Source organism: Clarias gariepinus, chromosome 13 (assembly GCF_024256425.1).
Source record: "Clarias gariepinus isolate MV-2021 ecotype Netherlands chromosome 13, CGAR_prim_01v2, whole genome shotgun sequence".
Classification (NCBI taxonomy): Eukaryota; Metazoa; Chordata; class Actinopteri; order Siluriformes; family Clariidae; genus Clarias; species Clarias gariepinus.
Genome location: NC_071112.1, coordinates 12,558,561 through 12,670,610, shown reverse-complemented (window position 1 = coordinate 12,670,610; position 112,050 = coordinate 12,558,561). Strand labels below are relative to the sequence as shown.

Below are 112,050 nucleotides of genomic sequence, written 5' to 3'. Positions count from 1 at the left end.
CTATTGTGAAAATTTCACACTAATAATATTAAATATTGACTGAAACATTAACTATTAAAACTATATACAGTACATTATTCATTTAGATGATGTACAGCAAAATTATTATTATAGTGCAGGGTTTCCTCTGGGTATTCCGGTTTCCTTCCACAGTCCAAGGACATGCAGAGTGGACCAAGTAGTGTTCCCGAGTGTGTGTGTGTGTGTGCGTGTGTGTGAGTATATAAATGTGCCATGACAGCAGCATCATACTGTGACGTGTTTGATGATGTCACAAAGGGGCCGTCTATTTAAATGCAGAGCTGCCACTATGTAGTGGCCAGTAATTTGGAAAGGGTTAGGGTTAGCCCTAGCCCTCTGTGGAAGGTATTTTATAAAATGGAGACGGTATATAAAGAAGAAGGCATTTAATGGGTTCTTAAGAGTGACAGGACTAGAAAAAAAGATTTAAACTGAAAGAATGATAAGCCTTTCCAGAAGGTGGTGGTAATGCAACATAGTCAGTGGTGTCAAAAGTATTCACATTTATTACTTGAGTAAAAGTATAGATACTAGGGTTTAAAAAGATTTCTTTAAAAGTTGAAGTATCAACTCAAGCTTTTACTCAAGTAAAAGTTTAAAAGTACTGGTTTCAAAACTATTTAAAGTATAAAAGTAAAAGTAACGTGGGGGGGGGGGGGGGGGGCATTAAGGTTAAAAGCTTAGGCTGTGCCACGGGCCTATATACTGCACTCATTAAACACCTCATTAAAAAAAAAAAATGTGTTTAATGGAGAAGAAGATATAAGTATAAGCCTATAAGTATTTTAATGGTGCAAAAAGTCAAACTTCGGAGGTATGTTATCAGTAACCTTTATTGGAATGTAAATGTACATCCAAGCTTAGCTGCAGGAATCTGTGATGGCAACATACAAGAAAATTAGTGTACCCAGGGCAGGCTTAGTAACAATTACCCTTGTATGGTTTTCTACAATAAACATTAGTGCTGTCAGAATGAATGATTAATCCAAGTGATTAATCAAAAAAAATCATATATATATATATATATATATATATATATATATATATATATATATATATATATATATATATATATATATACTCAGCAAAAAAAGAAACGTCCCTTTTTCAGGACTGTGTATTTCAACAATAATGTTGTAAAAATCCAAATAACTTTACAGATCTTCATTGTAAAGGGTTTAAACAATGTTTTCCATGCATGTTCAATTAACCATAATCAATAAATTAACATGCACCTGTGGAATAGTCGTTAAGACCTTAACAGCTTACAGAAAGTAGGCATTTAAGGTCACAGTTCTAAAAACGCAGGATACTAAAGAGACTTGTCTACCGACTGTGAAAAACACATAAGAAAGATGGGGTGTCGGAATGGTATGTTTTTTTTTTTGTATTTTTTTTTTTTTGAATGACAAGCGAAAATAAAATAGGAGTAACGAGGCTATTTTTAAAATGTAAGAAGTAGAAAGTACAGATAATTGCGTGGAAATGTAAGGAGTAGAAGTAAAAAGTCGGCTGAAAAATAATTACTCCAGTAAAGTATAGATACCCAAAATTTCTACTTAAGTAAGGTAACGAAGTATTTTGAAGTATTTGTACTTTGTTACTTGACACCTCTGAACTAGAAAAGACAATAATGATAATAAATATATAAATCCCTTTTTGAGCTCCCTTTGTTTGGGCTCCCTCAAGGTGGAGCGACTAATAGGACCTTTTCATGTCCACTTTCGTTGAAGTGAAGACTCGTTGTTCACTTGTCACCAAGTACCATTCACAGGTACTTCTGAACTGAGCAGTTTTGCTCCCTGCGGTTTGGAATCGCACTTAACATGGCTGAATGCCCTGTGCAGTATACTTCACATGGATCTTCAAGCTGATCAGAACCAACCATAGAGTAGATTTGCCAAACCCCAGCCATTGCATTAGTGCCGGTTGATTAAGCAGCGCCACCATATTGGAGGTAGCTACTTTCACTGCAAAGATGTGTAAGCTAGCCGTGTCAGGCTAGAAACAGCTGGCATCATTACAGTTCACTAGAAAAACATTTATGTTAATTTAAGCTAAATTACCCAATAGACAGCTGTCACTAATTAGTTTGTGCAATGTATATTTTCCCCTTTTCTATAGACCCCCTCTAGTGGCCACAATGATAGTATCTCGTTCTCATATCTTAGAAAGTTGTGGCCATCCGTTGTTCCTATGCCTTAGTCAGGCGTGGACACAGTATATACTGTGGCGTGGGCGGCGTTTCGACTTGCAACCATCATGCTTTGCGGGAGGGATTGCTGTGTGTTCACCCTCTTGGGGAAAGGTGTTTGGGTTAGTGGCTTCAGCCATGTTGCGTGTGAGTAACCTGTTAAAAACTCTTACATTGGTTCTCAGCAGTTAAAAACGCTCCAATATTGTGTTTTTCCCCCAATGTCACTCTGAAAATTTTAGACATAATAAAAACACATTTTCTTTCTTTTTTGAGCAAGTATATTAGTTTATACAACAACAGAGGAAAATGTTGTCTCCGTACGTAGTGGTTAGCACTGTAGACTCGCACCTCCAGGTTCGATTCCCATCTTGGGTCTGTGTGTTTGCATGTTCTTCCTTTTCCAAAGCTTGATGGGCTTTGTGTAAATGTGTAAAATATTCTGTGGACTGATAAATCAAAAGTGTAACTTTTTGTAAGGCGTCCATCCTGTTATATCTGGTGTAAAACTAAAAAGTGTTTCATAAGAAGAACATTTTACCAACAGTCACACATGGTGGTGGTAGTGTGATGGTTTAGGGCTGTTTTGCAGCTTTAGTACCTAAACAACTTGGCCCAGTGGATGGAAATATGAATTCTGCGCTTTACTAAAAAATCCTGAAGGAGAATGTCCGGATATTAGTTCATGACCTCGAACTCAAGTGCACTTGGGTTATACAGCAATCTGAAACAATCTGAAAAAGACCAGCAAGTCCATTTCTAAACATCTCAATTTTTTTTTTTAAGGTTTTGGAGTTTATTAAATCCGACTTATGGACTAAAATCCGATTGAGATGCTGGGCATGACCTTAAACAGGTTAAACAATCAAATGTGGCTGAACTAAAACAATTCTGCATAAAAGAGTGGGTTAAAATTCCTCCACCGACTTAATGTCAGTTTTTGCAAACGCTTGATTGCAGATGTTGTTGCCAAGAGTGGCACAGTCAGTTATTAGATACAGAGGGGAATTATTATAATTTGTGTGGCAAATATTTTTTCATGGCACTATAATACAAAACTAAATAATACAACAATGAACTAAAAGCCTTTGTAAACAGGAACAAATAGATTAAAAAAACATACTGCATGTATAAGTGCTGAAGTAAGCCCATTAATGCCAATTGTAAACCCTTAAATATTTTAATGTAGTTAAAATACTTGTGCAGATGATGTTAGTCCTGTCTAACCTTTTATTAAATTATATATCCATAATTTTTAAACATTTATCAAATTCAAATTTTATTTGTCACATACACAGTCATACACAGTACGATATGCAGTAAAATGCTTATACGACCGCCATTAACCTTAAAAAAAAACAAAACTTATACATAAAAAATAAATATGGATAAAAAGAAATACCAAAGAAAATAAATGTACCTAGTAAAATAAACTGTAAAAATAAGGGCATAATAAAAAATATTGCAAAATATAGGAATATAGAAGAAAAAAGTATATATATAAAATTTGAAAGTGGCTAATGATTGTGCAAATATGCATAAAAAATGACTTATTAAAGTGTCTTGTGCATTGGTCCAGAATGAAAATATATATATGTAGTGCAAATGTGTATGAATGTGTCCATGATTGTTCAGTCAATGTCGGAAGTTTAAAAAGATGTTATTAGTCCTATTTTCATATATATAAGTGACATCTGCTGGTCAAATAACCCATGGCAACCTGGAATTATTCCGGCATCGTATTTACTGTGTGAAGGAGACTTCCTCACATTAGTAACTGTATGTATTATACATTTAATGTAAGAGGAATTTGCACTAGGCTGAAATAAAGAGACATGACAGACAAAGGTTTTGTATGTATTAGGTGATAAAATTGTAGTAAGTGTATAAGCTGGAAGAAATGCTCTATTGATCTATCCATGTAGGAACCAGCTTATCCAGTCGATCCCGGAAATACTGTACACAAGCTGTAATACACATCAGTCCGTCACAGTGTACTCCGCCTTGTGCCCTATGTCTCCTGGGATAGGCTTCAGGCCCCCTGCGACCCTGAATACAGGATAAAGTGGTACAGACGATGAGTGAGTGAGAGGGTTTATCATCTCATCTACTGTGTATGGGTTGAGTTCTGAAGCTTCTTAAGCTTTTGTTATTCTTTAATCTAAGCTTTTTGTGCTTTTCATTTCTGTTAGGCAGTGAACATTTCTATACGACATGCTTTGGTTGTTTTCACCCTGGTTCATTTATTTATTTTTTTCTTGTTGTTGCATTTCTTGTACATTTTCGTGAACAACTTCAATTCAATTCAATTTTATTTGTATAGCGCTTTTAGCAATTTTCATTGCCACAAAGCAGCTTTACACAGTCAAAAGAATTATTTAAGTTTGTATGAAATGTGAATTTGTATGAATCAAAATGGTCAGTGTGTCCCTGGTGAGCAAGCCGAGGGCGACAGTGGCAAGGAAAAACTCCCTGAGATGATAATAGGAAGAAACCTTGAGAGGAACCAGACTCAACAGGGAACCCATCCTCATTTGGGTGAAACAGAAAGCAGTAAATGATCTGCATTTATACAGTGTGTAGGGTGGGAGGCAGTTCAGCTATAATAGCTGATGTTAATTGATGTTAATATGGAGTCCAGGTAGTTATTGAAGACCCAGGTAGACTTGTAAGAAGTTCCAGTCATGAACTATCGAGCTGTCAAGTCCCCAGAGAAACAGTTGCCAACACCAGTCAAGGCCAGAACCATTTTCTAGTTAGAGAGAATCATTCCCAGACACCAGACGCATCCCAGAGAGACACACGGGGCATCCATGTGACGAGATCTTCAGCCAGAAGCGGGGCACCAGGATGGGTCAGACAGGTCCGGAGGGCAGAGGGAGTCTGGATCACTGGCAGCTCAGGAACGACATGTGTAGCTCGACAGAGAGAGAGAGAGAAAGAGTGAAAGGGGGAGACAGGAGGAGAGAGGAAAGAGAAAGAGGGGAGGAAAGAGAAGAAGAGGAGAGATGGCAGTTAGGTATGGTCACAGTCACACAATGTATAATGTGAATGTATATTAACTGTAGAGTGCAAGCAGAGACTCCGGCAGGACTAACTATGACAGCATAACTAAAAGGGAGAGCCAGAAGGAAACACAAACATGAGGGCTTCCTGACATGTAAAGCAAACAATCACCTCACCGTCAACAAACCTGAGTGATCAATGAGAGTGAGGAAGACAGCATCCAAACATACCAGTTCACCATAATACTCTACGTCCATGAGTCCCCCAGATCTGCTCCTTTACCTATGGCAGATCTATTTATAAAAATGCTTGGCTAAATCAATAGGTTTTTAGCCTGGACTTAAACACTGAGACTGTGTCTGAGTCCCGAACACTATTTGGAAGACTATTCCATAACTTTGGGGCTTTGTAAGAAAAAGCTCTGCCCCCAGCTGTATTTTTCATAATACGCGGTACTGACAAGCAGCCTGCATCCTTTGATCGAAGTAGGCGTGGCGGATCGTAAGACACTAGCAGTTCGCTCAGGTACTGCGGCGCGAGACCATTTAATGCTTTATATGTCAAAAGTAGTATTTTAAAATCAATGCGAAATTTCACAGGGAGCCAACGAAGTGAAGATAAGATAGGGGTGATGTGCTCATATCTTCTGGTTCTGGTGAGGACTCTCGCTGCTGCATTCTGGACTAGCTGAAGCTTATTTATGCATCTAGCTGAACAACCAGACAGTAAGGCATTACAATAGTCCAACCTAGAGGTGATAAAAGCATGAACTAGTTTTTCTGCGTCGTTTAGCGACAATAAATTTCTTATTCTAGCAATATTTCTGAGGTGAAAGAATGCTATCCTGGTAATATTATCTACATGTGCTTCAAATGAAAGGCTGGAATCAATGATCACACCAAGGTCTTTTACTGTTGCATTTGATGGAACAGAAAGCCCATCTAAAGTTACGGTGTGATCTAAAATTTTACTCCTAGCTGTATGCGGTCCTATGACTAGAACTTCTGTCTTATCCGGATTTAGCAGAAGGAAGTTAATTAGCATCCAATTTCTTATGTCCTGCACACATTGCTCAATTTTAGTAAGCTGTTTTTTCTCATCAGGTTTTGCTGAGACATATAACTGTGTATCGTCAGCATAACAATGAAAACTAATACCATGCTTACGGATTATGTTGCCCAGAGGAAGCATGTAAAGGGAAAAAAGCAGTGGACCTAAAACTGAACCCTGCGGAACGCCAGACTCCACTAGAGAACATGCAGAATAATCACCATTTAAGTCTACATAGTGATAACGATGGGTCAGATAGGATCTGAGCCAGGAGAGGGCTGTACCCTTAATTCCCACTACATTTTCTAATCTGTGAAGAAGAATAGCGTGCTGTCTCTGTACTGTGATGAGGCCTAAATCCTGACTGATACAGTTCATGTATGCCATTTCTATGTATATATGAGCATAGCTGCTCCGCTACTATCTTTTCCAGAATCTTAGAGATAAAGGGGAGGTTTGATATTGGTCTGTAACTGGACAGCTGACAGGGGTCGAGGTCAGGTTTCTTAATTATTGGTTTGATAACTGCTAATTTAAAAGATTTTGGAACATATCCAATGCTGAGTGAAGAATTAATTATTCTCAACAGGGGTTCTATTATTGCTGGTACTATCTGTTTAAGAAAATGTGTCGGTACAGGATCTAATATACAGGTTGATGAATTTGAAGAAGAGATGAGTGAAATTAGTTCATTCTCTTCAAGGGGAGTAAAGTATTCTAGGTTCTGATCTGACATGGCTAGATTTGTCAATGATGTGCTGAGAGACATGGTAAATCAATTTGTCTTTGTGTACCTAGATGATATCCTGATATTTTCTCCCTCTTTGCAGGTACACACTCGGCATGTCCGCCAGGTGCTGCAACGGCTTTTGGAGAACCAACTATTCGTTAAAGCGGAGAAGTGCGTTCCATGCAAAGTCGGTTTCGTTCTTGGGGTTCATAATTTCGGCGGGTGAGATCAGAGCTGACCCTGCTAAGATAAGGGCGGTAGCAGAGTGGCCAACTCCTGACTCTCGGAAGGCTCTGCAGCGGTTCCTGGGGTTCGCCAACTTTTATCGGCGTTTCATCCGGAACTTCAGTCAGATGGCTGCACCCTTAACAGCGCTCACTTCTCCAAAGGTACTGTTTAAATGGAGTAATGAGGCCCAGGAGGCCTTTGATAAATTAAAGTCCCGGTTTGTCTCTGCTCCTGTCTTGTCTACTCCAGATCCTGAGCAACAGTTTATTGTTGAGGTGGACGCTTCAGATGTTGGAGTTGGTGCGGTCTTGTCACAACGCTCTCTTCGGGATGGGAAAGTGCATCCGTGCGCTTTCTTCTCCCACCGCTTGAGCCCCACTGAGCGGAATTATGACATAGGTAATCGGGAGTTGTTGGCAGTCAGACTGGCTTTGGGTGAGTGGCGTCACTGGCTAGAGGGCGCAGTCCAACCATTCATGGTCTGGACCGACCACAAAAATCTAGAATACATCAGTTCAGCCAGGAGACTAAATTCTAGACAGGCCCGCTGGTCCCTTTTCTTTAGCCGTTTTAATTTTACACTCTCCTACAGGCCTGGGTCCAAAAACACCAAACCAGACTCCCTTTCTCGCCTGTTTGAGACCCCCGAGAAGGAGGCCTCCATCGACACCATCCTGCCCAAGGGTGTGGTGGTGGCCTCACTCTCATGGGATGTCGAGAGGGAGGTGCAGGAGGCCCTGCGTAAGTGCTGTGTACCCAGAGGGGTTCCAGCGGGCAAGTTGTATGTCCCTTTGAGACTGCGTCCCAAAGTCATCCAGTGGTGTCACTCATCCAAACTAGTCTGTCACCCAGGAGTTCGGAGATCGCTGGCCTCCATCCGTCAGCGATTTTGGTGGCCCTCCATGACCAAGGATGTCAGGCAGTTCGTGGCAGCTTGCTCAGTTTGCGCCCAGAACAAGAGTTCACCTTCGCCTCCCGTTGGTCTGCTTCGCCCATTACCCATCCCCGCCCGCCCGTGGTCACATATAGCTCTTGATTTTGTCACTGGCCTCCCCGAGTCAAGAGGCAACACGGTCATTCTCACGGTGGTGGACCGCTTTTCCAAAGCTGCCCACTTCATCCCTCTTCCCAAGCTCCCCTCCGCCAAAGAGACTGCTCAGGTGGTGGTTGACCAAGTATTCCGGATTCATGGTCTTCCGGTAGACGTGGTCTCCGATAGGGGCCCACAGTTCGTCTCTAGGTTTTGGAAGGAGTTTTGCAGACAGATCGGGGCCTCGACGAGTCTGTCATCTGGATTTCATCCCCAGACCAATGGGCAGTCTGAGCGGGCTAACCAGGATTTGGAATGTGCTCTCCGCTGCCTGGCATCCCACAATCCGGCCTCCTGGTGTCAACAGCTGTCCTGGGTAGAGTATGCCCACAATACTCTACCGGTTTCTGCCACAGGTATGTCACCATTTCAGTGTTCTGTTGGCTATCAACCCCCTCTGTTCCCTTCACAGGAACCCGAAGCGGCAGTTCCGTCTGCCTTGGCTTTTGTTCAACGTTGCCGGCGCACGTGGAGAAAAGCTAAGGAGGTCTTGGCCCGGGCTAGTAGACGGACCAAAGCCGCGGCCGATCGCCACCGGACTCCTGCCCCTAACTATGTTTGTGGTCAAAGAGTATGGCTTTCTACCAAGGACTTGCCTCTCAGGGTAGCCTCACGCAAGTTGGCTCCCAAGTTCATTGGTCCGTACCGGATCACAAAGGTCTTGAACCCAGTGGCGACTCGGCTCAACCCAGTGGCGATTCAGCTCAAGTGGCGCCCAAGGGGGGGGGGGTACTGTCAAACCCCTGGTCTGATCACTAAGTTTTTCATTTTCCTTTCTTTCTTCTCCCTTCCTCTTCCCCCCGTGTTGTTTACATGTCTATTCAAGCACATGGCGTTTGTTTTTGATACTTCGCCATGTGTCCGCGTCACTGACATCACCACCTTCCCTCCCACTTCCTCTCTATTACTCTATTAAGATGATTGCACTCACCTGTTCCCCTCGTGTTCGTTGTAATCACTCGCCCTATTTATTCCCTCTTTTTCCGTTGTCCTGTGTCAGACCGTTGTTCCGTGTCGCTAACCATATCGCTTGCCAATTTCATGTCCTGTCTAGTTTTTGTCTGTGTAGTTTGTTTTGGCTCCAAGCCAGTATCATCCGGGACTGCTTTTTCACTTTTTTTCTTCCCCTTCTCCCTCTCTCTGGGTGTTTTTTTATCTTCTTTGCATCCAGGCTGGGTCCTGTTTTTTCCCCCCTTCTTTAGTGTGCCCTGCGCTGCGGTTTTCCGTCCCGAAGCCGGCCTGCTCTCGCCCTTCTTCGCGGCCGTGCAGTTCAGCGGGCTTCGGCCCTATCGCCCCCTGCTGGCCACCGACGGAACTACAGCCACTTCTCCCGGACACGGCCTTTTTCCTCTTCAAAGTGGTTTTTGTTTGTTTTTTGTTTTCCCCCTTTTGGGACGTCGGCGCTCCGGGTTTTCCTTTCACTTAAGAAAAAGAACCTTGCAGCTGGTCACAGTTTTTATCTCTATTTTCATAATTTTGTTTTGTTTTGCTTAATTATTTAAAAAGAAGAGAAATAATAAAGGATTGGAGGAGACCTGCACTTGTGTCCGTTTCAATTCCGTGACAAGATTAACATCTGCATCAATTACATTGTTCGGTTTCAAAACCTCAATTTTATGCCTAATATTTACAATTTTATTATTAAAAAAGTTCATGAAGTCCTCACTATTGCATGATGTTGTTGTGGAGATTTCTGCAGTGGTCTTATTTCTGGTTAATTTGGCTACAGCATTAAATAAGAATCTAGGATTATTTTTGTTATTTTCTATAAGAGTGAAGAGATATGTTGATCTAGCTACACTAAGAGCTTTTCTATAGTTCAGGATGCTCTCCTTCCATGCTATTTGATATACTAGTAATTTAGTTTGACGCCATTTACGTTCTAATTTCCGAGCGGTCTGTTTTAAAGTGCGCGTGTGATCGTTATACCAGGGAGCAAGTTTCTTATCTCTAATAATTTTTCTTTTGACTGGAGCTACATTATCTAAGGTATAGCGAAATGTCGACTCTAAATATTCAGTCGCCTGATCGAGTTCTGTGGGGTCAGACGGTGATCTAATCGAAGTTGGGAACTCTGGGAGATTACTGATAAAACTCTGTTTGGTAGTTGATGTGAATGTACGTTTCATACGGTAGCGCGGCGCTGTGCGTACATTATTATTGTGACACACTTGAATTGAGACAAGATAGTGATCTGAGATAACTTCAGATAGTGGTATTGTGAATAAATTTCTTATACTTAATCCAAATAATATTATTAAATCTAAAGTGTGACCTGCTTTATGAGTGGGTCCTACTACACACTGATTTACTCTTATCGAGTCCAGTATGGACATAAATGCTGTTCTGCAGGAATGAAATAACAATTAGCGGGATCGACTGAGCTGACTTAATATAGTTAAATACACTTATGTTACTATAAAGAATTTCAAATGAATTAAATTTGTGTCCGTGTTTTTGTACAATAGTCAAATTATCATTGTGAATAACTGCAACGCCTCCTCCTCTACCAGTTAACCGAGGCTGGTGTATGTAGCTGTATCCAGGAGGACTAGCTTCATTTAGAGCTACATACTCGTCCTGTTTAATCCAGGTTTCTGTTAAACAGAGTATATCAAACTCCTGATCTGTGATAATTTCATTAACTATAACTGCTTTAGATGCGAGAGATCTAATATTTAACAGTCCTAGCTTCAGATCAGAGGTGCCGGCTGCGCATTCAGTCTGATCCAAGTTTGTGGTCTTTATGTTAATTAATTTACTAAAACAGACTTTTTCAGTCTTTCTAAATTTGATTTTAGCTCGGGGAACAGACACAGTCTCAATAGAGTGAACCCTGAGTGACGACTCTATGCAGCTAGCAGACGGTTGGTTTAGCCTGTCTGTCTGCTCCCTGGCCTGGGCTCTGGATTGTCACCGATTAACTAGGCCTTCCATCCCTGATTGAGTAGGTTATCGTGATTAAAGTCAGAAATCTTTACCCTTTTATTTAACACTTTTCTTTTTTTATTCTTTTTCATATAAAGTGGCAACATACTGTACACACACTGCTAAATAAATGGTGGCCAGGTCATGTATAAAAATAATTCCTTATGCTCCCAGAACCATTTATTCACAATTTGAGTCCTGGAATACAGCCATGCAATCAGGGACAAAAAAAACTATTGCAATGATGTGACAACCTGGTCATTCAGTACATTCAGGTCATCAGCTGACTTCATTTTATTGCTCAGCCTAGACCTGATCAACTGAAGTACTGTAACCCCTGATCATAACAGGCTCCAGGAGCTTCTTATGGCCACCCAGTTGTTTAGTTCCAATCCTGTGAGTTCTCATCACATCGTCTGTGTTTGAAAATATTCTGACTTTCTCTATTAACATACTGTAGCTATGGTTTTTATTTTTTTATGATCTCCATCCATATTCCTCTTTTTCTCGACTCCACTTTTGTTCCATGAAGCTGAAAGTTCAGCACTGTCCTCCTAGGTTTTAATAATGTGTTGAAGAGTTCCTAACCCACTTCCAGTCATTGTAACACTCCTTAGTTGTTTTCTTTGTTGATGCAGGCCAATCATTTGACCCTTCTTGTTTCGGGGCCAGACAGTACCTGTATGTATGACAAGAAGTAGATTATGGAATAGATAATGGTTTACAAATATCAAAAATAGAAGTAAAAAAAACTTTCATACAAAGTCTGAGAAGAAAAGAATACTTCTTGCCATTTTCACTTCCTTTTCATGTATTTTATGTGGTTTTTGAGATGGAATTGGTCAGTAGCTAAAACCTTGAACCCTAGTTAATGATTACCTTAAACACAGCTGAAGGTTCTCATGGCAACTGGTTGCACCAGAAAAACTAATTTACACTTTAGCACAAACCCCCTAAATCATTTAGCTGAAGTGAATACTAACAACAAATCAATTCTCAAAGACACCTACTTCAAGTTAATGTCATGCCTAGGCCCATATAGAGGACCTTTTATTGACCCCAACACAAAAGGAAAGCCTGACAGTGGACTGTAAAAAATATGACCTAAGGTTTACTTAAAAAAATTATGGCAACAAAGTGACACCTAACATATTTAAGTAAATTTACCTACTATAATAATGAATAAGAAACATAAAAGAAATTATTTAAATGTAAGACAAAATATATATTTAATTGTAAATAAAATCAAGTCTTTTATTGTGTTGGCTTTAATATTAAATGTCGAAAATATAACATATTCAGCATAAATATTTTAAGCTAAATTAAATCATTTTAAGGAAAACAGTTTTACCTTTACTAGAAAAAAATGTGTTACATTCAATTAATATCTGAGAGAAATGTGGAAGAGTATGATTTATTTTTATTAAATATCTGAGACAAATTGACTAACATTAATTAAATATTTAAGTGAACCAGATTTACTTTTACATATAAATCCTTAAATACAGTTAAATTAAAAACCAAATCTACTTAGTAATATTGGATGTCACTTCATTGAAACAATTGTAATATTTCTAAGTTACTTAAATGCTTGTGCTGGGTTAGCGTAAAAACAACAGGAATCGCATTTAACATTTGTAACGATGACATCTATTTGCAGACATGATAAACATTCTCCAACATTTTTAAGTGCAGCATCAGAAGCTGGTAAAATAGACAGTACCTGTATACTTTGAGTATCAAATAAGAATATATTGCCAAATATGTTTCATCTGAAACATCAAGAGTTTTATTTTAACATTTAAACTAGCAAACAGCATCATGAGACTATTACAAAGGTGGGCCATATTCATTATAAAGAAACATATACAATATTCTGTTACTACACGTGTCCCCCTTTAACACCTTTAACACAAAAGGTAAATCTTTAAGTTAATTATTTAAGTTAATTACCTCTAGAGCAACGGTTACCTGCTGCAATTAGACACTCAGTGTCAAGGTCAGCTAATCACTTGTTAAAGTTGGGCTGTCATAAAATTCACACACCGAACCAACTACCATGCTAAGCCTGACTTTTAGCCAAAAAACAAAACAAAACTGAGACTGAGAGGACATCTTTGCTTTAGAACAGACTGAGAGGAAATAGCTTAACTGAATTTAACCAGACAATAAAATTTGTAGATTTCACAACTGTCTGTAAAAAAAAAATTAACTGCTACAAAATTATTTGTACATACTTATTACTAACTAAACAAATCTTACCTTAAGTAAAAAGCAGATCCTGCAGCATGTGGCACCTTGTCTGGATGTAAAAACCTGGTCGGAAATTGTATGGTAGTAGAACCTAGTCTCTCTGAATGAGTAAAATGTACTAAATTTCTTTAGTTGTGACATGGCCAGAAAAATGAAATAAAAATTTCCCCATTTTTTTCCTCGCTGATTTAAACTGACAAAAAATTACCTTAAATTGGAATTAATAAATAATCAGCATTTGTTTAAATCAGCTTAATTTGACTCCAGAATGCAGTTAGTAAATTTTATTATGTACTTGTCACTAATATTAAACAATTGGTAATTAAGCCCAGTCCCACTTTTTACATTGTAGTGGCTGGGGGCAGCTCACATCTGTGTGGCACTGTGGTGTGCTATGAAAGCTTCTGCATACACCTTTAGGATAGATGGAGACTTGCTGGTGTTTGGCAATCCCTGACAAAAGGTAAATATACTGTACTAGAAAGTGGAAATGCAAAGAGTCGAGTGATCAGAAGAACACTGTTTATATATATATATATATATATATATATATATATATATATATACACACACACATTTACATTTAGGCATTTGGCAGACGCTCTTATCCAGAGCGACTTACATTTTTATCTCATTATACATCTGAGCAGTTGAGGGCCTTGCTCTAGGGCCCAACAGGGCAACTTGGCGGTTGTGGGGTTTGAACCTGGGCTCTTCCGAACCGTAGTTCTATCTATCTATCTATCTATCTACGTATCTATCTATCTATATATATATATTTATATGTACACACACATGTACATATACATACATATACATGCATACATACTGTACACACATACATTCCCTGCTACTGGATCTGAATCAAGTAGAAGAGTAAGTAATGGGATGTGGTAGAGGACGAGATTCACAGCATAAAAGTGCACTTGAAAATGTATTAATGAATTGCTTGATGCAAGCAGGTCAACATGAACCAGAACCTTAAAGGAATGTAGGCTGTTTTAAGAGCACTATCAAGAGAGACCCTACCTGGTATTAGTATGTTGTTGTTAGTCTTTCAGTTGCTCCTGTTGAGTGGTCATCACTGCGAACCATTGAACCGCACATAACTTTGGCACAGGTTTTACACCAGATGTCCTTCCTGATGCAACTCTCCCATTTTTTCTAGGCTTGAGATCAACACTGCCAAAATCCAGTGGATGGAATTCCAATAGGCAAATCCAGTGGCTAGAGTTTGGGCACTATGTGGGAATCAACCCAGGCCTCACGCATGGCAGATGAGAAAACCCACCACTGAGCCACCAATGAGCCCCATATCTTGTATTAGTATAATGTTTCCAAAAAAGTGCTCATTGGGTCTACAGCTTTAAAGCTTTACATAACAGAATTTAAGATCATGGTCGTCAGTCGGTCTTGCTCTAATGGACAATACCCGAGGACACAGACGGCCTATTTGGTGAAGTGAATCTCCACGTCCATATGGACAGCAGGTCTGTTTTAGAAGGAGGCTGCCAGAAATGCTCAGACAACCAAAGAAAAGAGCAGTGGAAACCAAGGTGACCATGTTGAGGTCAGGAAGTACAGCTCTGTGGCCTAGTTGTTGAATCTTGCACAAAGCGGGAATCGTCAGCAGGTGGTGAGGCCAGTCATGGACCAGAGAATACTGACTGAGGAGGCCATAGAGAACAACAACCGGCATTGAGTTAACCTGGCAACACAAAGAGATCTGTGTGCATCGGACCACAAAAATGGATAAAGTTCCTAGAGTAACGTGTATAACAGTTATGCACTGGCGATCAGCCATGCAGCGATTATTCATAAATGTCTGGGACATAAAGCCCCGTCTTGTCAAATAAAACCCACAAAAATCTTATAACTGAAATCTTCGAATTATGCAGAGCAAACACTCACAGTGAACGTGCTAGACTCAACACCAGAGATCAGCTCTTAATATATTAAATTATTTCACTTTGTACTGTACTGATTTCTTTTATAGCCACACGAGGGCGCCATACTCCACTTAATAAACAGGTCTCAATTATACAATCTCTATTATACATATCAATTATAAAAATGAGATAATTATTAAAAAATAATTCAAAGCTTAATGTTTGTCTGCATATGCATAATGCAGAACCGATGAATAGTTTCCATAATGAAGAGAAGAAAGTCTACTGAATGTACTCCACATGTCTTATAATATCTTTCCTACTCTGTAGTCATTGCAAATCATTACTTAGAATCATACACTTTAAACTAATGTTTAACAAAACAAACATTTGCATGCATTACATACATCAGTGTAAAAAAAAATCAGTTGGAGGAAAAAAAGCAATAATCTCATGTGTAGGCAGATGATGCACTGACAGAATGATAGGGATGAGACAGCAGACGTGCCGTCTCCGCTTGCGTCTGATTGAGTGACAGGCGGTTATTGTGGTTCTGGGTGGCACTGGACTATGCAAATTGTTGTAGATGTTGTTGACACCGAATGTGCCACACAACACACACTTTTAGAGCTGCACATTACAACATCTGCCCCATAGATATAGAAAATACAGCTGTAGTTACAGTAATAATCTAGAGGGAATAAATGCATGAAATGAATGCATGTATAAAATTATCCACATGTTGAATATTACATCTGACTTATTATGCATGCCAATATAACTTGTGTAGAGATTAAAAAAAATATATCAATTACAAAAAAAAAGTTGTAAGACATAAACAGTCATACAGCCTGTGTGTGAACGCAGTTACATTACTGTTACTGTGCAGTACATTAGATCCCACATCTGGCTATAAATAACAGCACAGTAAATATTAGTTTGCGACTTTGTGCAGCATAATTGTTTATTTCTTGCCCGATTAATTCACCTACTCAGATGTTAACAACAACGTTATTGTTCTTGTTAGATCAATAGACTCTAACATACGGTCATCTTGGGCAAGAAGAATAGCCGGCCAATTGAGCACATCAATATATTTTCTGATTTAAGCGAGAAAGAAATGTAATTCAGGAGAAATTGATAATAGCTCTGTTTCAACAGACAAACAAAAGTGAGTATAGAAGAGCTCACCCTGCAACCCTCTTCTATTAATCGCACCTTACAAATCAATATGGGCATAAAGAGATTTCATTTCTTTGGCTGTTCGACTCTGATTGCCCATTACACAATAATAACAGCTTTCTAACATGAGGTATATAAAACAAACAATTCCCTTACTCACCAACGCTAGAAAGCCATGAGAGAGAGTGAGTGAGAGAGATGGCCACAAAATACTCACAATGACCCCCCTCATGGCAGTGACAGCTGCTGCTGGGCCTCAGCACAGGACACACTTGATTACTAGAACAACCCATTACAACCCAACACACCACAACACACTCACTGAGCACAACCTGCTGCCACATATACATGCATGCATGCATCTTACTCCAGTCTCAGAAATATTTATTGTCATTAGTTTAGTATTCGATGGCCTGGGAAAGAGACCACCAACAGCTGACATGAAAACAAGACATTTTATCCAAAAAGGAAAAAAAAATACATTTTTTGACTCCTCAATCGAAGGAAAACAACGTGAAAATGTTACTTTATTGGAATGTTTATTTAAATGTTGCCTAATCCTGTGGTAAGAACATTAAGTCTGTCTAAAACCTCGCTATAGCTAAGCGTGATTTCCGCACACAGCGAGTGTCGTGCTTTGATCAAGTTATTGGATAGCTACTTGCCATAGGATCAGCATAATCAACTCAGTAATCATCTACCATCTGTCAAAATGCCTGCCATGCTCCTGCGCCACAGGATGCATGAAATCTTTAAATTCGATTTTCTCTCGTTTCACTTTTTCGAGGTAATCAGACTTTAAAATGCGAAAAACTTTGAGGTTTGGGGATACAAAGTTAAGTTCAGAAAAAATGTTCAGAATCAGAATATATATAGTAGGAAGCGGGAAGGGTTTCCCCAGGACGCCGCATAAATATACTTTTAATCTGCTTATTGCGTAGACCCGCTATATTTAATATCCGCTGTGTTTTCTCCTCCAGGGTTTGTGACCGACTTGTAATCTTCATCGAGGTCCATTCAGCTCAAACTTAATTAAAAAACTGTAGCGCAAAGTGTTTGTGCATTAATCATTCATGTTACTAAACTGGCTTTAGTTTAGGAATGATGAACTATGGATATAATTTTCTAGAAAAACAAACTATTCCCTACCATGGGGAAAGGAGAGAATACGAATGGGGTAGCTATCAACGTTATCTACTTAGCAATTTCACTGTTTAATCTTTGCGCTCTTAAGACTAAACACTCCGTCTTCTGATAATGAATATGTCCACTAAGGTGTTTAGTCAGTTCAGTTTCTTTTAAATGGCATTTTAATGGTGACTCAAGTTGACAAGACAAATTTAAGTTGATCTGATCAACAGGACTCTTTGGATGAACTTGAAGTTTTTAAATTTAGTCCATCTAGCACTGGATACTAGTGAGGTGCTTCCTAGTCCAGTCTGAAGTCCCTGTTTGTGTGTGTGGTCCTGGTCCTCATCCTCCACTATGTGCTGAGCCAGGTAGATAGGTGGAGAAGGGTGAAGTCCGGAAGCTCCAGCACAGGAACCAGCACCAGCGCAGGCCTTTTCGCACCCAGTCTGCTCTCAAAGCAATCCTGCAGCCCTGTGAGAGAGAGACACACACGCACGCGCACACACACACACCACAAAGATTAAGCATGTCAATCCAAAATGCTCTTATTCAAATTCCACTCTTCTCTGGGGCAGGCATGGTCAAACAAAAGCTGTCCCATTGGGGCTGCCCTCGAATGGCAGGCTGCATTTAACCCTTCGACCAGAGAGCCCGTAACAGTCCGAGAGTTATCCTTAGATTCTTAAACACTGTAACTCAGCTCCATACAGACAGTCTCCTCCATCTATTGCTCTTTCACACACACACACACACACACACACACACACACACACACACACACACCTCCTCAGATAATTGCTAGAACCTCTACAAGATATAACATCTTTTCTACTGAACTTAAATGCAGTGCTGACACGTCAATATGTTAACCTTTAACCTTGATTGTAAAAAAATTTCCCATCATTTGCTCGCTTTTGCATGCATTCTGTCTCATTTAGCTCCATAGATGTATTATTGCACCCAAAGATCTTAAAGTGCTAAACTGCAGAAAGTGTTAATCCAATTTCACTGTTGTAGAAATAACACTCGCAGGACAGGACAGGATTATTAGGACACCAAACTGAAGCTCTTGTTTTATGGCAGTTGGAATCTGATCGACGCATTTCTTCAAACATAAGCAAAGTGTATCTGTAGACATTGTGTCTGTGATGTACCAGACCATTTCTATTATAAGATAACTTGACAAAATTTGAAGGGAAAATGAGGGATTATGGGATTATTATGGAAGTGCATCAGAAATGTATCACAAATGTGTCTCTTTTGCAACCCCTGTTTTGTTCATAGCTTTTGTTTTTGAGATGTAATTGGGTTGAAATTTTTGCTAAAACCTGGCAACCCTGGTCAATGATGTGACAATAGCGATGGGAACACATCTGTCGTATCTAACACATATTTGAACAAACAAGCATAACAAAAAGGACCCGCTGTGTGAACCCTAGTCTGGATGCTTGGGCCACTCTAATATTTCATCAGCCTGTAGCTCGTCAGGTGCGATAGCCTTTTGACTTGATGTTGTTTTGCGGCCATGTCCGACTGAAAACTATGACTGGAATGACTGAAAGCCCGCATTCATCTACTACCTCACCATCATTCTGCGGATATTTACAACTCCAGCCTGAAGTTCTAAGTGACCTCATACTATGAAGCGACAGGATGGAAATGCATATTTATGAAGTATACTTAGGTGAAATAGATGAATGACACCATAATGTGAATAATGAAGTAGACAATCGGAGGTCCTGTGACAAATGGGGAATATTGAAAGAGGGATTGGAACAGAAAGGTGAAAGCTCTTTTCAACACCACTTGATAAGCATTCTGCTCTTTCATTAAGAACAAAAGCAGTGTGTCAAGCAAAGACTCAAAGAGCCCACACTGGGTAATTAACTCATATGCGCTGTGATTAAAAACAATAATGGCGAACGGGGGATTTTTTTTTTTTTTTTATACGTGTGTGCAGAAAAAATTATTTTCTTATCTAAGCATGTGGTATACCCTGGGAAGTTGATTCCTTGTGAGATCAACAGTATATTGCACCATGAACCAGGGACATCACACATCCAAAAAAAAAAAACCCCACAGAAAAAAAAGGCTGTTTTGTGCTTTTTTTACTAAAATTATCCATTTAGTAGAACAGACAGTGTGATGTGCAACAACTTGAACACACACCCACACAACACTTTTACTTGTATCAGTTGGCACAAACGCACGAGTTCATTCTGTTCAGTGCACTGGGATCCCAGTCGTCTCCTTTAGACCTTAATTACCCTCTCCAGAGCCATTACACGCATCAGCACAGCCACCACATTAGTGGAGGAATAGCAGCCTAAGGCTCCGTTCGTGGGACAAAAAAAAAAGAAGAAGAGAGAATTCTTTTAAATCAGTGCATGTTTTTTACAACGTTAAGTGCAACCTGAACAACAGCAATGAAATGAAATATTCTAGTCTAAAAACGCAACAGTCTCCAGTAAAAAGTAAAAACACAGATGGAACGGAAAGGCGTAAAAGAGTCTGTTGGTGTGAAAATGTAAGCTCTGGTGGGACTAAAGGGCTTCTAGTGGGGTTTAGCTGTGCTACAGTGCACTTCAAACTGTTTCAAATTAAGTGGTAAACGGTCGCGCAATTAGCAAGCATCGGCTCATGAAAATTGTTTAGGCTGAGGCGAGTGATCGTTGTGACTGGAAAGCCAAGCAGAGCAGCAGCGCTAAGCTTTACTAAGCTTTGAAATAAAATGCGAGCTTCACAGCGTTTGATTGAATAGAGCAAATGCTTGTTATATTTTGTCAGAACTGCTTCTGAGAACTGAAAGACAGATGATCATTAAACAATGGGGGGGTTAATCAATAGTAAGGCGTGATAAATGTACTGAACCAAACATAAATAGATCCCATTTGTTCAATCTGAAATACAGTAAGAATATCAAAGTGCTGCATAGCGGTCAGTGTTTGATACTGCTCAGATATGGAACTAACAGTCATCTTTATTTAATTATTAAAATCTGTAAAAGCGCATCTAATTCTCGCTTACCAAGCTCAAGATAATCAACTAACAGAAATAAATGACCAAAACCAATTAACCAGTAGTAAACAGGTGATGGCTATGAAACTGGAGAAGTCTAAGTAGTGTGTTTTGTTCCGTGTTAGTGCTTTGTGCCACCACTGGCTCACTAGACTCAGACAAGACACATCTATTTTATTATATTATATTATTTTATTTTTAACAATCACAATATGGATCACCTATACCAGGGGTGTCCTTAACATATACAATTATTTATTCACAAAAGGCTGCAAGTTATTACAGGTGATATACGCATACGTTGGGAATTTATGTAGATTTAAGTTTAAGTTTAGTAAGTCCCCAACATACGAACAAGTGTTGTTTTGAGAGCTCGTCCGTAAGTCCGATTTGTTTGTAAGTCCAACAAACATTGTCTAGGTACTAAAAACTAACACTATTGGCTATACACAGTATAAAACTAACATGTTTTGTTCCTTAGAATCGCGTAGAAGGTTAAACGATTTAACTTTTCATCTTGCCAATTATTTACACATCTGTCACCATCGTTATTGCTTGGCGCTTCTTAGCAGTACCAGCTTCATTGCAGCTGCTTTTACGCTTGCTTTTGGACATCCTGGAATGCATGCTGCATGAATGTGACAATGTACAGTATGCCGGACATGTAATCTATCTTCCCGCGGGTGCATGTTTGTATCTTCTAAAGTTCGTAACTCGATGTTCATATGTATTGGACTTACTGTATATGTTCATATTTTTTTTAAATAATTTTTTAGGTAAAAAAATAAATATTGGCAAATATCCTTTTAATAAGGTTTTTTTCTACCTTTATTTGCTGTCAGGTTAGATAAATACGTTTAAAGTGCACTACACTGTAAATAGGATATTTAGTAAGTACAAATCACCGTTTAAATCTTAATCTCAATGTGTTAAAATAATCCCCCCAATTTTTTTTATAATTAAATCATTAAGCCCTATTTAATAGACACCCCGCTACACTAATGCACTTATCCCAGCCTTTCGCTAGTGCTCAGATGCCATCAAGGTATAAAGTTTCCTCAGTACTTCAGAGCCATGATCGGACTGCTTGCCTGCTAAAGGAACTCCTTTAATGGCCCAAACATGTGAAAAAGGTCAGGGCTGTACGGGGGATGTGCCAATAACTCTCAGCCAAGTTCCTGAAACATGCAAGTGGTGTTGGTGATTGATTGTGTGTACAGTTACCATAGACAGATGCATCTCTTCTGCAAATCGGTGACAAGTCATCTGCCGATTTTCATTCCACTTGCTGAATGTTCACAGGAATTGCACTATGCTCTGAGCCACCTCGACCAGGATCGCCATTCCGCGGACGTACGGCCTTCTTCAAAACGTCCTGAGCATTTAAATGCTTTACTGCGGCTAAGTGTCTCATCTTAAAGTCTTCTGTAAATGTCAATCGGTTTTATGCCTTCATTCATGAGAAATTTCATCACAAGCCAAGTTTGACTTAAACGCCCCTCATAAATGCATGGAATTACATAAGCAGACATCAAGCTGGTTCACAGCCATGTTTTTCCCCCCTCGTACTGTATGCTTATTGGCTCTACTGAGTGCTCAGGAGTCTGTTAAAATACTTAGCTGGGGCTACATCTGCTCGGACAAAGTTATGTGAGGCATTATAGACATAACAAAGACAAGCTTTATGATCTGTAATCAAGAAATTAGTATCCTGTTACCGATGCATGCTAACGTTAATTTCCACTATGGTTACTAGCATAGTTTTGATTTTTCACATAAAGCCTTACATCCTGCATCGCTGGTTAAAAGAAACAATTATTTATCCGTTCAGAATTCCTAAGCGGGAGCTCTGACCCGTGAACCAGGCCTGTGGCAATCCCAAAGGACATGAGCGTCTACCAAAAGCAAGAAAACAGATTCCACTTCAACGGCAGGCTAATAAATGCATCCAAACATACGCTCGAGCGCAATTCCATGTAAAAACATGATGATGAAGGTCACTGCCTAGGAAAATGTCTATGAAGCTTTTCAGTCATTCAGGTCATTGAATTTTCCAACATCAAGGAGACCTGAAGAATTGTTTTGCGTTGGTACTGAATGTGTGGTTAAACTGTGTCTTTTATCAGTAGTGACATAACAGTACGCTCACTGGCCAATTTAATAGAAACATCTATTTTAAGACCACCTACCCCCACTATTTGTGCAATTTGTCCAATCGGCGAATCACGTTGTGGCAAAGAAAATAATGCAAGCAGGAGTCAAGAGCTTCGCTTATTCTTTATGATCTTTTATAACATCAGCAAACAACAAAACTAAAGCTCTGGACCAGTATTTCCTCAATTTCCACATAACTGGCTGACCGATTAATTGCATGACTAAGCATGCTACACACACACACACGTTCCTATTAAAGTGGCCAGTGAATCTATGCCTTCCAGCTGTACACATCCTCTTGTATAATAAAACTTCTTTAATAAAATATTATGTGGTTAGCACACACACGGACAAGTCTGTTCTTATTCCTATTCATCATCCGTTGTCATCATTTTGCTTCCCACAATAATAAGTTACACCGAGGCCTAAAAGTGACAGTGAAATCTCAGCTCTGGCTTGCGTTCAAAACGCTAATTGATTGTTTCAAAGAGAATACCACAACTGTGCCGAATTGATGAATGTTGTGGGAACACAAGAGCACTTCGGGGAGGTGAGAAAACATTTACTCTAAAGGAACATCCTGGATTACTCGTAGACAGAAGACGATGAAAAGCACCAACACAAAGTGGGTTATTTTAACATAAGACCTTTGTACACAGCACTGTACAACTGTGTTAAATGTATTTCAACTGTATTTACCAAATGTTTGCTTTGTTTTAACAATATAACCCGTACTGTTGTTTAACAACTTATAAAATAGCACTTAATCTAGCATATTTGTTTGCTGGATCAAGTGCTATTTTACAAGCTGTAAATGACAATGACTTGATGCAACATCAGTACTATAGTGAGCTCATTAAGTTATATCTATATTTAGGCCTATTTGCTGAATAATAATGTAATTAAAGAACAATCTCATATTGGCTCATTTATACAGTTTGTATCATGAACTATACTGAAATATATTCGCTATACTAATCTGCTATCAAAATGATTTAACTATATGCTACTCCGAGCAAGCACGCTTACCTGCAGAGAGTTCAGTGGCTAGCTTATCGCTGTCCTTGTAAAAGACTCTGGTACATAAAGGAGACAGAGCCTTCTCCATCTGCTCTAGAGCTTGCTGGAGGGAGGTGCTAACTGCCCCCAGGATGGCCTCTGTGCCCATGCACTCTGGTGTCCTGCATGACTCATGCAGGGACACACTCAGGGACAGACTGGCATAATGGCGGGTACTGGACTGCAGCACCTGCCAATGGATGGCACCTCCTGGGAACTCGGAGGTCATCCGATGGAAAGTCCTCTCCGCAAGCTCGTCCTGCACGGCAATGACATGAAGTTCCACTTCTGCTCCTCTGGGCAAACAGGGCATCACCGAAACAACCAGAGGGGGGCATTGAATCTCTTCTACTCCATAGCATTCCTCCTGCAATACAATATAGACAAAGTAACAGTACTGCATGTGTGTGTGTGTGTAAATTCAATAAAAAGTTTGCTTAAAGACCTTTATAAAATCAGTACGTCAATCATACCATGGTGACGCTCAAACATGCTTGTCTGTCTTCTTCACATTAAGTACCTTGACAGCAAATCTTCCCCCGAGGGGCCTTTTACGACAAAACATTTTAGACATGCATGGTCCCTTTTACACCATCTCTCCATACACCTCTATTAGAAACCTGCCGTGATGGCTTTAAATGTTGTAATCTGTAGAGTCCTTTTCTCTAGTCTGGGTGCAGACCATTATCGCCTCTGAAACGTCTTCTGCGCGCGTGTGCTACAATGTACCTCTCAAATAACACTGCGGCGGCCTCATCTGCTAATGGGGGAGAAATGAGCGTTTTATAAAACAGTCATTCCGCCTGGAGTCGATAGGGCAAAAACACTTAACCCCCTTTTCAATTTGCCGGATCAATTTTCATCCACTTACACCCCACTCTGTGAGTGCAGAATAATAACGGGTTACATACACTTTATTTTGAAATTCACTCAAAAACCTGAGAGAAAAGTCTTTGACAGGAGCAAGAGCAGCATTTCGCAACCATTTCGGATGCCCCCCAATATGATCCAGTCCGCCGTCGGCATGAATGCAGCACTTATCTCGAGATTAAACTTTAGCAAAGGCCTAATTGTGTATCTGCCTCAAATCAACAACAAATCACTCTGAGTGCATGACAACAAATAAAAACACGAGCGTGTGAGCATGCGTGAGCATGTTCGAATGTGAGAGTGACACGAAGCGACCGGTTGAAGAGCTCTGGTTAACTTGGATGCCGCGCTGACTCTTAATGCTGCGATGCTGAATATGTATTGTTTTGGATGTTAATACATTTTAGGCGAGAACTTTAAAAAATTTTTTACGTGACTCGCTAGAGGGGCCGAGCTCGGCACTTGTCAATAGTTGTTGAGTGGAGAGGGGAGGACTGAGGGTGAAGAGAGGCGTTAGACGTTGGACTGGGGTCTTGTTCATCCAGGCTTAAAGGCCAGCCCTCAGGCCCTCACTGTGCATCCTCTAGCAGCTACGCCCTCACAGGTCACTACCTTCAAACACTCGAAACTTTCCGACTCTGACTTGTCTCAGGCTGTTAAATCATTGCTCCCTGTTCCCTCGCCTCTTCTTTATTTTATTATTTTTCCTCTCCACTTCTCTGTTACACAGGAGCACTGCGTTTTCTTTCTTTCTATTTTTTAAGACCACGTGGGAAAGTGCTTGGCCGTCTAACAATTGTGTCTAATCAGGTAACATTTTGACGATCAAACCAATAAAATAAAAAAGGTGACAAAAGTTGAGAGCTCAGACGTCATCATGAGCGCAGTGGCCGCTTGAATCCATCACAATTAATTCTTTACTCCTTCTGGACTTCTTTGTTTGGCGTGCATGGTCGTTTTCAGGACTGCGAGATCAGATCAGAGTGACCCTTTCGCGTTTGTGTTTCCCCCTTTTGATTCTTCTCGTGTACGTTCTCTCTCTTGCTCTCTTTGCTCCTAGAGTGAGAAGTGTGTTTGAGACTGAGTGGAGGAGGGAGAGGCGTGCGAGTGGAACAATAAACACCATCATAAGGAATTGGTGTAAAGCCGTTGAACAGCAGGGAGCTGATGGGGCCTGGATGCTTAGGCAGTTCCCCTACATTTCCTGCCCAGCAGGAGGCCTTCGTCGAGTGGTCTCAGTAGCTGTAGTTTGTATAATACTCCCTCCCGCTCACTCGGCGCTGGCCACTTGCTTAAAACCGAGCTGCTGTCTCGGGAGTGAATAAAACTTGAAAAAACAAACACTAAGACTATTCTAAATGGTGGCGAAAAATACAACATAAACATAAAAAACAACAACATAAAAGCCAAAATCAGGCTGTATATTTACATTTGAAAACATTTTTAGTTGTGTCCTTAAATCCATAAAATACTAATAATAATAATATAGATTATAACAAGCTGAAGTCTTCCACATAATATCAGATAAAAACTTAAATCTACAGTGTATATTCTATTCTCAAACAAACCTCAGCGCTGCAATCCATAAAATATTATTTCACACACACACACACACTGCTCACTCTGCTCCCAATTAACCCTGTGAGCTTCCTCATCCACCTGATTAGAGAAATTATGAACGCACCACAACTACACGGTTGTCTGTGGTGAACAGAAGAGAACGTTGTCATGTTCATATTAAAGACTTTTCTAGCTGGATCACTCGGAGCGCACTAAACTGCACCGGGGTGAATGTGATAAACGCTCCACGCTGAATCCTCACAAAAAAATAGTCTTGATTTTTTGTCATGCGAGTGCACTGAATTTTATAACAGGAGTTAAACGCCTTCTTGTGCTCACCCATCCAGACAAAAAGAAGAAAAAGACAGGACACCTTGTATGTAAATAATCAATCCAAAGCAGCTCCAGTGCAATAATGATAAGTCGGGGCTGAGTGTTGGGAGTGAAACAAAACCACCGCGCATTAGAAAAGGTGTGATTTCAGTGTCTAACGGCGGCTAAATTAAAGCATGTACTTAAAAAAAAGAAAAGAAAAAATAATGATGCAAAGCTCTTGTGATATCTACACATTTTTGTTAATAGTATAGAATTCTAAAACTTTAAAGGATTAAAAATAACTGATAAAATTAGTCACGTGCAATAAAATCGTTCTGTCCGAAGTCACTCCAGTCAATAAATTTTATGGATTACAAAATATAAATGTGGTCTGGTCAGATTTTTTTTCCAGACTTCCTGAAGTCTCATTTTCACTCGAGTCCCCGTGCCTGACCAGTCCAAGAGGATCTGTTGTTAAGCAACAGTGAGCTATGAATCATTCAAGCATTAAAAACATCTAACTTAAGGCATGACCCGGTGAGCAGCAGGTGCAGATGCTGACAGATGATCAGGCCGGTGAGTACTACACTGGTGATGCTGAATGCTGGGTGGTTGGAACAGACAAGAGGGGAAATGAGGTTGCTGCTGAGGTTATTCGATAAAGAATCGTTGTTGTTTTTTTAACTGTATCTTTAGGCACTTTGCAGCCTGTCACAGAAAAACATTTGCTCCAATTCATTTAATTTAAAGCTCAAGACTTTTGCACAGTGCTGTAGCTCTAAAAACGACATGATTTCCAAACTAAATTTAGTGTTTCACATACACATATCCCAATCACCACATCGATCAGGTAGCAAAATAATCGATGATTCATTCAGTCCTGTTCATGTTTTAATATGGTATTTAAAATGTAAAAACTTTGTGCATCAAGCGTTTTTGTTGGAGAGTGTAATGGGAGATTTTAGAGTCTACTGTGTGAGGAAGGTTTTAGACATCTGGAGGCAGACTCAGTGCATTTTCTGCTGCAGCTGTTGAACTGCAACAAACAAGTCTAATCCATGGAGGCCCAACCTTGCAACCCACAGCACCCAAAGAACCCGCCGCTAACGTCCTGGTGTCAGACACCATGGCACACCGCCAAAGACGGCACACAATCCTGGGGTTTATGTTTTGATGTTATGGCTGATTATGAAAATTAGTAATGTTCTCCTACAGTAGACAATTGATTAGTGCCAAAATAATAATAATAATAACAATAATAATAATAATAATAATAATAAAAAAGGTTCCAAAAATATCCAAGCAATATCACCACGTAAGTTTTTTCCTAAGCCGCCATATGTTTTTGTTTAACTTGCACCCCTATCACTTGCTAAGTTCACACCAACCTTTCACACCTTCACTGCTGGCAACAGAACAAACACTTTCCTCACTGTATCTCAAGTGGCAAGCACTGCAAACTGTCACGCCATTTTGGCATTAATGATCATTTCTATCCCAAGAGATCTGAATAGAGAATTGCTAAACAGTAGACAGGTGGTTGATTGAACACCTTGGGTGGCTCACTCGATGTCCCCCGCCTAACTCACAATCTCACACTGTCACCAATACAGTGTGCGACCTGATGGGACGTGCCTCTTTCCCCTCAGCACTCAGGCCTGTCATCATTTCAAACTTGTGAGTCGAGGTCAGCACGGAGGCCAAGAGAGGGCTAAACGTGGTGACAGTGCATCCTTTATTTAAAGCTCTCTTTCCTGCTCCCTTAGCTCTACCGATTACTGGAGGAGGAGCAGCCGAGAGCGCGAGCCTGCAGCCTTTATTAGCTGTGTGGAGGTGGGGGACGCAGAGGGAGCACGGGGGGGAGATAAGCTGCTCTGGGGTTTAAACAGACTCTAAGGAAGACATCTGTCTTGGAGCCAGGCTCTGTATTATCAAAGACGTCAGGGTTTCCCACAGCATCAACTTTTCATGAGCGATCGTTCTGGTAAATATGAGCAACTTCTGTCGGCTCTTTCGGCAGGGTGGCACAGAGGGATGGTACATTCCATTAGAGACATGTACTCGACCTTTTTTTTCCTTATAAAAAAACTGCGTAAAGGCTTAAACAATTCCAAAATAAAATCTGATGTTTATTGGGTACACCTATGTCATTGTTTGAACAGCCCGGCAAATGCTGATGTGATTTATACTCTCACATACAGTGCTATGAAAACATATTTACCCCTTTCTGATTACTATTATTATTATTATTATTTGCATATTTGTCACACAATGATTCAGCTTAACTAAGTGTAATATTACACAAAGACAACCCGGGGAAATACAAAACTGTTGTTGGTGGTCTTTCGGCTGCTCCCAGCAAGGGGTCGCCACAGCAAAATATCCAGTCCGCACAACAACTTGGCACAGGTTTTTACGCCGGATGCCCTTCCTGACGCAACCCTCCCATTTTATCCGGGCTTGGGACCGGCACTGCATCCAGTGGCTGGGGTTTGGGCACTGGCTTGGAATCGATCCTGGGCCTTCCGCATGGCAGGCGAAACACCTACCACTGAGCCACCAGTGCCCCTTCTGAATAAATACAAAACACAGTTTTTAAATGATGATTTTATTTATTAAGAGAAAAAAAATCATCATTTAAAAACTGGATTTTGTATTTACTCAGATTATCAATATTAACATTTATTTTCTGAATCATCTTAATGTAAAAATATGCAAAAAAAAAAAAAAGTACTTTTTCACACTATACAAATCCTTTTTCACACTATACATACTAAAAATGGTTCATCCATAAATTTGGGCATTGTTGGAACCAAATCATTTATAATGACATTTCTTTTTAAGATTCCATCATTCATTACATTTGTTCAACTAATCAATAAGAACAAGTCGTTTTAAAGTTTCAGTTTGAGAAGCTGATGATACTCACCTGGTCTTGACCACTCTGTATCTTATCATGCCACACCTTTCTGACAACTGGAATGTGTCTAAGATCCGTGACATAGCAGTGTGCCTGCAGTGAATGTCCCAACGTGAGACCGGCACTCTTGGCATGCAGGACTTTCTCCACGTGGCTGTAACACAGCTTGGCCTGAGCACACGGACCTGCTTCCAGCAGCTGCATGGTGCAGGGAACCAGAGCGATCTGACCCGCGCAGAACACGGCTTCATCCACCTGCAACACACACCGAGGGCAAAATCAGTCAGTCCTTATGTAGACATTGTGTCAGTATATATGGAATGTCGGTTCAAAGACAACAATGACACAGCAGACAAGAAACTATTAGATAAAGCACAACCATTTCTGAGGCTGTTTATCTTCGAAGAGGTTCATGAAAGTTATTGGCCTGTATTAGCTTCAATTATTATTGATGTTCAAGTCAAACTGGGACTTTTGATGACAAAACGCAGGGATGCGAGAAAATAAATAACCTTCATTTTTCCATACAATCCCCTGCTACACTAATGCACTTATCCCAGTGTTTCACTAGCGCTTGGATACCATGAAGGTAGAAAGTTTTTTCAGTATGCCATGATCGGACTGCCGGCTTCACGTCTGAATCGCTAGCGCCCAGGAACTCCTTTAATGGCCCAAACGTGAAAAGTGCTGGGGGCGAGGTCAAAACTGTGTGATAAATGTGGTCATAACTTGCAGCCGAGTTCCAATAATGTGGTGGTGTTCTGGAATAATGTTGTGCACAGTTCCCACAGATAGATGCGTCTCTTCCGCAAGTCGGTGACAAGTTATTCACTGATTTCTAAGGATCAGGTGTTTTACTCACGTACCTTTCATTGGAAGGAGAGAAGTGGGCTCTGAGCCACATCATTTATGGTTGTACGACCTTCTTTAAAATGTTTGCACCATTCAAATGTCCTAATGTGACAAGGAGTCTCACCACTGTACTGTTAATGTCAATCAGTTTTATGCCTTCATTTACATGAAATGTCATCACAAGTCCCAGTTTGACTTGAACACCCCTCGTATTTATGTACACGTTGCACTGTTGTTTTACCCCTAAAAGTTGTGTATTCTTGTGTTATAGTGATATACATTTGGAATTTATATATATTATACCACCCTGTTGATGAATTCTGGTCAGAAGTCATCAGTTCATCTTCTACATCTATGACATCATGGCTCTGACAGTAGTTAATGTCCTATTACATTACATTATCCTTTCTAAAGTACCTACTTGCACATGGATGTTTTTGGCACTTCCTCCTCATAAACAGATGCCTGACATTCTTTAGCATTTTTGAAAGGAGTCTCCAATGTCAGTGCTTTCAAGCAAGTCAGAGATAAAGCCGTACGTTTTATAGTTTTTCGGGAAAATTGATATTTGGAGAACTTTGCAGATTCTTGGTAGCATAACAAGCTACATTTTGTTTTATTAACTTTAAATGACATAAAAAAATGCTAGGGAGAGAAAGACTGCTTGTAGCTGCAACATGAACTGGTCTGATGTATGTTTTACATAAAAAGTTGGTAATGAGCCAAAAATGCAATTCCTCGTGAATAACTCTAGTACTGTATAAGAGGCATGAACACTTCATTTCATGCTGTTATAGTGCTCTCGTAGTCATGTGACACACCATTAAAAACATTCACCATTTTTTTCTGTCAATCATGCCTGCCACTGATAACACCACCAATCCAAATAATGATTAATCACCGGCTACATTTACTCCATGAATTTTACTCAACACATAATGAGAGACCAGAGAACAGTGTATGTTAAAAAACCTGAACGAATTGGATATTACCGATTGTTATCAGCTTTCAGATGCTCTTTACAACATTTTCGAGGAAAGTACACCAGAAGATTTACAGTATAATGATATTTACAGCTATCTCATCAGGTATGAGTTAATGTTAAACTATCAGTAGGTAAAAACAAAAGCAGATTGTTTAAGCAGATTATCAGTAGTTCACATTCTGTTATGTTATATTTTTCCCCCCTGCCTTGCCATCTACACCATCTGACGTACAGACGGGTGACTGAGCGGCTCACCCAGGTGAGATGGTACAATAAAAAAAAAAAAAAAAAGCTTCGATTAAAGACTGTTCATGTTTTTGTTTGTGCATTGAGGTAACATATAGGCTTTGCTTCATTGCAATCAGCTCATGGGAGGAGAAGATATGCTACTTTGAAATTTAAATGGTAAACGCCCTTATATTATAAAAAAATAATATTAGTTCTTCTCAAAATTCAACAGATGGTGCTGAATATTTTTTTAAAGTGTGCAATTGAAATCTACTTAATAAACACGATCTCACACTTTCACTCCGCGCACTTCAAGGAAACACTTAAAAATTTTTGTTTATTGTATAGTATTGCAATATAGCAAATGCTACCTGAATACTATGTGAAACTTAATAAGTCTAATCAAGCCTAATGACACCGCTGGGCCAATTTAACCCCTGCATATACTCTAAATGAGCAAATATGTACAAGTATATCATGTACATTCAATATTTACTGTGTGGTTTATTTTCTGAACATTTATTTCATGATTAAGAGATAAAATGGTCACTGCCCAAACACCAGTGATCACCAACAGGGTCCCAGCTTTGACCAGGATTAGCCTTGTGTCCTCGCTGGAGAGCCAATAACCAACAAAACCATTTTCTTTTTGTCAGTGGAAAACTGATAAAACCATGTTTTAGGATTTGGACCTTTTTTAATGTTGTGGCGTTCCCATGAACAACACCAGTTCGGCATTGTAAAACCTCGGACAGATTTACAGACAAAATTTCTGACAAAAACCTGAAAAAGTTCTCTATTGAAAATCAGCAGAAAAAATAATCATCACGCCTTCCGTAATATTTTGATTGTAACATTATCCACCCGATCATGTATTGGTTCTTACATAAATAATGACAGCAATGCTGACTTGACCATTAATTTTTTTTCCTGATCTGAAAGTGCTGTTTTTCAGGAACTGAATGGTGCAGAACCATTATAAGACTTGCTATCCAGTTGCTCTGTAATTATATCAGAACCTTTTAAACACTGAAGTTTTAAAACTTAATGATTAACAAATTAAAACTGGGTGATTTAAAAAAAAAATTATTAAAAGGTGTGTTGGAATAGCACATCAATTACCACGTCACACCCTGAATGCTACTTTAACACCAATCACGCTTTCACACCATCAAAACATCTGCCATTCTGTGTATACACTTGATGAACGCAATTAGAAGCATGATAATTAGCTGAGAAGCCGGGAGAAACTTCGACGGAGGAAGTTCCTCGGATCGGTAATCCTGGCTGTGGAAATCCATGAGATCAATGCTATCAGGTATGCAAGAGCAGTGGAGAGGTCAGGCCCTGAGAGACGCATAGGATGAACAGATGAAACTCGGGCCTGAGCATAATGGTCAGGGTAAATAGCTGTAGGTGACACGGTGTTAATTGGAGCTTGGGGAAAGTATTTATCAGCGTGTGGGAGTGCAAGGAGCATGGTGACCTCTGAAAGGATCATAGAAGACCAAATCAATTGATGCAACTTGTGAAACGAGGTCTTTAGCCGATTAGCATATGTGCATGGGCATCGCATTCCCAAACCAGATTACTAGGGTAAGTCCAGGGATCGTTAATTAGCAAAGGCTTAGACACCTCATATATTTGGCTTCAAACACAATGTGGTAAATGATGAAGCTAAATATTCCTCTGGTACTGAGAGGACTAAGAAAATAAAGTCAGACATAACGTCATGCGTAACGTAACCTTTCAGCTGTCTGTTGAAAATTCTACTGTTAACAAGTGTGTGCATGTAATAAAATCAAAGCTGGAAATCTAATTTGAAAACAACAGATCAACAAAAAAACTGCTGTGCCAGAGGGGGGAAAAAGTCACATCAATTTCCATAGAGTGAAATGGGTTTCCCAAGATTCCTAGCTCCTGGGTTCACCTGTCAACTTTGATGAATCTTTAGCATCTGCCTCTGCTGCTCCAAATTACCGAGGCAGCGCTGGAGATTGGGAGGAAGGGTTGTGGTGGTGGTGGAGTGGGTGCAGCACTGCTTACGAGTGGCAGGATCAATCATCAGATCATTTACCTGCGAGCATTATTTGGCAAAAGGGTGAGAGCAATAGATCTACAACTGGTGTGAGCTAGCCGCACATCACAGAGACATCAACAACAAATCGTCATTGGCATTCCATTTATGAGCCATCAAGTGGAATCAGACGACACGGGGTACAGGATCAGGTTGGACATGCGGTGAGGAGCTCGCAGCGGAACCGGCGTTCAAAAGCATTCACGGTTTTACATTTTGGAGAAAAAAAAAAGGTTGGTATTTGTTCATTTGAATATCAAAAGGAGGAGAGAGAGCAAGACTTTTTTCGACTGTTCGGAAAAACAAAAACCCTCCCATAGGTTTGCAGGCAGGTGTGTAATGATCAATTATTAAGGGCCTAGGCTCAGGTTACTTTAGGCGGAACGGTTGGGGCACGGCTTTTTAGAGCAAACCTGCGAGTGAGAAAGCGCGAGAGAACAAGCGGGAATACTATTTACATAAAATTAACAGTTCAAAAGAATGAGTTCACACACCAATCAAACTTGTTAATTGACTGCCAATGGTGTGTCGTTGGATATACAACACAACTACATTATTCATCTTCCTCGTTGACAAGAAAGACAGTCCCATTTGCATCGGCGTCCAAAACCTGATCAGCAGTCACAACGGCCCATGCATTTTTAATAAAGCATGGGGAGGCTATTAATATTCATAGGGGTCAAACAATTGCATATTTCATTTAACTTCCTATAACCACTGGTGGTTTTCAAAAACGATCAACTTCTGATGTTCTGGACCACATGGAGCAGTAAGAAGGGAAAAGATTTATGGAGTTGAAGCGCTAAGCACTGAAGTAATCAGACTGCAGTGACTGTACATGTATAATTTTCTCCCCCCTCTAAAAGTTTGTGCACTTAACCGATGGTTTTCTCTATTTGAAATCATAGTTGCAAATGCATTAAGCAACTCGATGAAGCAAAAGCAATATTTTACCCCGTGCTTGAGAGTAATTCCCCATCCTGGTACACATTGGCCTCTTTAGCATTAATCAAATGGGTGGTTTGGCTTCATGCTTTATCGACCTTTGTTCCTTGGCTTGAACACCATCACTTCTCATAATGCCAATGACATGTCAAAAGGTCAGGAAGCCCCAAGGTCTCTGCTGGGACGCAGGCAGCAACACATATGTAAATGCTCTCTCCGAGGCTGCACCCAGGCCTCGCATGACATCTCCCAGCTCTCCAACACACCGAGAGCATTTTAATTGTTGGCTCCCGAAATCTCAGATGGCACGACAACTTTACATATTTGTGTTTGCGGCATGCGGAAAGGCAGCGGAGGTGACCTTAAAGATTTTGCTGAGCGTGTTATTTTTGGCAGACAACAGCCTGGACCATACTGGCTAAAGTGACCTGCTATCGATGATCAGTCAACTTACACTTTCAAGCCAAGGGCATGGTGAGGAAAAAACACATCAGCGCACTGTAAGATATGCTAATGGTTTCATTTTGCCACTGAAACCTCATGCATAATTAAACCCAAACAACAGGGGCATAAAACTGTGTGCACACTGAATGACCACTCCAAACCATGCGATACTGCAGTGGGAGCACGGCGTGTATTAGGGATGTAACCAAATATGAATAAGATACTCTGATTGAACAGATAATGCGCTCTAAGTGAATAGAACTGCAGATACAAATAGGAAGCGCACGATATGTTTGTTTTTCTTGACAGGAACGTTTACGGGGCATCTGGTTGAGACTTAAAGTGTGCTAAAGTTTTTCCTGACTGACATGATGCTTGCTGTACAAACACAAACTGCATTCATCAACATAAATCAGTGCGATGCATTTACAGCGTCAGTAGTGCCTGGGCGTGTTTGTGGTGGTGTAAGTTCTCTATCATTATAAAATAACTGAATGGGATTTTTTTTTTAGATCAATTATGGACAAGTGATGTAGGTCAGTTCAAGGTCTGAGTGAGGATTCTCACACAAGCTGACAGCACCGTCAGTTTATTTAAGTATTTTTAGACTGTTATTTTAATAATTAATTTATTGAAAACCTCTCAGCAGCTTTAGTCATGCCCATATTGGAGTTATCAGAATATAGATACACACATCAATCCATTATCTTCACCACTAATGTCCCAGGGGGTCTGGAGCCTATAACAGGGACTTGGTCGCACAAGATGAGGTACACCTTGGATAGGGTGCAAAGCAAGGGGAGAACATGCAAACTCAACTCACACACACAGACCTGAGGTGAGATTTGAACCTCCAACCCTGGAGCTGTGAAGCATCAGTGCTTACAACTAAGTCACCAACACAGATACAGGTACAGACACAGCATCGTTATGTTACACCACTGATTTAAAGAAGTTCAAGTGCATTACTAGATCAGAACGGTGAACCTCCCACGCATTTCTTTGTGCTAAGCAGCATTAATAAATTAAACCCATTCACCCAACATTTATAAAAACACTTCATTATTTTCCCAAAGATGCTAACACTATGTAATCAGTTGTTGCACCGGAAGGCAGTTCATGTCTTTGACTCCACCTCGATTAGACTTCGCTTCTATCTGCTACTCCTTCAGCATTAGTGCATTCAAACTGAATCAGGAATAAGGATGGGAGATGATCACTGATGGCTCATGGTGAGTGAGTTCCACCCTTAGGAAATTTCAATCCTCCGACACCTAATTTTAAACAAATACAAAACAGCAAAGGCTCGAACTCTTCTTTTTGAACCTGCACCTCAAAACAAGCCAACCTTGCTTTAAAAATCTTCTTTTGTTGTTCTGTTCTGTTATTTCGAAGAGCCTGTGCTCTCCAGCAAGCATAACCCATATATGCTCAACTGTCACACGATATCAGTGTTAAACAGCGACATAAATAACGGCACGAAATGCACAAAGACCGGCCGCCACGAGGAACATCGTTCAGCATCTCTAGCTTTTTTTTATTTATATTTTTTTATCAGGATGTACAAAAGCAGCACAGAGATAAAAAAAAAATACACTTAGGAAAAAATTTAGGGAGGAGATATGAGGAAGGATTGTGGTTGAGCTGGTAGTCTGAGAAGATGGGGCATTTGTGATGACACTGGCCTCTTTTCTCTGTTCGCTGCATGTAGCTGTAAATACCCAGCTTCCCCGGCTGTCTGACCTCGACATGCCCACTTCCAGAGATGCCAGCTTGGATAAGTAACACTGTCATGTCGGTTTTTGTCAACTTTATGCTGATTGCTCTCCTCTATCCATGGGCTGTTTGGAGTATACGCAAGGTCGGTTGAAGAAGACAAAAGCTTATTTGTCACATCTTAGACAAGAGGGTCGTCTCATTAACATTTTATTCTGTAATGTATTGTAATGATTTTTTTTTTGGTCTAATTTACAAATATTAATACAGTTATCATTCGTTTAAAAATTCCGGTTTGAACTGATAATCTTTACAAAAAGGAAATGATTAGTCAATAAAAACTGGATAACAAGACAAGCTCTGAGGCAGTGTGTCTGAGTGAGAACGGGGACATTTCTCCTTTTCTGTGTTAAAGCAAAACGCTGCCATCAAACTGTCTCGACCTCTGTGTTTTTGACAAATTGGTTGTGAGGCTTTTACGACTGATGCACAGATCGCGAAAATCATTTCTGCCGAGATTCCTCTATGACCTGCCCGTGGGACATGACACGCTCCTCAATGCGCCGCTCGATCAAACCTGATCTTTCCAGGACAATGCAAATGATGACAAATTCCATCATCCTGCATTATGCGCTTTGCCGATAATCTCCCTAATTCAAGAGTGCAGGGAGGGTTCTGCGCTCTCTCGGCTGAGGGGCATGGCGTCTGACTGAATGATGCTGAAACAGCAGCGTTTATCCCTCGGTTCTGACACAAACCCGCTGGCTCGCTTCATCTCCGGTGGAATTATTGAAAGAAATAAACGGTCAGTGTAATATTCTAATGCTGAAGTTGGGATAAAATCATTGAGAATGTCGTCCCTCTCCAGCTTGCAATGGGAACTCCCAAAGACGGAACCGAATTACCACTGCAGGCTTGCAAAGACAGAAATGTCAATATCTACAACATGAGTAATGTCCACGTGCTCCATCAGCTTGACCACTGGACCTTCCCAGACTCCCACACTCAAGGCTACACTGAACACACAGCCTACAGCATGGGGACAACCTGCAACAATATTAGAAAGAAAACCGTATAAAACACAGAGACATCCCCTTTGAAGCAGCTTGCAGTTCAGCGGCGTTTCAAAAGATGGCAGTATGGCTGCACGAAAGAGAAGCAGAAGCATCCAGCACTCCTCTCTCTCTCTCTCTCTCTTTCGCCGGATTGCGGATCGCTCAAACCTTTACAAAACGGGTTTTGCCTTCATGAAATCATTACAACATGGATTAGTATTTATTCAAAATAAAAGTAATCTGGTCACTGGAGGTGATGATCTAATCGCTGTTGGTTTCATATTAGCAGTTAATGCTGACTTTTGCGATGCTTCGTAAATCAGCAACTTCGTCTTCATTAATTTTGAATATGATTCCTGCTTTATTTAAAATTCATGGACATGCATAAAGTTTTGTCTGGCTTGTACAGTGATTTGAAGGAGAGAAAAAAAAATATGCACACAATATATTTTTCCGTTTCCTCAGTAGAACAGATAAAGCTGTGTTTCGTGGCATTTTTGGGGATTAATTAGACATTAATTTCCTATTTAGCTATTAAATACGGCTGAATATGTACGGTTCAGGACATCTAAGTTTATTCGCCCGAATGTCAACAGGGATGTTCCCGTCGCCGGGAACTTGTACGAATGATAAATCTCTGTAAAATGTAACATTGTGCTCCTTAAAACGAGACCTTGTCTATTACTCATCCACAACACTTTTATCTCTGTAGAATGGGCCGAAATGACAATGGATAATGAAAAATGAATGGCCGAGGTTCAAAGTTACAACTCAAACGAAGCTCTCGATGAGAAATTAATGGCAACGCGAGTGGCCAAAAGTAAATGGAACATAAATGTTAATATCATTGAGCCATCAGTTTTAGCTACTGCCATTAAAAACTAACATCTCCTTAATAAATTAAGACAAAACTGCGATGCTCGGCCACTGTTGCATGAAGACCCAATGATCATGTTTCACTGAAGGCACTTACTGTCAGCCGCCACATAAAGGAACGGTGAGATTACAGCGTTTAAGGGAGCAGGGAAAACGGCCTAAAAATAGATTGCGAAGATAAAAGAGTCAAACGGCAACGGTTCGAGACAAATTTCCTAATTCCAAAAGCACTATCCACCTGTGTTTTGACCATTCACTGGAGTAACCTTTTAAGCCTCGCCCTATTTTTCCGCTACCGAGCTCGAGCCTGTCTGACTCCAGGTTTGTGCGTCTCTTAAAGTGCGTTAAAGTTCTAAGCAAGTTTCGCCTGAACACAAACAGTAAAGTACAGGAAAAGATGTCCACAGTAACAGGCCCAGTATATGAGTCGTCTTTTAAACGGGGACTGGACAGGACAGTGCTTGCTGCTTTTCTGTGTGATAAAATTCATCTATCCATCCACCGATCCATCCAGCCCTTCCCTCCCACGTGAATTTAAATATTTCCTGGCTAAAACACGTCTTCGAAATTGCGCTTGTCTCCTGAAACCCTGAATATGAAAATTTGTCACTGGCCCGTGATGGGTGGAACCTGTTTTGCAGTGGCACTGCCATGCATCTCGCTTTAGATGTGTGTTACCGTGGTGTGACAGTCCTCCGAGACCTGTCAACCGAGCGGAAGTGTAAACACATTCATCCACATTAAAGCCTCCATTACTGCCACAGAATTTTAAATGCACAAATCAATCTGTCTGTGTATATTCAGAGCCGAGGCTTTTTACTGATGAAAACAGTATTTAGAGTAGTACAGCGCTGAGGTGGGGGGGAGGGGGTGGGGAGTGTGGAGAGGGCAGAAGTGTGAGAGCGTGCACCTGAAAGGAAAACTTCCTCTGCGTCAGGTTCAAGGGTGGCTGATGGTCACTGTCCTGACATACTCCGGTGTGTGCGTGTGTGTGTGGGCATGAACCAAGATAGTCGAGCACCCATGCTACATGAAGAGGTGCTCAAAGGCAATTAGGCTCAGTTGTCAAGGCAGTTCCCATTAATGAAGGTGTGTGTACGGTGGGAGCGGGCGATCGTCTCTGACAGGCCCGGTGCTTCCCGTGTCCACACTTGGCACAAGCTAATACCAGTCCTATCGATGGCATGTGTCGGAAGCTAATGTACGTTACACGGGTTATGATTCCACACGAGTGCTGCCATTGAGCTTCACCTTCAGAGGTGTCACACAAGTGCATAAATAATTACCCCTACAGTCCACTGCCAAGCTTTCCAAAAAAAATCTAAATATTCCTGCATTCACGCACTATATTATAACACTATAGTCACAATCTGGCTAATGGATCTTTCAAACATTCAAAGCAAAGTCATTTCACATGAGTGATTTCACATGAGGTCACCACACCCAAAAAAACAACAAAAAAAGCACATGACCAGGCTAGAATGCCTGAAAGCAAGAGAAAAGAAATGTTTCTGGATTGACAGGTAACATGATTGACATCTGAGGAGAGCACCCTTATGACTGATTGGATGTTGTTGGTCCTGGGGCCTTGAACAGACTGAAGATTTATCTCTAAGCAGAAACTTTTCCGAAGCTTTCGGAATGCAAGAAAAAGTTTGCACAATAATGCTCTGACTTCACTGATCTCATCTTTAATCTGCACCAAAACAAAAACAAACAAACAAAAAAACACACCCTGCGTCTGTATGTTTAATTCATTCTATCTTTTAATAAAATAAATAAATAAATAAATAAACCTGATATGGCTTATCAAACTTTTTTCTAAAATTTTTATTCTAATGATCTTTATTTTGGCCAGTTTGTTTTTCTTTAATGAAAACACAATATGTTTCCAGAGTATCTTTAGCAGAGGAGGAACAGAAATAAATAAAAGACCCTGACGTTTTTTTTTCACTTTTTCATTTTGACATGGAAACTAAACAAACGCAATGACGGCACACCCAGACACAATGTAGGGTTAAACCCAGAGGACTACGTCTTATCGTCTGTTTCAATGACGGAAGAAACGGAGGGGCAATCGCAACAATTGGACGGAGACAAAAGCAGCTTCAGTGTTGTCATGGAGCATATAAAACTCTCCATCAGAGAGTGGACAAGTCCCTCGGCCTACCTTCAGCTCAGGAGAGTCAGTGTCCCTGTGCTCGAGTTAATGGGGTCCGGATCCAAGCCCAGGGGCAGGAGGGGGTCATGATGGCTGTGTATTTCCATTCTTAAGGCTACAGTCTCGCTGCATTCTGCTCAGTTACAACTTCTTAAAGTGTGTCAGTGAGCGTGAGTGACGCTCAGCTGTATTTTCAGATGAAGGGTGAGTATAAAATATGAAGGTAATGTTTTATAGAAAACGGTCCCCTTGTACAGGTGAAGAGTGAGGAGACGTTTCTGACTGACAAAACGCAGACCTCTTCCTCTCTGTCTATCTAATCTAACAACGTGGAAAGAGAACAGGGACAAACTATTGATGAAATACAAGCACAGAGGTGAGACGATGTGTAGGTGCAGCTTTTGTGAAAACTGTAGTAAAACTGTAAACTAAAATATTAATAAATACTGAAATACACACACATATATATATATATATATATATATATATATATATATATATATTTTTTTTTTTTTATTATTATTTTTTTTTTATTCATCCCAACACCAGGACGACGGTTCCCTCCCTCCTCCCTTTGAAGTGATGGTTTGTTCTTTTATACAAGCTGATAGCACCCTTGCATTGTTTCGTCTTGATTGCTGAAGAGCCATCCTACTGTTCTAGCCTCCAGCAGTTCGTATTATTGGTGCATTATTTCATGCATGACTGCCTCTTTTATCAAATGCTTCTGAAGTAATGTTAATAGACTAGAAAATTGAGACATTTATGAAGTATAGGCCGTGTTTATGAAAAAATCCATAAAATCTGACAAGGATGAGGTGAGATAAAAGCAGGGTTTTAATAGATTGTGTCTACGGGAGATCGTCAGGGCCTGATGAGCACCTCCTCTGGGATTGCTCGCTTTTATGGGATTAATTTTGTTGTATTAAAAATGAAGGTAAATGTCTTAATTAATCTGTACGTACCATCCTGCTGTGCTGGAACCCACCGGACCCGGCGAGGCTTCAGATGTCAAAATGTTCCAGGATATGGATATGCTTCAAGTATGTTGTACGGAAGGGACAGACTGGAGTATTCCCACTGAAGATTACCCGAACCTTTAGATAAGATCTCTGCACTGCTGGTCTCACGGGGTTTCATATTGCCATGACACAATGTGATTGTACACAAGCCCTTAGTCCAGCTTTGTTCACCCATCTCTGTAAACGGAGATGCATTTCATCATCCCTATCCAGTTAACAATTTTTCAGATGCTATACTTCTCATCGCTGCTCAACATGACCCCTGAACTTAGTATCAAGCAGGTCAGACAGCTCACCTCATTGTTTTAATGCGCTTAACCCCCATAAGGAGATTATTCAAATTGTATCACCGCAGAGGCCACTTCCTCCCTTTGACACTAATTGCGGACGTCAGATCCACTGTTCCCAACTGTGCAGCGGTCCACTTTGACACTTTCCAAAATCCAATGCAAATCCAATTGTTGGTCCACATGAGGTTTGTGTAGAATAAGCTGTCACTCCTAATGGAGAAGGAGAGCGCACGTATTCCCCAAACAGGGACTTGCGCAGCTACGTCTCGTCCTAGCCTTTAAATTGGATTAGTAAATAGAATTTCAAGGGTCTAGTCCCTTGGTATGGCATTCATCATGATTTTCACTCTGCTACGTTTCAGCAGCTGTATATACCTCCAGCATAAACCTGCTTTTGTTTTGTTCCTAAATTGAAAGGATGCTGAAGAAATACAAGTTCATAGATTGAGTCCATGATGAGGTTCCAGAAAGCAACAAGCAATAGATTTTAAAGGTGTTCCTCGGTGGGCAATTTGGGACTCATGCTGTTAACCAAGACTTTGGTTAATGAAGGGTCAACTCGAACCATCTGTCAACAAGCTTAATTGTGTGTTATGAGCTAAAATTGATTTTTTTTTCCCCTACACTTTTTTACGTGTTCATTCATATTTTACTGATTTGTAAATTTTTTTAGGAGTATCATCTCATACACACATATTAAATGAAACATGTTACTACAGTACCTCCCAATGAATTAGTAAACTTTTAGTAAAAATTATTTTCAATTCCTTCATTATTGCCTCATCAAGAAACCTGCAGATCACAAAATGAATAAAAAAAAAGACAAGAATTAAGAACAAAAACTGACCTCTGAGTTATATCTCAAACCAGAATAATGACAATAATAAAACTGTTAAAATTCTCTTGTCAACATTAGGATCATTATTATGCAAACCGTAATCTAAAGTGAGAACTTAATCAGCAGTAGAACTGATAACAAAATAGCATAAACAAACAGCAGATCTTTTTTTTTTCTGCCTCAGAGTTGTCACCTAAATTATCGGAAAACACATTGAGAGCCTTGAGCGAAACAAAATAACTATATAAAGGCTAAATAATTCTGTAAATCAAAGCTGATACGAATCTGTCACATGGCCAAACACTAACACTCCGAGCAATAAGAGAATAATAAAAGGTTCGGCACAAAATATATCGAAGGCACGACTCCCTCTTTTATAAAAGCTGTGTGGCATTACATCTACAGCACGGGGCTTCGCATTCAGAGCAAAACTACTCGTAACTAAATATTATCTCCTCAGCAGAGGACAGTGCCATGGACATTCATATTAAAGCCAATTAGTGGAAACTCTTAATATCCTTTTAAAATTATGCAATTAAAAAAAAAAAAAAAAGTAAAAGTCTTTCCTTGGCCTATGAAATATGTTAAGATGACAGAACAATGGAGAAAATATGACATTTTCAGGGAAATAATTGCAATGCTGAAAGGCACTCAAGCTAAGCTAAGCTATTCTCCTCTCCTTTAAATGGGATTTAACAATTAATCACTAATTATTTCTGGGCAGAGGAGGAGGGCTGTGAGTGCAATTCCCTCAGCGACACTTCGGCATAAAAGCTGTCTGTAAAAAAACGTGCTTGCACCATCAGCACCAAAACACTCTTTCTCATTAAGACTGCGACGTGGGGGGCATCGCATCTGCATGGGCACAGCGAGGGGGTAATTGTATCAATATGGGAAACTGTCTACTGCATTAGGACATTGTTAATATAGTTTTCCAATTTAGCAAATGCAACACGGAGCATCGGATGTTACCCGCGACGGGGTGCAGAATGCACATTTACCCATGATTGAGCTGTCGAATTGCTCGATTATGCTAGCTGCCTGCGAACGCGACACAACCGAACAGATGAAGGAGAGATAAAGTGGAGAGTTTTGCTCTGTCAGTGTGGTCAACGCGTGTATACGGATTCTGTAAAGAATTACAGTAACAAAGCCCGAGCGCACTGATAACATCGGTGTCCTTCTTGTGTGGCTTTATTATGGGCCAGCCCTGGCCGTGTCATTAGTGTGTGTGTGTGTGTGTGTGTGTGTGAGAGAGAAACCGGATCTGGTTGTGGAGAGAAAGTGGCGCACATGTTCTCACTCATGGGAGAATGTTGAGGAGAGATGAAGGCTGCGGCGATGAGATGGACACTTGTGTTGTTGACAGTAACTTGACAAGTTTAATCCCATTCCCTGAATGGGTAAACAGTAGTGCCAGCCATGCGTGCAACCACACTTACACTTCCTGCATCAGCCTTTGGAGTTCCATTAACTATTTGGTTTTGCAGCAAGAGGAAGGTCAAATAAAACCTCACACACAACATGGCGAAGCACATATTAGACAACAAATGTAGCACACACATGGGAAAACAAACATAAACAAGCTCAAATAATGGGACTTTGTACGCTACGAACCATATTACTTTACTGTGCTCAATATACTATACAACTGCATTCATATTTAAAATCCATGCAGTATCTATATACTGTATGTGACGGCATGGTGGCATAGAGATTAGCACGGTGGCTTCTCACTCTTTTGGTCTGTGTGTGTAGAGTACTCCGGTTTCCTCCCAATGTCCAAAGACATGCAGATTAGGTTAACTGGTGGTTCCAAATTGCCTGTAGAGTGTGAGTGTGTGTGTGTGTGTGTGTGTGTGTGTGAGAAATGGGTTACATGGGAAAATGAATAAAAAATTAATAAAAAAAAAACTATATTCTGGTTTGAATTGTAAGTGGGTGTGGCCTAAATTAATTACTTTCAGGTTGGTTGAAAAGTAAGTCATTTTCCATTCACAAAATATAGAGCAACAAAATAATTACAGTGCCCATACGTTTCCCTTTGCCAATTCCCACCCATTCGCCAACACTACCCATTACACAACAACTACCAACTAGGGTAATTCCACATACATGAGATCACACACACCCATGACTGGCCTTGCTGTAATTGACCACTGAGAGAGTAATGCTATCCCTCCCCGCCAGCAAGCATAGCCAGTGCTGCTTGCCTATGCACAGACGCCTGGCATCAGGATTCAAACTCAAAATCATACAATGAAGTGGGAACACTTTCTTACATCATTGACTCGAAACATCAATATGATTTTGAGTTTTAATGTGCAGGTTGATAGTATAAAACAATGAAATAATGTTTTGGACGAGAGAAGTGGTGGCTCAGGTGTTTGAGGTTTTGGGTTGATGATCGGAGGGTTGGGGGTTTGACTTCCGCCCTTTTGGGTTGCCACTTGGTCCTTGGGCAAGCCCCTAAGGCAACGCCTCAAACAACCCAGCAGCTGTATGCAGTGCTGGTCCCATGCTCAGAAAAATAGAAAATGGGGGATACAAAGACTTATTGATTGAAACTAAAGACTTAGAAAGACTTGTTGATTGAAGACAAAGACTTCCGAAGATTTGTTCAATGAAACCAATTATGGACCTAAACTTATTGATTGAAGACAAAGACTTGGACAGACTTACAAAGACTTGATGATTGAAAGCCAACGACTTCCAAAGACTTTGTAAGTCTTATAAAATTTTTGTCGTCATCATTGAAAAGGTCTTAGTAGGTTTTCCAAAGTATTCTTTGTAACTCTTTCAAGAAGGGAGGGGAAGGGCATCTGGCATAAACACTGTGCCAAATCAAATTATCTAAGATTAAAAGGGGACAAAGCCCAAGAATCATATTTTGGAGAGCAGATTGGACCAATCTTGCATGAGCAGATCAATAATCGAGCAGTTAGCGGGATCTTACCTGCACAGCCTGGCTGTAGGGCCCGATGTTTGCTGGCGCCCAATGAGACAAACTCTGGACATGCAGAGTGTCTCTGTGTTGGAAGAACCCCTCTTCAGGAGCCATAAGCCAGTCATGAAGCAGCACATCCATCTGTAAGAGCTGACCCACAGGCAGCCGAGCCTGCACACACACCCTGAAGAAGGGATCAGAGTGAGGATTAACAGACAGACTGGTCAGGTGCATGGACGGTTAAAAGCTTTACTGACTGAGCTGTGAAAAAATCTAATTATGGCATATAACATATAACAATAAGCAGATACGAATAAAGTATAAAATTCTAGAACGTAGCAGTTTTACCTGGCTGGTGGACAGTGGGTGAAAAAAATGCGGTACACAGCGTTCACCTTCCCGAAGTCCTCCATGTCTCTCACATACAAGTGAACCAACAAAATGTGCTTCAACTGCCAGCCCTTCTCCTGTAATTCACCTAGGAACAAAAACACTTCCAGATAAGGTTGGAACACACTCGGCATTGAATGCTAGTCCATCACAGCGCACCATACAAATTCAAATCTACACACTAATCCACACCTGGGGCAATTCAGAGTCACCAATTCAGAGTTTTTGGTAGATGGGAGAAACCAGAGAGTTGAGAGGAACCCCATACAGACATGAGGAGAACATGGGACACTATACACAGACAGTAACCTGAGGACCATGGAGTGTGATATACTCTATCACCATGCCGCTACCGTAACTCCTTACAAATAAATGTTAGATTTGTGTTGTAAATATTATTCCTGACATGTCTAAAATATGATTTGGTTCTAATGAAAATGCACCTCTGAAATATTGATTTTTTCTTGCAAAACAGTATGACGAGGAAAGGTATGACTGGGTATTGAGGCAAGGCCTCGACCGCTGTAATATTTTCACAGAGCATCCAGTTTGTTTTTCCTTTGCAGCCACGCTCTGTACTTCACACAGTGAGCTCACACAAAGACAGTCATTAAATATTAACCTGTTTAATATTGTCTCAATACTGTGAAGGCTGTTTGGAATGTACGACGATAAACATTAAATATGCTTTTCATGTTATGCCTCTCTTAGGCAAAAATGCTTTTTTATTTTTTATTTGAAAGCCCACACTTTAAAAGTTCTCCAGACAAAAAAAAAAAAAAAAAACCCAAGCACTCTTTGCCCGTGTGTGAGAGCATGCATGTGTTTTGAAGAAGCGGTTTCATTCTTCCAGTTTAATTTGATGTGTCTGTCCTCGTTTGGCGAACTTGCGATCCTTGCGGGTGATGGACAGGGTCCCTGACACATGCTGCGCTCGCACCCTCGCTTAAAAGGCATGAGTGAATAAAAAGCAGCCACTTATGGCCAGACGCACCTCTTAAAAGTGCATTTCGCCAACACAACAAGAGGAAAAATGTATGAAAGTGACTTTGGAACAAAAGACTATTTGCTGTCTTCACCGTGAAATTGTTTCTAGTCGGGTTGAGCTTTAAATTTTTTTTTAAAAAAGCTAAAAACTCCATCAACATGCCCAGAAGCAGCAAAGACGCTGTGCCTTCTTTCGACTTCATTTATTCTCCTTTTACCTCTACTTAGACGAATGCCAACCCCTCTCCCCTTGTGCCATTACAGATCTGCTGAAAAAGTAGTATGGCTCGCTTGTGCCACGGTAATGCTAAAACAGAAAATGATCGTAAGCTGGGTTTTGAAAACCCACTCTTCGATTCTGTGAGCTCATGCTCTGCACCTGGTTACCTTGTAGCACAGTGAAGGCGTGCCGCGCCTGGCTCTGGATATCTGTGTGCTCAGAGGAATGGCCGCTGATTCCAGTCATCCACTGGTAACCATCAGTACTTCTGACTGAGCTCATAAACCGACACACTGCCGAAATAATAATAATAATACAGGGTTAAAAGTTAATGACAATTCACAGAAATCTGGCCACGAGGCAGGATACACAAAGGATGGACTGCCAACCCATCACAGGGCACAAGCAAACACACACTCACACACACCCAATCATACACTAGAAGCAATTTGGAAATGCCAGCCAACCTACACAGCATGTCTTTGGACAGCTGGAGGAAACCAGAGAAGCCAGAGGAAACCAAAAGAAAAAACAAATCATATACGATTGATACCAGATATTTAACATAAATGGAAGAAGTCTACAGTGATGATGTTTTGTAAATGTCCAAGTTTCTGTTTCATTTTATTATTTTTAAAAGAAGACAACTAGCTACTGTAATTTAAGTTAACTTGTCTCATCACAACATTACCTGGAAAATAATCAGTGGTGTGGCTTTACATTGTTGGTAATTTGAATGTACTGTAATAGCATGCATCATCGTGTTTTTTTCTCGAATAGTACAGTACATCGATATGACGTCATGATTAAATTGTTTTACATTTTAATCCTCATTTACTGTATGCATGTTCCAGTCTTAAGAACATTATATGCACACACCTACTGTACAACCTGAAGACAGTTTTTTTACACTATACAATACAATTTAAAACTATTACTTTTTACTTCAATTATAATAGTAAACTTGTGCCATTCAGGCGAAATTAAGTGAAACTTCCGTATTTACTAACGAGACTTTCATTCGAGTTTTTAAAAAACATTTCTTACTACAGAGAAAAAAAATAGACAACATTTGTGTCCTCAGTAAATATAAATATATAATGTACATAAAATTGTGCAGCTAAAGGCCAGATTGAAACATGCAGGTGTATTCCTATAACTAATTAAACTAATGATCTATAAAATGTCGACAAGTTACAAAATCAAAACGATTCTAAATCAATAAAAGGAAGAAAACCTGCAACTGCAAAATGAAGCAATCAAAACATTCCACGTACAGATGTAGCCTATGATTACTGTGATTAGGATTATAGACGACATATAAGAAAATACAACAATCGCTGCATATTTATGTGCTGTAAACGTATCATAATCGTAAAAAGACTTGTTATATGGAAAAGCAAAGAAATCATGGTAATCAAACATGATGCACATAAAACCAAAACCCAGCCCATGTCTGTACCCCCAAGCACATGACACACACAACATGCACACATCTTAGAGTGACAGCTAAGGTCACCATTTGATGCAAATTCCTCCTGTACGTCTTGGGCTTTATCAGCGTAGACCGTCTCCTCAGTCATCATGTCAATGGCGCTCCGGCAAGGACAGCTAGCGAGGGCCGGCGCGCTCTCTGTGGAGCCCTGCAACGGAGTCCAAATAGGAATAAATCAGGCAGAAAGCAGGCAAACACAGCCAACCTCGATACCTATGTAATTAGTTTTTCAATAACCCAGCGTGTGCGGTGTGTGTCACTCTTTTTTTGTTGTTGACATGCCTAGACACAAATAACCGGAAGGTGAATGAACATAAAACTTGAATATGAAAAACATGCTTAAAAAATGAGCTTATTCATGAGTAATAGGTGACAGCTTGCTCTTTGGATGCCTTAAATGCACTTCAGCTGTCACTCAAAAGCTTGTGGTTTGTGGAGTTGTGTTTTTTTTTTCAATCCATCAGCATTCTTTTCTTTTAGACTGCAAACAAGAGGAGAAAACGTTTGGCCCTCCCTTCGTCTTGATGAAAGTCTACTAGATGAAAGTCTACTAAATGCAGAGCAATAAATATTTCATATCTCTGTAATCCCCTGCTGTCACCTGCAGTTGGCCATATGATAATCGAATTAATTGTACCCCAGCCTCTCTGAGCTGCACAGAAAAGAGCTTGACTAGTATTAACCGAGGGCACACGCTGCCTCTCCACCCCCCAGCGTCCTTCCTCCTCCTCCTCCTCCTCCTCCTGGGCTGCTGTTCTTTCCTCCAGAGCGTGGTGTCAGTGTGAATCTGTCAGCCTGATGCAGAGTGTTTGCGACTCCTCTGGACCCGGCCTGCAATCTCCCAGCTCGATGCTGCAGGAGCCACCCTTACAGCCTCGCTTTTTTTCTTCTTTTTTTTTTTTTTTATTTAACTAGCCTCCAACATTTCCCTTCTCCATCCCTACCACCCGAAAAAAACAACACAGAAACAAACTGCTCCATATAAAGCCAGAAGGATTGCATTTTGTCACCCCATGACCTAATTCACACACTCCTCCTATCTAATTATCATCCCACTCATACGCACTGGAATATGAAATTCATACAACACACACTACTCATAGAATTTAGAAATGAATAAATAAATAAATAAATAACAAATACTAAAACCCTTAGACAATGTTATTTCATGATGTTATTTTTAGACAATCGATCTCACCAAGAAGTATCACTGCTAATCAGGTCAGCTCCCTGCGGAGGGCTTTATGGAGTGTGTAACACTGCTAAGCTCACTTGTTTACACCACATATAAGGACACTACAGTCCCAGGTGCAGGACACTAGCAGCTGGAATTTATTTTCGTATAATCCTTAGTGCTCTTGTTTGCTGGAAAGCTTTATAACCCATAAACTGGTACTTGTTGCAGCTCCAGCATCATGTAAAGGATAAAACGCAATATGGTGTGCTGTTGTACTGAAATCATGAGCAACGGTGTGGCCTCTGTCCTACAGCTGATTATTTTCAGCAAAACAGTTTTAATCATTTTTATTTAGGAAACGAAACGCACCATTCAGGTTGTGTAAAAAAAAAAAAAAGAAGAAGGAAAAAACAAAAGGGAAAAGTATTATATTATATTAAGTTATTTTTGGCAGCAATGCATCTGGATTTCCTTTAGTATATCCATACGAGGGGCGTTTAAGTCAAATTGGGAATTGTGATGAAATTCCTTGTGAATGAAGGCATGAAACAGATTGACATTTACAGACTTCAAGCGTAGTACGGTGACGAGACCCTTAGCTGCAGTAAAGCATTTTAATGGATGGTGCAAATATTTTAAAGAAGGCTGTATATGTCTGTGAATGACGATCCTGGCTGAGGTGGCTGTAGGCGTTCCTGTGAACGTTCAGTGAGTGGTATGCATGACTCTTTGAAAATCGATGGAGCTCTTTTTGCCAACTTGCAGAAGAGACACATGTCTGTGGGAACTGCACGCACAAACCTCACTTGCACGTTACAAGAACCACGAGAATTCACCACTGTTTTCATTATCGGAGTGTACATTCCACCTAGCGCTAATGCTAAGGAAGCGCTATGGGAATTGTATACTAAGATCAGTGAACTGCAAAATACACACCCGGATGGACTGTTTATTGTTGCTGGAGATTTCAACCATGCAAATCTCAAGTCAGTGCTTCCTAGATTTCATCAGTATGTGGACTTTGCAACGAGAGGGAAAAACACGCTGGATCTTGTTTACACAAACATCCCCGGCGCATATCGGGCAGAGCCCCGCCCCCACCTCGGCTACTCAGACCACATCTCTGTTATGCTAATTCCAGCATACAGACCACTCGTCAGGCGCTCAAAACCGGTTCTGAAGCAGGTGAGAACCTGGCCTGCAGGAGCCATCTCTGCTCTTCAGGACTGTTTCGAGTGCACTGACTGGAACATGTTTAGGGAGGCTGCAACTTACGGCGACTTCACTGACTTGGAGGAGTACACGTCATCAGTGACCAGCTACATCAACAAGTGCACCGATGACGTCACTGTCTCCAAGAGCATCATCTCACGACCCAACCAGAAACCGTGGATTACTGCGGAAGTGCGTGCACTTCTGAGGACCAGAGACTCTGCCTTCAAAGCGGGAGACAAGGTGGCCCTCAGAACAGCAAGGGCCAAACTTTCTCGGGCCATCAGAGAGGCAAAGCGCGCACACGCCCAGAAAATCCACAATCACTTCAGGGACAGCGGTGACACACGGCGCATGTGGCAGGGCTTACAAGCCATCACAAACTACAGGGCGACATCACCTGCCTGTGACAGTGACGGCTCCCTCCCGGATGCGCTGAACAACTTTTATGCTCGGTTTGACAGGCAGAACAACGTAGCAGCGAGGAAGACCACCCCTCCTCCGAACGACCAGGTGCTGTGTCTCACTACAGCTGAGGTGAGGAAAACTCTACGCAGAGTCAACCCACGTAAAGCTGCTGGACCAGACAACATCCCAGGCAGAGTGCTCAGAGAATGTGCTGAACAGCTGGCAGATGTTCTCACCGACATCTTTAACATCTCTCTGAGCAGCGCCGTCGTTCCCACGTGCTTCAAGGCCACCACCATCGTCCCCGTGCCCAAGAAGTCTACTGTGTCCTGTCTCAATGACTACCGTCCCGTTGCACTCACACCCACCATCATGAAGTGCTTCGAGCGGCTCGTCATGAGACACATAAAGACCCTGCTGCCCTCCTCACTGGACCCACTGCAATTTGCGTACCGTCCTAACCGCTCAACGGACGACGCCATCTCCACTACACTCCATCTTGCCCTCACACACCTTGACAAGAAGGACACATATGTTCGAATGCTGTACATAGATTTCAGCTCAGCATTCAACACTATCATCCCCCAACAACTAATTGGGAAGCTGAACCTGTTGGGCCTGAACACCTCCCTCTGCAACTGGATCCTGGACTTTCTGACCGGTAGGCCTCAGTCAGTACGGATCGGGAACTGCACCTCCAGCACCACCACACTGAGCACTGGGGCCCCACAAGGCTGTGTGCTCAGTCCCCTGCTGTTCACACTGCTGACTCACGACTGTGTAGCAACACACAGTTCGAACCACATCATTAAGTTCGCTGATGACACGACCGTGGTGGGTCTCATTAGCAAGAACGACGAGTCAGCGTACAGAGAGGAAGTGCAGAGGCTAACAGACTGGTGTAAAGACAACAACCTGTCTCTAAATGTTGACAAGACAAAGGAGATGGTTGTTGACTTTAGGAGGACACGAGGCGACCATTCTCCGCTGAGCATCAATGGCTCCTCTGTGGGAATCGTCGAAAGCACCAAATTCCTGGGTGTCCACCTAGAGAAGGACCTCAGCTGGTCCCTCAACACCAGCTCCCTACAGAAGAAAGCCCAACAGCGTCTCTTCTTTCTGAGAAGACTGAGGAAGGCCCAGCTTCCACCACCGATCCTGACCACCTTCTATAGAGGAACTATCGAGAGCATCCTGAGCGGCTGCATCACTGTCTGGTTTGGGAATTGTGCCATATCGGATCGCAAAACCCTACAACGGATAGTGAGGACAGCGGAGAAGATCATCGGGGCCTCTCTCCCCTCTATTGAAGACATCTACACCACACGCTGCATCCGCAAAGCCACCAGCATTGTGGCTGATCGGACACACCCCTCTCACACACACTTTACACTCCTGCCATCTGGAAAAAGGTACCGAAGCATTCGGGCACACACATCCAGACTGTGCAACAGCTTTTTTCCACAAGCCATCCGTCTCCTCAACAAAAAGGGACTGGACTGATAAACACAAACACACTCACACACACACAAACACAAACATTATCACACAGCTTAACTCAACTACCTCAAAATATTGAGACTGGACTGACTAATCAACACAAGTGCAGACACACTGACCTACACCACCAAATTATCGTACATACCAACCTGTAAATGCTTCACTGTTTTTAACAATCTTTTTGCACAATGATCATTACTGGACTACATTTTTGCACTAATTCCTCAAATCTTGCTGCTGTTTTAAGGAATGTTTGTTTACCCACTACCTCAACACCATATTTTATGTTCTGTTATGTCGTGGTTGCGCACTGTCACTTTGTTGTTGCTCTTGTTTGCACATTTGCACGTGCACTTTATGTTGTCTGTAAAAATGTTACTTAGTTAGTTAGTTTTTGTTAATTTATGTTGTAATTTATGTTAGATCTCTCTGTCCTGTCTCTGCTAGCCAGTTAACTAGGCCTCTTGGTTAGCTAGTTTAGTGTCTCTGTTAATTTATGTTGTAAGTTTATGTTGCATGTAGCACCTTGGTCCTGGAGGAACGTTGTTTCGTTTCACTGTGTACTAACTGTATATGGTTGTAATGACAATAAAGCCCACTTGAACTTGAACTTGAACTTGAAGAACTCAGCCGGGAGTTATTGGCACAACCATGTCCAGGCCTAAATTCACTTCAAGCAATTTCCACATGTTTAGGACATTAAAGGAGTTCCTGGGAGGCCTGCATTCCAGACATGAAACAAGCTAACCTCTGAGATAAGTGCATTATTGTAGCAGGGGATTATATACAGAGAAATAAAAGGGTCTCTTAGTCTCATAACTGTGTTTTGTTACTCTGCGCAATCGGTTTGACTTGAATGCCCTTTTTTTGTATATAGATTTTTAAATACAATTTAATTCCCCTTTTTCTAGTGGGATGCAATTCCCAGCTAACTAAACACTAACCACCCTGTACAGATACCAAGGACAAATTTCGACTAATCCATCCCTGATCCCAAAGTACAGTCTCTGCAGCCAAAATAACTTTTCTGTGTTCCTTCTGTCCGACGTGTGCATCCTATTTCCTCTCTGCCTCACTTGGCTTCCTTGTACCTGGAGCTCCATGTAGCCACAAAGCTTTCACAGGCCCATGTCAGTGTCTTCATTTGAGCAGACGTGTGTGCTGCACCAGTTCTAACTTTAGGCCAGAGTGAACACTGCATATGTCAAAGTAGGCAGTTTCAGAGATGTGGAAAAGAAGGCATAAAAGAAAAAAAGTTTGCCTCTAGAGTTAGTTCTCATTAGTGCCTCAAAGTAATTCCTCCTTTTTTCCTACGTGGAGGCTTTGAAGTTAATAGACTTTTGATTTTACTAAAATGATACGGTTTAGGAGCACTAAATCAAAATTTGGTTTAATCGCTGTATTAAATTCACCTCTTAAACAGACACATATTAGAGTAAACAGCACTAGTGTTAGTACACGTCGTTGATGGGAAATTAGTTGTATACAGTAGGTACAGTAAAAGGTTGAAGCTACAAATAAGCTGATCAGCTTTAATACAATCAGTGAGTCATATTATAGTTTCAGGTTGAAGCCCATGTATATGTCTACCTGTCTTTCTGTATTAACTTGTTAATACAAAAAAATATAATTTTGTAAAGCTGAGAATCTCATGTCTTGTCCAATGTACAGACAAAACCTTCCTTTTATGTATATAGATAAAGCAATCGTTCTTAAACATTTTAAATCCAGGAAACGATTTAGCTTTAATAAAATTCCATGGATTCCTCAATACACATGCTCAAATCTAACTATTCAAAACTGTACCCTTAATCCGGTGAATGACCACATTTGGTAACTTATAAGTGCCTTTATCAGTAAAAAAAAAGATTTTTTTTTTTTATTGTACATTTTTATGTTTAAATAAATGTGCTATTAACCTTATCTGTGCTTTAAAAAAGATTTTATATGTGCACATTTTGGTGAAATTATTACCCTAGACTGTAAAAGAACCATATATGGTAACTTCACCGACCTTGATTTGCAACATAAAAATGACAAAAATGAAAAAGAAAACATCTTAAAAAACATCTAGAAATTTGGAATTCAATGAGTATCATATAAAGGATTAAGCACATTGTTTAAATATGTGCCGTGAAAATAGTCCATGCTGTTGCTACCGATAATCCTGGTCGATCCAATTCCTCATATAAGCTAAACCCCTACCCTAACCAATGAAAAGCTCTGTAAGACGAACGACACACTAAACAACAGCCTTAAACAGCCACATCTGGGATTTACATCAGCCTAGGTACAGTAGGAGGAGCTGGATCAGATCTTACTCCACCCCACAAACGTAATTCATTCATTCATATTCTATACCGCTTATCCTGTAGAGGGTGTCATGCAAGGCTTTTGACAATCTATTGCAGGACACATCCACTCACTATTTGGTAACGCTAATTAACCCAATCTGCATGTCTTTAAATTGTGGGAGAAACCGACCAAGTACGGGGAAAACATGCAAACTCCATGCACACAGACTGAGATTCGAACCCGCGACGTTGGAGATGAGAGGGTTTTCACAAACCCAGCCTTGAGGACTTCTACTGTAAGGCATCATTTATATAAGTTCTTTCATCTTCTGTGTTTACTAATGAGCCTTTTATTCAAAGTGAGTTTGAAGTTTTGTGTCCTTTTTCACACTGCAGGAAAAAAAAGTGTTAAAATTTGTGTCCTTGGAAAGTGTTCATATAACACTGATAGTGCAGCTAAATACCAGGATGAAAAATGCAGACGTATTCCTATCATTATTTAGACTAATGATCTATAAACCACAAGTTTTAAATCCTGAATAAATACTGACAAACTGAATCAATTCAAGACAGAAAACCTGCACCAAAATCCACAACCACAAAATGAAGCAATCAAAACACGCCACTTACAGATGTAACCTATGATTATTATGATTTGGATTAGAGACAACAAGAAAATATGACAATCACTGCATATTTATGTGCTGTGAAGACAATCGTAAAAAAAAAATTGTTAGATGAAAAAGCAAATAAATCATTCAAATCAAACATGATTCACATAAAACCAGAATCCAGTCCACGTGTTTACACTGAACATGTGCACATGACACACACAACATGCACACAACTCTAACACAAAAACACATTAGGTTCAAGAGCAGGAGTGGGATTAAACTTTCAAACAAATCAAATCCAAATAAATCGACTAATGACTTAAAAAAAAAAAAAAACTAAATTCTAATTCTTATGTAAACTGTATGATAATGATAAGTCGTGTTTTTTCTTCACGTTGAGAACTGCTACTGTACGGGATCACTTACAGTAGGTTTGTCTTCTGTGTGCATCTGTGTAAAGCGCAGGTACGCGACTTGGGCGAAGGCATCATCTGAATGGATAACCGTCTCCATTGAATCACTGCAACAAAACGCACATTAGCACAAAGCGGAATGAAGGTTCATCTGTAACCTGAAGAACCGTGTGAGAAACTCACATGACTATTTTTTTCTTGAAGAGAGGGCAGTCAGTGGTGAAGGTCTCATACTCGCCGCCTTCGCCACAGATGTGCACTCCGTATTTCTGTGAAAGCTGTAAAAAAAAAAAAAAAAAAGGTTTACATTATCTCAAGATACCAAGTAAGAATTCAAAATACTGCTAAAATTCAATATTACTGAATGAGACGCGAGACTGATAAAGTGCCATTCTGTGTAAAATAAAGGCATGATAAACATCATTTGTGGACGGTTATGTAAATATCTGTGAATGACTCTTTGCGAAAGTGTGTATACAGGCGCTGACCTGATGCAGATAGGGTTCCATCTCCGCCAGAGTCTTTCCTAAATGTGTTCCAGGATTCAGACCTGCCAGCACACAGATCATGGACAAAACCCAGTGATTGAAAATGACAGCAAGAAAAGCTTGTGTTGACTCTGTCTGTCTCCCACTCTCTTAGCCTCTCTCTCTACAACACTCTCTCGTACACAAAACACACACACAAACGCATGCACATGCTACTTGGCTCCGGCTACTATTTATTTGACTTTGCAAATTGTGTACACAGATCTCTCTGGGTAAGGTTAACGGCTTTCAATCTCGTCGAGAAGTCGAGCACTGCCTGGTTCCTCTGTGAACGTAATCGGGGAGAGATCCTGTTTATTTGTGTTCCCCCGCAACCTTCCACCGCACCACCTTAAATATGACACAGGCAAATGAGTCAGAGATCGCACATGTGCTCAATAAACAGCCGAATAACAGAGAGAGAGAGAGAGAGACAGACAGAGAGAGAGAGAAAGAGAGAGCGATCAATGAAATGATCGACGAGCTTAAATAGCTCTGAAATTGAATCAGGAATGTTCTACGTTCCTCTATTGAACAGTATAACCAGCAGCTTTGTCATCCAACATGCTCATAATCTCAGAGTGTTAACTTGATGCTGTGGCGTTAAATTAAAACCACTGACGATCTGTTCTTTATCCGAGATGCTCCGTCCAGCTCATGTGCTTAGCATGCGACCATCCCGTCCCGCCTGGTTCTCATCTCCCTTTTGCTGTAAACAAGTCTTTCAGACTGATAAACAAACATACGCACTTCACGCCAATACCTACTGGCCAGGAAACCGCAGCCCATTACAAGCCCTCCCATCAAAGCTCTAACAGCTATGTAAGACATCTACAAACAAACAACTGTACAATGCCTTGTCCTTTTGAATTACAAAAAAAGCTCAGAGCATGTTTGGCACACTTCTGCCTCATGTTTCAATAAAAGTGTGTGTGTAAATGTTTTCACCAAGCTAAAAATTCTCATCGGATTTACAAGCTTTCGAAATAGATCCCTCAAAGCCCTTTGCAAACAAATGTCTCCTGATGTTGGACATTACACGAAGAAGCGCATAGCGGGAAATGATGACGCTTGCTGTGAGGTCAGACCGCAGGCTCGGTGGGAAATGCTCGCATCAGGCCGGGTGTTTCCAAAGTCACAACTTCTACCACTGAAATGCTGCAGAGCTGCAGGAAAACAGCAGAGCACCAACAGCGGAAAATGGGGAAGAGACCTCGAACGTACCCCTGTCCCCACGTCCCCACTCCGCTCGTAATTAGTATGAGAATATCTAATCTCCTCTTCCCCTCTCATCTTAACCCCGCACAAAGGTAATAAGGGGAACGCCATTAAAATTCAATAACCTTTTTAATTAGACATGCCCTTTTAACAAGTTTTGATGATTGGCTTCATTTTGCGGCGTGGGGTGGCTTTTTTTAATACGTTCATTAAGATCGTTCCCTTAAATAAAACATGATGCGAGATCCAATGATATTCACTCCTACTAATGTGATTTAAAAGGCACTTAAATACGCGGCGAAATAATTGACAGTAATGCACTTGAACAGATAACGCATCCACCATGATTTTCCCAAGAGGGCTCCAATTCCTGACGTCCTCACCCAGCGGTCTCAAATGTTCTACTTTATTTCTTTCTTTTTTTTTTTTTTTTACAGTGTTAAGTGTTTATCTGTTAACACCACTTGATGATATTCAGCTAACGATGATATTCAGCTATCTGTAATTTAATCAACAGCTGCAAACCACTTTATGTTCTAATAAGGTCTAATGCTGTGTTTATGACTAATTTACTGGGACGTTTCTTATCTCTGGTAGAAGACAATCATTTGAATTGCCATTAAAAGGAGTATGTTTCATTCAAAACTCTGATTATTCCAAAAGAGCTACAACTGTTCATCTAAACATGGCGATCACTCACATTATAAACTATGAACAGGCCGCAGGAGTGTTTTAAACACAATGACTTAAATCAGCACATGAATTAGAAAATACGCAACTAAATAAACAAAACTTCATTCATTTTGGCCAATTTTGCTAAATCACCCAGAATCCTTCAGAAAATTAAGTCAAAATTATAGATAATTAATAACTGAAACGAGCACACAGAAAATTACAATAGCAGACGTTCTGAAAACTGACATACATTCTAAACAGGAACCAACTCGACTTCTGTAGCAGATCCTCTGTTGCTACTCATCCACGATATACAAGGGCCATTCAAGTCAAACCGGGACTTGTTGTGCGGAATAACAGAACAAAGTTATAAGAGAACTCTATTTCTCTATATAATCTCCTGATACACTAATTAACTTCTCCCAGCGTTTTACTAGTACTTGGATACCATCAAGGTAAGAAGTTTCTCAGAGCTATGATCGGACAGCCTGCTTCACATCTGAATCTCCCTCAGGACTGTACGGTGGATGTGACAATGTAATGTGCCTGTAATGTGCGAATGGTGTCCCCGAATGATTGTGTGTACAGTTCTCACGGACAGATGAGTCTCTTCTGCAAGTTATTAGTCAATTTTCAAGGATCAGGTGTTCCACTCGCTTAATGTTCATGCAAACGAACGCACTGGTCTCCAAGCCACCTCGGCCAGGATCGCCATTCACGTACGGACGGCCTTCTTTAAAATGTTTGCGCCATATATAATGCTTTAGTCTCTAAAAGTCTCATTACTAAACTGTGCTTAAAGTAACCGACAATCGGTGCTTACACCTTCGTTCACAGGAAATTTCATCACAAGTCCCGGTTTGTCTTGAATGCCTGTCTTCTGCAAACTATTTAGCTGAAGACAGTCAAACCAAAGAATCGCCACATGGCTAGAGACATTATTTCGGAAAGTGTAGAATTTTTACAGATTCGTGTAGATTTTTTTTTATTGAGCCTCACTGACATAATTAGCAAAGAAATAACACGACTCAAAAGCAAAACATTTAAAGCAAAATTGTCTCTGCGCTTCTAGTAATAACTGGTATCATGACATGCCAAGTTAAAACAAAATATAACCAGTGCAATTTGTTTAAATAAATCCTGGTCAAACATGAAAAGGTTCATGTTGGAAACGGTCGGACAATATCAGTTATATTAGGTATATGGATCGTCAGAAAGCTGAGATGTGCACGGCTGGTCTTAAAGGCGATCAGGTTGTAGATTTTTACACAGCAATGCTCTCTCACTTTTTTTTTGCAAAAGAGGTTTGCAAAAACTGACAAACAAATAACAAAAAGTAAAAGAAAAAGGACAAAAAGAGAAAAAAATGGGGCCGAATTTTCTAACAACTGCTGTACAATTACGATAAGGTTCGATGAACGCACTATAACTGCCAATCAGACGAATTCAGGCTAATGTGCTCGGTGATCTACTGTATACATCCCCATTCTTCTGGTTCTTTCATGTGAGGTTTTCACTGCTTTGCTCTTTCTCCTCTGTACCTGTTATTACCTGACCTGAAGCCAATTACCTCAGCCCATTATGCCACATTAAACGCAAATAAGCCTACTTCAATTCATCTGCCAGCACTGCAGCCTCAGTGCACTTCAGACAGACAGCACTCCAGTGAAACCCAAAAGAAACGGCTTGGCTCTAAAAGGCTTTCAGCCAGGAGCCTATAAAACAGCAATTAAAGTCAGTGAACTTTCAAACCAGCATATTGAGCTGCACTGAAATGGACTCGAAAGCGTTGCTGTTTGCAGAACTCTAGTGAAAGAGGCTCCATTTTTACTTTTATGGTGAAAATTTAAGTCAAGACAAAAGTTTGTAGCAAATAAAATTTTAAAGGAAAATAATAAAAAAAAAGATCAAGGTTAATTTACCTTCACTTTCCAGAATTTTGCTTTTAATAATTAATAAAAATCCAATTAAAATTACTATTCATTTTCATTGCATATAAATCTGTAAGGCAATATACCCTGCCTGGCTAAAAGAAGGTCACCATTTTCAGGAGGATCAAATTATTGGGCTGCATCAAGCTAGAAAAACATCTAAAGAGATTACTGGAACTGGGGTAAAAACCCTTCAACACATTATAAAATTCTGGAAGGATAGTGCTGGAGCTGTCAACTTTGTGGAAAAAATGTGGTCGGAAAAAAAAATCATGACTCACAAACACTTGGTAAAGTTGCATGGTAAAAAAATCAACAGCAAAAAACCATTGATATGTTAAATAGTGAAAGGAAGAGCATTTCCATACGCATACAAGGTGATGAGATCTCACTAAACTGGGAATAAAAGCTGTGTGACCATAAGAAAACAACAAGTTAGTGAGATTAATCAGAATAAAAAAAATAAAAAAAAACGCTTCAGTTTGCTAGGGAGCATAAAGATTGGATTTTGGGGGCAATCTAAAATGGTCATGTGGTCAGATGAATTCAGACTGACCCCAAAGCAGAGCAAAGGGTGCATCGGGGTAAGAAGAGAAGAGCACAAAGTGATGCACCCATCATGCATAGTGACCACTGTACAAGCCTCTGGAGTTGCTTTAGATGGTCAGGTTTCGACTCAGTAACGTTATGTGGCAATAAAATGACGTCAGCTGATGACCTGAATATACTGAATGACCAGTTTAACACATCAGTGGAGGTTTTCCTTTTCCTAAAGGCACGAGGATCAAATTGTAAAAGAGTGGTTCTGGGAGCATAAGGAATCATTTTCACACATGAACTGCCCACCACATTGTGTGCATTATGTAATCAAAGCTAAATGTGACTGAAATCTTCCAGTGTGCAACTTTTTGGGACAGTAAATACTGTATATGTGCCAGAATGTACTGTATGTAATGTAGCTGAAGACAATAAACCTGAATGCAAAATGACTACAATAAAATGAAATAAAAACCACACTTTGTTCAGAACACATCTATCGTATTTATTTTGTTATATAGACCTATTATTTTATTCCATCACAAACCAACACTAACAGCTGTAATGAACCCCATCACAATGACCCCCCCCCTTCTCTGGTGACATTTTTTTAATTGAATCTAAATCTGGTAGGAATCTGCTCCGCTGCTATAGAAGACCAAATGAAAGCCTGTACGATTCCAGATAGCGTCAGAGCGGGGCGTATCAGCATCACACGCGGAGATCTGACAGCTCAGATTTAATCCCTACTTTCAGAAAGAAAAGCAAGGAAAATTGGATTCACGATGCCTAACACTTTAGCTTTTAAATGTCTTTAAAATAAAAAAGCATCATGTGCATTGAGGTGAGCTTGTTCATCCTTTGAACAATGCTCTCAAAGACTAGTGAAAACAATAACTCTTTATCATCAGCCCATCTCATAAAGAGAGAGAGAGAGAGAGAGAGAGAGAGAGAGAGGCTAGGTAAGAAGGAAGAGAGCAAGTAGAGATACGAGATTGTGAGATTAAGGTATAGGCGAAAATTTGCCCGAGCTCTTATCTGAAATTCGAAGGCTCTGCGCGGAATAACAGAACCATAATGAATACAATTCAGACAAATCAGGGATATAATCTTTTTTTATCCAATGAATGAAATAAAGAACACGCATGCAATTATAACCTCATCTGATTCTTATCTTGCTGAACTAAAAGGACTTAATCCCTGCTGGTTAAGTCTAATTCAAACTGTTACCTGAAAACATGAAGAAATGGGTTACAATAAAAGCGGGACGTTTAGAAATTGAAGCGCGTAGCTTAAAAAAACTAAATCTGTCTCGATGCAGATTCTCGGCAACAGCAATTTTCCAAAAGATTACTGGACATGTCTAGCTAATGACTAATCCTCCCTTCGCTCATCCCGCTGAGCTTAGAATCTTAGCAGGACCTGAGGCTGAGTGACCCAGGTCAAGGTTAACTTGAACAACCTGAGGGTGCACTTCTCCATTTACTGTCATCTTGCTCAGCTAATGCTACTTTAATTGTTCCCATCACTGGGTTTTACTGTTGCTTGTCCCACAAATGTCAACAGCAAATTATGATCCTGTTCTTCAGAGTAATTTGGCCGGGTCCTCTCACACATCAATGACAGCGTGAAAGTCCTCTCCTTGATTAGATAGCAGCTGGAGTCGATTTTAGAGAGCAAAAATACTTTTATTTGCTCTACCGGAAAGGGAATGTTTTAGTGGCTTTCGTGTGTATTTTACCTGGAAAGTTGAGAGAGGTGTATGTGTTGAATTATTTTTAAAATATTTTTATCATCTCATCTCTCATCTTCTATACCGCTTTATCCTGTATTCAGGGTCGCGTGGGCCTGGAGCCTATCCCAGGAGGCTTAGGGCATGAGGCAGGGTACACCCTGGACAGGGTGCCAATCCATCGCATGGCACACACACATACACACTACGGGCAATTTGGGAACGCCAATCAACCTAACCTACATGTCTTTGGACTTTGGGAGGAAACTGGAGTACCCGGAAGAAACCACTTATATCTTAGAAGAAACTTATATTTTTATATAAGTTATCTAACGGAAGAAACTTTTTTTCTAATTTTTATATACTTTTTAAATATACTTTTTATATATTTTATATTAATTATGTTCAAATATACTGTACACTATATTCATATCTTAGCTCCAAGATATCTGTCCAAAAGTATATGGCCACCTGACAGTCACACCTTCCACAAAGTCTAGCTACAAATTTCAAAGGCTAAAACTGCATAGAATGTATTTCCCTTCACTGTTATTAAGAGGCCTGAACTTGTTCCAGCATGACAATGCCCTAGTGCACACCGCAAGGTCCGGGAAGGTTGGATTTTAAAGAACTCGAGTGTCCTGCATTCAACCCTACTGAACACTTTTTGGATTAACAGAAACGCATAATGCTAAATGAACGCGAATTCCCACAGTCACGCTCCAAAGTCAAGTGGAAAGCTCTCCCACCAGAGTGAAGTTAATTATTATAGCAAATCCGGAAAGGGATGTTCAACAAACACATACGCCTATAAGAGTCAGGTGTCCACAAACTTTTGGTCCTTTTGTGAGTAAGTGCGAAAATACAGAAAACTCCTACATGCAGTACCTTTATTACTGACAGCGTGTAGGAGCTCAAATGTTTAAGATGTCAAGAGTATAAACAATTTCTAATATCATTATACAAGTTGATAAATTAAAATGTGTCTTATGCGCTAAGTGTTTAATAAATAAGCATCAATGCAGCACCGTTTGAGATCGCGTCTAAATCAGGAGGCGGAAAAAAAAAGAAAAAAAAAGTGAGGGGAAATCTTTCTGCCGCACACGTCCAATTAACTACCAGAGACAACGCAGCATCTGGGAATCTTCACCTCAACAAACCCAGCAATTAACTAATTACATGATGGCTTTGATGCTGCCAGTTTGTCAAGCCAATTACTGGCGTTTCTGCAAGCGTGGGGACTGCGAGTGAAAACGTATGAAGGCCGGCTCAGGTTATCTGCATGGCTGCGGATAAAAAGCACTGATGAGCCTTCAAGGCGTCGACAGGTTTTCGATCACATGCTGACGCTGCGTGTGGGCAGCTGCCTCAGAAAGGCAGGCGGGAGAGGCCGAGTCGGAGTTTTCCAGCACGCCAACCGCTCTTCTTCTAATGTGTGTTATGACTCGAACATAACCTGAATCCACCAGGCGCTTTCATGAAGAAGCCCCCGGTCGAACACAAAGCTGGCGTTTGTCATTCCTCATCCCACCCTCACTCCCGAAACGAGAAAGGAGGATTCTTTATTTCTACCTGTGGTCTGAGTGTACTGCAGAACGCCTTTCTGTCACACGATATCCGCACACAACACGCCCAGCTGCTTCAGCACGCTCTGATGAAAGCTACAATTATAGCAGCAAGGCCTGACGGCCCCGCAGCACCGCGAGGCCATTCCGCTCTCTCATTTGTAATTACAGACGCCCGGCGGCCAGGTGACGAGTCAGCGCTGAAAACATCTCACTCATCTACCTGTAGCCAACGTGAGAACTCACACAAAGTCAGTTACGCGAGTTTTTCCTTTCTAATTATGAGCTTCCAGATATGCGGGGAATCTGCTTTTAGAAGACTGTTTTGTCAGAGAGTGAGGTGAGGAGGGCATGTGTGTGTGTGTGTGTGTGTGCGTGGCTCGGGGCTGATTTGGAAAGCTTTTCAGTGTTGGGTGATTTCGACATTCCCGCAAACACACACACACGCACAAAGAGCCTTTGTGCTCAGGAGCAAAACCAAAACAATCTCATCAGCATAATTACCTCCCTTCTGCTCCTACTTTGAGCTCACGCCGGAAGGTTGAAACACGGCACAGTGCCATCACACATATCAAAGCGCAGAGTTATCCACTTAGAGATGTTAAAAAAAGGCTCTCGAAGCACTAAAATAATAATAATAATAAAAAAAAAACATCTCCAGGTGAAGTTGGAAGAGGGATTAGGGACAGGTGAATGGCATTCTTTACTGTTACAATTAAGTCAATATTAGATTTGTGTTGCTTTGAAAAAGAATTACCAGAGCTCATATCACTGACAATTATTTTCCTCTAGTTCTTTGTACTAAATGTACATCATGTAGGTCAAGCTTGAATGAAATATCGGTTTAAGGGAAAAACAGATCGACAGCCTGCTCGTACGCCTTTTCAATACGTGACTAAACAAAAGTGACAACGAGCTCATGAGAGCACATAAACACCGTTGTGATTGTGATTTATGGCTACAAGTAGCTCAAAAATAAAAGAACTATTTGCAACCTAATTATCATCCATCATTTCCCCGTCAAGTAATACACATAACACCCTCGAACCAAAAACTAGCTGCAACAGAAATGTTTTTTTTTTTCACCAATACTTAGTGAGCAACCTGATATAGATCTCGCCTAAAGGCAGCGCATGGAGCAAGTGAACAGGTGACAAGACACTAACCTTTCCACCATCACCCTGTCATTAACGGCTTAAATGAGACATACAAGATTTTAATCTGAACAGGACGCCCTGTATGCTCTGAGGTATGCATCAACTTTGGGGGGGAAAAAAAAGAAAAAAGAAAAAAGAAAAAAAAAAAACCCTCGACTTTCAAACAATAAAGAAGTATGCTATTACTAAGGGTTTTCATTAATGTGCGAGCACTCATCTATGATCATGCATCAACTGCCAAGAATTCCCCTCTTATCTCCTCCCATTGTGCTTCACTTGACTGCTTTCCTCCCTGCCTGACACGTCAACACTTCTGCTGCGCCCTGATTGATTATTTGAGCAGACTCAGGACCTGCTCTACACTTTTACAGCCCTGCAGTTCTAATCTGGAACTCATCACCCACCGTACGCCGCCACCTTGATGAGGAAGGCCTGAAGGCCAGAGGAGATCATCTCACTGAGCAGATCAGCCTGCTCGCGGCGCCACAAATACGCCAGAGGCTGGAGCTGCAACCTGGAGCACCTGCGTCACGACAGAAACAGAGATAGAAAGAGAAAAAAAATAAAAAAATAAAAAAACAACAGGGAGACAAACAGGAGAAGAAAAAAAACAAAACAAAGAATCATCAGTGGAGACAGGACGGCGGAGACAGAAAAGTGAGATGTACTCGGGGAGGAACCTACGACAAACTAAACTACTTCAAAGGCGCTTAGCTCTTTTTCTTCACCCGGGCAGCGCGCCACTGCCGTGCTCATGTAGCACATGCATGGACGCCCCTTGAATGGCAGCGAGGCCTGAGTGAGAGTTAAGAGTGCAATTAGAAGAACACAGCCGCCCTCATGGCGTCTTTCCTCTGAGGAATGGAGACAGGTTAGGTAACCTGAGCTCACAGCTACAGAGCTGTCTGTTTACCCTGAGGAAGTAAGCGCAGAAACAATGGCTGACTGACAGAACTATGAGCTGATACAAAGAGAGAGAGAAAGAGAAAGAGAGAGAGAGAGAGAGATAGAGAGAGAGTAGTGACAGGTCTTGCTGTGACAAAGTCTAAGGTAAAGCTAGAAGAAATGTATGTCGACACTGATTATTCACAAGTACTGATCTCTCATCAGATTTCACGCGCAGACTCGTTTGCTTACATCACTAACGCGAGTACACATGATGCTGCAGGTTCGCGAGCGAAAAAGGATGAAATCGGATGCGGTTTACTTACACGTTCTCCACCCGGACTCTCTGGTAGTCAGACAGAATGGCTCCTACTGATACAGCTTCAACACCCTCCTTTTCCTGAGCAACAAACACACATAAGAAAAACACTACATTTACTTTCACATCTACGGTATTTGGCAGATACTCGTATCCAGAGAGACCGACAGAAGTGCTTGTCATCTACCTGGAAGACATTTCATCACTGAACACTGCTAGAATTATCTGAATACCGGTCACATGGTTTACAATTAGTCACTTAGAATGCTTATAATGATATATAATTTTTCCAACTACACTTATTTTTCTCATGGTACAAAAATCGGTCTGAATTAACATTTAAAAGTATAACTTATAGTGTCCTTTTCATTTTTTTGTAGTGTGCAACAAGACAATAATTACAAGGGGTAAGACCCAGTAAACTGGCGGTGAATAGAATTAACTACTTTTTGAGAAATTTGTAATATATAGTAGAGTCAGTATTAGGAAATAAGTACAGGATGTTTTTCCTTTGTTATTTTTGATAACCTGTAAAAACTAAATGTCTTCTTGTGATCAATTCATTTTCTTTTCTCGCGGTATAATGTATTTAAAAAGCAGGAGATTTTGTATTTAATAATAACCAATAATCCTACAAATAATCCAATAATAATCCTACAAAACATTAAAGATAGGCTAAAATTCTTTGCTTAAGAAGGCAAGATATTTTCATTAAGCAAAAAAAAAATGTAGCACTACCACTATTGCTTTAGAATATTTTAATGCATAAACATTATATTTGTTAAGTGAAATATAATATTACAGTTAATATTACACTTTAATACTAGCGTCTTGACGTCTTTCGACTCTGATAATGCTACGGGAATTCATGGACGCTACACACTGGAATGGTTTGTCAATCCCGAAAGCAGGAAGTAGGACATCAAAAGCAGACAGTAGCAATAGAGGTAAAGCAATATTTACTCTCTTTCCTTTGCACAATGATACCCAGTTTTAAACCAGAGATAACACCGCTCAATAGCAGGTCTCTTCCTCTGTCAGATAGACCGTGGGATGTTTACACATGGAAGGGGTAGTGGGGTTTTCCTGACTCTGTTCACGTCCCCTGCAGGGTGGGGAGACTCGGGCTACGTCCTGTCCTCTCAAAGCTGCCGTGCTCTTATCAACAGCCTCAATGAACCACTGACCCTGGCAAACAGAAAACAAAAATAAAACCCGCCCTCTGCCCTGGTCCCACTAAACACCCTTAATACGAGGAGCTTTCTGTGACCGTCTTCCCAGAATGCCTGCGTACTGACTGTGACAGACAGCACAACAGCTCTCTGCTCCTGTAAACAGCTGGAGCTTAGAGGATTTAAGCCTTCAAGCCAGCAGCAGCTCTGCACCACGCATTCATATAGAAGACTAGACTCGGTGCAAGTGCGCAATTAACATTTCCACAATGATTAAACGCTTTATTCGAGCAGGACCATAAATTCTCAGCCACCGCGCACTCCGGCGGGACGATGAGATTTCCACAGAGCGCCGAGACGAGTTCATTTTCAGCTGCAAAAAGAATTCAGCATACAGGAACACAGAGGCACACGCACACTCGCGCGCACACAAACACACACCACCCCGCAGCTTCATTAGGACATTACATGTGCTGTAATTAGAATGGGGGGCAGCCCCACATGCGGGGATGCACAAGTTGGCAGTAAATTACCTTGTAGCCATTATCAATTTCCCAGGCTACTGGTGCTTAAGATAACCCTCCCCTCTCCCTGTGGTCCTTCCTGCAATTTTTCTCTGCCTGATAAACATGCTGATTTAAAAAGAGCAACGTGTAAACCTTTGATACTTTTTTAAATGAAATCCATGCCCTGCCTGTGGCTGACGCTGCCTTCCAGACAAACAGGCCAGCTAATCAGATAAGGAAATTTATATGTGCACGTGTGTGTGTGTGTTTGTGTGTGTGTGTATGTCACCAACATGGAGACATTACAGCCTCAGGCCTGGCTACAACACAGCAACTCAGACAAGTGAAAGCATGGTGACATCTGAGATCCTCTCGTTACACACACACACACACACACACACACACACACACACACTGTTAGAAAATTATTAAGCATTATTTTAAGCCTTAAAAAAAAAAGTATTATATCACTAATAATGTTACAAAAGAATGAGTTTTAATACATTTTAGAATTATTAGCAGATTATTTTCATATATATATGTTAATATAATACAGTTTATTATTTCATATTAATAGGAGACTTTACACAGTAAAATAAATAATATAGTTTCTTATAGTACTCAGTGTAATATACAAAGGCCACTTCTGGGTTAAAGATTAAATTTGGGCTGAAGCATACTGTAACCATACTGTAATGTCTTCTAGTGGGAAAGTACCAATTATTTATTTTGGGCTCAGGATGGATGGAAATTTACCATTTTTAACCAAAAAGCACTCATTTTTATTCCCTTCCTGTACACATTTACATAGCTGGAATGATGAAACCATACTGTATACTGGCAGAAAGTCAAAAGTGATTAAAACGCAAAAGAATTTTCCCACCAAGACAAAAAAAAAAAAGCTCTATTGGCTTGAGGACAACGTCTTGTTAAGGACTAGCAATCACGACAGCCATTAACACATAGTGAGTTCACAGATAGTCACTAATCCCTGAATATGACCAGAAACGGAACATGGCTTGATAACAATAGCACTTATCTTTACACTTTTATAACGCTCTCTCACCAATTTCTTTCCACTCTCGTGTGCGGGAGACCTAGACCATTTATAAACAAACGAGAGTATGATGGAGCTCGAGCAAGAGGTTATTTTTGGAGGCTGCTTTGTTTTCATCCCGTCCGAAATCATTGCTGCGAGACTGACAGGAATGAAGGAGGCTAGGGTTACTTATTTTACCAGAACAGTGCACAATCTCAGCCTCTTAAATTTCACAAATTTTACACATACTTTCTCATCCTTTATGAAGGATTCGCCATGCACGAGCATAAATTACCCTGGATTGATATTGCAAAAGTGTTCTCTGTATTCGCAGCACTGTTCGAACATAAACCTTGATTTCCTACAGTTGAAATCTCTATCGACCTATTTTATTTTTGACAGTAAGTTCTACAAGAAAAGGAAAGAGAGAGAGAGAAAAAAAAAAATATATATATATATATATATATATATATATATATATATATATATATATATATATATATATATATATGATGTCTGACTCCTGAGAGCTATTACAGCGTCTAATCATAGTGTTTAAATTTAGTTCTGGCCAATATGTCTTTTCTTTTCCATCGTCCCTATATTACCAAAGCTACTCCGTAATGAAAGTGACAGGAACTAGCACTCTGAAGCAAGCCATCCTTTAATCTTTCGTCCTCTTTCGTCTCGGGCTCATTTTTCAAGCTTTGGGCAGGAGAAGCAGAAATGAAGCATTGCAGTTGGGAGCAGCGGAGCTCCGAGGCCCAGAGCCCTGTCAATGAAGCTCCTTAGCCCCTAACACTCATTAACACGACTCGCTAATTGTCAAATTCATTAAATCAAAGCCCCAAACGTCTTTCATAAAAATGAACGCACTGAGCTGGATGATAAAGATGTTAAGTGATTAAAGCTTGCACGTGTTCCAAAAAGAGAAATAATTACCCAAAGCAATGAGGGAAACGTGACAATTTACACACAGGCCAATTTGTTGCGAAGGATTTATAGGCTACACAAGCCAACTTGGGAGCAACACAGTTTTACACAGACTTGTTAATCGAAAATTATTCACGTAATAAAACGAGTATTTTGAACAGTCTTCAAATCACGACTCTTTATCACACCTATTTAGCCGACTGAGAAATAAATCATGTTAAAAGCATTTTACAATGTTCAATAACAGAAAACAGGATTTTTATGCACACTGTACATAATGAATATGTAAATTAAATAGTTAATGTAAACTCAATTACACTCAAATGAATGATGGCACTATGGCATGCAAGTCAACATTTCAAATCTAAGAATGGGGGAACTTAATGATGTAACACACTACAGTCAATAAACACTGATATCTAATGTCAGCCATTTAGATAATGTTATCTATAGACTGGACAAATTACATGATTTACATTATCCTATATTTGGAATATGTGACAGTCTCCAAGTAGAGATGGCGGAAAAGGATTCAGTTACATATCGCAGTTATTTTGTGTGGCAACTCATTTATAGCCCCCTGACTCCAAATTATTATTAGTACAGTAGTTGTATTTTTTTTATATATATATGATTGCTGTTCCTCTACAGGTCTGCAGGTGGTGCACTCTCAACTATTCACAACAGCCTGTGTAGTAAGGGCAAATGTTGAAGGCTACCAAAATATGCTTAAATCCCATTGAATAGTTGATATTGATATGTGCCTTATGTTTATGCTCTGTAAAGTCTTCATAATCTAAGGAGCTGTTAATCCGTGATTTTTGAGGCTTGTAACTCTAAATGAACTTCTTCTCTTTTTGGTAGGTAGGTTTTGGTCTTGCTTTCCTGAGATGTTCTTCATGAGCGCCAGTTTCATCATTGGGTTTTGCAAATGCACTTAACAATACTGTTCTTGCCAGACCTGTTCCAAATCACTAAACAAAAAACACTGATTTAGAAGGTGTGTCCAAACGTTTTCTTTTGCGAGTAGAACCGTAGGGCTTAAGATTAAATTTATATGCACCATACTGTATCACAAGATAAACCAAAGAGATTTCAATTATGGTTGGACTGAAAAAGGGTGACCTTTTAATGTCCTACCTCAAGACCATCCTAATTATTCTCAAACTCAGACTTCAAACTGTGTATTTGGGTTTTAGGATACATCAGGTTGAACAAATGTTATTATTACTTTTATGAAGTGTAAATTTTATCACTATCATATTGTCGCAAAAAATGTTGATCTCTCGAAATAAGCAAATTACTATTATTTTTTGGTCATAAAAACAACCAAAAACAACAATAAAAGCACCTGATTTTGTGTATCCGTGTTATTTCTTTGCCTATATATTACCTATTTCCATTTTTTTTTTTTTTTGCTGAGTCATGTTTGGGTAGTTGGTTAAAATGAACTAAAATTCAGTTCATCATATTGTCTATTTTCTGATGGAAAAATTATGTGCCACTCTATACTGCACAATCCTGAGCCATATATATATTTATTAAAAAAAAAAAAAAGCACAAAAAACATGGCTAAATGCTATGAGGGCTTTATCTACTAAGGACTACTAAATAGAGAGAAACTTTTTCAACACAATGCACCATGTATCAATCTGGAGACAAATGGATTTATTTATTAACTGATTTGTAGGAAATTTGGTATTCATGTAAGTCTTGTAAATTTTGAATAACATTTGTATCTGACTTAAGCTTCTAAGTGAGTAAATCTACACATACAATGAATTATTATAAACCTCTGTTGTTCGACTTTAAATTATGCAATAAGTTGCAAAAAACTTCTACAGTAACATACCTTTAAAACCATTAACATTATAACCACTCAGGTTTTAGGTTCCCCTTCTGCCACTGGGCTCTGGCCCCTCGGCATGTGGCTGCACAAGACCTCTGGGGTGTGTGCTGTGGTGTCTGGCACCAGGACATTAGGCAGATCCTTTGGGTGCCGTGGGTTGTGGGACGGGCCCTCTGTGGATCGAACTTGTTTGTCCGGTTTATCCCAGTTTGAAGGCAAGGTCAGCGGCCTTGGGCTCTTTGTCTGCTAAACCCCATACATGGCAAGCTGTGATGCACTGTGTAATCGATACCTTTACATCATGACAAGCATTGACGTTTTTCACAAGTTCATGCTGCACTTGCTTTTCTGTTAAAAGGGGTTGTGCAGGCTGGCCTTTGGTCTGTGTGTGTGTAAATGGGCATTGGGTTCCCATAATCCTTTCACCAGTTTACTGGTATATAATTGATATATATATATAATTGATAATCAGTGTTATACCATTCAACTGGCAGTGGGGTTAATGTTACAGCTGATTTATGTATACAGACTATACAGTCAGGTTTAAAATGCTTTAAAATTAAAATTTTAAAGAGCCCAATAATTTTATATGAAATGCATTAAATACAAAAAAAAAACATCTGTAAGTCAAGTAGAAATTTGCACTTTTGTAAACGCATATGTACAATTTTACAAATCCGTTGATCAATCCAAAATAATGATGAACATTAATAACATAAGAAATGGTAATTATTTTCATATTTTTATTTGACATGTGAAAAATAATAATTAGGTCAGCTAAGTCATTTAACTCCCCACACTATTATCATTTTTTAATTATCAGTAGGCCTTCCCCTAACTTTTGTAAATAGATGACATCATAGCTAATTCAGTGTAGTTAAAGATTAGATTGTCGCTTCATAAAACAAAATCGTATCGCGTGGAAAGCTGGAGATTCATGTGTACACTCAGACAGGCTTAAGCTCCACACAGCATTGTGTTAATGCTGTTACACACACACACACACATACACACACATACACACACATACTGCCCCTTTCACTGAGCATGACTAGGCAGGAAGAAGCAGGAAATTAATTAAGTGCCTTGAATGACAGTTTGCTCAAGGGCACATAAGACCATCATACTCTGACTGTGCCGCTCTCGTACTTACACACACACACTTTAGCCCCACCCTCTTCTGTATCCAATGCATCCATCAATGAATGAGCAGACAAGACATGGTTTTAATGGGTCCTTCCATTATATCAGCTCTGGCCGTGTCTGTAATGGGATTGGACACACACACACACACACACACACACACACACACTGGATAGAAGGACCTCTGTGATAATACATGTAAGGTCAAACAAATTGTGTTTCATAAAATTTCCAAACACCTTCAGGGCCTGACATATACACACACACACACACACACACACACACACACACACACACACACACACACACACACACACACACACACAGACACACACACAATCCAGTACTGCTGTCTAAGATATACAGAGAGGCTTTGTTGAATGCATGTGGACCCTCTTGTTTTTTTCCTTTTTTTTCCAGCTGCCTTTTACATAACAGGACAGAATCATCCCATGACAAGGTGACACACGACAGCACAGACAAAATAAGCTGAGAACCATGGATCAGTGTTCAGGGTCAAACACCAACAACGGATGAAACTCAGTAAAGATTTTTTTTTTTTCAGTTAAAAAGTTATGTACTGGTCTACCCCAGGCTGTATTAAACCAAGTGTGTGACAAACAAGGTCGAAGTTCAAGACTTTCACCACAAAGTTTACAATAATACCTTCAAACTTGTGATCACTAAGTAAGCGTGCACTCGTTATGTAAGCACCTAATAAATTAGTAAAGTACCCTTGAAATTCTGTGGATCCCTGGTGCTGCTGCTGCTCGTCTAGCTCAATAAGCAGTTATTTAAAATGACACTGAACGAGTTTTCTGGCCTGCAGGAAAGCCATGTGTGCCGGTACTTTAATATGAGTGAGAATAGGCACAATGTCGATACAAGTGCAAACTCGGTTGGGGGATATTAAAGTGAGCCTGCCACGTTTGTACAATATAATTTTCTCAATTTCAAATGCTTTTAATTGGGTGTATATTGCACAGTGCAGGTTTTAACCTCTAATAACTGTGCATTACAGTCAAGTCCAGTAGAAATGTCTCTGTTTTGCTTTTAAATGAATTCAATAAAAAATCTTTCACAACAAGCAGATTATCACCTGCAACTTAAATATCCCATATATTACTATTTTCCTTCATAGCATTAGTCCCCAAAGTGTGTCTGTTAAAGCGCTAGGTGAAATAGCTCTCAAAAATAGCTCTCAAATAACTTTTTTTCATTCCTCAAACTCTCATTGTTTCAGGATCTACAGTATGTAAATGATTTACAGTGAGTGAGTGAGGAGGGGCTTGTCCTATATTTGGTCACAACAGTGGAAAAATCTAATTGGCTTGTTGAAGCTCTGATGTTAAAATAGGCGATGATATGTTTTCTTACACTTTTTAATTTGTGATCCATCATATTCAGTCAGGCAATAAGTCACACAAGTTAGTTTTGCACTAAGGCCAATAGGTGTGCAATAGGAGAAAGGAATAAATTGTTTTCTGTAAAAATTAGTGGATAATTACTGATCTTTCAATGGAAGTCGAAAAAGGTTTAATCATAAGCATTTTTTAGAGCACTTTAATATGGATCACAATGAATTGTGATAGAAAAGAATGCATTTTACCCACTTAAAACATGCTGGTAAACTTACTTTTAGGAGTAGCAGGGAAATTCTGGTGTCGAAATGAAGCAGAGGGTTTCCTCATTCTTACAACGTCACATAATTCTAATTTAAATACTCCAAAAATAGTATTTTTAAGGCGCTCCTCATAAACGAACTCACACTGGCCATACAGTATCTCAGCAACCGCACATGATAAAGTGATAAACTTGATATCAAAATTTAGCTTATTGAATCAGGAATCTGACAAAGTCAGAGACACAAATCACCTAAAATGTGACTTAATACCTGATTTGCTGTTATAGACCTGTCTTTTTCTTATTTATTATTTTTTAAATAATTTTACAAAAATTTAATTTTCTTAGTACTGAATCCTTTTACATTAATGACTGCGTCTACTTGAGCTGGCACAGGCAGTACAAGTTTGTGTAAAACCTGATGATCCATGTTAGCACTGATCCATTAGAATGAACACATGCTTTACTCAAATTCCTCGAGAAAAATCTGACCTTTTCTACAAATGTTAACTACATCTTTATTGCCTTAAATGTAAATATTCAAGAAAGAAATACTGCAGAATCTTAAACACGGAATAGACAAGAAATGTAACATTTCTTGTTTTTTATTTGAACTATAAAACTCACTGTGGTTAAGACTTTTAAATCCCACTCCTGTATAAGAAACCAAAAAAATAAGAGAAAAAAAAAAAATCGACATGACAAATTGAAAAAGTACATATTGATCTAGAAATGTTAACAGTAGGCATTTAGATAGATATACAGATACTATAGTCCTTATAGTAGCACAAGGATAAGGTAGTGCTTTATTAATCCCAAAGGAAAATTGTAAAATAATTGTTTAAAAAAAAATTATTACGTGTGTGTGCAAATAAAAATAATTGGAAAACATTTAAATTTTTAATATTTATTTATTCATATTTAAATAACTGATTTATTTTCACCTTTTGTGGTACACCACTTCGTTTATGGCTGTATAAAATGATTTAAAAGGGCAAAACATTAAAATCCTATATTTTATTGTTAAGATTTAGTCACTTAGTCTAAAAAAAGATTAAGTACACTATGCATTACATAGATACTACATGATATTATTTAATAATGAATATTAGTAAGATTATAATTAATATACATTAATCAACAGCCGATAATTATTTTTTGCTTTTTCTCTAGATATTCCACAGATGGGTTTATTTCTAAATAGTAATTTTGTCCTTTCCTACATAAGGATGAGCTTTTCTTGGTGAAAAGTAAGAAGAAGAAGGAAAAAAAGAGACGTCCATTTCTCTGTATGTGTTTCCCACTGAGGCGCACATCTCTGCCTGAGAAGTCAGTATCACACACGCCAGGCAGGTTCTGTGTGTTATGGAATGTGATATATATACCATTGACTTACACTGACCATTGTGTTCTAGCCATAACAGTTTACTTTGTGGTCGGACAAGCCACAAAACAATGATGACCTCTCTGAAAAAGTTACAGCACTGTGGGAGTAACATAGGGACCTTTCAACACCTTACATTGCAGAAAACTGTTTCTTTCCTCCTTCTTTTCTTTCCTTTTTTTTTTTTAAGAAATGAAGACCCGTGGGCTGAGTGGTATGAGGACTCCTAGCCTGCAGTGCACACATGAGGCTAGCCGTGATTCATTTACACTGACAAGAGCCGTTTTCACAGATAGGCTCGCGCATAAATATGCCATGCCGCACAGCTGGAAAATGTAGAAATTCATCAGGGTTAAAAAGCTGAGAGATTAACGTTTCATGAGTTTCCTCTTAAATATATATTATTACGTAAACACATGGTAGACGTGAGGTGGGTTAAACCTGCGCATGGCCAAAACAAGCACAAAGCAAGGGTTTCACCGTGCTCTCGTTGCCGGAAAGAAATATTTCCATACTCACAGGCATGGAAAAGTGTGAGCTGAGGGAACAGAGTCATATAGCAACAAATCCTTTCATAGTTCAGGGAGTGAGAAGAAGAGGTTATCCGGCCTCGCAATGCTGCTTCTCTATTAAATGTTAACGGTTGCTAGATAACATCTCCTCAGAAAGAAGAAAACAATCACCCCCGTGTCCTAACACGACTTATACCGGAGACATAAACAAGTAAGAACTGGCATGTATCCTTCTTGTACTTCTTACATAGGATGAATATGAAAATGAATCCATCTCTGTCTGAACACTCACCACAACAATACTGCTTAACTTTGGTCTGGCCAAATGTTTTTCTGATTAACACTCATCACTCATTGCAACGAAGGAAGAAAAAAAACACAAAGCACAAAGATTCATCTTCAGAATCCCTGTCAACGGCTCTGCCGGCTCAGAAGTCTTCCTCCCCCCCTTCTCCTCTTAAGCAGACAGAAAAAAGCAAGGCCTTAGGTTTGACACACTGTCCAGACTCCAGACTATGTTTTTGTAAGGCTGCTTATGGCTTCAGCAGCAGGAGGTGTAGGGTCTGCCACAAATATTTCTCCCAGGGAATGCTTTCCAAAACAAAACACTGAAAGTCATCAGTGGGTTTTTTTTTTTTTTTTTTTGGTGGGAGCTGATTGAGAGCTATCGCTCACACACCATGCGAGAAGAAAAGAGCAGATTGAGCCAGGAACCAATGAAGGAAGCGAATGGCTTTGTGATCTGAAGCGCTCGGAGCTCCACAGCCTCTTTATTTCTGCCTTACTGAAACTATGTTGTTGTTGGATGGGCTCCAGGTCTGAGCATTTTATTGGTAAGCCCACATTCCCGCAAAGTGCACTGGCTGCTCCTACAACACACACTCAAACTTGTTTATCTCTATTTAATAATTACACAACGACTTGAATTATTATTTTTTTTTCCGAAGCTAAGGGAGCCTCTCAGGGCAATTTCTATTAACTGAAATTTCAACATTTCAGAAGGTATTTCAGCTTACTTATCCCGACTTACACATTTCCCCTCGCATATTGATTGGAGTGTATCAGCCTGAAAGCTGCAGTGGCTCAATCACAATCTCATTCCTTCACCTTAATGGTGGAGGGAAGAAAAGTGTCTAAGCCTGGGTTACAGAGATCTGATGCAAATAACTCCGAGCTATGTTTACAACTCATCTTAATAGCCAGGCGCAATTGATAAAAAGGGCAAAAAAAGCAGACTCTATTTCAACAATGTTCAAGCGGCGTTGGCTGCTCGAGCCTTCGGCAAACCGAGATAAGGCCTATCTCTCTCCATCATCACTAAACAAGATTGAGCAGAAAAATACAAATTACAAAGGCTTTAGGCAAAGCTCTTTATCTACTGTTTGGGAGAGTTTGATCATGGCTGAGGAAATGGCTCTGTGTGTCGAACAGATCCTGTCCCACCACTTCCACTTGGGCATGAAACAATGCGAGTGGCTACTATCTGAGCCACGCCACTATCCTTCCGCATGTGGAAAACAAGCAGAAACCTCACCCAGTCTTAACACTAGAGAAACAGCTCTGTCTGTCCAAACGTGATTAATTCAGAAAGCAACACAGGAGCAGGAGTTGATTTGGTATAAAAATGTATAGTATGTAAGAATTTGGGTTTTGCTCTCATTCACATGCTGTATGATGAACGCATATGTATTAAATCTTTTTGATCAACTAATGGACTGATAAATAGTCATTTTTGCATCAGTGCATCCTCCTTAACAGCTTTAAAGAAACCCTTTTTTTTTCGTTTTGAGTTCAGCACCATTTTAACAATAATGTGACAGTAATCACAAAGAGTTTTAATTCAGATTTTTTTTTCCACACTAGAGTTCAGCACATGGGACACCTCGGTGCAGGCGTACAATCGATCAGCGTGGCTCAGCAGCTCGCTGGCCCGCGGCCTCACAGCGGGAGAGCTCAGCCAGCGCCAGCCTTCTGAAGGCTCTGGATAAAAGTTAGCCCCTAGCGCCGAGGCTCAGACACGAACAGACGAGGAAAAAGAGGAAAAACAAACGCGTGTTTTTGGGCCGGCCTGATGGACCCTGCTCTCGAGAGGCCCCGTGCTCGTCTGATGATGTCGATAATGGAGGCCGCTCGGGCCCAGGAGTGCACTTAAACACCAGGATTAGCTCAGCCAAAACGCCTGTGTTTTTAATACATGCCGACGGAAGGAAGTGTTCGGCTACAAAGCGACGGAGCGCTACTCTTCTGTGGCTTTTCATGACAGGTCAGACGGTGGAGGAGGAAGAAGAGGGGGAAAAAAAGAGACAGGTACATCCTGGTTCTGGAAATCAACTACCAAAATAACCATCCTTTTTTCTAAAAAAGAAATATGGGATATGAATTTTTCTGTCTATTAGTATGAGTTTAAATCAGATTTATAGAACTACAAAAAATACAGTCCAAGTCATGAATTAAAGTTTTACATACAAGAAGGCCAGAATGCTAAACCACATTTCTACCACAGAGTTCCAGTAACCTTTTTGATAATGAAATAACTTAAAATACTGGAGCTGACACGCAGTAAGTTTCACTATTTTTTCTTAACCTAACAACATCGTGTATGGTCTTGTGGTTTTATGAACATACAAAAATAGATTTTTTCCCCTAACGTTTTATTGCCAAACCACAAAAAATGCTATTATATATCATTAATATGCCTGTAGTTTATTCCAGCATATTATTTCCAACTTTGCTTGAATCCAGGGATGTGCAAGAAGGTGATATTTTCAACTTCAATAAAGTCATCTAAGAACTTCTATCACCAATATGTGATATACCGAAGCGAACATTATTTGACCAAGCACCTTTGGCTTGACCTTTGACATACAGATATACACAAAAGCATGAAAACATGCTCATATACAGAATTGTAATATTTCGAAGATCCTTAATATGAAGTGGCACTGCAGCCAGATGTGACTGATCATAATCATTAGGGTGAGCATTTTTGATTTTTTTTTTATCAACTTTATCATTTAAAGTTATTACCGTATAAAAATGACTGCTTCTCAAACTCAAACAGATATATGGAATTAAAAATAATTAGGAAATGTAGGGAAAAAATATCTCCTTTTATTTCTGTCTTACGTTAAGAGAATTTTTAATCCTTTCACGAGGATCACGAGGCACAGCCGACTTTTAATTCGGCCGCTGATTTATTAGACACGCACTTGAAGGAAAGAGTACATCAATCTCGGGCGTATCCCCGCAATCAGCACGCATATAAAGAAATGAAAGATCTCTTCGTTGACAAAACTGTTATCTCTCTATCTAAAAGCTGGGTTCAGAGATCAGGCTCGTCAGTGCATGGCCCGGCTGCGTCGTGTCTCTCAGATTACACACATCAAAAACCCAAGGCACCAAGAGGAGGAGGGATGAGAGCAAGGCCACATTGTCACCACACGATTAACATCACTGTTGAAAAAGATGCTCCCCCATATACCCCCCCACCTCCATTAACAATACTGCCAAAGAAAATGATACCTTCTTTTGATTTCTGAAAAGGCCAACCAATTTTTTTTTCTGTTTTTTTTTTTTTTTAAAGGAGCAACGCTGCATGAAGTGTGAGTCTGACGCAGCTATAGGTGGCACTGTTGCATCACAGTTCACACAAGTTCTCCTCACACACTTCACCGATTATAAAAAAAAAAGCAAAAGGGTCTTTCAGTACACCACCTAAAAATATTCTTTCATCTATGTTCAAGTGTCATTTCCCCAAAAGATTTTAATAACATCTAATTATTTCAAACTGCTAGGATGGATCTTTCAAAATATCACACTTCCCAAACAGAACACATTTTTTTGATGCTAAAACTGCGCTTTTTCCTGTGAGAGTAATTCAACAGTTAATTATCGTAGAGGCTTTTTTTTTTCATTCCCTCCGCCACAAATCAAACTCGAGTGAACGCTGAGTGGAAAACATCTCGAAAAGCAGCGCACAGGGAACCATCGTGCGAGCAAACTCGCTGATGTTAAATGAGCGTATATAAAACTTAAGAAGTAACTCATTTGTACATGGAGAAAAAAAAAATTATATAACCTATTTTTTTGTAGTTAACCAACAGTCTAATTTCAGGATAATATTATAAAATTAACTCAAACTTTTTTAACAGGAAGGCGTAAATCAAGGATTGGGTTTTAAAGAGAAAGTAAGAGAAAATGTTCCACCTCGGAACTGATATGACTCACAATGATAAACGCAATAACAGCGATTTCCTATTTTCTTTCCTTCGACTATTTATCTTGAAAGAAAATGCCTAGACAGACCGGGTGAACACAGCGACTCAAACAGTGGTGTGTGTTGTTCCTCTAAACTTAGAGAGGAAATTAGTGTTTATCATATGCATAACTCCACAGATCATCCAAAGTATGGTAAAATTTACAAACATGGCAGACCCAATAGCCCTCAGCGCTTTACAACAACCACAACCACCTTCACTTCACCACCTGTGGGACACCCATTAATGAGATGGGTTAGAAGCAGACAGGAATAACACTACGGTGGCCAGTGTTGCCCAAAATAATGCAGAATTCAGCAAAAACAGCATTGGTGAAGAGCACACACCTTTTGGAGGTTGTTAAAGTAAAAAACCTGCAAGAGGGGGAAAAAAAAGCGTGGCCCTGAGGCAGGTTCATGAGCCCTGCCTTACACACTTTGGTCATGTCCAGTGAGAAACTGACATTGAACGAACATGTTTGCACATAGATGTGGAGAAAAAACATTTCCTCATTCCTGTTTACATCGTGTCAGGCCGTCTATCCCACCACTCCGAAATAACAAGCAGTGTAAGTTTGATGGCGCAGCGTAAGGTGATCTGCTGCGTCCAGGGCAGATATGGAGGCTGTTCACTCTGTCTATCTATGTTTTCTCTGTCTCTCACTCTTATAATCACTTGATATTGTGTATAAGGGTTTCAATGTCTTAGAGTGTATAAAGATTGGACTTTGGAGCAAGGTCATGCTGTCTGATGAGCCTATTCCAGAGCGTTGGGTGCACTTGGGTAAGAAGGGAAGCACATGAAGCGATGCTCTCATAATGCATAGTGGCCACTGTACAATCCTCTGGAGACGGTGTTATGATCTAGGGTTGCTTTAGTTCGTCAGGTCTAGGATCAGCAAGGTGGCAATAAAATAAATCAGTTGATGACCTGCATTTATTGAATGACCAGGTTATCACATCTACTAAATTTTTCTTCCCTGTTGGCACAGGCATATTCCAGGACTCAATTTGTGAAAGAGTGGGTTATACATACACACATTTCACTTTTTTTTCCTCACATTCATTATAATAATACGATATTTTGTTTAAAAAAAAAAAAATTATGGTTTTCAGTTTTGGATCCTGAATTGTGGTAATTATAGATGAGGGAAATATTTATTAAAACCAGACACTATTTGATCATTGACTCATTAAACTCAGATTATGAACGAACTACATTACATGAATGTATACCCCACTGGATATACTGACAAGAATGTAGTTGATATAAAACCACAATCATTACTTTGTCCTAGAGGCAGGTATGCATGTGTTACATCAGTTCATTTGTAACTGCAGTGTGAGAAAAAAATGAACAACTCACTGGAAAGCATATAGTAAACAGATATTTGGATATCTGCAGAAAAAATTTGGATCAATACTCTAAGGAAGGTGAGAAACATTACTAGTGATGGGACATGGATTCATCAATATGAGCGTGAGAGTAAACGGCAGAGTATGAAACGGAAACATCCTCAAACGCGGACCAAGAAAAAGTTCAAAAGTCAAGCATCAGCTGGAAAATTGATGCTTACAGCTTCCTGGGATTATAAAGGACCAGTATTGGAATATTATCAGGAAAAAAAATCAACAATCAGCAGTGCTTGTTACAGTGAGACGCTTATTGAAGAGCTGAAGCCTAAACTTCAGATTAAACGGCATGGAGATCTGGCATGGCGACGCAGCCCACACTGTCGACACTCAGCAAAAACTTCCTTTTGAGGCATTAAAGCATTTCTTTATAGTCCTGATCTTGTTCCATTAGATATTAATTGTTTGGTCCCCAGAAAGCATCCCTACGAGGACAAAGGTTCACTTATGATGAAGAACTGAAGACAGCAGTGCATTCGTGGCTCGCAGCTCAGCCTAAAACATTTTTAATGAGGCAATATGCAAGCTTGTTGAAATAATGGACAAACTGCATTAAAAAGTGAGGAGATTATGTCGAAAAAATTATGCATTTGTGTTTTCAAGATCATTAAAATACAGACAGAGTGCAGGTATTTTTCAGATAGAAGAAAGTACACTATTATTTGTACATTAATACAGAAGCACACATACAGTATGGTATTTTGAAGTAAACAAAAAAGTGTTAAACAACCCAGAATATGTTTTATATTTTAGATAAATTTGATCATCTAAAATGATCAGATGATGAGAAATCTGACTCTCATCAGATTCACGAGATAGTCACCGAGAATGGGTGTTATTTTGCTTTAGACTTTCAGTTGTCTTGTGCAGAGGAAGAGTGTGAGTCAGTAGCCCTATTAGTGCTACGACAGCTCCTGTACAAAAAAAACTGAAAAACTCAATTAAGTAAAGAAAATGGACAGTCCATCATTACTTTAAGAAATGTACGTCAGTCAGTCTGAATAATCTTAAGAACTTTGAATGTATTCCCAAGTGTAGTCGCCACAACGGTCAAATACTATGATGAAGCTGGCTCTCATGGGGGACCGTCCCAGGAAAGGAAGATCAAGAGCTACCTCTGCTGCAGAGGATAAGTTAGAATGACCAACATCAGAAACTGAAGATTTACAGCATTTCAGATTAGACCTAACATTATTGCCTCTCGCAGTTCAAGTGCCAGACATATTTTAAAAAAGGAGATTGTGTGAGTCAGGCTTTCGTTGTCAAATTGAGGCAAAGAAACCATTATTTTGGAAGGACAACAGGAAGAAGAGACTTGTTTGGGGGCCCACTTAACAAGCATGGCAATCGCATCATTTTGAAGCAACATGCCATCCCATCTGGTTTGCACTTAGTGGGTCCATCATTTGTATTGCAACAGGACACTGACCCCAAACACACCTCTAGGTTATGTAAGAGCTATTTGTCCAAGAAGGAGAGTGATGAAGTACTGCATTAAATGACCTGGCCTCCATAATCACTCAATCCAAATCCAACTGAGATGATTCATGACAAAAGAGTGAAGGAAAAGCAGCCAACAAGTACTCAACACTTCTGAGAACTCCATCAAGATTGCGGGAAAAACATTCAAGGTGCCTGCCTTATGATGATGATACTAAAATAATGGCAAGAGTAAACAAAGCTGTCATCAAAGCAAAAAAATTTTTTTTTTCACGAGCAACAAAAGTAAGGTGACATTTGATATAAGAAAGTGAACTAAGCAACAAGTTAAAAGGTCTTGCAGATGACAACATCTGCCTCAATTTCTATTTAAATGTCGAAAAGAGGAAGGTTACTACAAGTTAGTAAATGTTTATCCTATGATGAAACATTTTTATTCTTCGAAGATGACACCACACACATCCACAGAGCACACTGAATGGTTTTACAAGTATAACAATGATGACTTTTGGAGTGATGGCTCTTTGACAATAATCTACACCACTATTATCAAAACACTAATGAGTTGGAACGATTGAGTTGGTTTTGTCCCATCAGCAGCTGAGGTGCTGTGGTGTGCTTGTGGTGGCATGCAGCCTCAGTAACAAACTTTACTGTTACTTTCCTTTAATTACTTCTATTACTTTCCTTTAATTTGTCACTTTTCATTAGGCTTTTCATCACCATGAGGTGCTGCTTTGCCCTGTGGCATCCTCGCTTCACTTTGTAACTATGAAAACTGTTGTGTAAAAGAATTTTCCCTGTTATTTTTGTGCCATGTGTTATTATGTAGATGGCACTGTCATGTATGGATTAACACTGTGGTCTCACACCTCCAGGATCCAGAGTTCGATTTCCGCCTCGGGCCTGTGTGCATGAAGTTTACATGTTCTTCCTGTGCATGTTGGGTTCTCCGGGTACTCCGGTTTCCTCCCACAGCCCAAAGACATGCAGAGCAGGCTAACTGGCATTTCTAAATTCCCTGTAGTGTTTGAGTGCCTATGTGCTCTGCGATGAACTGGCACCCCATCCAGGGTGTACCCTGCCTTGTGCCCCGAGTCCCCTGAGACAAGCTCTAGGCCTCTCGTGACCCTGTACAGGATAAGCGGTACAGAGAATTCTAATTTAAATTTTATTTGTCACATACACAGTCATACACAGTACGATATGCAGTAAAATATCGCATATCGTACGTAGTGAATGAGTGAGCAAGTGATAGTTATTATGTATTTTACACGCTCACATATTTATTTCTTACACATTTATTAAACATATGTTGGTGTTAAGTATTTCGTGTGGTTAAGCACGCCACACCACGTGTGTTTAATATGCACTACTGATGAAAATTATTTTAGCCTAATAATCAGATCAGGTTTTTTCCTGTGCACAGATAGATCTGGATATTAATCTACAACCTATAGAGTTTTACTTAAAGACCAAACATCTTGAAGGTTAAAAGTTAAAAGTCTTGTTTAAGTTTATAATGACATTATTGTGTAAATAATGTATTGTATAACTCCATGCCTCATCAGGTATCTGATGAAGTACCTATCCTCAGGCATTGGTGGCTTAGTGGTAGGTTTCCCACCTGCCATGTGGAAGGCCCGGGTTCAATTCCCACCCTAGCCACTCAATGCAGTGCCTGTCCTAATCCTGGATATAATGCGTCAGAAAGGGCATCTGGCGTAAAAACCTGTGCCAAGTTATTGTGCAGATGAGACGGACCACTGTGGCGGCACCTCGACAGGAGCAGCCCGAAAAACTAACTACAGTACAACATAGGTTTGTAGCTGCTGACATACAAGGAAACCTTTGTGTACTGGTGCATATAGTGGATATAAAAGAACAGTTGCTTGGTGTTCAAAAAGTTAAAAAAAAACAAGCCCTAAAGTCTTAGGAAATAATGTTAGATGACTGTCTAGGTGTTCACTTGTGATGTACTGTATATCTGAAACAGTGAGAAAGTCCCCGGCTTCCCCCCCTCCAAAGCACCTTCACAGGCACTACCTTAACCAGTTTCAGTAGCTGGTACAGGTCTTCCACCTCATCGGCATCATTCGGGCTGTACTCTCTGCCTGTGTCCACACTCGAGCCCTGGATGGTCCTCCTGTACAGGGGCAGATCCATGGCCTCTGCATACAGCTCAATAGCATGATGCCCGACTGTCTGATACATGTAGCTGTCAAGTTCATCTGAGTAACACAGAGTGAAGAGCAAGTTTTACTACAGCTTGCATCAGGAGCAGTTATTCAGGGGCTTCAGATTGATGATCTTACCTGTGTGAGCAGGTCGGAGGTTGGCCAGGGCTACTACAGTGTGTCCTGCAGCAACACACTGCATCATGTTGTAACAGCTGTCTTTGCCACCACTGTGAGGATGAAATTAATACATTTTATTTTATTTGGAACGTGTATGAACGTGTAACTGCTGTGAATTCAATGCTGTGAACATCTTATGAACTTTTTTTCTGAGCTAAAAATGAAGATATTTCTGCTAAAATGACTATGAATACAATGCATGAAAGTCAACAGACAAAGCGGTACCTCATTACCTTATTAGTGCAACAACTTTCATTTTCATGATTCATTAAAGCACACCACAACACTAAAATAACCTTCTCATTAGATGAATCTGTCACTCTGTCAAGTAACGTTACTCCGAAGGCAAACGCCGGCTCACTCAGGCTCAATCCCAAACCACTCACTGCTCCCTACGTAGTTGCCCTACACACTGCTTAAAACTGCGGGTTTTTCGCCCTACATTAGCGCACTACATGTCCAGTAAGAAACCGTTTGAGATTCAACCCAATTTGTAAACACGAGTTTACAACGTGCAAGCACTTTCTTCCGGGAGAAGAGAAGGACCCCTGGCAGAAAGAAAGCTGCCCTTTAAAATGCCTGTTTAAAAAAAAAAAGAAAAACACACACAAAATGATCAGGATGATATTTAAACAGTAGAGTGTAATGGTGATGTGTGACGCTTAATACTTGCTATACATATAAAGTATATACAACGAATATGACCTAATATGAATTAATATAATAAAGATAAGTACATGCAACAAATAACCATTCACCCATCATCCACCCCTCTGTAGTCAAACCAGGGGCCGTGGAGGCTAATAGTGATTAACATTGTATTTATTCCTATTTTTACAACCGTGGTCAACATTCATATGCTCATTCACGCACATGGGCAAGTTGGGAACGGCAATTAGTCAAAATCTGCATGTCTTTGGACTGTGGAAGGAAACAGGAGTCCCCGGAGGAAACCCACCAAGCATGGGGAGAACATGCAAACTCCATGCACACAGACCTGAAGGGGGAATCAAACCTGGACCCTGTTGTTGCTGCTGCTGCTACTATGTCTAAAAATAGTAATAATAATAATGGCAGAACGATGGCGTCTCCTGGGATAGGCTCCAGGTCCCCGCAACTCTGTACAGGATAAGCAGTATAGAAGATGAATGAATAATAATCATCATCATCGTTATGTTGTTGTTACAACTAGTATGACAAAAAATGATGATGATGATGATAATAATAATTATTATTATTATGATTATAATTATTATTATTATCATTATCACCATCGTCATGTTATTGTTGTTGTGCCTAAAAGATATTTTTTCTTTATTCAATAGATTCGACTGCCAAATTGGAACATTTGTAAATAGAATGAAACGTTAGGTTTTAATTTAGTTCCAAAGTAGGGTAAATTAATATCCAGTCTAGGATTAACACAATATGACTGTAATTACTAAATGACGTAAAATAACATCATTATTATTATTATTTCTATTATTATTATTATTATTATTATTATTATGCAATTCATTTGACTGGCTAATTTGAGCATTTTTAAGTTTCATTTAAAATAAAAAATAAGGTTTATCATGCGTCTAAAGTGAGGCAAACCAGTAATACATCAATATTAATAATTGCAGTATTATTACTATTATATTACCATGATATTACTGTAATCCTCAACTGTATCTAAATTATGCACATACACCAGTCTTAACAGTAGCTTATTATGGAGAATGATGCAGAGTTTGCAGAGCCTTGTGGAGTTATGGCACACATGAGCAATGAGCAGCAGCAGCAGCAGTCTCTCCAGTGCTATTCACACAGGCAGTGTTTTCCTCGGAGGGAGTGCTGTGGCTGAGAGGAAAGCCTTTGATGCTCTTTTTGCTCTCAGTTGTTGTGCCAGAGCAGAATAATTGCAGTGCCTTCGTGTGCTTTCTTCACCTTGTGCCCCTAAGCAGGCCAAAGGCAACTGATTTTGCCGGAGTGTACGAAATTGAAAAAGACATCTTCTCAGTCCTCTGTATTTTTTTCCTTTTCCATAATGTAACATGCGCTTGGTCGTTTATGTTTTTATTTATTTATTTACTCCTCTTCGAGAACTTTGTATTGATGATGCTCAGATTTAATCGATTAGTGGAATCAATGCTGTCGGAAAACATTTTTCTTTTTTGCAAAGTTTGTAGGTTGGAGAAGCATGACAGAGACTATCCTGTTGTCTTGCATGTAATTAACTAAATAAACCCGGTTTGCGTTTTATACAATGTGTAATTTATGCTCCATGTTTTGTCCATTCACATCACATTTCATCACCCAAAACCAAGCATTTAGTATTATTATTATTTTATAAATCTGTTCATATTGCAGGTGCACTTGTAAAGAAGTTTGTGTTTATTTGCGGCAGTATTCTGGCGATTTACAATATAGTGTTACGTCGTCTTGTAGACGCAGAGGGAATAAAAACCCTTGATGGATAGTGCATCTGAGGCACAGGCAATGAACTGAATATGAGGCGCATAAATATGGAGGCAAGGCACAGGGAATCGAATGGCACCCTTAAAGGAGCATACGCATACAACAGTTGATTTACACAGATACACAAACTAATTTTTGTCAGACAAGGACACAAAAACTTTGGGTGTAATGGCAAAGTGAGGCTTGAAATCATGGTGCAGACGTATTGAGCAGCAGGGCAGGCCAGTCAAGGTTGAACAGAGAGGCAGGAAAGAGTCGTCACATGCTGGCTTTCTATTTATCTTCCTTTTAGAGGACAGACGATACAGATTCCATTAAAAAGTGACACTGTTTGACATAGTGCACTGTTGCTTTTCGCAGCAATTTTACCCTATCCTGTTTTTTGCGCTATTTCATATTAATGGAAAGTGAAACATTGCTGGCTGTCTATGAAAAAACGTGATTATTTATTGTCTTTATTAGAACGTCACTGAAATCCTGAATGTTAAACTTGGAAGACATGTCCATAACTTTTATAACCTCTATTCTACTGTATATAGCTATACTACATTCATACATCTAACCCAGGGAAATATGGATGGATTTGCTTGGCAACGCAACACAGCGCTGGGGACGCAACTTCCTTAAACTCCCTGAGTTAAACTCTCTCTCCTAAAATCTGTAGTAGGATTTACTCATAACTCCTTGAAGCACATTTACATCATTAGCCAGCTATTTCCTCTCCACTAAGGTGGCATTTGTAGCCCTCCCTAAACACAAGCTCTCCGAACCTCAAAAACGCTGGAGAATCCAGATCCCGACTTTCCACTGCACACAGTTTGCTCGAACTATTCATGTGGTTGCTAACACTGAGCAGACCTGTAAGGTAATTTGCAGCCTGTTCAGATGCTTTTCGTTACAGTATTGATGTGGCTGATGGTGACCTGGCAACCTCCAGCTTCCTGCTCCATGACTTCTCAGCAAACAGCAGCATTCAGCAGGCAGTGATGGATTCAACTGTACATTATCCTCAACAGGCCATGCACGCTAAAATACCAGATGTCTCTCCAGTGCAGCTAATGGCACTGAATAGTTCAGGCAAAGTTTGAAATTTAGTTGAAAATAATCACTCGTATTTTGATTGGCCGTTTACCGGTCGTTCCTGAAAGTCAGACTTTTCTCCTATAATTAAGATGACGATAAATCATGAGGCTTTATAATGCCTTTATAAGGTGATGTCATATCTGGGTCTCTGCAAGTTGCATTATTTGGGTCCCTGTTGTTCAGGGGTACAGACTCCAAAATGGTAAAGAAGAAGAAGAAACGATAATGTTTTATAAAGTTTTTAAATAAAGATTTCAACAGTAAAGAAACAGCTACATAAACATAGCCACATAATGTAAATTCTGTTCACACACAAGCGTTATCTGACTCCGCTTCTTCCAACTGCCGACGATGGTTCTCTTTTCATTCATTTTTTTTTTTTTTTCATTTTTTATTTCCCCTTCCCTTATGGCCAAATACCTGCAGTGCTCAATAAAAGCTTCTCGTGGATTCTCTATTTGATCAGAGCAACCCTAAACACACAAACCATATGCATTATGAGAGCTTGTAATAGTGCTTCCTGTGGAGAAAATTCACTCCCGGACGATCAGTTGTAGTTCATGCTACGCAACCTAGCCAACGTGATGTCATGTACAAACCAGTTATTCCATAGCCATGTGTAAAAGACTTGTAAAAGACAAGTATTTCAACAGTTGCCTGAATAAAAGAGAGTGGTGTAAAGTTAGTTAGAATTTTGTAGCTAGGTTGCCAATACTGACCGATGTACATTAATATTAGCTATATGGCTACATTGTATCTATGTGTAATGGCTTGGAAAGTCAATGTTGGCAAACTGACAGCTTTGACACAGATACTGTATTCTATTTGTATATATTGTGTATTTGTATATATATATATATACACCGCTTATCCTGTGTGGAGTCACCAGAGCCTAAAGCCTTTGCCAGGGAAGCTAGGGCGTAAAAAGTTATTGTTAGCTGGCAATTAGATAGTCTAAGAAATGATCATGAGTACTGCTGTATTTTGAGTGGGCACGCTGTGTACTCAGTGGGCCAGAGGGTACTGTTGCTCCAGGGTTTGTGGTTAAATCCTGAGTTCACGTTACTTTCTCTGTGGAGTTTCACATCTTCTCCCAGTATACTCATGAGTTTCCTTTGGGTTCTCCGTTTTCCTCCCACCTTCCAAAAACATCCCAGTTGGTACTGTATTTTGGCTACTCTAAGGTGCCCCCAGGTGTGAATTTGTGTGTGAATGTGTGAGATTGCATTAGTTTGTGTGTCTGTGTGTGTAATGCTCAATGTTGGACTGGTGTCTATATAAGGTGGTCACTGATGATGAATGAATACTGTGTACTGTTAGGTTAGAAAACTTGGCTACAGGTTGCTCCCACTTCAAAAATGCCAAATAAAACATATCGAGGGTGTGTGTTAATTTTATGTTGTGTATTAAACTGCTACACTAATAACTTAGGTTAATAGTGTAGTCGATCTAAAAGGCTATGGAAGGACCTCAATCAGAATTCAACCAGCTGACCCTCGAGGCTAATGTTCTGTGGCCGGATACATATAATGAGGCCTTTATATGTTTTACCCACATCAAAAGACCTTTGTGAGCAACACAACCAGGAATCTGTACACATTTTTACACACAATTAACAATTGGCTAGGGTAAATTGAGTACTAGGCCCTTAATGTCTTAAGCTAACTGAATCTTGATTAGAAATTTGAGGAAATATGTAAACAATGGAACTGGCGTCGGTTCAAATTGTACTCCATTACAGTGGCTTGCACTCAGCAGCTGCTAATGACGGAAAATAATAAGCCTGTGCACAGAGCGCGGGCCTTTAATGTCATTTATTACGGAAACAGCAACGAAAATGATCAGTGATACACCAATGAGCAGAAATGTACACAAAAGCCTACTTTTTTGTGCGTTTATAAACACAACATTTGTCCTACACCTTTTCTCTAAAGATCATTCAGACACTCTCATGAGCTTATGCATGTCTTCACTAATACAAATTCTGCAATACGTTACATTTATTATTAACAAAGAATATGATAAATTGCAGGATCAAAGTCCACCATGCTTTCATTACGCAGAAATTGGGCAGCCTCTCAAACAGCTACTCTCCTCAGTAAATGTGATTTTCCAAATATTGTCTTGATTTGAAAGTGTTTTGTTTTACTTGCAAAATCCCAGAATCAAATTATGGCTTCTTTTCCCCCTCTGTGAAGTCACAGCCAAGGGGATGTGGTCCATTAACGTACAAGATCCTTTAATTTCCAAACAGCTTGAGAAAAGCACACACACTCCAAGCCAGCCGTCACCTGACCCAGCTGCCAAATACAATTCCATATGTAGCGCCTGAATGTTTCACAGAGACGCACTGTTCCATTTAATCCAGGTCTTATCTTAATCATCGGGGGAAGCCTGGAAAGCCAAACAAGTTCTCTTGATTTACAGTTAAAAGTTTTGCTTAGTTCTCCACTCGCAAAAAAATAATTCTTCTAAAACCCAAGTGTATTCAAGAATTTAGAACTAAGTAAAAAAAAAAAATTATGGACTTGTGTTAGTGATGTACAGTAAAGATGCAGAGAGTTTCATACAGTGAATGGATAACGATGTTAAGTGGAGTGGGTGCCTCCCAAATGATAATTATTTTCCACATGCAGATGTGTTTTATTTCTGCTCTATCACAAAATTTTTTTTTTTTTTTTTTTAGAAATAACTGTTTTTAATAAATTAAAAATTGCATGTCATTTTGTAAATCAAAAAATTGCATATAATGTTGTGGAACATCTACAAAACAAGTTAGTTTAGTTATACAAGCTAGAAAAAAGTTCTGTCTCTTTTTTTTATGGAAAAAAAAAAATCATCTATCATGAAGATTTTCCCTTGGTGGAAACCGAACCAATAAACATCTTAAAAAAAATAAACATATCAACAAATATTTGTATGTCTTTGTTGATTAACTTCGTGTTTTTAATGTATTTATTATTCATCAGATTTGTCTTATTTCGGGCTGTATGTCACTGCATAATAAATCTTTCTTTACATTACACTTCCAAATTCCAACTTCCAAACAAGTTTTCTCCTTTCCCGGCTTCCAGTATTACCTGTTCGGCCAGGTCTGTCTCTCCTTTGCCTACAAAGTGAAGCACGATGCTGTAATTAGGACGTCTGCCCTGTGATACACAATACGCGGACGGTTTAACTCACACCCGACAAACACAATTTTAATCTGGAAAGTAGCACGCAATCAGAATATTGGATCTGACATCAGACGTAGCCACAGAGGCTATCCCCACACACCCTCCCCAAGCTTCAAAGCTCTTCCCGGGCCTGTTATAGCTTTCCCTCGTGATGAAGTGTGACAGTCCACAAACACAAAAGCCCTGGCCTTCTCGTGGGCCGCTGTGCTTTTCTTGGAGCACCTCGACCAGCACGATGCCAAGTCAGCTTTTCTGTTGTCAGAACAGACCCCCCGTATCCAGGGTTGTGTGTGTGCGTGTGTGTCAGGGTTTGTGTGTGTCTGGGTTGCCTGGGATGATGTAATTGGTATTTGTCGGAGGGTGTGGACTAATGCCCACTTCCCCTCGCTGTTGTCTCCATCTGCAGCTTCATTTTTCTACCAATGACTCTAATGCAATCCAGATAAGACCGGAAAACCACCTGCACAGCTCCTGAAAAAAGTCAACTTCAGGATCATACCAAAATGAGAATGAAACCTTTTAGAAAGAAGAGAAGGATTCTAATGCTGCAGATTTATTTTCCCGCAATACAAACAGAAAAAATCCAAATATATTGTTTTAAAAATGTACTCACGATAATCTTTCGGAATCTCTTGTTTGGATTGCTGGAGCAAATGTCATATACAGTATGTACCTTTGCTTTCAAAATATTGAAAGCAAAGGTACATACTGTATATAACATTTGCTCCAGCAATTCATTGTTAATAGCACTGGAAGTCTACTATAGTACAAACTCAAAAGTCTGCTTTTACATATTAGAACAAGTGCTATTCTAGAACTAAGGGCTATCCTAACTACTTTTTGTGACTTTTGTTGAAAAGCAACCACAAAACAGTAAGCGCTCTTAAGAAACCCTGACTTTTCCAAGTGGAAACTACTATGCAGAGCTATTCGAATGGATTTCTTTTTTTTATTTACTCAGAGCTCGGAAACTTCTCAGCCCCCACATGAACGCAGCATATGTCTTTTCTGTTATAGCGCTCCCACAAGACCCTTTTATTCCATCTCAATTTTTAGTATGCAGAAAAGCAAACATGGTGAATGTTGTTAAAAAAAAACACTAAAAAGAATAAATCTTGGAACTTCTATTTTAAGATGAAAAGACCTGTTGATTGTGAAGGAGATTAATGTTCACTATGTAGCTCGGAGAAAGGGAATGAGCTTATTAAAGCCTTAATTGCTAAACAGTTTACACCACAGGCCCATTTCTGTAAAGGATCAGCTGACATTAATTTAGTCAACTAGCAAAACAAAGTAGACTTTATTTCTGGAGTAATATAACTACAGCTAACAGTGGTGTAACTCCAGCTAACAGTAGTGTAACTTTAGCTAACAATAGTGTAACTCCAGCTAACAGTTGTGTAACTTTAGCTAACAGCGGTGTAACTTCAGCTAACAGTGGTGTATCTTAAGCTAACAGTAGTGTAACTTCAGCTAACAGTGGTGTATCTTAAGCTAACAGTGGTGAAACTTCAGCTAACAGTAACGTAACTTCAGCTAACAGTAACGTAACTTCAGCTAACAGTGGTTTAACTTAAGCTAAAAGTGGTGTAACTTAAGCTAAAGGGGGTGTAACTTAAGCTTACAGTGGTGTTCCTTTAGCTAACAGTAGCGCAAACTTCAGCTAACAGTGGTGTAACTTAATCTAACAGTAGTGCAACTTCAGCTAACAGTGGTGTATCTTAAGCTAACAGTGGTGTAACTTAAGCTAAAGGGGGTGTAACTTCAGCTAACAGTGGTGTAACCTAAGCTAACAGTAGTGTTACTTCAGTTAACAGTATTGTAAGTTAAGCTAACAGTGGTGTAACTTTAGCTAACAGTTGCATAACTTAAGCTAACAGTAGCGTAACTTCAGCTAACAGTAGCTAAATTTTAGCTAACAGTAGCTGGCAATCAAATAATGTGTATTAAGAAACGCATTTTCCCAAAGGAAATAATGTAAATGCAGATAATCCGTTCCAGTCCCCAAAAAGATTACCAATATTACCCCTTTCAGCACTATAATATTTTTTGCATCAAAAACAAAATCATAAAAAGGCATGTAAATAAAAAAAAAATGAAATAAATAGATATTAAACTAATGTATAATTAATTAATTAATTAATTATTCCATCTGCTTTAAAAACAAAACTGACTGTGGCTCCCTTTTTTTCTTTCTATTGTCCTTGCTAATATTCTTAGGACCCATGGTGCTATAACTGCAATTAACCTTTTACAAAGGGCAAAAAAACCCACAAAAAATATGTAAACTTGCTTGGCTTTTCATTGATGCAAACATGTTTTGAACAGCTCCTGAATGTATGTGCAACTTAGCTGGCATTTGGTTCAGCTCCGTTCAATCACTCATATGCTGAACATGCTTTGTATGAAGGGGCAAATTTCTTGCAAAATTTCAGGTCTTGAGGCAAAGATTCATGAGGCGGAGCTTTCACTAATAATTACAGCAGTGCATAGCATAGCAATGAGGTCCAAATCAGAGTTAGAAGATAAAAGATTCCTCTTAATATATTTGGGCAATCAGTATCTTCTATCCAAAGACTAGTGAGATGCCACCTGCATCCTGCACTAGGCCAGGCCTGTCATTACAACAGCAAAAATCAACATTGCCAATTGTCTTGTGGTTTTGAGTCACAGCTTTTTCTCCACATGCCGTCCAGTGTCAACATAAGATCTATAAATATCTTGCATAAATGGGCCTCCACTGGGACAAACATAAGCGAATCTCTGGAAGACAGAAGAAGAAGAAGAAGGAAGAGGAGAGAAAAAGAGAGAGAAAAAACTCTTGATCTGTTTGCTGACTGAATTCTTAGACACATCTGGGCTCTGTAGTAGAAATGAGGAGCAGCAAAGTTATAGTAGACTTGGAAAGCAGCAAAGTCACATGGAAAGCATTATTTCCTCCAATCAAAGTTATTATCCATCTGAATCACCAGCCCAAGTGCTTTGAAGATATGCTCTAGAAAGCTCATCCTAGCACAGGCAGACACACTTTAATCCATTTTAGGGTTCAACTTGGCCATGTAAAATTACCATTGTAAGTTTATGCTGCATGTGTCATCATGGAAAGCTGCCATGTTTTCCATGGGCCCAATGGGTTACCAAAACACTTCCCCTCATCCTAAATCTAACTTAAACACTGACTTCAACCTGACATTGAACAGAAAAACTTTAACCCCAGCGAGTGACGAAAAACGTTTGATACACTAGATCCTGCTAATTAAGGCATATTTGATGCTCCAAAAACGAATATTTCTTTAAGCCTCTCTTTATAGAAATATACTGTACATAATAAACTATGAAAGCAGCAGCCTTCTTTTAGTGGACTGTGGTCCAGATGCGGACTCAGTAATGGTTTACAGAGGACAATGTACAGTACCTCTGAAAAAAAAAATACCGTAGCAGCTAGTAAATGTATAAAACGAAATGGTCAGAAGTTCAGCATCTCAAGCTTTGATCCACTGAAGCTTTTGTAGTTTTTAGCAGATTCTATGTTGTGGCTCATCCAGTTACATGAGTTCTTTAGCTAAAGACAGTTTATAAGACCAGAAATTGGTTACAAAGCCAGAAACACTGGGTCAAGAATTAGTTTTTACACACAGATTACATACAAAGATTTTTTTTTTCTTAGTGGTCTGATTAGTAAATTGATGACATGGTTTGTTTTAAAGATACAAAAAAACAAACAAACAAAAAAAAAAAAGTGTTTAAACTCAGAATTACCTCCCCATTTTGCCTAGAATGGCATAACCAAACTCAAAGGATCACTGGTTCTTGTGCATAAAAAGCTAGGACTTTTAAAGGTTTTTTTATTATTATTTTAAAAGTGGGATTTACTATCACAGCATAAGATAGACTTATAAGAGAGAGGTTAAGCATTTTATTTAGGCCTGTTTTATACATCTCTGAACAGAACAGTGCCTATTGCTTAAGGACGACACTGAAATGTCTACCAGGCAACAGCCTCATTTGATACTTATGTTGTAAATGGAACTATTGTAAATGCTCTGAATGTATGATAAAATGGTTTGCGGTTATCGAATTCTGAGATTCTAAGCTTTCTAATATATACACACACACACACACACACACACACACACACACATATATATATGGGGCCCAGTGATCTTTAAGGGGTGAATAGGTGACATTTTATTGTGTAAAAAGCTTGAAAAGTTACAGTTCTCCTTGGGATGGTTCTAAGAATCCTTCCACAAGACCTGGATCTCCTTCCTTTTTTTATTGACCTTACTGTGTTACCTTTTAAAAGTTAACTCTTTGCTTTTTATGACCTTTGTAAGCTGGGAATGTCACTGGCTGCTGTTAAAATTAAATCGAACACTTCTATATAGAATTGTGGTTGTTTGTTAAATCATATTTATAATCTCAGTCCCATTTACAAAATGTAGTGTAGTGTGTTTTTTTTTTTTTTTAAGTAGTTGTTTGAGCCTGTTTGTTTACAAAGTACACATTTCAGTCTAACTGAATTCAATTTACAACCAGGTCAATGAAACTCCAACCATAATTGTTCCAGGTTACTGAGGGTACATCAATCTTGTCTCAAAAGTATTTAAAAAAGTCTTACGTGTAAATGAATGTCACAGATGATAAAATCTAACAAGGACCCACTAATTCAGTCGCCTCTTTCAAGCAAACTCATTTTATAAAATAGTAGTACTGTATGTTGCATTGCAGTAACTGCTGGCTTTTAGTCCAGACTTTTCTGCTGAAAGTGCGAACAGTTTTAAAGCTGTAGTGATATTTGGTGAAAGATGGCCTCTGATCATTCCAAACCGCACTGAAGCTGTGAGTAACTGTTAATAAAAAACAAAGGCCAAGGTCTTGTCTACGAATCCTACCGACGTGTTCATCTTCTCATTCCAGTTGAGAAACTGTATACGAGTCTGGATATGACCTCAAGTTTATAGCCTGGACCTGTTGCTCCTGAGCGATTGATTGTCACTGAGTGAAAACAGCATGGCCCCATTGGAGCACTGTCTCAGCAAGAAGCTAACGAGTTTCTATCGGCCGCTCTGCTCCGAGAAGCACATCAGCGTCTACATACTCCCTCTCTGTTTTTTATAGGTGAATTCCATACACTGGCCCAATCTTCCTTGCGGCAGGAGTTCTGTGATTAAAGTGTATAAAAAAGCAGGCAGATCCACTAAAGTGGCGTGATTTACTGAGCTGTCGCCCTGGTTCAGGCAGGGCAAGAAGTTCAGACCTCAGCAGGAGAGTCCTAATGAAAATGAAACAAGGAGAGCAATAGAAACCTGTATGTGTGTGTGTGTGTGTATTCGTATGTGTGATATGGGGGGCGGGAAGGGGGGGTATGGGAGGGTAAGGGTAGTGAAGGTGGCTTTTTGTATTGAGAGCTCCCTGTGGTCAGTTAGTCACCTTTCAATAACCTTCTCAAGCCCTGACCCTTATTTCCCGTCAAGCAGGATTCATCTGGCTGCTAAAAGTCTTAAGGATGCTGATATCTTAAGAATGGACTGACTGTAAATGTCACATCCTGGTGGAACATGCTTTTACCTCAGATGTATTATTCACAAATTCACACAGTCGCCACAACACCCACTCTATCCTCACCATAACCTCTCTCACACTGAGTTCACAGTCAGGCCATGTGGATATGTGCCTAAAGAGAGAGTTTGGGGCAAAGGCATGAGACTGAAGTTTAAGTTCTCAAGATCTTCCAAGTGGGAGGGTCCAGACTTTGTTTAGGCAAACCGTGTAAGGGGGAAGGGTGATCAGACTTGTATGCAGATGTCCCATATTTAAGCCGCACTGTTATTTCTGTCATTGCAGTCAAAGGCCATGCTGTGAAGGAGCGCAGCTGGAGAGAAAAAAAAAAGGGAAAAAAAACCCAGAGAAGAAAAAAAAATAAAAAACCAGGGGTGGGGCTTAAGCATGTCCTAACATCCATAATAGGAATGGCTGCCGTGCTATGTATCTGGAGAGAGTAGTGATTCTTCCTTTCCCTGGCTGGGAATGTTAAGGTTTATAGAAAGTCCCTCCTGTAGCAGAAGTAAGCGGGGAGGATATGTGCAGCACAGCCAGGCCAGATGTGCTCCAGACAGGCCGCAAAGCTCTACGCTGGCCTCTTGAGGGAAGCAGTGTTGGCCTGGAGATAGCTGATTCAAGAGCTCAGTATCCGCCACATCCTGCAGCAGGCACGCACAGGGAACCAGCACTCACACTTTTCGTACCAACCAGACCCTCCAGAGCTTTCACCACACACATACACACATACACATGCCAAAATCTAAGATTGCCATGCCAGTTTTCAAGTTCGTCCAGCTCTGTGATCCTGTTTCCCATCAGCACTTCTCAAGCTTTTCCTTTTTCACTCGTCCCCCAAGCCTAGAAACGCTACACTTCCACTATTTGTAATCATAACAGTTTCCTGCACTGGTTATGACAACTATAAATATACAAAGCACATTAAAAGAACAAGATTGAAGGAAACTATGATGGCATTTTACAGTAAGAGCCACATACTAATGCTGCCTGCTTAACCCTCTGCAGTGCTCATTTTTCACCCTAAGTAACCCACTAATTTTTACTGCTACATCGTCCTCCGTTCACACTGCGCTGCTGTTTCATATTCATGTTGCTCGAGCCTTGATATATGAGCGAGGACTGTGATGTCAGCGAAAACACTTTCAATAATTGCTATGAGAAATATCCTCAACCTTCTAACACCTTTCCGCGTCTAGCTCCACTCCCATCCCCTGAATCTTCATCTATCAGCTCAGTCGCAACACTTTAAGTGATATGAGTGATGTATGGCTCAGTGCCATCCTTGTGTTCCGCTCCTAACTGTTTACATTCTATCAAGTGAGCCTGTGGTGCATAAGATTACCATAAATTAAAATATATAAATATAGTCCATGATCTAAGGCTATTAAAGAATTTAAACAATAAACAATGTTTTTTTTTTTTATAGTTTGACGAATAAAATATTTCGCACCTATTTATAATATATTTCAGATATTGGTAGAGCATATTTTAAACACTGTGTTATTGTCATCTCAGGATATAAAAACACAAAACATTCATGTTAGGACATGATAAAACTAGTCATGCAAGATTTTAGTTTGGAGATGAACGATTGAAGCTCTGAGGGAACACCCTGATGTACGAAGACACCATCGAAAGAAAAACAAACAAAAACCTGTTCGGAGGACAAGTTACAGTGTCAATATGTCATGGTCTTTGTGGTCATGGTCCTTTCCACACTCTTCACCTCTCTAAAAAAGGAAATGCTCCTTCCTGGCTTGGGATTGTTCGAGTTAAGATGAAGCGGATATGTGCCGTAAATAGGAGAAAAGGCAGCCAGCGGCCAAGCTGGGATGGTAGCGGACATGTCCTCCTCACTATGTGCAGAATGTGGCGTCACACGAAATAAACTCTCTTGTCCAGACCAGTGGTGGACACATAGGTCTCAAACACACACACACAACAGGTCAGCCACTTCACCTGACACTGCTTCGCATAAGAGTCGACCTGGAGTCTGAATTTCATTTTTCTTCACTTGCAAACAAATTCCTTAAATGCTTCAAGTTCCCAAACTCCCCCCAACATACCAGAAAGAGCTTGAGATACTCCGAAAGGAGTCAATTAAACGCCTATCATTAACCTCCTATGGCTTACTGTCAATTATCTGTCCCATTAACTCGGTAATACAGTGGCGGGTATGAGCTTAACACTGAGAGGAAGCAGCATGGATATTGCTCAATAAAATGAGAACAGAAATGATGACTTTTAAATAAATTCAGTTCAATTATATTGAAGTGATCATTTAAGGCCATTTGCACCCCTGGTCCCAGCTTTTAGATGATTCATGCTCATAATAAGGTATATTACTGCTGCCTTTATATAGATTAGTCATAAATTTGCCATACTTATATTACTGTTTAAAACCCAGTGTGCAGGAAGGCTCTTTATATCACAATTATCGTATTAATGATGTTTCACTTCCATACTGAACTGGAAATACTGTAGATGATGAGAAATTAACGATGGCTTTGAACTGAGTAAACCATGTAAATTCCAGTAGAAAGTTACAGCACGGACGTATTCATCAGTAATTAATTAATGTGATGAGCGCGGATTGTGAAACTTCAGGGGCTTTTCAGGAATTTACCCTTAGAACAATAGTCATGCTTCTGTAATAGTCCTTAAAAATTGCGACCTCAAAAATCGAAATGTAACGAGAGTTTGAAAAGGAAAATGTAAAACCCTTAATGCAAAACTTTCACAAAATGAAAAAAAAATATGATCTCGAACTGTTTCGTTCTCACATATTTCCACCAACTGAGTCTAAACATTCGTCTTTTATTGTTTCCACATTTTACTTGTGTTTTTGTACAAGAATCATATTTGAAAGGAGAAGGAAAGCTTTATCCTAAACCTCCCGGATACAGTGTTTATATCGTAACTCACCGCAGACATAATGCAACCTAAACACACATTCAGTACTGTGCATGGAGAGCTGTATTTCCCATTCTAAAAGGCTGTTATCTGTTTCCTGTACTAACAGGATTTTTTTTTTTCAACTTCCTCCTGTCCTCTTGACCTCTTTGAGAAGGAAAGGTATGGTAAAGACCACGTTCCGTCATCGCCTTCTGTTAATGTGTTCTGAAACCATGGAACCTGCTTTGGCTTTAGTTTTAAGATGATTTGGCGTAGATCACCACACATACTTACTATGGCTCATTAACTTCAAGTATTTTTCCAATCCCGATGATAATTCAGCTTGCCAAGCCGTCCATTACGGAGTAGAAGATTCGAGTAAATAACCATGAGCTGATGGCACAAACAATCACGTAAATGTGTATTTTGGGTAAACCAGACCTTCACAAAAGTGAGCCAAATATAAATAGCTGAGACTTTATTTTCTTTAAGCCATTTAAACGGTTCCTGTGTCAAATTAAATGAACATTCTGCTCTTACAATGCTGCCTGCTTACAAAAGAAACCTCAAGCACTTAAGATGGGGTGTTCAGTTGAAAGCAGTTTTCGTCCACACACTTCCTAAGGCTGCCTATCACAGTTACAGCCCTGCTGTGGGATACAAACCACTTTCTCGTACGATGTGTGTGTGCAGAGGGTTTTGGATGATGGATAAGCTAGATAGCTAACTAGCTAACTAACTTAATATCTATCTATCCATCTATTCATCCATTCCAACCAATTAGACTTGTTTAATAAAGAGCCAGATAGTTCAGTCATGGATCATCTATCCATTATCTATAGAGCTTATCCCGTGTTGGGTCATAGGGTGCCTGAACCCTGTTTTATGGAATTTATGGTGCAAGGCATGGAACACACTAGATGGCATGCCAACCCATCACAGGGCAAAAGCACACACATTGCATTATATACTGTACCACGGGCAAAGATGCTGCACCATACCTACCAAGCACAGAGAGAACATGCAAACTTCACACACACAAGTGTAAGATTTGAACTCTCAGCCCTGGAAGTGTAAGGAAACAGTGCAGTTGAAGTTTCATGGCGTCCACAGTTGAAATAAAGCTTAACTGAAGTTTTCAATTCGGAAGGATATTGCTAATAAGATAATATTCTGTTAAAATTGATCATATCATTAAAACAAAATGAAATCTAAGTCAGGGTTTAATGTGGTTAGTCAGAAATACTATGATAAGACAGTAATATATAAGAATATAAAATATACCAGAATATTTTTTATGAAACTTGTAGGAGAGAAGGCTGGGCAAATATGTCTTATAGAATTTTAATATCAGTAATTTATAAATATGTAGAAATACATGCATTGATACAATACAGTAAGTTTATCAGCATCTGAGATGTTACAAATAGGGGAAGACTATTCATATTGTTTATTATAATTTTTCAAAATTCACAGTAGGAAACAGTAGAACACTTCCCTACTCGGATGTACTGTACAGTCATCTTCTTATGTCTCAATCTGAGCCGGTCATTTAAACTAATGGCTTGTCTCCTCGAGATTTATGATGCACAGGAAAAGAACAATTATTGAGAGGACATGCTAAAACCAAGAGTGCAAGGGATGGATTTATTATCACTCAAGTATTTTATTATATATCTGTAAACTTGATGAAATGCTTTCTAAACAGAAGAGGCCTTAGGGGTTAGATCATCTCAGGGGTCAGAATCAGATTTGCCCCAGACAACCAGGAGAGACTATACTGTATGTAAATGTCATTAGAAAAACGCAACACTACACTATGTGGCTGGTTAACAGTAATGGAATGGTAGATAAAGAATCTTTGTAAGAATGGATAGTCTTGTTATAATCAGAGTTGGATGTAGCGCGTTACAAAGTAACACGTTAGAGTACTTGGAGTACTATGCGAGGACCGATGCGCGGAAAGATGGAAACCTAATCACAGCGCCTAAACTCATGGTGAATCATGATGAATCGTACTTTCGGTCACCGCGTGATGCCGCGGAGGTGAGATAGGGGTATTAGTAGTTAACAGATTATGGGCCAAACTTTGCTGAGTAATGATGCCTTAGTATTAAGCAAATACAATCTCATACGTACAACATTATAGCAACAGTATAGCCACATTTAACTTCTTCATTTATCATTATTTATTTACCAAAACATGAAGCCAAAAAAAAGAAACATGCAGGCAATACAAAGTACCCATTACTGTTTCCACAAGATTTGAGAGGGTAAGTTGCAGCCAGGTGCTGCGAATCATCAGCCCCTGATTAAGTGATCATCAGCAGGTGTGCAGACCTCTATAAAAGCAGAAGTTTTGGGAGTTTGCTGGTCTGGAGCATTCAGATGTGGGATAATACAGTGCATAGAGGAAAAGACATGGTCAAGCAATTGTCTCACTCATCGTCTCTAGCACTTTATGCTGTATACGTATGCGGGGGGGTTGATGTATACAGGGTCGTGCGGGGGTGCTGGAGCCTAGGCTAGAAGACCTCCGGAATACACCCTGGTCTTAAAGAAGCAAGTGTTGCTGCACAAAGTGTTTAAATAGTTCCAAACTATTTAAAGTTCAGTGAGAAAGATTATTCAAACGAAAAGCATTCAAGACAGTTGCCAATCTTCCCCCGAGTGGACGCCCCAGGACATTCACCCCAAGGTGCAATGCTCAGAGAAATACAAAAACTTCAAATAAAAAAACCAAGAGCTACATCTCAGACCAATGAGGCCGATGTGGAGTTGTATGGCTTTCATGCCCAGCACCATGTTTGGGGAAAACCAAACATCATTTCAGCAAAAACACCTCTTACCCACTGACAAGCATTTTTTATTATTCTTTTTTGGCTTTATGTTTCCAAGATAAATAATTGTACGGTGATATGCTCTTGTTTGTCTGAGAGGGCACTAACTTTTACACATGACAGTATGCTTTCAGACTTGAGGTCATCACTCTCACAATCCTTTGCTGTTTAATTTCCCTGACATTACTGAATAATTAACTGTAGTTTCTGAATTGATTTCAGTAAGGAATAAAACATGAAGGAGTGTGTCGTTACAGGAACTTAATCAACGACCGCGCGGTGAAATGCTACCTGATGCCTGAAGCCGAGTTACTATTACCACTCTGGAATTGATTATTTTCCAATTACAGCACATGTATTATTTTTCTTTTATTCTCTAGCAATTTGTCAGTGATCCATTTTCCACATGTATTAATGAACATGACATATTCTTTAACTATTTATGGTTAAAGTACATTTAACAATCATGATCCACAAAACAAGTTCCTGTTATTATGCATATAAACAGTCATTGTTTCATCCATCTCCGTTTTTTAAATAAAGAGGAAAAAGCTTCTCGAGAAATTACAACAAGTCCACTGGCCTGAAGGCTTTCCAGTGACTGAAAACTGTTACAAAGTGCTGACGCTGGAGACTCCTTCCACGAATGTTAAATAAATACCTCTTTGCAGATAACTTCAGCATATACACATATGCATTTTATTAAATAATACTACGTTTATTTTTATTAGACTTAGAATACATGGACATTATCATAATGTATTATGATAATGCATCAGCACTACTGCCTGTATATATAAGCATTAATGATTATTTCCGAGGTGTGTTGATTCAGTGGGAAAAAGTTCTCATTAAGCATTAATATTCTGCACTTTGCCGTGTACATGTTAGACCTTTGTAGAGGTGGTTAGAAATATGCAGACTCTGCTGACAGAAATATGTTTGTGTCCTTTTCGGCTCTACTTGTTCGGTCAGGAAGACAAAGAGGAAGCATTTGTACACTTGCTCTCTGAGCCAGACAGGAGAGGAAGGGGTTGTGGGAAATACAGCATGACTGTTTTGTGAAAGAAGGATGTAAAACCTTTTTATAATAAAAACAAGAATATAACCGTAAAATGTTTCCAGTAATATATATATATATTTTTTTTTAAAAAGGGAGCAAAGTCATGCAGTAGTTGAATAAATATTCTGGAGAAAACTGTAGCAAGACCCAGAAAGCTTCATGTTGTCATGAATGTCTCATGATGTGTCTTCTTCATATACGTTATCTTTCTTCATCACACAAACACAAAAAAATCAGTTATGTTTAGTCAAGTGGTTTCTGAAAAATCATTGAATATTTGTTTTATTGTGCTCAGCTACCTGGTTAATTGCTATTACAAATGTAATAAGTACTAAATAAACCAAATGAATTATTTTCCATAAATCATTTTAAGTCAACTTATTGGCTTTTGCATTGTGCAAATTACTGTAGATGCACTATTTCCTCCCAGAATGACTCTGGTGTTTTCATTCTGCTAAAAGAATTTTCAGCTGATGCATAAAAGAGCAGCGGTTAGTGCAATCAATCAGCGATTACGATCTTGTTTGCAAGTTTTCCATACCTTCTCATTAGTGTACAGCATTTCTGTAGCCATTTGGAGCCGCAGAGTAATCCTGTGAGCGCTTTCGGCTGGAGCTCTGTTTCCTGTGGCCTGCTCGTATCGTGGCAGATGCCCATCTGTAGGCGAGTGGCCCGTGGAGGCCCACATTAGTGGCTGTTGGCCACGGCCCCAGGTCCATTCCGCCTCGGAAACTGTGATTATGGAGCGTGATTGCAGTGTCTGCAAGGATGATAAGAGGCCGGTTCGGTGTGCCAAGCAATTTAATCGTTAACGGGGAAAAAAAACGAATACAAAGAAAATTAATGGTGCTTCAAATGCTGCCTGAGATTTTTTCATATCGATAATATCCATCCATAGCAATTTGCCGCAATTGGTGGCATATGGCCTTGTTCTACAATCTGCATTCTGCCAAAAAGAATCAAATCTGTCGCTGTGTGAGTGAAGGTCAGCAAATTAAATGTACACATTAATGAGTAATGCACATGGGTAATGAGGTGCATAAGTAAACATATATAATGGGTTGGATAAATGATAAAAAAAAGAAAAAAAAAAACAGGCAGTAAAAATGAAGCTCTGGCCTGGAGCTGATGGGAATATTAAAGTACAATGGTTAAAAGATGGCGTTCTTGAGATGTAAGGTGAGAGCTGAGAGCATCTATGTCCGGCACATGCAGTATGAAAGAGCCTGCTGGGCAAAGTCCTGCGGGGAAACGTGCCTATGGTGTTCTCTCCTGCACCGATGTTTTGAGGAATGCTTTTTTGCCTCAGCAATTGCTTTAGGCAAATCCCCATCTCTCCGTCTCAGCCCTCTCAGCGCTCACTCCCTTACCCCTTCCATCTATCTCTCATTCTTTCTACCTCCTTCCATCTTCCTCTACCTCTAGATCTCATCTGAAGGTTAGGGGCTTCAGCTTGGGCCTGAAGTCTATTGCTGCAATAAGAGCAGATAAGCTTTTTGCCAGACAGAGACACCACATGGGGCTGCACCTTGCCTGAGGATAAGGGCAGTGTTGCCCAGGGCCGCAAGACCCACGGCCGGGCCAGATGAGGCTTTAGTGACCCCGGCCAGAGTGGAGCTGACAGGTGAGAGGCCACTGCTGCGTCTAATGATGGCCGCCGCAGGGCAGGGTGGGGGATGGACCAGACCAGATGAGACCAGAAGAAACAAACAGGGAGAAGAGTGACGCAAGCAACGATAAAAATCTATAAACCGTGGATATGTGCCAAGAGGCTGTCCGTCCAGTGAGGGGAGAATCTGGCCTTCATCTCCGCTTCCTGACCACGTGATTGCGGGACAGAGGATACACTCGCTCTGCTTCAGGGGTTTTCAAAATCTGAAGTATGGTGCAAAAAATCTTTTTGTGCTTAAAGATACAGCTGTTGGATATGGAGACTGTTTATCAGTTTCCTTGAACTGTTTTGTACTTTGATCAGATTGTAGTTAAAAAACTTGAGATCCAATTACTCTGATTATCTAACACTAAATATATGCACATGTAGAGTCAGGTAATGTATTAAAGTAAAATCTGAATAAATGCATGGAGAAACATGAGTGCAGATGTTTCGAGACAGGTGTACTCTATGATATAATTAAGCAATTAACATCCTACCATGCTCTGTGGTATGTAAAAAAAAAAAAAATGCTGACAAGCCTAGCGAACCACGAGTTTCAATGGCAAGAGACAAGATTGAAGGAAGATTTATTAATAGAGCAAGATGGCAGGAGTTTCAATTACAAAAGACTGTTCGACTGTCTGTGTTTTAAAAGGAGCAGTGAGAAAAGTGCCATCCGCATTTATATCTTTGGGAAAGACATCAGTATAGAGGATTGGAAATTGTGGTTGAAACCAGGGACGGATTACTTACTTACTTAGTTACTTACTACAGGGCCTACTGGGCACACGTCCAAGGGTCCTGGCCATTAGGGGGTCCTTAATGAGCAAAGATTTGAAGTGAGTGATTAGGCCATTACACTGTCAAACAGAACACAATACATAAAACACAAGCCGAGGAATATAAAGCCAGAAAACCTGAAAGAAATTCAACAACTGGAGCTAGATAGGTGGATGAAAAAACAATAAATAACTAATAAAAAAAATTGTGATTATAACAATCATATTCTTTTATCGATTGTATTAATAACAAACTCTGGACTCAAATGGTCCAATTAAAGCATGCTGTCACTGCTGGTCAGTTTAGTACAGTGCATTTTAATTTGCATGCATTTGCATTGTTTAATGCTCCATGCAGGCTGCACCATGGTGTAGTGGTTAGTCCTGTGACCTTGCACCTTTTAAGGTGCACAAAACAAAACACAGCGCATGGAGTTGTGTACATGTTCTGCCCGTGCTTGGTTGGTTTCCTCTGGGTACTCGGGTTCCCTTCCACAGTCCAAAGACATCCAGATTAGGTTAATTGCTGTTTCCAATTATAGAATTTGTGCCCAATGATGGACTGGCACCTCGTCCAGGGTGTACCCCGCCTAGTGCCCCGAGTCCCCTGGGGTAGACTCCTTGACCCTTTACAGGATAAGCTGTATGGAGAGTAAGAAAGAGGGCTCCATGCATTTGTTAAGAAACTTACAGATTGACTGAAACTCCAAGTTGAGCCTCTGCCCTCTGTAACTCAGGTTTTTTACACCATACTGTGTAAATCAGCTTTTGCCCATCTGGCACTACCAACCATGTCATAGTCAAAGTCGCTGATATTCAGACAGTTTGATGTAAATATCATCTTGACCTGTAGCTGTACAGTACCTTAATTTTATGCATTAAATTATTACATAATTGCATGAACGATTATATTTGCTGCTTTTCAAATGCCATTTATATGATTTTAAATAGATACTGCTACCTGCAGATACATTTACATTCACATGTTTCATATTTACATAAAGAGTCTGGAGCCTTGTGTCTTGTGGCAGTTCATCTGTGTATGCAAGTCCATGCAACCAGTCAAGGTGGTCGAGCATCATTGACACTGTCTGCTCTGTCCTCCGAACAGGGACCCGGGAGTGTACACAAACAGCCACTCTACATCTGCCAGCTGATTAATCAAGGGCGATTCAGCGGTAACTGCGGCATACCAACTCCTTCCTGGCTAGTCCCTGTGTATTTACTTAGAGTAACCCATAGCCAGTCATGCTTGACCCAAAACTATCAGGAGCAACCATGGCTGCACCCGAGCATAAACAAAAAAAATGCGTAATGAAGTAAGGAAAAGGGGGGAGTGCGGGTAGGAAGGGTGAAAAGGGGAGGGGGTGGGGGGCAGATTCTTGGAGATAGGGATCTGCAACTCTTGAACTCAGACACAGAACAGAATATAGCTCTCCATGTCCTGCTGTTTATTTCTCCTCTGACATGGGAAGGGAAATCATTGACCTCTAAAGGATGGGGGGGGGGGGGGGTCTCCATCCATCTTCTCTACTGAAGTCTTTTAGCTTGAGGGCATCAAGTCACTGTTTGTCCTGGAACCCCCCCCTTCAATACATATTCCACTAATTAGACCTAGGGATAAATCATTGAAGCAGCTTAACGAGTGATGTCATCTTGACAAAAAAAAAGATTAGGAAATTGTTCCTGGATATCACAGTAATAAATATGTCATGGAAGAAGTGAGGCCGGTATTAAACTACAGTCTTCTTCTTTAGACAGGGATTTTCTCTTATTCATTTGCATTGGGTACAGTTTAGTGGTTAGCAATCGTTTCACACATTTGTAATTTAAAGTCGTCCGTTATCTCATACAGTAACACAGTGTATCGTGTAAAAACGTGTATTCGGGTTCCCCCCGATGATCTAACTTCTTTCATTCCCCCAATTATTCGCTCGTGCTTGCTAGTCAAGTGCAACTACGCTGATCAAATGCAGGGTCTGAACAACACTGTAAGTGGTCCTGCAAGAGTGAAAAACAGAAAGAGTAAAGATGAGGCCTCTGAAAAGGCTTATTGATCGCACATGAACAGGCAGAGTGCTGAGGCTCTTAGGAGGCACTCCCGTGTGGCAGAGGCCAGGTCTATCATTAAAACTAAACTAGGAAAAGAAAGAAAGAATAGAGCGAAAGAACAACATACATACTGTAATCAAAGAGCCTCTTCCACAAGCCACGTTTAACGGAGCTGATTTCTTTTAAGCACCTCTTATCATTTAATTGATAATTTGGAAACACTGTAACTGAATCTCTTTCTGTCAAGAAGCGAGACAGCCTCTAGACCATTCAGCAGCAGGATCTGAAAAAATGTTAATAATTCTCAGTCTGAATTTCCAGTAAAAATGTAATACTTTTCCTTGGGCTGCTTGCATTATATCTCATCTAGGAGTGCACTTTAGGAATGTACTTTAAAATTGTATCATGAGCTAAGAGTGTATAAGAAACAGGAAGAGAGAGAGAGAGAGAGAGAAAGAAACAGAGAGAGCAAGAGAAAAAAAAAGCGAGTGTGAGAGATGTGCTATTTGAACATCACAGCTGGCTGCTTGGCTGTTTATTCAAAGACCTGCAGGACCATGTCAGAACTATTCAAAGGCATTTTAAAGGCACGTCCTGAGTGAAGTTTATTTGCCTGTGTCAGTGTGTACTGTATGTGGGTATATATATATATATACGTGTGTGTGTGTGTGTGTGTGTGTGGCTCATCTACATGAGTCAGTGAGCAGGGTGGCAGACGTACCACCTGGGCTGAATGTGCGTCCTGCTCAGCAGGCATGAGCTCCTCTCTGGGCACAGCTTGTTGGGTTTTGACCCTTTCCCTAACCCTGCGCACCCTGCAGATCACTGGCAGCGCTGACTGAGGAGCAGAGGGAGCTTGGCTCAGCAGGAGCACAGCAGCCACAGACCGAGGAAGAACGCAAACACAACGATAAACAACAGCACCTTTCGGTCGGGCTGCTGTCTGGCCCGGGAGCCCCGGAGTGTGACTGACAGGCTGGTGTGAAGCCATGGCAGCATCCCTGAACAAGGAGGATTTAACATCCTTACAAGTGTAAAGGACAGCTGTTATTAAATGATGCCCAAACTTTTACGCAGAACGGTCTCAGTCATGGTCTGAATGTCAAGTCAAATTATAATCTTTGAAAATCTGCTTACCTTAAGACTGAAAAAGGAATAAAATTACGCAGATTCCATTATGATCATGTAACAGGAACACTATGGACATTTTGACAGCTGGGATCTGATTACAAGCTGAATTAATTGTGCTTCTATCCACTAGCCTAGTAAAGGTTAAACAACAAACAAGCATTTTTAGTCCAAAAGCAGCTTTTTGGCTGCTTACCAGACTTCAGGCACATCCAACAAGTTTTTCCAGACCTCCATGTAAATATGGACAAACTAGCTATTTGCTACACCATACAATACACTGAAACAGAGCGGAGTTCCTAGCAGCAATGACCTTTCTCCAGTGCACTATTCTTTGTAGACTACATAAACATTATCCCGTAAGAGTCAATCATCTGAAAAAGTTACACCTTAGGAGCAAACCAGACTAGCAGCAATTACTGCTGTAATGTGTAAACTC

At 40.0% G+C, this 112,050-nt stretch overlaps 1 protein-coding gene across 1 annotated transcript; it reads right to left on the bottom strand.

Moving 5' to 3' along the window:
* Window positions 1–15,517: 15,517 nt before the first annotated feature.
* dph6 (diphthamine biosynthesis 6) lies at window positions 15,518–87,422 on the bottom strand. The gene is made up of 15 exons (XM_053509821.1): window positions 87,150–87,422; window positions 86,875–86,966; window positions 86,606–86,790; window positions 67,298–67,371; window positions 66,491–66,609; window positions 57,233–57,294; window positions 56,928–57,022; window positions 56,758–56,851; window positions 49,151–49,274; window positions 47,799–47,924; window positions 46,383–46,512; window positions 46,044–46,218; window positions 29,608–29,853; window positions 23,904–24,300; window positions 15,518–18,173 (listed from the first exon to the last, which is right to left on the bottom strand). The coding sequence occupies exons 1-15, from the start codon at window positions 87,176–87,178 to the stop codon at window positions 18,055–18,057; spliced, it is 2,067 nt and encodes a 688-aa protein (XP_053365796.1). The 5' UTR covers window positions 87,179–87,422; the 3' UTR covers window positions 15,518–18,054.
* Window positions 87,423–112,050: the final 24,628 nt, after the last annotated feature.

Excerpts from the sequence above, each read along its gene's own strand:
- dph6 (XM_053509821.1), bottom strand. The coding sequence starts at position 87,178 with ATGAAAATGAAAGTTGTTGCACTAATAAG. Across the intron at positions 86,967-87,149 it reads AAAGTTGTTGCACTAATAAG|TGGTGGCAAAGACAGCTGTT; the intron begins GTAATGAGGTAC and ends TCATCCTCACAG. Across the intron at positions 57,023-57,232 it reads TGGAACCCTATCTGCATCAG|CTTTCACAGAAATACGGAGT; the intron begins GTCAGCGCCTGT and ends TTTTTTTTACAG.